Source organism: Gallinula chloropus (genome assembly GCF_964237585.1).
Source record: "Gallinula chloropus genome assembly, chromosome: Z".
Lineage (NCBI taxonomy): Eukaryota > Metazoa > Chordata > Aves > Gruiformes > Rallidae > Gallinula > Gallinula chloropus.
Genome location: NC_140089.1, coordinates 45,146,166 through 45,272,971, shown reverse-complemented (window position 1 = coordinate 45,272,971; position 126,806 = coordinate 45,146,166). Strand labels below are relative to the sequence as shown.

Genomic DNA, 126,806 nt, shown 5'->3' with positions numbered 1-126,806 from the left:
GGTTGGGAGTTGCAAATCCTGTCAGTATTGTAAAGTACCCCTGATGGAAGACCAAATTTTTACTGCATATCTATACTCTAGAGTAATCACAGTGAAGGAATTGAATTTTACCTAAATTCGAAGAAGGTTTTGGGGAGTTTTTCATACGCCACTTAATATTTGAAATCACATTCTGATTTAAGCAAACAATGATCCAACGTTTCTGCCTTGAAACGGAAGCAGTAATAAAGTTCAGAGAGGTATAAAACTTTATGTGCTTGACTGCAGTGTTTGTGCTTCTGCAAAGCTCTTGTAAACAGTTGCAGGGCATGAAAGAAAAATCTAGTTTGTCTGTCTCATGTTGTTCTTGGAGCACTGATGTCTAAAGGGCAAGTTGACATGCTGGAAAGCATTTCCCATGATAAGGTTAGAGACTGTGAATGATGTGAAGAGTTATTTTTAAACTTAAAAGTTACAGGCTGGGCTTCATTAACAGATCATGTGAGGGAAGGTTAAACAAAAGCTGCTTGCAGAAGAGGAGAGAGGCAGTTGAAACAATCAAATACTGGTTTAAAGTTTGTTTTCCTCAAAATCAGGTAAGAGGAAAAAGAGATGAGCGTGTGTGCTTTTTTGGGTAAGGGCAGTGGTGACTTATCCCCACCTTACAAATGAGAAGGCTGAGGCAAAAAGAAGCAATGCCATGCTGTTGTGGCCACTGAACCAAAAGAACGACCCGCGGATAGACCATTCTAGGCCCTTCAATACAGATGTTAGCCATGTTAGACCATAGTGCATCCTTCTTCACTCTGCTGCTGAGCAAAATAAATGCAAGGATTAGCTCACTGGCAAACAGATGTGATACAGATGAGTGATATACACATTGCCTTGCCACTCTCCAAGAGTCAGCTGAAGCACAGTCAGCCTACTGAACACCAGGATGCTGATAATTGCTGTCAGATTTACATAATCATTCAAATATTTTAATCACTGTTTAATCACTGTGGCAGACTCACACTACACCAGGTCTTTCTGGCCAGCCACTGAAGAACTACTTGATTGGAATCTTCTCACTATCAGTAGACCAGTGTTCCTTTTGATCTCTCCCTCTTTGATCATCCTCAAGCTGTGGAGCATCCTAAATGTACTCTCCAAAGCTTCAGGACAGGACAGCAGACGGAAAAGGGGTATAGAAGGTGAGTGTGGGTGAAGGGACATTCATCTGGATGTGAGATGTGCCTGGTTAATTAGTGGCCAGCACAAAACAAGGTATTTTATGAAACTGTTTCACATCGCAGCAGTGTGTCAATGGCTACGTGAACACGGCCATGCAGCGTGCAGCAGCCACAGAGCTGAGAGCTGAACTCCGCTTCTCTGACTTGTCTCATGAGCAGCTATTAGCTTATGCAATTTACTCTTACTCCATATGGGAACATCCACAGGGATTTCACTAGATCTTACCCTGAGGCTTGCAGAAGACCGCATTCATACAATCACTTCTCATCCCCATCACCGGAGTCTTCCTTTGGTCCTACAAGGCCATCTCTTCGTGTGCGGTCACGCTGGGCTAGAAGAGAGTGGGCTGGGATAGGGTGGTCACTGTAGTGGCCTGTGGTAGCGTACAGCTGTGATTTACTGTGGCTCAGATGCCTAAAACTTGGGCCGGCTGAGGTCCATGCCTCTCCACTCACATGTCAGCATCCTTCACTAGCTGATCCCTCCCTCCCCAAGCAGTGTTTCTGCAACTCTGAGACTGGGTTATCGGCCAAGTCAGCTGTTTTGAACTGTGGCTTGCAGAAAGATCATTTACCTGCCATGCACGTGATTTAACGCAGAAAAAAACAAATATCCTTTGCCTACCGCTGGGGAGGTGGGAAGGAACCCCTTTTGCCAAGGAGCTGTCCCGATGCAGCGTGCCTGGGTTGCCTTTGCACCCCTGCCCCATGACAGCCATCCCAGACACCTCCCATTAGCATGAAGGGCAGACAGCCAAGCACACACTGCAATCTAAACACAGCACTGGCGGTTTCCTCCCCCCCAGTAACTTTTTTTTAAGGATTTTGTATTTGGCTAAACAAATAGCTGTTCAAAACACAGACTGTGTTTAAGGGAGAGGAGTTTTGGTTCCTTTCTGGCTTTCTGTAGTTGTCCAAGGCCATGCTGATCTCCTTAGTCGGGTAGCCATGCTAGCAGGGGGCACAGGAGCCACTGTCTGATATGTCCCTCCTCTGTGCCATGGGAATAAGTTTACCTGGGTGAAAGCAGGCTGCTCCAGCTACCACCCCTGCTGAAAGAGGCTTTCCCTGCTGCAGGTTTCAGTGCAGATTTACACAGGCCCTCAGTCCTGACACTCAGCTCTAGAACTTAGTATCTTCACCGTATGGCAGCAAGTAGTTGATGACCAAATACTTCGATGGCGACAGACAGAAAGGAAGGAAGAAAGGAATAAACATGCAAAAGATTTCAACATACTAGCTTGCTAGAGTTTACCTTATTTTGTGACTATTTTTACCACATGTACAGTGGCAACTGTCAGTGTAAGTGCTAAGATATTTTTCTAATTATTCTTTTTCTTTCTAGAAGTGTGTGGGTTTGGATTTTGTTTTTCCTTACCAATAACTGTTTAACAAAATAATATATCCATAACTTGTATACAACATCACACACATTGTTTCATGTATTGTTCAATGGGCTGAATTCGTACTGGCCTAAACCATTTGCAGAGAGTATGTGAAAATGCCTAGAGAGAAGGGTAAGCTATCAATGGACAAAGCGTGCTTTAGTGATATTCTGCATTAAGTATACTATGATCATTTAAATTAAAAAGTTCCTTCGTAGTAATATGAAAAAATTACGCCCCTTGAAGCAGTAGTTGAAACTAAAACTGGAGAATTTCCTAGTCAAACACCAGGTCAGACTTGTTTTGAGCTGGCTAGAAAGATTTCTAATGCTGTACAGAAAGCTTTTTCCCCCTCCTCTCCTTTGTTGCTCGCTGAAAGGCAAGCCAAGCGCAAACAGCGAGGTCCTGCTGAGATTTGCCCCTACTTTCTGAATTTGGCTACATTTGAAATCCATGTATAAAACACTCCCCATTGCCCAGTACCCTGCTTCAGTTGCCTGGTTTGTGTGAAGGGCCTGAAAACATGAAATCAGCTTCTAAAGACCTGTCAAATAAAAGCTGGTAGGTGCAGGTTTTCTTTTAAAAATAGTTTATCTAGTTCAGACTGAGATAACTGGCTGGCTTTCCATGTTTGCTTTTGAACAGGAATCAATATACACATGCTTTCAAATGATGCTGGAATGGCTCGTGGGGGTATGTCTGCGTGTCAGCTCTGGCCATAACACGCCCTTTTCACCTGTACTCAGGGGTAATTTTGTGCCTCGCAGATGATCCCGTACAAACCCCGTGCCACGGGGGCTGTTTGCTCCTCCCTTGGTAACCCCGGGGAGGTGGAAGTCCACTTCCTCAGCTGCAGGCCCCAAGCTGCCAGCCGGTGGTCTTTCTCTTAACCTTTCCTCATGTGACAGGGGCTGTGTGCTGACCGCCCAGTGAAAATGAAGACAAACAAAGGGTCGAGTTCCAGAGGCGACTGATAGTTGGCTTATGTAGAATTCGTGGGACTTCTTCACATTTTCTCCAGATTTTTTTTCTCTTCTACCCACCAGGTCAGTTTACAGTCCTTTACGGTGTTCTTTAATGCCTCGACTTCTTCAAAACAAAAAAGAGCAAAAGTAGGATTTCCCTCCCTCCTGCCCCCTACCTTTATCAGCAAGACCATTCACACTGTAACATTCATTGTCAGCTTTAACTTATCACTGTCCTTTGGGAGAAGCACATGGCACAGCCTCTCTAGATACCATGTTGATACACATTGTATGTTTTCAGCTAAATCTTGATTTGAAGATAATCAGAACGAAATAAAAAGGAGATAATAAAATACCTCACTGTAATGACATCACTACTGAATGTAATGGTTTGCATTGATTGAACGCCTTCCTTTTCCATGAATGTTAACTAATGCTTTGATAATTAGGTCCCGTGACGGGGGCAGGGAGGGGGAATCAGTCCTCAAAATAGGCTGAGGCTGGTGTGTCTATAAAAGTCTCCACATAGCTGTCAGGAAGCTTTCCTACATGTGTTCCCAGCTCAAGCCTGGCTGCAAAACCAAATTCCTCGGGTTGACAAATCAGTGTGTGTCACTGCAGGGTTGCCTAAACTTTAGGGGCAGAAGAAGAAAGCCTCTCTCAAGCTACTTTTTTTTTTTTTTTTGAGATAAAATGTTATTGGTGCCTTTGAAAAAGGCCCAAACCCAACTGTTTAACGGAACAGGAACACAACAGACAGCTTTGTGGTTAATCAGCTGGGCTGTAATTCTGCATCCTGAATTCATCACACACCTAGAGTAGAAAACAGCAGAAAGGCAATATCATGGTCCAATGGGGTCTTGGCTGAGCTGCTGTTCTCCTCAAGCAGAGGAACTGAGGGAGATGCTGGCTCCTTGCTGTCACATGCAGGTTGTCGAGGGACTTGAGGATAAAACTGCTCTAGGTATATTCCTAGAAACCCAGCCGCTCCATGCAGTGCTGTTTTTCCGGATGTGATTGCAGATAGTGGGGCTGTGGGTGACTATGAATCCCAAGTAGGTGAGATATTTATAATATGAGCAGTTTTGTTCCAAGTTCCTGGACAACCTTCACCTCGCCTTCTCTTACGTACTTGCAGTCGTGTGCCTGCGTAATTCACCTGCCTGTTTTCCCCAGCGTTTCAGTTCTGCTCCTCCCTCCCACTGGTTCTGGGAACAGACGGGGGTTACCTCACATGTCTCCAACAGCTTTCTGAAGTTACTAACCCCGGTGTTTTTCTCTCTAAAGTGCTGAATGTGCTGCAAGGCAGGGGCTTCTTATAAGAAGGGAGGGCAAGCAGAAATTCAGCGCAGCTACTTTTTTCCATTTTCCTGTTTTTAGAAATATTCAGTTTTGTGTGAATCATAGTGAAGTGCACGGTGCCTTATGGCATCTTTACGTAGGCTGAGCTCAAAAAGCAGCAGTAAGAGTTTCATTATGTAGGGAAAGCAAAATAAATGGTGAGATTCATGCTTGCTCAAACCACAGCTGCCACGAAATTGCGCTCAGCAGCTCCCCGTCTGGGCTCCGGACTGTCTGTGGCACAGCTCTCTCTTGCTCAGGGCATGTGGGAAGAGACAAAGAAGCCATCCAATGATAACGAGAATTCATCGGTGCTGCCCTCCCACCGCTTGTTGCTCAGCTCTCTCTGCAGCTGCTTCTCTCATTTACTTGCAGAAGATACTCCAGCTGCCTCTGTGTCACTACTAAAGACAGACACGTTCTTGATAGGATGAACTATGGAGAGCAGGAGGGAGCACATTCCTACCTGTGCTGCTTTCCTAAAGATAGGGAAGCATGTTGGAGAAAAAGGACGGTGCAGTGTCCTTGTTTAGGAAGATCAAGTCAGGCAGGCAGGCTGAATGCAGATAAAGGAGGGGTAAAGGCAGGAGGAATTTTGCGTTACCATTTGACTGGGTTTGTTTATGTGGAGTCTTCTGGGGTAAGTGAAATCACGGTAACACCCGGGGACTGGCAAGCATGATGTACTTAGCAGCAGCAGAAACCAACAAAGACAATAAAAATCAATAATTTTTCTGAACAAAAAGAACAGCAGTTAGACTGGAAGGATCAGCACTGAAAAGCAACATATTGCATGAAGAATCTATTATTTATTATGAAATCTAAAAATAGAACACTTTCCCGTTTATAAAGATGCAAGTTCTGAAACATTTGGCAGGAACCTCCAGCCATCCCAGCTCTGAAGACAGTGCAAAACCATGCTCCATAATATGATTGCATGTAATTCTGTGAATTCACTCACATGAATTACACACACACACACACTCATACACGCACACACAGACAGACACACACACGCACACACAGACAGACAGACAGACAGACACACACACACACACACACACACGCACTTAACCGTTTGCAGGGTCGAGTCCTAAACACCTAAGCTGTCTGCTTCAGTGGTATGGTGGAATTAATTCTTTTTCCTCAGAGAACAGCTGAGAAAGCTGTCTTTTGTCCACTTGTAATGCAGTGGCTTGGCCTATTTATTTATTTATTTGGTACTGAAGCACTAAATTTAATGAAGCATCTAAAATAAAAAATACTAAGAGGGCACACATATGCAGTCTTACTGAAGAAAGTATGTTTTTAACAGTATATAATTTAAGATGGTAATTTCCAGAGGACTAAATGGAAAGTAACATGGCAATTTTTCTGTGGAAACACCTAACTCGAGAATTTCACAACTTTCTAAGAGCCATGTAAGCAAATTTTATGCTATGAAGGCCAAGTGGAACTGGTGAGAAGTTTTCTCCCTGCCCAAAAGTTGCTGTGAGCTCATGCAGCAGTTGTTGCAGGTGTTACCCTCTATAATGAAGAGTATAAGGATCATTAGAGTTTTGTTCCAACCTGCACAAGTGTTACAGCCGTATTTCATACACACATCCAGTGCCCAAAGAGTCCAAACCTAGGCCTTGAATGTGATGAATTGATGTTGGTGATGTTGCTGTTTGTGCACAATGTATTTCATGCCAAAGGGATGCTTCACCTTCTCTTCCAAAGCCTCTCAGTTGAGAGAGCTCTGAGCATTGTGAGTTGAGGATTTTCTTTCAGTGGAGTTGATGATGCAATGCCACTCACAGAGGAGATTAGCAGTCTCACACATTACTTGTACATGGAGACTGGCAGGGTGAGAGCAGATGATCAGAGCTGCTACAGCCTCTGTGTAGTTTTATTTTGTCACTTCAAGAATTCGATTTCTTCTGAGCTCCTTCAGGCTGGAATAGATGTGGGAATTTTTGTCTCCTCCCCGTCCCCTGTTTGACTAAATAAGTCATTCTCTGTGCTGTAAACATACCTGCAAGCTCTTGCTTTTTTTTTTCTTCTAAAGTTACTTACCCTGACAGAAAAGTCCAGCTGTCTATCTATATGGAGAGGGTAACTGAAAGCACAGCAAGTGGCGTGGAGGACAGTCGCTTTACAGAGCCTGTTTCAGTTTGGACCCTGAGAAGAATCCTCACCCACTAACACAGATGGATGTGGTGCCCAGAGTGCTGGGCAAAGAAAGGCATGTGTTCCCTTTGAGTGATGAAACAAGTCCTGGACTCTGTGCTGCTGCAGGAGCAGCATGTGCCCATGTGCACTCCTGTCCAGCCAGGTGTTCCCAGAGACATTTAAGCATGTTGAGCAGGGCCCTGCTGGCATGGTGACTTCAAACGCCTGTGTCCACACATGACTTACTTGGCTAGCAGCTACAGCAATGAAACAAGTTCTGCCAGTAGCTTGGGTTGACATAGTCTTTTTCACATTAAATAGGTCACAACATTGTTTTTTGATTTGTGCTCTTGTTTACCAGATTCTTAGCCCGGCCGAAAGATGACCTGAAGGCATGACGTTGTGAAGGGGCAGTGGGATGGCTGTAGGTCCTGTGATGAGGGGTTCATCGTCTCGTCCAGGCTCAGAGCTACTGCTGCAGTGCCCTCTGTACTGCTACAGGTGCCCCTGCACAGGCAGACGGGGCAAGGGAAGGATGTGGGGGTCAGGGCACATGGTGCTCTCTGGTTTGTTGAGTGTGCAATGCAGTGTCCTCAGGGAAGAGACTTAAGACAGTGCAGCGATGGATGCATCTGAGTGTCTCCCTGCACCAGGCACCTTCCCTTATTTTACCAGAAGACATCACGTACAGGCTGTGGAGGAAATCAGATGTAATAGGTATGTGGTTACATTGCAAAAAAACCCTGACTCTGTGAAATCACATTTGTTTATCTCACAGAGTGGTCAGATGAGAGACCCCTCACCTCCTTTCAGAGGTGAATTGAACAGATTGTGCCTCCACAGGGGACTGGGGGCAAAAGCAGACCCTCTCTCTCACCTCCCGGAGGTAATTGTGCTGACAGGAGTTGAAGAAGGACTGTAAAACAGCCAAACAAAGGAGCAATGTTGCAATGACAATTTTGAAATGAACTTGTTTGTGATGAGCAGTGACTGGGGTGATACTTATGCTATGAATCATACCCAAGTGCAGCACCTGCAGTTTTTGTCCGGATGACTTTTGGGATAAAAGCAGCAGCAAATACTGTTCTAACACTCGAGGATGAGAAAACAAGCATCGGGGGTGCTCTTGGCTCTGGGACTGCATGACCTTAGAGCAGGGCTTGTTTAAGGGGTGGCTGGAACATCTTTCTGCTGCAAGGTGCAGCTTGGTTGTACCTGACTGAGGACAAGCAGGGGTTTGCACAGTGGTGACTCTTTCCAGAGCGCTTTGGAGTCTCTTCTCTTTTATGTGGTAATCGCAATTACACTGGCATGTATCATACCACATTGGAGGTCTTCGAGGATGCCCTCAGAAAGTCCCTTACGCCACCTCCTGCTCCTCCTTGATGACAAGTCTGAACTTTCTTATCTGTGTCTGTGCTAGATAGCCAGGGACAGCGTCTGCCTCTGGGTCTGAGGGCTCCAGGCACCTCCCGGCAGCCTCCTTACAGCCCTGCTGAGAGGACACGCATGTGATTCTTCCAGCACTGCTGGATAAGCAAACTCTGACAGACAGGAAGAGGTCAGAGGTAGTTGCTGCTTTGTACTCCTGGTTGTTGATGCCATTGGAAGGCAGCTTGGGTGCCTGCTTTTAGAAACTCCTATTCCAGTGGGCCCCTGAGGGAGCTGCATGTGGCAACACTGGAAAAACAGCTCTTCTGGGAGAAGCAAAAAGTCAGTCAGGTTCTTGTTCCTTTACAGAAACAGTGTGGAGGCTTCAGAGTGTGGGACTGCAAGCTCCGCCCCTCCCCTCCCCCCCTCCGATGCCTTAAGACAGCTGCTGAATATCGGGATAGTGAATACGCCTGGCTCGGTGCCTATCTTACCAGGGGAAAATGAGATCAGGAAAGGAAATGTCCAAAGATGATTTCTTCTATGAAGATCTTTGCTTCCAACAAAATCCTCAATTCCCCGATGTCTCATTTCAGTCCTCAAGGATATTCGGTGTATTTTTCCTACAAGTGCTTGAAGCGCAGTGAAAAAATCTTTACACAGGCTACTCGGATGACTCCTCTGCTTAGCACTACATGTGTTCTTTTGTTGTTTTTTTCCCTGTACTCAACCACCAGAGCCAGTTTTGAACAGTTTAAACGTGACACCCTTAAATACTTGGGGGGCAGGAGGGCTGAGGAGAAAAAAACAAACAAAAAAAAGTTTGTTCAGACAGTCAAATGCCTACCCACAAGCCCGTGAGAGCTGCTTTCTTGCTGATACCTTGCCCTTCTCACCTGCCTTTAATTTTTCACTTTAAGGAATTTTTCTTTCTTTTCATTTTCACTTCAGATGGCGAAGATGACTCTCTGTCTCTGAAGTCAATGCAAATGTGTCAATGCAAATGAGCCCAGCCAGTGCATTTTTAAAATATTGTTTTAATTTTCATTGCTGGAAAGGTAAAGTTTGTATATTTGCATTTTGGAAGCAGGTGTGTGAAAGCCAGCATTGCCCACACCTGCAGCGATGGCAGATCCTTTGCCTGTCCTAAACTCCATAGCTTTTTCCCCACAGCACAGTCCAGTCCTTCCTATTTATTTCTTCTCATGGGCCTTTACATTTGTTTTATAAGTGAAGGGGAAAATAATTCACAAACACAGCTTCCCAAAGTCTTGCTATATGGGTTGGGTTTTCTGTACATACTAAGTAAAAGACAAAAACTATAGGTAAATTGAATTGCAAATAGCTCTTTGCACTCCGTTTTATTACATGTACAGACTGCTTGGAGACCTGTAGATGCTGAAAGTTGTAGAAAGGCACAGTCCTCTTCCATTCATAAGCAGTGTGACCTTCCCAATCTGCCGATCTCCCCGTCAGCTGGAGCCAATACAGAAAGCACATTGCAGGGAGGGTCTGGAGGAGGCTGCACCATTGATACATCTGCACCTGATGCTGTTACACAAGGAAAACCCCTCTTCCCAACAAGCAGGGCTGGGGGGGTGGGCAGTGTACACTGTTAACTTAGTGAGAAAACATGGACCTCCCATAGAAAAGCTCATCCTGATCTACAGTCACGGTTTAGCTGTGATACCCTCCAGAATCTGGTATCCACCTGCATGCATGGGGAACCCACCACCCAAAGGCAATACTCTGATCCTTGGGCAGATGTGACCTAGTGTCGGGGACCAAGTTGTCCTCTGCTGTTGCTCTCAGGGTGGTGCCTTCCTGGGAAGGATGGTTCTGGAGCATGGCACCTGCAGACAACTGATGCTGTGTGTCAGCCACAGCACGGCAATTCCTGCTGCTTTGAGGGTGAAGAATGAACATACTAAATGAACACCAATCCTCAGAAGCAGGGTCACAGTGCAACCTTTAAATTCATAAGGGTTTGTTAAAACACTGGGCAAAGTGAGGGATCAGCATGATTTGGCAGTTTGTTTTTTTAATGCTTTCCTAGGCAACTTGATCTAGGCTCAGGTCTTGAATGCAACAGTAAGTATCTGGTGTGCAAGGAATGGACGACTGCGCCTTGCTTTGTAACAGTACTTTTAATTGTTTGCTCATTATGTTGGTTTAAGAAGCAGCACTTACAGCAGCTGCCACGGATCTGTAAAATCAGGGTATTTTTTCCCCCTCCTTTTCTGGACAAAAGGAAAACAAAAAACCCAAATGCCAAATCAAAATACCCACTGAGTATAATGGAATAGAAAAAAGGGGTCAGGTAACATGCAGATAAGTTTTACTCAGAAATGTTCGATGACAAGTAGTACTGTATTTTTAATTTGTATTCTGTGCCTTTCCATCCATACCTCCAGCTGGCCTCTCTCCTTCAGGTGTTTGTGTTGTTACAGCACACTGAGCTACGGTGGTATGGCCAATCTCTGCATCTCTGTGACAGGGCTGTGGGACCACAGCATGCCCTGTACACCTCCAAGGAGTTTAACAAAGGCAGTGGCCATCTGAAGGTGTGCAGATCCTGTGGCACTGAGGCTTGAACCACTTTTAGAAAGGTGCCCTGTGCTGAGCCTCTCAGCCCAGCCCTCGCAGGCAGGGCAGTTCTAGCATCTGCTTGAACCCTTCAGAGGGCTGAGTCAAGGATGGACTCTGCGACTTCAGCAATGCCACAGGAATCCTGTGGCACAGGCAGAAGCGCAGCAAACTCCCTTTTCCGTGCTTCAGGAGTAGCTTTGCCTTCATCACCAGATTGGCCAGAATTAGCTGTACCCAAACACAGCTTGAGGAGAGAAGGGAAGGGCTAAAAGCAGCATTCTTCATTCGGAACAGGATCAACCCAGACTGCAATTCCTAGTACTCCAGGGACTGCGGCGAACGAGAAGCGCTCAGCCCTGCAGCAGTGTACTTGCTGTCCTGCCCTTACAGAGCAGCTGTAATCACTCCTCCGGACTGGCATTCCTGGCTAAACACCCCACCCCAGACAGGATCTTAACATCTTTCTGGTGTTTCGGGTCTTTGGATAGCTGCTGGTGCCCTAGAAGGGGGTAGGTGACTCTTTTAGCTTACTGCAGTCTTTTCAAAGCATCATTGCTGCCAAGGGCTGCCGACAGCAGCCCGGAGATTTATCAGAGCTTGTGGAAACGCTTTTATCGAAAACAAACATTGAAGCTGAACTTCTACAGGTTTTGAAGCTGCTTTCTGGGTGTGGTTTCCCAGGCACCTTATACCAGTTTGGGCGAGCATTAGTGCTTAAATAAAGGCCCTCTGGCCCTTCCCCTCACCCGTGACTTCTCATTCCTGCCCTGTGACTTCTCATTCCTGCCCGGAGCCGTGGCAGCAAGCTCATCCCGCTGCAGACAGAGCCTATGAGGCACAGCAATAGCTTCCTGCTGGATTAGTGAGCTGGGCTGTTGGCACATGCAACCACGCAAGTACCAGTGCAGGCCCGACAGGCTGCAGTGCAAGGGTGGTGAGGACAGGGTTTCCTCCCTCAGGAGACAGCAGCGGTAGATCAGCTTAAAGGTAACTTGGGTAAACGCACCATCAGTGCCAAGAGCAGAGTGCTCACCTGAGATATGGCAGGACTGGGTTAAGGTCTCTTCTGCCTCAAGCTGAGCCAACTGGCATCAAATTCCTCTAGCCTTATGTAGAGAAAGCCTCTGTCTCTCCATTGTTACAAAAATATTTTTGATTAAGGATGAAGTAAAAAAGCAAATGTCAGAAACACAGGAGTTGCTGCAACAGGGGATCCAACTCCCCTTGGCTGCCCTGAGTGTAGTTACACACACCAGCGCACCACATGCAAACAGCAAATACCCTGAAAATAAGAGACGTCATCCTTGGATGGATTTGCTGACCAGTTGCCAGTAGTCTCCTGACCAAAATACATGGACTGAGGCTTTGACCTGTGGCAATGAGCCAGAAGGTCACCTGCTCCTCTCTCTCTGCTGCATTAGCTCCTGCATGCTGAGTTTTGTTTACTGTCTCCCACTAACCTCTGTTGTGCTTTTTTTTTTTCCGAGGCAGCTTAGGTAAAGCTGAACATGGCATGTCCTGAGCTGGCAGACATGGACTTCCCCTGGCAACCAGTGCAAAGGGGCCCTGACAGAACTGGATGTACAGGGCTCTCCAGGAACCTGTACCAGAACACGGACTGACTGGCTTTAGAAAGTGTGTAATCTTATTTCTCAGGTGCACAGTAACCACTTGTTTACAATGGCAGTGGATGAACCGGGGTCTCCCTCCCGTAAGCCCCTCTCTGCATCACAGGGAGTAACGCGAAGAACTTGTCAGTGCTTCCTGCTGCCATTTAAAACTGCTTCTGCTCCCTACATAAAGCAGCATAGATGTTTTGCACAGGTTTTATTTACTTGGCTCCTCAGAGCTGGCAATTGCAGATAGACTTGAGATAGCAGAGGTTAGGGGGAGCACGTCTGGCAGCCCAGATTTGAAATTGCCCCCAAAATTTGTTGCCTCCATAGGCTAAAATTCAGAAGAGAAGACAGTAGCTATTTGTGATGTAGCAAGCCAGATGCCTTGTGAAATTTGTTCCTTGTGCAAGAACACCAGCTTTTTTTTGACCCTAGACTAACTTCAATTCTTGTCATCTGAGAACCGCACTTTGATAAAACATCTCCAACCCTACAGCGAGGTCAAGAAACCACTGATTTCACAGACACCCTTATTTTTTACATTTTTGACCTACTCTCATTGCCAGCCCCCTTTCATATAATACAAATAGCTTGAGGTGACAGAGAACACCGAATAATGTCCCTCTCATTTATGGCCTACTCTGCAGGCCTCATCGCTTCCCAGGGGGACCAGAGTGCAGGACAGTCCCTTGGCCACACCAGCCACTTTGTCGTTGCCCCTCGGTAATAAGACATTGCCACCCCTGGCTAACGTGGGGAAACATGAGGAGAGGACAGGTCAGGAGGCTGAGCCTGGCTCTGACATAAAACTGCGGCTCCAGTGGGAAATAATTTTTATTGTAATATGATTTGGACAATGTCCCTCATCAACAGCTGGCCTGATTCGAACACCAACAAGAGGAAGGACATCCTCGCAATTAAGCATGTGTCAGATGAAAACTAAATAGCTGGCTTAGTTTAATAACCCAGCACCACACCCCTCCTGATGGCAACACAGCACACCAAGAAGTCGCTGTCCTTGGCATAGCTAATGGCTGCCTTGCCTCAATGACAGAAATGCACACCCCCACAGCATGGCTCCGGACGGGATTTCTAAGTGTTGGGAAGCACCCGCAAGCACTGACAGCGACCCACAGCCACACATGGGAATCGTATTTCTGAGGGGATCTGGTGGTTATTCTGTAGAACAACAGTGGCCCAATACAGAGACTCTTCTGCTGGGCACAGACAGGAGGCATTTCTACCAAGCAGAGGAAAGAGACAGTGGATAATGCTTCCAGTGAGCATTTCCAGACCAATTTCTTTGTAGTTATATTTCAGAACACAGCCCAAATTATTTACAGTACAAGTTTTCCACACTCTTACATTTCCTAGATTCAAAAGGCAAATGGCCTGGCAGGTGTGTAGGGGTTTTATTACGGTCGGTTTTGGTGGGTTTTTTGGTTTTGTTTTGCTTTTTGTTTTTTGTTTTGTTTTTTGTTTTTTTTTTTTAACTTGAAATTGCAAAAAGAGAATAAAAACAGTTCGTTATTGCAACTGAAATGACCCTATTGATCTTAAAATCTTGTCAAAACCCTCAATGAGGCATTTGCACACTACTTTTTGAGGGTCATCTCAGCTGGATAAACATGGAGAGTTGCAGGCAGATAACTGGAATAAAAGGATAGGCAGAGAAATGCAAACCCTTGAGCAGGGCTGAGACCAGGTCTGCGGGTCAGTTCCTCCAAGCTATAGACGGAAGTCTTGGCGTCAACTTCTACAAAAGGCGGCTCTGGGTCCAGTGGGTATTAACAATAAGTTTGCAATGGCTTAAGTGGTCCTTGTTGGTCTGACTACCTGAAGAAGGAACCACCAGCCTCTGTACACCTACCGAGTACACATGAACCTGCAAGTCTGTAAATACCTGTCAGGGAAAGTATTCGCCGCTCCATTCTGTCTGTTGCGCAGTGGAACACAGCAGTCACGCCTCTGGCGGCAGTTACTGTGCAGATGCAGAACAAGGAGTCGTGGCTCCAGATTGGTTGTGGAGTAAAGGAGGTTCTTCTGTCAGGTTTTGAAACTAGTTCTTCTAATGACAGGAGCAATTTGCATATTACTTCACTTACCAGTCAAAGCAGCAGTCAGCAGCAGTCTCTATTAATAGCTTCTATAAGTAGAAACTTGCTGCCAAAGGTTTTGATTCTCTCTTGGGGAGAACTCAGAGTTTTCATTGAAACCATATCCTAGAAACAGTGTGAACCAGAGACGGAGATGATAAGCACTTGCTGAAAACCAGTCTCTTTCCAGCCCTTCTATCGAAACCAGCTTCACTTCTGGGAATAAAAAAGTGAAACCAAATGAACACTGAGCGGGACAGGAACATCCCCCTTACTGTTTAACACTGGTGCTGGGCTTTTATACAAGCACAAGTGTCAACCCTGTGTTTCAGGGATCCGTTTATGCCTACAATAACCATTCCTGAGTTCACAGGTGGAATGTGAGAGATGCTTCAGGTCAATCAGTCGCTTTGTAAATAAAAGTATGAGGCAGTATGCCCTCTATTCCCTTTAATATGTGTGATATTTTGTGTTTGCTGCTAATACTATGAGAAATCCAGAGAGAACACATCTGCACTGCACAGCTGTACTGTGTTGGAGTCAAGAGCATGGTTTGACTGGTAGTAGAGAAAGGCCCTGAAACTAACAAAAACATGCATTTGTCTAACAGGGTCAACAAAGGCATCATCAGCAGAGATAAAGAAGTCATTATCCCGCTCTGCCTAGCTCTTGTCAGGCAACACCTGGAATGTTGTGTTCAGTTTTGGCCCCACAAAACCAAAAAAGAGATGTGGACAGGCTGGAGAGGGTCCAGAGGAGGGCTACCAGGATGGTCAAAGGACTGGGAAGCCTGCCATATAAGAAAAGGCTGGGAGAATTGGGTTAGTTCAGCCTTGAGAAATGAAGGCTTAGGGGAGACCACATCACCGTGGTCAGGTAGTTAAAGGGTGGCTACAAAGAAGATGGAGACTCCCTTTTTACAAGGAGTCACATGGAGAAGACGAGGGGGGACAGGTATAAGTTACTGCTGGGGCGATTCCAATTGGACACAGGAGGAAAATGTTTCACAATGAGAATAAACAACCATTGGCATAATCTCCCCAGGGAAGTGGTGGAACCCCAACATTAGGCACTTGTAATATTCAGATGGACAGGGTGTTGAGCCATCCCCATCTAGGGCATGCTTTTGTCTAGAGTGGGCTTTTGCTGAGACAGGTTGGACCAGATGATCCTTGAGTTCCCTTCCAAAATGGTATTCTATGGTCTGGCCAGTGACAGCAGCCACCATATCCATTGTCTTTGACCTGTGCTTTTCCTCCATGCAACATCTCACTTGCCTGGTGCTGCAGACGACATTTTGCATGAGTGGCATAGCGCTCTTTCCTGCAGTGAATAATTTGAAGCAGAAAGGCAGGTCTGGCAGGGGGATTGTGAAACTACTGCACTAGTGTGGAAGACTGGAGTATTTAAATAACTGACTATCCTTACTGAAGCAAAAGACATAAAGCAAGCCAGCATTTATCCCTGTCACATGCACCTTTCTTTGGTGGCTATGGGACATTCTATAGAACTTTCCTGGACATGAGAATAAGAAATGAGATAACCACATAGCTCCAAGTCATAGCCAGGGAGGTGGTTCTTCCTGTAACACTCTTTGACCTTCCAGCACTCTTGGAGAGATGCTCTCCCTCTTCCATTAAGTACAAATGAACACTGGCCCTTGGAGAATGAATGGCTGTTGTAGTTTTGCATGACAGGGTTCTGGTGGAGGAGGAGGACTGCAGGGGTGGCTTCTGCGGGAAGCAGCCAGGAGCTCTCTGCAGGCCTCAGAGAGGAAACACCAGCCGGCTCAAGGCCGGAGTTGTTGCGGGCCAAGGCCAAGCCCATATGGCAGTGATGGTCACAGCGCCTCTGGGAATCACATTTAGGAGAAAAAAATGCAAGCAGCTGCATTTTGCTACTGGAGAAGGGAGTGAGGAGATGTAAGATACTGTGCAGGCACCAAGGCCAGGGAAGAGGAGGGGAGGAGGTGCCCCAGGTGCCGGAGAGAAAGATGCCCCTGCAGCCCTTGGAGTAACCCAGGGTGGAGCGGGTGTCCCCCTGCAGCACATGGAAAAGGCCGAGACCCCACCTGCAACCCATGGGGAGGCCCCACGCTGGAGCAGGTGGAGACAGACAGAAGGTGCTGTGACCCATGTTGGAACAAGCCCCTGTCAGCACTTGCAGCCCATGGAGAGAGACAGAGACACAGAGATGAACGAGCGAGAGAGAGACCCATGCTGGAGCAGGTTTGCTGGCATGGGGGAGAGGCCTGTGGCTCCATGGAGGACCAGGCTGGAGCAGTCTGGGCCTGAGACTGAGAGACATTCTATGATTTATGGCTGCACCCCGTAGCAGTGACCCACACTGGGGCAGCTGGTGAAGAGCTGAAGCCCCATGGGAAACGACTCACGTTGGAGAAGTTCATGAAGGACTGTCTCCCATGGGTGAGACCCCATGCTGGAGCAGGGGAAAGGTGTGAGGAATGATCCCCAACCCTCCTCACCTCCGCCAGAACCACCACAGTGGCAAGTGGAGAGGTGACTTTGTAGCTTTGTGTTCATCTTTTACACCCATCCTTTAAATGATGTTCCTTCCAGTATTTTCCTGAGAAGGCAGCAACATCTGCTGTGCAAAGCACTTCTCAGCCAGGTAGCATTAGCTGTTACAAAAAGGTCTGGATCTACTTCTGGTAGAACTTCCAGGCTCTGAGCCTTGATTCAGTTCCTGAAGGATACATGGAAACTGTGTTAATCCACCAGTGTGAATATTCATGTTTCTCCTTTCTGAACCTCTGTAAGCAGACTGGTACTGCAGGTGTACTGCAAGCTTCATCTGAAGTCTTTTACTGGCACCTAACTGCCAGGTCTAACAGCTGCAAGCAGCACCTCCTTCTGAACCAGGACAAGTAGCCCACCCTGTATGATGCTAACATTGTTATGGTGACTCACCTCTTTCCAGGATTTCCAGGCTAATTGTTGAAACATTCTTTAGCTGTCAACACAGTCCTCAGGGGTCTGCAGAAAATTTCGATCCCAAGTGTTCTAGAGAATGAGAATGGTGCTTTAACTCCTTATGTACAAACAAATCAAATAAGCTAGAGCCTTTAACAGGTGGAATCACCTCCAAAATAATCCTTTTCCTGCTTCTTCTGCCAGTATTTACCTTAGGGATGATGAAATAATCCACGCTATAGGCTTAGGAAAGTAGAACCTGGTCCTGCAACTCACCTGGGTTTGGCACTGGCTTTCATGTGCATTCACACATTTCCTTCAGCACAAAATTCAAGACCTGTGACCTCTGCTTCCCTCAGTGATAAATGCTTTGGCTTAGAAGTGATTGATGTCACTTGGCACTCTGCAAAATAGGGTTTTTTTTCCCACAGTTGCAAACAATAGAATAATAAAAAAAAAAAAAGCCACTACTACACAGTTGTAGTGCTTTGCAGGTGAATTTAGCTATAGCAGGAATTGCTGATGTTACCCCACTGTTGCCAGCTGATGACCGCTCTCTCTGCAGTCCCTTTGCTGAGCTGATGGAATCTGGTATGTATACATTTTGGCTTGTAAACAGTCCTGTGTAGGGGGTGTGCAAGTGAGACTGAAGCATCTCTAGGGGTAAACAGTCTACAGTGGTCACAGTGTACTTCTTTGTGGCCAGGCTCAAACAGCAGATTTGGCAATGCAATGAGCAGCTCAAAAAGTGAGGGACACAGTGACTCTGAGTCACATGCATGTGGTCTTTTAACTGCATCAGCAGTCTAACCCCCCTCACGCAAGGGTCCTTCCTTCTCTCCCATGCTTCTCCAAGAGCAATTCTGAAAAATCCTCACTTCATTCTTCCCTCCCTGTGCACGGCCACATGCTGGTGTCTCACCCCAGCCCTGACTCAGGCGTGCAAACTCCACCCCTGTGCTGGGTAACTCCAAAAGCCCCTCCCTTAGCCCATCCTTAACTGCTGAGGTACAGCAGGAGCATCCTGGCTATACTTCCAACATCTACGGCCCCAAGCTTCTTGAGGTCAGTCACACTCAGGTGTGACAGCACCTGAGTCTGCAGGGAAGCTGCACTCCTTGGATCCATTGCAGATGTGAGAGTGTGCATATTCCTCAGCCTGGACATGGAGCCACTAGAAATGCACCAATGGAGCCTCTAGAAATGCCCAAAATATTGTAGTAGTTCCTTCAGTGTTGCAGCAGGAGGAGGAAGCATGGACACAGGCTGACCTCAACATTTCTGCCAGCAAACCTGTGGGGGAAAGATGCAGCATTCCTCAGCTCAGCCCTTACTCCTGTTCCAGACCCCTCATCAGCCTGCACAGGGTTCTTCCTAGTCCTCCTCTCTGCCTAGGAGATGGGAGTATGCATGGAGTATGTGCCTCAGCCTCAGTGACAGCTGGACCCAGAGTTTGCCCCATCTCAGGGCAGGGCAGGGATTTTTAAAGGTACTTCTACCTGACTCAGCAATGTGGTTGCACTCTGAAGACTGATGTTTAAATACACATGTTTTGGCTTTGGACCTCACCCAGGGAAGTCCAGCTGGTACAAACACTGTGTCAGTTTGAGTAAAACAAACCTGAACCAGGTCCACCAAGACCCTCACCTGGCTTTAAGGCAGCACTTGCTGCTGGCCCCACTTTTCCTGTGAAGGTAGTTACGATAAGCAGTGCAGCCCCACAGAGGAATCCCTGCCGTCCTCTTCTACCTACAGCCTGACTTCTGGGGACCGACACATCTGCAAAGTCAGAGTGGCTCAGCTGTAACCCTTTGGGAAACTACATACCTCAGGCATTGTTAAAACCTTATTTTCTTCCTCCTTGCTACCCCACTCTCTTTCTTTCCAAGTCAGACAAAGACTGAAGATACACCAGTAGACCTGTGGTCCTGTTTAATGTTTTTTGTGACCTGCTAGACTGAGTTTTAATGGACAAAGAGTCAGATAGAAATAAAAGTCACTATTCTGTGTAGTGCTTTCAGGCCACCTTCAAGTGAGATACTGATACCACTGCACTGCTCTGTCTCCTCTGTCCTAAAGAGAGGTTTCAGCCAACAGCACGCTTCCTTCACTTTGGAGTATTACTCCTACATTACACCAGCAAAGCCAAAATAGTGATTTAAATCGAGGCACCTGTTTTAAACAATGATGCTGCAACACAGCATCATCTTTGGAATGCAATTGTTGCAATGAACTGTCAGGTAACTTCTTCTTGGGGAGGGGATTGTGGCCAGCACAGGTTCAGGACCTGGAAATGGCCCCAGCACAGCCAGCTGTAGCAGCCCCACCACCACTTTCTGGAGACCTGACCATTTAGCCAACCTTGCTTTGTTTCCGTTCTAAGCCTCCTGACACTGTCAATCTCTGGCACTTGGGAGTTGCTAAACCCCTGTAGTTTCATAACTCTTTCCCAATCGTTTGAATCACCAAGGATCCTAAAACCTGTGGCTGTCTCCAGTTTACGTCCTCTTAAGGCAAGAAGAATCATATATCCACCTCCGCCCAAGGTCACCTCCTGATGCCCTTCTCCTCCCACCCTCCAAATCATTTGCATGTGGTTTTCTCCTGTTCTCCTGTGGCTTTCCAAACTCAGTCAGCAGCAAAACTCCCAGAGGGTGTGGGACGACCCCTGACACGAACAGCAGCATGGGGCCCTTTCCTACCCATGCTGCCACATGCTGGGAAGGAGTCTGCTTGGAAAAATGGCTTGCACCAAAATGCTCGCTTCCTCCCCATCTTCTTCAGGGAACTTCTTCAGAACTTGAGTCCCGACGCCAGTAATACACATTCCTAAACAGCAAGATCATCTGCGATGCATCTGGGCCCTGAACAGCTGTGCTGCCTGCCAGCTTGAGAGCTTGTCTTGCGTTTTGAGGACAAAACACACTTTGGGACTAACCTGCTTTACCCTCAAAATCCTGTTTCAGCAGCTCCAAAGCTACAAAGAAGTGCAGGGGAGAGAGCAGAGAGACTCCTAATGGTCAGTGTCCAGCTCTGCTCATCTCGCTGTCAGGAGAGGAGTTTAGCATGAATTATACATAATTTACATTTACATGTTTAATTTTGCAAGACTTGCATTTCCCCCGTTTCTGGAATGAGCCAGGCAGGGCCGGTACATTTTAAACACAGCTCTAAGAACTGTGGAACGGAGCTTTGCTTCTAGGTGCCTTCAAGAAAACAAAACGGGAAACCAGTGGAAGTGAAGCAGCTGAAGGGATGCCCACTTGCCTAATTTTTGCTAACCTTTTTTTTTTTTCGGTCAGTATTGTCATTTAAGACAATCTTTTCTTTTCTTTTTAATGTCAGTGGCACATGATTTGTAAGAAAGCAGTCCAAAGCCATCCTATGACTGTGATTCACTTTCCTGAACCTATTACAATGAAAACTGTAAGTGATGCAATAGGCTGTTACTGCCATTCAACGATCCATCACAGCATCTGCGAAGTAACTTCTACTCCCAGGGCTGCATTTTAAAGTAAATGGAAGCAGAAAATTGTCAGGAACATGCTGTTAGGAGGAAAATAGCAAGGATTGAATAACAAGATCGATGTCTGGAGGGTGACCAAGCATCCTGAACATGCATAAAGCATCTGGGGAGGAGCTGCCTACCTTGTATCTTAAAATCTTGCCACTCCACTGCAAGCGTAATTCACAGTGGTGAATTAAATCACGAACTAACACACATCAGTGACAGCCCTGCAAGGGCAGTCTCTGCTCTCACAGGACCCGTGGCACCAAATCCCACGCCCCTGCAGGGACTTAGACTCAGTGAAGGCAACTCCAGATTTGATGCCTGGAAGAACAGGCCTCAAGAAGTGAGCTGGAAACCCTGAGAGTCTTGTGAGGTGAGGAAGGGCCCCTCCACCCCCCACCCCTGCTGCTCCACATACTAGCATCAGGCAGAAACAGTGAGTGTGTCGGGGGTCGGACCCAATGATCTCTTGAGGTCCCTTCGAACCCCTACAATTCTGTGGATCTGTGCCCACAGCTGGAGGAAGGTGCAGCCTGCTGCTGGCCATGAGGCACCACAGCCAAGTGCAGGCTTGCAGAGAGCTGAGCTCTTCACCCAGCAACTCTAAGCGGTGGCGGGAGATCCTGAACCCGCCTCATCAGAGGCAGAGTAGCAGGGCAGAGGCACCGCAGGGTGGGACTGCAATAAACCATACTGCTCACCCAGCATTAGACTTCAAATAAAGTTAATAAAGGAGCCCAGCGATGCCTGGGGAGGGGTTTAATAGTGCAAGGGTAAATTATGCGAAGAAAGGCAGCGGGAAATGGGAATTACCTTTTTAAGAGAAGTCCCTTTGTTAGTTCCTTGGCAGCACACACAGGTACCGTGCAGAGCTGCCCGCATATAGTGCCATACAGAGACTGCGCAGCTCTCCATGAGAGACGCCCAGAGTTCAAAGCAGCAGCAGCACCACAGTCCCTCGTGTGACAAGGGGGGATCCTTACTGTCAAAGAGTGTAAAAGACCACAGCACAGGCTCTAAGGTAGCGTTCCCCACCCCCCCTGCAACACAGCACAGTCTGGAGGATTCCCAATGACAGACTCGCATCTGCTGTTTTGTTTTCCTTTAGCAAACCACAAAGGAAAGGCTCTGTTGCAGGCTGCCTTGGCTTGCCAGTTGTCAAAACAAATGCAAATCCCTCTGCTGCAGAGGGACCAACCCTGCAGTAAACACACAACTAGATATTCCTCCTGCATACCGAGACGTTCCCCTGATCTGAAGCGTGAGGTGCTCAGGACTTCAGAAGCCAGGCACTGCCTCTCGAGGGCAAGGGAAAGAGCAGCTTTGTTCCCATTCAGCTACAGAATATGGACGATAAGGATGCAACAAGCAACAGTTTATTTGTAGAAAAATCCTTTAAAATTTTACTACATTGTAAGATTAAGGAAAAAATAGTATTAATATATGTACATACAATATATATAAACAAACACACATCGCACCATTGAAATTACATGCTTTTTGAAACAGAGAATGGGACCTATTCCCTCACGTCATTTTAAAAGTTATCGCTGCAAGAAACCTTGCTTCCTTTTTTGTTTTTATCCCCATCAAAGTTTTCAAGTACAGGAAGTAAGTAATGCAGGATCTAATAGTAGAAAACTTACAACTAACAGCTATACAATATTACTCTGCAGTATCCAACACTTCTGTTTTTTTGAACTCTATAATGATATGAACTTTTACCTGAGGTGCATGGAAATAATGAAGCGTGATAATTGGCAAGTTTAAGAGATTTTCACATTATGATTTGACTGTAATTGAAGTTGATTAGGTATCACACATCTATACCCATTAGTACTGGCACAAGAATGCTCTGCGTGAGTCATCACCGATGTCTGAGAAGTGCAAGAAAAATTAAAGAGGCAAGCACCACTTGCAATGATAAGCATGCAGACAATTTAAGTGGAACAGAGGTAGCATGTTCTTGTAACTCCAGCAGGGTCATTCAAATCAACTGCACCCTCCCTTCTGCAAAAGGCACTCGCTTTTTCAGCTATAAACAACGTGGTTTTAAATTCAGTCAGATTGACCACAAATGGTGGGTTTCTCTCCTTACAAATATTAAAAAAATGTTTAAGCAGAGGACATGATTAAAAGAAAAAAAAAAAGAAAAGAAAAAGAATGGTGTTTGAAACACACATTTCCGATAGTATGTGCTATTCCTCTCCCGCCCTGCCTTTTCTGGGGAGAATCAAAATACTTTATAAAACAGTTGCAGTATGTAATCCAAAAGATCAAAACTTTTCCAGTTAAAATGGCAGTATTAAGCAGCACGTTATATATCAGGAATAATTTTAAAACACCAGAAGTACACCAGCCTTTTTAATAGATAAAAAGCAACAATTCACAGTTAAAAGTAGAAAGTTTATGCACAAAAAGGTGGTGCTGGAGAAGGATAAAGATCCTTTGATGTAGAACCTCATAAATTATAATGCACAGAAACTCTTGCACTGCATTGTTTATTCTTCCTGCAGTTTGAATAGAGCAAAATACCTGCACTTACCGTGACACTACAGAGCTAATCGAGTTATAAGATGTGCCACTGTTGCAGCTGGAAGCGTAAGCCTCTTGACCATTAGCATCTAAATTTATTTTGAATACAGGAGATGCCTTCAGTAAAAAGTCTGCTGCATCTCTGCGACCCAATTCCCTCAGCTTAGACATTAGGATACCTACAGTGCTCTCAGGAGCGTTACTCCACTCCTGCAGAAGGGCATGGACTGGGCTTGAGAGAAAGTCGTTCTGTGTTCCGTTATTTGTATTGTACTTTGCAACGAGATCAGGGAGGCCCAGGTTCATGGCCAGAAGGCACCAATCTTTGCCCATAGGATCAGGTGGATCCAAGAGTCGACTTAATTTTCTCCTCGTAAGCAGATTCAGATCAGAAACATGAATATCCATTCCTAGGCTTCCCTGAGAGTAGACATCGAGACACCCAAAACACAGTATGCTGCTAAAGCTCTCTTTATATCCCCCCATAGTGTTAGTTAGTGATGTCTCCTTTTGACTCTGTGCACGGAAGAAGTCTCTAGGCTGGTAGACCATTACTGGTTCATGATGTTCTCTCAGCTGCTGAGGACTAAGGTAGTATTTCCCCGTCAGAAGGCCGGGTAGGGTTGTGGCCATTAAGTTATCAATGGTGCTGCAGACAGAATCCAGAAGTAAACAGCACTTGATCTTCTCTGTTTCCAGTCCTCTAACTTGAACCTCTATACCCTGACCATGGTTGACCAGCAGCACTAATAGCTCAGCTCCACGATTCATAATCTTTGATCCATTTACCCACAGACGTATATCAGCATCTCCCTCTGTGCTTTGCTGATGAACCCACCTGCAGAGATTCACCTGAACTTTATGAAAAATTCCACAAGGAAATGGGGTAAGATGTTCCACAGGAACGATTCTAACACCACCATAAATCAGCACCTCATCCTCCTCATCTGTCCAAGACCTGTGGAGATTGTCAGTCTTTATGAGAGCAGGAATATCCACCATTGCTCCACTGCTAAGGTCCCTTGCACAAATATCCATGGCATCCAAAATCTGTATCAGCTCTTCCACATCACTATCTGTCACCAGACGCTGGATGTCCTCGATAGTGTACCGACCTCTATAGTGATGGAGGGCTTTTGGGTTCTCCACTGACAGGATTTTTCCAAGGACATTTGAACAGAGCCAGCGAGGATCCAGAAGTACAACATCTTGGACCGTTTCACTCTGCATAATGTTAATCTGTTCATAAATAATAAAGTTACTATTTACATCTTGTGAAGTATGAGGTGATAACCCAACGCTCTCTCCTTGCTTACTCAGTCGTTTAATTTACACTGCTGACAGGAGAACCAAACAGCACATTTTAACTTCTCCCAAATATTCAGAACAAAAAGCAGGTCATGTTCTTGATTTCCACTATCTCATTTAAGATGACAGCATATTTACTCTTTCTGGGTATTTTATATCCTTACAACTACAACAGTAAACTGCAATTCTTCCTGTCTCAAAGAAGTAACGTTGGAGGAAACAGGAGCCACGACACAAGAAGCTCATTAATATAGCTTTAAACTAGATGAGAAGGGGGAGGGGGACAGGGCCAGGCTAGATGGAGAAAAGCCTGGGTGTGGTGGTCCAGTTACTGAGGGATGGTGTGCTGGCAGTGACCTCTGGTCAGCCACCCTAGTAAACCAGGGGGCCAGTTCTGTAAAAGATAATAAAAAGTCCTTCTATGGGTACATTAACAGTAAAAGGAGGGTCAAGGAGAATCTCCAGCCCTTACTGGATGCAGGGGGAACAGTAGTGACAAGAGATGAGGACAAGGCTGAGGTCCTTAATTCCTTCTTTACCTCAGTCTTTAATAGTAAAGATGGGTATATTCCCTGAGTACTCATCCTCAGGATCTGGCTGACAGAGAGGGGAAGAATAACATAATTCCCATGTTTAAGGAGGAAATGATTAGCGACCTACTTGGCCAGTTAGATACCCACAAGTCAATGGGACCAGTATGGGATTCACCCAAGGGTGCTGAGAGAGCTGTCAGATGTGCTTGCCAAACTCCTTTCCATCATCTACCAGCAATCCTGGCAGACTGGGGAAGTTCCACTCAACTGGAGGCTGGCAGATGTGACACCCGTATATAAGAAGGGCCGGAAGGAGGATCCGGGGAACTACAGGCCTGTCAGTCTGACCTCAGTCCTGGGAAGATCATGGAGAGGGTCATCTTGGGAGCTGTCATGCAGCACATGCGTGATGGCCAGGGGATCAGGCCTAGTCAACATGGGTTTACAAAAGGTAGATCCTGTCAAACTAACCTGATCACCTTCTGTGACAAGGTGACCCACTTAATGGACAAGGGGAAGGCAGTGGATGTGCTCTACCTGGACTTCAGGAAAGCCTTTGACACAGGAGGAAGTGTTGATCTGCCTGAGGGTAGGGAGGCTCTCAGAGGGATCTGAACAGACTGGACCGATGGGCTGAGACCAATGGGATGAAGTTGAACAAGGCCAAGTGTAAAGTGCTGCACATGGGACATAACAACCCCATGCAGCACTACAGGCTTGGGGGAGACTGGCTGGAGAGCTGTCAGGCAGAGAAGGACCTGGGGGTGCTCGTTGACTGCAGACTGAATATGAGCCAGCAGTGTGCCCAGGCAGCCAAGAAGGCCAATGGCATATTGGCTTGTATCAAAAACAGTGTGGCCAGTAGGTCTAGGGAGCTAATTGTGGCCCTGTACTCGGCACTGGTGAGGCCACAGCTTGAGTACTGTGTGCACTTCTGGGCTCCCCACAATAAAAAGGACATTGAGGTCCTCAAGAAAGTGCAGAGAAGGGCAACCAGGCTGGTGAAGGGGTTGGAGGGCAAATCCTATGAGGAGCGGCTGAGGGAGCTGGGGCTGTTTAGCCTGGAGAAGAGGAGGCTGAGTAGAGACCTTATCACCACCTACAACTGCCTGAAGGGAGCTTGTAGAGTGGTGGGCAATGGTCTCTTCAGACAGGTGACAGGAAACAGGACAAGGGGAAATGCAACAAAACTGTGCCAGGGCAGGTTCAGATTAGATGTTAGGAAAGAATTTTTTACTGAAAGAGTTGTCAGGGCCTGGAACAGGCTGTCCAGGGAGGGGGTTGAGTCACCATCCCTGAATGTGTTTTAAAAAAGGGTAGATGAGCTACTTAGGGATATGGTTTAGCTTAGGATGGGAATGTTTGGACTTGATGATCTTAAAAGTCTTTTCCAACCTTGTGATTCTGTGATTCTGTGACAATAATAAAAACAACAAAACCCCATTATTAACCAGTCTCTACTTCTTATGGTATCTTAAGAAGGAGGGGAAAAACCACCCTAAAATCCAGACTAGAGACACTTGCTTAAATCCCATGAAGCAATATTCTACCGGGGCAGTACCTTGCTAATAAAGATACACAATTTAGGTAAAACCACTTACCTCCCCTATGCTATGCAACTGCAGTGCAATGTGCCGTAGGTCATCTTCACTTGCTAGGGGGTTCAGCTGCTCCTGTACATCATATACAAACTGCTGCAAGGACATCAGCTGGTTGGGTCCATTCATTTTTCTCCAGGAAGGCAGCGTGGAGATGATTTTTTCACACAGATGAGTCATAGGTGGGCAAGCCTTACGAAAGCACAGAAAACATCCTTTTGTACTTCTACTCTGCTGAGAACAGCAGTAGTATTATTTTGTTTTGCTTTCTTTTAATGGTGGTTACAAGGTTTAGTATGTTTATGATGTATATTCAAGTCTAAAGAGTTCTCCTTGTGATGGGCCCTTACTCCGCTGCCTGGCATTTACTTGTCCTAAGACCTTATTTTCTTAACAAACTCCCAAACCAACTTTTTTGTTGTCAAAATAAGCAGAATTTCCAAAAATCAACATGATTACAAAGGGAATCCTGACATGTGGAACAAAGTTTGGCTTTTATAGTCCTGCCTTGATCAAGGTCTGGCCTTCCCAGAGTCCTGAAGGAGCTGGCTGAAGTGGGTGCCGAGCTGCTCTCCATCATATTTGAAAAGTCATGGCTGTTGGGCGAGGTCCCTGGGGACTGGAAAAAAGGTCATGTCACTCCCATTTATAAGAAAGGGAGCAAGGAAGACCCAGGGAATTACAGGCCAGTGAGCCTCACCTCTGTGCCTGGGAAGATCATGGAACAGATCCTCCTGGGTGACATGCTGGAGCACATGAGGGAAGAGCATGTGATCCGGGACAGCCAGCACGGCTTCACCAAGGGAAGGTCGTGCCTCACCAATCTGGTGACCTTCTATGATGGAGTGACAGCATCGGTAGATAAAGGGAAGGCGACCGATGTCATCTACCTGGACTTGTGCAAGGCCTTTGACACAGTCCCCCACCACATCCTTATCTCTAAATTGGAGAGATGTGGATTTGTTGGGTGGACCATCCAGTGGATTAGAAACTGGTTGACAGAACGTAGACAAAGGGTGGTGGTCAATGGGTCTATGTCCAGGTGGAGGCTGGTGACAAGTGGGGTCCCCCAAGGGTCTGTCTTGGGACCGGTGCTCTTTAACATCTTTATCGATGATGGAATTGAGTGCACCCTCAGCAAGTTTGTGGATGACACCAAGCTGAGTGGTGTGGTTGACACAGCAGAGGGAAAGGAAGCCATCCAGAGGGATCTTGACAGGCTGGAAAGGTGGGCCCGGGTGAACCTAATGAGGTTCAACACTGCCAAGTGTCAGGTGTTGCACTTGGGACGGAGGAATCCCAGCCATAGATACAGACTGGGAGAAGAGCTTCTTGAGAGAAGCCCTGCTGAGAAGGACTTGGGGATTGTGGTGGATGAGAAGCTTGACATGAGCCAGCAGTGTGCTCTTGCAGCTCGTAGGGCCAATGGTATCCTGAGCCCCATCAGGAGAGGAGTGGCCAGCAGGGACAGGGAAGTGATTGTCCCTCTCTACTCTGCCCTCGTGAGGCCCCATCTGGAGTCCTGTGTCCAGATCTGGGGCCCCCAATACAAGAAAGATGTGGAACTGTTGGAGAGGTTTCAGAGGAGGCCACAAAGATGATTAGAGGGCTGGAGCACCTGCCCTACGAAGAGAGGCTGAGGGAACTGGGCTTGTTCAGCCTGGAGAAGAGAAGGCTGCAGGGAGACCTCATTGCAGCCGTCCAGTACCTGAAGGGAGCAGAGAAACAGGAGGGGATTCAACTTTTTAAAAGAGCAGATAATGGCAGGACAAGGGGGAATGGATCAAAACTAAAGGAAGGAAGGTTTAAATTAGATATTAGGGTGAAGTTTTTTACAGAGCGAGTGGTGAGGTGCTGGAACAGGCTGCCCAGAGAGGTGGTGGATGCCCTGTCCCCAGAGGTGTTCAAGGCCAGGTTGGATGGGGCCCTGGGAAACCTTGTGTGGATCCAGGCCTGGAGGTTAGTGCCCCTGCCTGTGGCAGGGGGGTTGGAGCTCTATGATCCTTGGGGTTGCTTCCAACCCAGACCATTCTATGATTCTATGATTCTATGAAATGTGCTGACCACCCAAGATGTACGAGCCTGTGAGAGCTGGGTAGCATTCAAACAGCACTTCTTCCAAGCCCAGGACCGGTGCATCTCTTTGAGCAAGAAATGGGGAAAGAGAGGCAGGAGACCTGTGTGGATGAGCAGGGAGCTAATGAGTAAACTCAAAGGGAAGCAGAAGGTCTATGAACTGTGGAAAAGGGGTCTGAGCACCTGGGAAGAACATAGGAATGTTGTCAGGACCTCTAGGGATGCAACTAGGAAGGCTAAAGCCCACTTGGAATTGAAACTGGCAAGGGACATAAAGGATAATAAAAAGGGGTTTTTTTAGACATGTGAATAGGAAGAGGATGACCAGGGATAATGTGGGTCCCTTGCTGAATGAGGAGGGTGTCCTGGTAACGGGGGATGCTGAGAAGGTGGAGATACTGAATGCCTTCTGTGCTTCGGTCTTCACTTCAAAGGCCCCTCAGGACCCAAAGACACTGGATGAAAGTAATAGAGTTTGAGAAATGAAGAGCTTCCCTCTGGTTGAGGTGGGGATGGTCCAGGAGCATCTCAAAGGGATTAACACACATACATCCATGGGCCCAGATGGGATGCATCCACGTGTCCTGAGGGAGCTGGCGAAGGTGATTGCTGAGCCACTCTCTATCATCTTCAACAGGTCTTGGAGAACAGGAGAAGTGCCTGAAGACTGGAGGATAGCCAATGTCACTCCAGTCTTTAAAAAGGGCAAGAAGGAGGATCCCAGCAACTATAGGCCTGTCAGTCTCACCTCTGTCCCTGGAAAGGTGATGGAACAGCTTGTTCTGGATGCCATCTCCAAGCAATTGGAAGAGAAGAAGGTCACGAGGAGCAGTCAGCATGGATTCACCAAGGGGAGCTCGTGCTCGACCAATCTCATAGCCTTCTACGATCTCATCACCAACTGGGTAGATGGAGGGAGAGCAGTGGATGTCATCTACCTTGACTTCAGCAAGGCTTTTGATACTGTCTCCCATGACATCCTGATAGCAAAGCTGAGAGAGCATGGGATAGATGAGTGGACAGGGAGGTGGGTTGAGAACTGGCTGTCAGACTGAGCTCAGAGGGTGGTGATCAGTGGAGTAGAATCTGACTGGAGACCTGTGACCAGCAGTGTTCCCCAGGGCTCAGTGTTGGATCCAGTCCTGTTTAATATCTTCACTGACAACCTTGATGAGGGAATAGCATCCACCCTCAGCAAGTACCCGATAATACAAAGCTGGGAGGAGTGGCTGACAGGCAGGAACACTGCGCTGCCATCCAGAGAGACCTGGACAGGCTGGAGAGCTGGGCAGGGAGAAACCAGATGAGGTTCAACAAAAGCAAATGTAGAGTCTTGCACCTGGGAAGGAATAACCAGTTGTATCAGTACAGGCTGGAGATGACCTGCTGGAGAAGAGCTCTGTGGAGAAGGACCTGGGGGTCCTGGTGGATGACAGGTTGGCCATGAGCCAGCAGTGTGCCCTGGTGGCTCAGAGAGCCAATGGGATCCTGGGGTGCATCAGGAGGAGTGTGGCCAGCAAGTCAAAGGAGGTGATCCTTCCCCTCTACTATGCCCTGGTCAGGCCCCACCTGGAGTATTGTGTCCAGTTCTGGGCTCCCTGGTATAAAAAGGACAGGGATCTCCTGGAGAGAGTCCAGAGAAGGGCTACCAAGATGATTAAGGGCCTGGAGCATCTCCCCTGTGAGGAAAGGCTGAGTGAGCTGGGACTGTTCAGCCTTGAGAAAAGAAGACTAAGAGGGACCTTATTAATGTTTATGAATAGCTCAAGTGTGGGACACAGGGGGAAATGGCCAGCCCCTTTTCAGTGGTCCGTGGAGACAGGACAAGGGGCAATGGCTGCAAGTTGGAGCACAGGAAGTTCCACACCAACATACAGAACTTTTTCCCAGTGAGGGTGACAGAGCCCTGGGACAGGCTGCCCAGGGAGGTGGTGGAGTCTCCTTCTCTGGAGATATTCAAGACCCATCTGGACACCTCTCTGTGCAGTATGAGCTGGGGAGCTGCTTTGGCAGGGGGGTTGGACATGATGATCTCTCGAGGTCCATTCCAACCCCTATGATTCTATGATCAGTTGCCTTCATGTGTCTGGAATTTAATCTCTATTTCAGAAACTGTCAATACTTAACTGAAGTCTGTACTCATCAGTATCTGTAAACGACAAAGTTACTTCAACTACTGAGACAGCAGAGTATCAGATAATAAGTAAAGATGGTACTTTTATCTATCTATGCTCTCAAGCCACAGCACATGCTTCTCATGTAGCAAAGCTCTGAATGTTGTATAAAAATATTTTATTTGGCCTACAGAATAAACTCAATGTAATACATTCACTTTCAGTTCATTTAGGAACCCCTCCCCCTCCTATCAGAAGCAGCTGCAGAATCTCTTGTTGGTGTGTCACACAAGTAAGAGAGTCTTTACTAAGAAGAAATTTAAACTCATTTAGTACAGGCCACAGAACTACTTGACTTGGTCACTCCAGTATGGAAGTCTTTGTGGGCTCATGGTGATGACTTCAAACTGTAGCATTTTTCTTTTAGTCTCATGTACATATACACTTGTGCATATACATACAATTCCAACCACATATTGTTCCATAAAAAAGTGTGGTTAAAAAGTTCAGAATATCCAGTTCACGCATCTAAATTATGAATTATAATCCTGGAAGTTAAGGGAAGTGTTTTGACTCTAGGGCTGTGATTTGGGTTTGGGTTTTTTTAAATGAGTATCCTATTTGCCTGAAATGTATCCTGTTTCTCTGTAATATTACACTGATAAAACCAATCAAAAAAAGAAGGGTCAAACCTGGAATGACTGTGAATTCAAAATGTAAACCTAAAATTTCAAACCAACATTCTCAAATAATTTCCTTTTAAGAGACAGAATTCTGGTGACCTGTACAAAAGACTTCTAATTTTGAAAATGCTGACTAAATCTTTGATGTCAGGCGTTTGTTTATCACCAGGTCTGTCATGAGTGCTTCCAAAGAATTGAAACAGCACTTGCTTTTGTAAGTTGCATAATACAAGTACTAAATTTACAGTAATCATTACAAAAGATTTTCACATTTTGTCTGGTCCAACACAGACCATTAGGTATTACTTACAGAAATGATCTGGCTTCTTATTTCTTGCAAGTGATTTCGGAGAAGCTTCATATCTTTAGATCCAGATGCTCCAGCATCCAAGACAAATAACTTCTCTGAAATTTGCAGATCATTTCCAAATCTAAAAGAGAAAGGCCAAGTGAGCAGTTTTTTACTTAGTCCAAAATCAGGTTTTATTTCTTAATCCAGCTGGCTGAAGTTGCATAAGAAAATTACGACTGTATCACAGGGCTTGTAATTACAAAACCAAACATTGTAATCCCTGCTGTCTGTCCCTTCTTTAGTATTCTTTTTAAGGTCTTCTTTTTTTTTTTTTTTTTTTTTTGTGCTTTCTCCTTGCTTTAAATAGTTCAGTTTTCATTGCTATTGACACCAGCTCTCTTTCTCACTTCCCTCTGACTTTTCCACCACATGCTTGGCTTTTTTCTAGCTCTGGACTGGTTTGCATTTAAAAGGATTTTAAGCCAAAGATTCCAAACAGGTATTTTCAGTTGTTTTACATCAATTAAGATACTGCCCTGACACTATGGTGCTGGAATTTCTACATTAGTTCCTTGTAAAGCCCAGACAGCCGCCTGTGTTCACAGGTACGGATGGTTCCTCACACCACGTGTTACCCACTTAGGTGCCCACTGAAATATAAATTACTGTTACTTTATAAGGTGGTTATATCTGTAAAATCCTTCACATATTTATCTACAACTAGCACACTCTCCAAACATTTGCTGAAGAAGGCTAGAAGTCTCCCTAACTTCAAGGTATCTCTTGGCCAACCTTGTCACCTGTGCTACTCCACAACAACTCTTCGAAGCTGCATATGGAGTATCTCCAGGCAGGGTTTAGGTTTTTTCAGAGCAAAGGATGGTTCTCTGGTAAGGCTTCCTCTCCTACACCCCGAGGCTGTAGCTGAGAACTGCCCATTGTTCTGAGACCAGTGCAAAACCTGAGCACCAAGGTGTCAGACAACGTGTTAGTGGGATGGCTGATATTGGCCTTTGGATGTACTCCAGTGCTTACAAGGTGAGACTTCCTGAGCCCCAACTTGTTTTTGCACTATGTAGCTCATTTTAATTCACTCACAGCAGCCTGGTCACTGTAACACTGGTAAATGTTTCAATTTTTGCACAACCTGAGCTTCCTCAGCATACTCAAAAGATTACAGGGCGGCGAAGGGTAAGCCAGGTACAAATCTTTGTAACATTCCTGAACATGTTAGTGGCTTTTCCTTTCCAGCTGACATACTCAAACACTACGTACCAATCCACTCCCCACTTACCTGTTCCTGACTTCTTTCAGCAGCGACATGTCTTTGTCATACCAGAACTCCCCCGCGACAGGCCGAGGAAGATTCACGATGTCAGCATGTGTGGCGACCAGAACGACACGCAGGGGGCACTTCAGCTTCCCGCCAAACGCTGCAAGAGAGGCAATGGCAGCGTCACCCAGGACTCACCTGTGGTGACGGCCGTCCCACTGAGCCCGTTACCTTCTTCGTACCCATCGCTGCTGCAGTGGATTTACCAACTCTTAAGCATAGCCAGGCTGTGCTTACACTGCTGGTGCTCTGGCTGTCAGTCTGCCTATAGGATTACCTATATAATGTCCAATTTGGGCAGCTGGGCTCTTTGAGGAACATTGGCTACCCTGGTATTACACCACTTCATCGTTTTAACAAAAGTACTGATCAATAATGCTAACGACGTATCTATGAACTACAGACTATGACAGCGTGAGGAAAAACAGAGCAAATAACAGCTTCTCAAAAGGGTTTCCCGTAGTCTTTGGATGGTCCCTAATGCTACAGGTACAGAGCAGAGGGTTGTAAGTAGAACACAAAATGTCTACAACATTCATACATCGGTATGAATGCTATTTTGCAGTACTTACACAAACAATGACCTCTCACTTAGGTGAGAGTTAAGTAGGAAAGCCTGGCAGAAACCATGGAAAAGAATGAGAAAGAAAGATACAAATGGCATGAATGAGGTGACAGTAAAGAACACACAGTTTTCAATCTTTTCTCAAACTGATCTTTCGGAAAAGAAGAGACATCATGAGGCTAATTTAAGAGACAGTACACCCGATCCTGCTGGCTTAGTCTAACGAAGCCGCTCAGTTTTCATCAAGTAAGAGCTAAGGAATTTTGTTTCCTTCACAGAAAGTCACATTTTCTCAAAGCTCTGTGTAGTACTTCAAGACAAGTATTTTGTAATCGTGAACTGGTTTTCGGTGGGGGCAGCTGAAGGCCACAGGCATGCACAGGTACCCAAGCTAAACTCGGATTTAAGCAAAGTATCTGAGTGATGCCGATAATTAGATCAGCAACAAGTAACAACTAACTCAGATCCTAAGATGGTCAAACCAAGAACTAAGTTTCCTCGCCAGACTGAGGAGTCGTGAAAAGCTTTCAGCAAGGGCAAACTAACTGTATTTTCAGCTTTGTTACTTTTCTGCAGATTTTTGAGCTTTTACTTCCAGAAGTAACGTCCCATCAGTGAGATCCAACCGCTCATATGGTTAACCTTGCGACTCGGCCTACAATGGAAAATGACAGACATGCAGATGCCTGAACTGAAAACTGAAGGTCTGATTTGGTTCATCATTACCATTATCTGGCTGAGAAAATGCATACAGAGTTGAGCAGAAAACAAAAAGAGTTTTGCAATATGTAAGCATTTAATTGAACTTTGCAACATGGAAGTATTTAATATGCTGGTCTAGCGAGTCCCTAGCAGCATTATAAATGTCCATGAGCACTGAGTTACATCTACTGGCTGGAGTAACAGTTTGATTTGTAGAACCAAGACACACGCAAGCTTCACTCATCCATGTAAGTATCGCAGTCTGCAGACCAATGCTCAGACACAAACTCTTGGCAAGCTACATGGTATGTGTTTACATACCTAGATCTACAGACCTTTTATGGAAAAAAAACCCCAAAGCACCAAATTGATTTATTTGCCTGCCAAGTAACTTCTGGTTTGCTGGAACGCTTTTTATAAAACAAGTAAACTTACTTAAAACCTGAGCAAAGTCTGTGAATATGCAAGGTCAAATTTACTAGGAACGCTAGTTTTTGTACACCCTGATGCACCAAAGGTGCATGTAAAGCCCAAACACAACTCTGGTTAAAGATATTAAAGCGGCACGTCCTAAGAGCTAACAGCACAACATCTTTCTGTCCTGTTCTCACTGACAAGACCAACTTATGCTGTAAACATTGGGCTTAGATGTTAGCAGAATTTAAGCAAAGCTTATAAAACTGGTTTTAAATGCATCCAACTCTCTGAAACAACGTTCCATACAGCTTATGGCTTATCTGACATTAAACTTCACCTGCCATTTACAGATGTAAATCCCAGAGCCACAAGAGGCTGCACTGTACCTCATGGCTCTTTTTAGTTGGACTAAGCAGTGTGTACAACTCTTCAGGCTTGTTCCACTGATAAGATTTCTCTATGACACTTTGTGTAACGTTTGTTGGAATACATGGGTACGAAGACACACTACAGCACTCAACAAGTAGGACGTATGAAGTTGCAGAGGAACACAGGAATCTTTATCCTGTTGCCCCCTAATATTTCATTAACAGGCAGAAGACCATACCTATAGGCTCCTCAACTGGGACTAATGATTTCAGGAAACTGAGCCAAAAGGTCACTTGGTTTAACTGGATTTCATAAGGCTCCTCCAGGCTAAAAAGCACTATGTGAATTGCAGTGGGATCATTTGCAGCAAAATAATCGTAACAGCAGAAATACACGGGATTCCCAGAAAATTCCCAGATGCTGAAATCACCAACTCCTGAAAAAGAGACAAACAGACAAAGAGATCACACTTTGTCAGTAAGCATGAAGCATCTTTATGCCATGGAAAGACAAACAAGAGTTACCCTGATTTAAACTTTTACAAGGATAAACTGTGTGCATGTGAGAAAGCCAGGCTGCAAGTGCAATCATGAACAAAGGGAATGGGTTTCAGTCAGTTTCAGAGGCTGAGAAGTGGATCCTCACAACCTGTTCCTCTCTCACATTCACTTCTCTAGCACATTCAGCTGGATGCCACATGGGAGCACCTGTTTGCTAAACATCTGCAGACTTATACATTAAATTGGCTTCCACCTTGCACAACAGCAACCGCTCTTTTAATTCCCCTGAAAAACAAGAATAATGGCTCTCACTGTTTTCCTGCTCACCCCAAAAAGCTCCACATTTTTATTAATTTTTCCTCTTAACAAACCGCCACTGGTATGAAAACCAGCTGAAGCACATTCTCAAAGAAGCCACTTTGCTTTACAGGATTGTCCTATCTATTCACATCACAATGTTGTTACGTCAGGACTGAAGACTCACTGTGCTGATGATTCCAACAGCACGGTGCTTCTTTTACCTTCAGGTGAAAGTACTATTACTGTGTTGTACCATACAGCACCTCCCACTCACCATCTGATTAGGGTGAAGTCTAACACACTTGTACCACCTCTACTTAAATAACTGCTGATAAAGATGCACCTTAAACTTCTTGAAGAGGAGAAGCCATAAACCTCAAGCCTGCTGTTTTGAGTACAGCTCTCCAGAGCTCAGCCATGTGCACACTTTCCTTCTATACATATAGTCAAACAGCACAGAGAAAGAAAAGAAACCCCTTCTGGCAGCCTGTTGCACAAGCCTATTTTGCTGCAGAATTTGACTTGGTTTCAAATTAGACTGAAAGAGGAAATTAGCCTGGACAAAGAACAGGGTTGAGCGACATGCCAAACTTTTCAGCATCTAGGACAAACGTTTTGTTGCTGCGTGTGTTAGTGTGCATGTAACTGCATTCACAAATAGGCCTCTCTCTCTAGAATAAAATCTTGATTTACCCTGACTCAGCCTCGAATTCGCAGCTGTTAATGCATGCAAAACATTCTCCTTATTAAAAAGAGATCCTAGTAGGAGAGGTCTTACCACCTATATAACGATTAGTATGGTGGGGGGTGTATATGCACAGCTTGCATGGGCTTCGCAGCCAAAAGTCACATATGACAACTACTTATGACATATATGACAAGCTATATAGGACAACTTCTCTGACTGACCCTTTTTACTATCTAGTGGTTTCAATTGCAGAGAAGTTAGCTTCCTTTCAGAAAAAGTCAAACTCAAAACAATCCCAGAAGTTCCACTCACCACGTTTGGTGAGCTCCAGGGCTCATCAAACAGGCTCCAGCCTCGTCCCGGGGCAAGAATGGTAGGTCCTCATACAGCTGGGAACCACTCCTACTCACATGTTGAGGACACCTGGGTCTATAGGACCAGATTAAATCTGATAAAATCCCCAAAGGACATACAGTGGAGGTGAAGGAACCTTCACACCAGTAGCTGATCTTCCAATTCACTCCTATTATACAAAATCCCTCCTTCCTCCTGCCCCACTTACCCATCTCAAAAACATTTTTTTGTGTAAGGATCTGACACAAGTGACTTCTGTGTGTATTACAGGTAGAGAACTTCCTGTGGATTTACTTTCTGTTTAAACAAAACAAACCCCCCAGTGCTGAATTCTCAACCACAGTCACTATCATATCAAGTCAGATTGTTTCTTTTTTCATACCAAATAACTCGACATTAACCACACTGCCCAGCTTACCATGCAAGCAGGCATTCTGAATGTCAATGGCCTTGGTGGACTGGTCATCAGCAGAAAAGTGAGAGTGATGAGCAGGTGAAACGAAAGCTTCCAACACCCCTTTGGTCAGGCCCGGCTCAAACATCATACTACGGCTTCTCACGCTGACATTCTCACATCCAGGATAAAGATTCGTAATGCTTACTGAAACTGGGTCAGGGAAAGGAAAATGAGATTACAAACCATGTGAAAATCACAACTAGATCACTTCAATAAGTATCCAAGGCTTAAAAGCTGATTAAAAAAACCCAAACCGGTCTTGCTCTTCAAAGAAAGGAGATGATTACCAAGCTGTGAGCACACACAGCCACAGCCTTATTCTGAGCGATGAAAAGGAAAAAATCCTCGAATGATCCCATGTAACACTTACTGCCCTTTAGCAGATATACTGCTGGGAAGCACAGAAAAACCTCAGCGATTTAGGAATTAACTGCAATAGTTAAAGCTGTTCCACGTTAGCAAAGATATACAGCTTTTTTAAATACAGGCTGCAGTTTCATAGCATGGGCTGTTTTTATTGGCACAGAAATGACAAATACTGATTTCCACCCCCCCTGTAAGTTAGAATAAAATTGCCACAGTGTACCAACTGCTTCATGGGAAGTGGGGGAGAAAAGCCGGCCCTTAATCAAAATCATTTAACTAATAAGCAGGTTGAGGTCATGCTTAATTCAGATTCCCGTAAGAGAAACAAAGGGGCTTTTTAATTGGCTTGCACCATCTAGTGGAGAGAGGAAAGATTTCTTTCCTCCACCAGATGCTACATCGAGTACTCGGGTTTTCATGCAGAAAGAAACACCCCACCCCATCAGCTGTGTAAGTATACTTTCATGTTTCATCTTCCAGTTGTAGTATTTAAATCTTTAGTGCCTTGTAAATAAATATGGTGTGAATCCAGGCACGTTACTCCTACAGAATTTAAACAAAGCTAAGCACATAGACCAAGCTGTGCTGGTTTAAACATTTATCTGACTATGCCACTCGACCCCTAACTTTTAAATAACATTGTATAACTATTTTAATCCAGAAAGAAGATACTGGAACACGCAAAACCCCAAAATCCAAACACTAAGCCAATGCCATAGTAGCTTTGCTTGCACAGAGCTGCACAGATTTCAAGAGTGCAGAGCACTGGACAACTTTCCGTCTTTATATCTAGGAAAGTTATTTTTTACGTGCATGCTTCAAATTTGCCATGATTTCTATAATGATTTGCCTATGTGTCTGACTACATGACCTACCCTCTGGTTCTAGTACCAGCATTAAAAAAAAAGAAATCTTTAAAAATCTGTCTTCAGCCAAAAACCCTCCTGCAATGCCTCCAGGAACCCCTTGAGTGACTTACCTCCTCTTGTATGACACAGGAAATTAAGATGCATAAATCAAGGACTTCAGATTGTTTAATTTTGATCAATTCCTTTACTCTGTTTTCACAGATGTGAGCCCCTTACTCTAAGTGAAGAGCAAATGCAATAACCATCTTTGTTGACAGGTATCTTGTCTTGTTAAGCTACTCTATGAATACCTTATGGCTTCCTCAGGTGACCAGAAAGTAGGGATGAAATGTGTGACTAGCACTGTTCTAACGTTACTTAAAAGTGATGAATGAAACCTAAACTGGCAAGTACTGTCCAAAGGCTCCTCAAAGTGCCTGCTTAGCCTGTGTACACTGCACAGCCTTTCAGTGTTAGTAAAGGGATCTGGGAGAAATAGTTCACTGCTCTTTCCAGTGTCCTTCTACCACATTTGTGAGTTCTTCTAAAGCCAGGCACATGCTGAAGTGTAAACCTAGACAGTTCCTCCAGATCCTGCAGTTTCTCTCTCTTTCACACAGACCAACTGGTGCTACATGGGAAAAATTTCCTTTTATTTGCACCCATTTACTTCAGAAAAAGTCCATTTTTACCTGGTTTGGAGACTATTTCAGACACCTCTAACTGGGCTAATGCAACCCTGTACCTTCCAATCCAAGGCATCAGCAGCAGTTCTGAATCCTGTTATTACTTAAGGACGACATAAAGATGCAGCAACTCTTACAGTTTTGCACTGGTTTTTGAGGCTACTCAAACAAAAAGGGGCACAAAATATGATCCCCCAAACCACAATGGTGGAATCTGGTCACAGCACTGACATTCATAGCCTAGAACTTTTTGTGAGCAGTAAGCGCCAGTGTTCACAAGTCCTGTCCTCCACTCTCCCAGCTCACTTACGCAGCACGTGAGTAAGACAAAACCTTAACTACTCCCACACCCTCCTCTTCACTCTTACTTTAGGTATGGGCCTGCCCACAGAGAAGTCAATACCCTCTCCAATATGCTTTTCTCTCTTACACGCTCAGCCTCTCCTGTCTTCTGCAGTGCAGCCAACAGCCCTTCCTTAGGAGCTACAAAGACTAAGAGGACAATGTTTTCTCATTCGAACATTACAGCCTGGAAGCCATACCTGAAGGTTTGGAAGACAGAGGAGATGGGGGGAATCTGGTTGAGTTTGTTGAGGAGAGCCTAGGCCGCCTCCTCCGAAAAAAGCTTCGTATCAGGCCACACTTGAGGGACTCCACAAGGGTTGTTTTCCCAGCACCAGAGTGTCCAAACAGCTTCAGTTTGATCCGGGGCTGTGGATTCTGTGTGTGACGCAGCTGCTGGATAAAAAGCCCCCGGTGCGTATCCTGAAATTTAACATGAACAAATCAGGACATGTGGCAAGGAACTTCTGCCTCCGAACAAACTCAAAACATAAGGTTTACATAATGCTTTCTTGACAGGCTGGTATTCATCTGGATCACTTCACATGCTTGATCATGCACCTGATCAGGTGCTGGGCATGAAGGCAGGGACAGGTAGACAAGGCACAGCCAAGTGCTTGCTTGTATAAGGGACAATTTGTATCTTCCCTCTCCATCCTCCCAGCTGTGCATTTCCATTTGAGTTCTTGGGAAGGTAAATACTGCTTTCCCCAAACCACTACTATCCCCCCATTCCCCACACATTTATTCTTCTTTTCCTTAAAAGACCTCTCACATACTACTCGCCTTCCATTTTTCTATCACTCTACTGCAAGTGTACATCCACTAGTGTGATCTCCCTCTTTACTCCCAGGATTCAACAGATCTGCCTGCCTACAATTCCCTTCTCACAGTTTGCCTTCTGTGTGCATTCACTGTCTCTCCCACAGCTGCAATCTCACCCTCCAGCACAGTCCTTCCTCAAACCCAACCACATCTCCCCCAGAAGAGTTTTGCACCCTGGGCTCCCCCATTATCCCGCTGTATCTTGTCTTGTAGTATTGGAAAGACACTCCTTTTGCTCCTGACAAAGACAGAGCTGGCAATGAACATATCCAATCTGTCTTTTCTCTTTGCCCAGCAAGAGGCAATCAGACACGGGTGCTCCATTTCTCATGCAAGCTGAGCTTGGAAAACCAACTCAACAAGGTCACACAGTGCTGGAGAGCATGCTATCAATGCCTCCTGCCACAGAAAGACCTGGTTTAAGGCAATGGAGATAGCAGAAAGGTGAAAGGACAAAAGAACTACTTTCATCTTCTCTTCCTTCATTCCCCCAAATTTGAGGCTGAGAGGCTCTGTTGTTTTGCATTAGTACTGAGTTTAACATCGAAGATGAGTCATTAAGCAGGCACCTACAGCCCCCCAAAATTAAAAGCATGCAGCAAGTGAGCTGAGAAATTTGACAGAAATAGTACTGCATATAATTTAGTTCCTTCCTTGCTAACAGGTATTTATTAAATAAGTTAGTCACCATTCAAATACTGTACCCTGTCATGGCTAGTACTGAATCCCCTGCAAAAGCCCCTGTGATGGGGGGTTCTTATGTGTGCTCTGGTAGGGGTAAAACCCTTCACAGGTACTGAAAATAAGCATCAGGTATACACGGTCCCTACTAGATGATGTTGACCACTTTGAATAGTACTAGAATATTGATGTAGTTTATTAATTTTAGTTGATCAGCTACTCTGTTGCAAAATATACTCTGATGAAGTGTACAATTACCTCACATTTTCCCCATGTAGGTAGGCAGGCCTTCAATAATTAAGTATGCTGTCCTATCAAGAAGATAGTTACAGCTACTAGCATCTCTTGCAGAAGAGATTTATCTGATCTCCTTACTTTTGTTCTAGGTCAGTTCATATTAGTTCCATATTTACATCATGACTAAACCTGTCATCCTGCTGTGAGGAACTTACAAACCCATTGAAAAGGATGCCTGAGCTTTGCCACTTTCTGACATCTTCACTGATGCATTTTACAGTATTCCCAAGTACAGATTTACTGGAAGGACTAAAGAACATGATTGTACTTCCACCTTGGCAATGCCTGGCTACATACCATATTCTATTACTACTCTGAAACATTAATCTAATTCAGTTTTCCACTGACTCATTAGCATAATTAAAACAGGACTGTTTTGTTTATTCTGGTTGTTGCCTGCCATCTCCAGGCACATGGTCCCTGAGTCTTCACGGCATGAGTGATGCTCCCAATCCAGAGTAATCAATGCATATCAGATGTGTCAGACATACTGCCTTACAACAAGACCAGATCAGCTTTGTGTTCTAGTTTTCAGGGGATTTGGAGATACTGAAATTGCACAATTAAAAGAAGATGTGGAGAGTTTATGCAACTATTCCACACAGTATGAGAATTTCCAGAAGGAGCACAAACGCCTCATCCTTAATAACCTTAATCTAACTACAATGGTGATGGTGGGGAAATAAGTCCTCTCGTGGGACGTGCTAATTCTTACTAGTTCATTTTCCAGTTTATTCTAAACACCTCAGATGCTTTGCTAGGTATTGTCAAAGACAGGATAAAATAGATCAGTGGTGCACACTAGCTTAGCTGTTCTTGGTAATATGTAGATACTAGCTTTAACTGAAGGTATAATCCTGAATTAAAAGTGAAAAGAAAAACCCACCTAAATCCAAACAATCAAAGACACCAGGAGGGAATTTTGAAACAGCATTTTAGAGTGGCTTTGATTATCTGTTTGTATGATTTCCCATACCAAACTTTTCTTGGTATTGCTAAAAACATGAAGACCTCAGTTAAAATCCAAACATTCCCAACCTTTTTAAGTCTTGCAAGCAGACTAGCTACATGTTCATGCTGTTCAGCTCTGGCGAGATCTTCTGCTGTTTTCCCATCCTGTTAAAACACAAATTATTAGCAGCAATTCTTTCCTTTTGCCCATAGTAAAAAAATAACATAGCTCAGCTGCTCAAGGCAGTGACAGAACTGCTGTCAGATGAAAATGAAATATGGAGAAGAGGAAAAAAAAACCCCCCAAAACCAACAACCAGTAACAGTTACCCCTCACCAGAATCCCTGTTGTTTTCAACTGTCAAAAAAATAACACTGTAGAACACAGGAAAATATTATTTATTTTATAAACTGGCATCTGTAGCAAGGTATTTTGAATTCAGAGTCTGAGAGTGATGCCAACACTCCCTGTCTGAATTCCTCTTCTCACCAGTGAGAGGATGATATCGATTGCTAGATATTACACACCGAACAGGTCTGCAAGTTCACACAGTTCACAAAGAGGGAACACACAAGCATATTCACTCACATGAAAAGCAGGTGAATTTTGTTTACTAACAGATAAGCAAAGACAGCCGTGTATCAGTCACCAGAGGTTTCCAAAGAGCAAGAACTTTGTAAGGGATGAGGTTTAAGTCGCACTGACAAATTTAAAAGGGACTGCAAAACTGCCTTCAGCATTCTGGTCCTGCCATTTAATTACCCGTGTTTCACAGATCAGCAGTTTTAATATTAAGTAGGCTGAAAGAAAAACTGCTCACTACTTGCAGCTCTTACAACTACATTAATGCTATTGTGTTGGTTTAAATTCTGGTTATTATCACATTAAATTTATGAGCATTTTGCTTCTTTCACTCTCTCAGAGAAGAGCTTTTGATTAATAAGTAGCACCACTGTAAAGTGAAGATCTCTTTCTTGGGATTCTGTCTGTGATTTTACTAGTTTTCATGTGAAACCTGCATTGTCTTAAGTAGTTCCTGATGTCACTGTAATTATTATCTCTACATATGAAATAAGTGTCTTTGACAATTGAGTGTCCACCTACATGTTTCTCCAGGAGTTATTATGCACTTGAGAACTTCACATAATGCAGATAGAATGGGAACAGAACATTAGCGACAAACAGCCAAAATTGTAGTTTGATAGTGTGAACTGACTAAGATTGAACCAATACCCTTAAATTCCTCCCACAGATGGCATGTAACTTTAGTAAAGAAACACCTAAATGTACTTTTGAATCAATTTTCCTTAGAGAAGGTGTATCAAAGGGGAAGACTCTTTGACCCTAAACTCCAAATCCCAGTTAGTCCTAAGTGCCTGCTATATGAGAGGACAAGCTGTCTAGAGGCAGTGCAGCCAGCCTGACATTGGGAAAACTGCTTCGATACTTCTAGTGCTTCCTGAGCTTCCAGCATGGGGCACATCCAAAGAAATCCGAAACATTCACGCAAAGGGAAAGCCTTGATCCCTTTCCTAAGAATTCCCGTAGTAACAAGACGGGGCCTTCAGCACCCTGATGTGTGAGTGTTACCTGTATGGTGATAATGGGTTGGAGGTGACTGCTCCCAAAATTAGAAAAACAGCAACAGGAATGGTTCAAACTGGTGAAAGTTTAAGCAAATGTCTGCACAGAGCAAGCCTACCTCTAACAGTGGGATGGCACTGTTATGACCCAGAGTTCCCTCCCCACTTCTTAACAGGTTCCTGAGCTCAAGACCAATTGCCTGATACAGCTCTCTAATCTTTCTTCAGACTGCTGTAAAGAAAGAAGTCCTGAAACAAAGGCTTTTGTAGCCTGAGACTTTTGCCCCTTGGTCCTCAACTGAACAACACTACAGCTACATGCATGCCCGTGGCCATGCATCCCACTGATCAGGGCCTTGACTCCCAGGGTTCACTCTGAACCTCTCTCTTCACTATGGACTTGCCTAGCGATCACTAGACCCTTGGTTGATCATGGCCACTGAGCACAATTCCTGACCTTGACTTAACCACAGACCTGCCTCACTGTTGTGGACTTGTGTGGCTGTCTGGTCTCTTGGCTGAAGCTGGTTGCGCTCACTGAACCTGCGTTACTTGCCTTGCTTGGTATTGTGGGACTGGGCCCTTGTTGGTGGTGCCATCACTGCTCCTGCTTGCCTTGTTTTTTACAAGTTCCTGGCTCACCTTCCCTTATGGAGCAGTGCCTGACAAGCATCACTTTGGAAGTCCATGGTCATCAGATCAGTAAACAAGACAGGCAGAAAGGCCAGTGAAGTAGATAAAGGATACCCCGCAGCACTGGCAACAGGGTACAGCAGAAGAACTCAGGGTCAAATGTACCCCCAAAAAAGCATTTTGAGATGTTTACATTGACACATGCTAGCAGTTCAGTTCATGTGTCCGTTGAAAATTTAGACTCAGATCTGGAAGCTCAATTTATTGATTGCTGTAACAGGTAGAAAAAGCATTTGCTTCCATGAAAAAGAAAGTAACAGAACAAAGTTATCTTTTTCTTTTTTTTTTCTGTCCAAAACTGTAAACAAGATGAGGCTGTTTGATTCTCTGGATGTCTACTGTGCAATGAACTGCAGAGCACAGGAGTTAAAAAATACAAGCAACAAGCAAATGGGTTTTCTTAATTTATTTTCCTATTCAAACTTTCTTGAAAAGTTCAGGGTGTCTACACACTGGAACAGCAATGCCTAAGCAAAGCTTGCCTCTGAGAAGGGCTACAGGATACCAAGAAAGGTATTTCACTCCTGGTGGTAATACTGCTTTGCTTGGCCTTCTCCTAGCAAATCAGGCAACTATGCCCCCAAGAGATGATCCTCAGTTTAACTGGCCATCTGAAAGATTCATTCAAAGCTTTTAAGACAAACCAACAATTATAAACTTGGCACAGTTTTAGAAATTTCTGTGAGGAGAAGCCAAGAAGATGGTGCCGGCTAGGATGTGAACACAAAGAATTTTTGGGGGATATTCAAATCCTATGCTCTAGGCGTATAAGGTTTTCTGAGGTCACTTAAATTTAAATTAATGAATGTTTTTTAAAATTGAACTAGTCCTGAAATGGGTTTTAGCCTGGAGTGGGAGGGAGTAGTGAAATCATTCTGCAGTCCAGCTACGTAACAGTGCTGAGAAAGTTCATTCCTCAGAAATGGCATTCTGAGAGAAGAAAAAGGAAATTAATCCTACTGCACTGGCATGGAAAGAGCTGTTAATAAGACTTTTCAGAACAGTTTAACATCCACCTAGCAAACTAATGCAAAACCGAGATGCTATCAAAATCACCACATGCACTTCCTCCCTTCCTCTTCTCTTCCCTTCTCTCTGCCACAACACTGCCGGAATAATGGGAGAGGCAGGTGTATTCAGTCTGTTTCTCCTGCCAGATTTAGGATTGGCACTATTTACTTTGTTGCCTCCTTAAAACTGATCTGAACTAAAGAGATAAAAAGTACTTTTATCTTGGAAGGACAGGGTCCACATGGACAATTATACCAACACAGACACTGGGAGGGGGGAAAAGGGTGGTGGGGGAAAGGAAGGGGCAAGGGGGTAAAGGGTGGGAAAGGAAAACGAAAAATAAAAGACAAAGGGTCAGAAACGGGTGACACAGGAAGATTATATAAAACACCCCGCAAAGTCCGCTGCATTATTAATCATTATTATTGATTAATAGTGTACATGTGGCAATCTGCAATCTCACAGGTATCAAAAGTCATTTTTAGATGACAAGCTTATTGAAGCCATGTTCATTGGCTTCCTCAGGCTATGCAAGATACATTCTTACAGGAAAAAAGCAGTGCTAAATGTACATGGAAAAAACCACCAACCAAACGATTAAATAACTGTATTTTCTACCAAACAGGTAAAGCAACCTCAACCTCCATATTTTTTAACCTCCACTTCAGCTGTCTGAGGGATACTCTGAAAGGAGAACTTTGAAAAAACATGGACTCAACTAAAACCCAATCACTACATTATTTCAGTGTACAGAGTAATAGTCAATTCTGAGCAGAAAGCATTCGTTAGGACGAGTAGCAATGTAAACCGGTCCAATGTGTCTGAAAATAAAACACAGACAGTTTGTGCAAACCACAGGTAAAGGAGTGTATGATGCCTATAATGTGTCATGTGTGTGTGACGTCTGCATGACGAACACCACTTCTTTCCTGCTGTGGATATGTCAGCTGAGAGGGCATTTCTCACTGAAGTGAGAATGAGAAATACCTTCATTGGTGCTAACTGGAAGGAGTGGTGCTGGCTGGTCTGACATAAATGATTTGCTTTACAAGGATACTTGCATGCTAGTTCACTCATCTATGCACCCACACAAAAATAGAACTTTTTAATCACCCCAAAGCAAGAAAGTATTTAAGATACATACAATAAATTTGTATGGTAACTGTACCTGATGTGAAACGACATACCTGTTATTGACAGTGGTCCACTGTGCTTACAGAAAAAACAAAGCTACAAGTAACTCTTAGGTGAAGAAATTCTTTGGTGTAGATGAAGTGGTAGCTTTACTGCACCTTAATCAGTTTCAACTTTAGTTGTGAGAAGGGAACCAGTGGACAACAGAGAATGCTTTTCAAGCTGTGGATATTCAATAGCCTAACATTTTTTCCTGAATTATTTGAAAATGCAGTTATATTAGACCACTGATGGCTGCCGTCCTCCACCGCAAGAGACTAATTATTTTCCTACTATCACGTAGCGTAACAGTATCCCTCAGTACTTACAGATGTTAAAGCTTCTACATTGGCACCAGTAAGACACAGGAACCGGACAACATCAAGAATGCCATTGTTTGCTGCCAGATGTAAGGGTGTTCTTCCATACTACATGGGGTAAAAAGATGTTATTATATTAGTCGAAGAACTTCACTCCTAATTTTGCAAATAATCAAACGTACTGTACAATTATGCATAATGATACACAGCGAAAGTCTTGCAAAAAGTGTAAGAAAAAAGCTTAAGCACAATTGCTTAAAGCTCAATTAAGAACTACTTGGAAAATGGGAAACCACTTTATAGCTAAATCCCTCACAACTGTGGACGAATCCTTGGAGTTTTTGGGTATATTTGAGCCTTGCTTCCCAATTCCCAGTAAATTTAACTCCATTTTGCTTAATTAAATATGAACCAGTTAAGCAACACAAAGTCCTTAATCTTTAAAGCTCTGGATTCTGTTTCAATCCAAGTATTACTGAAGACTACTTATCAGCAGTCTCCCCCCTTCCACCCAAAGCAACAAAAGTGATGAAGCCAAGAACTCAGCCTGAAGGAATCTGTGCTTTCAGTGAATGAAGGAAAGTGCTGTAGATATTCTTTCCTCGATTTTTGCTCTTCCTCCTGAATCTCTCCACTGACAACAAGTTCTTATGACATTCACTTCTGGTCTTTCATGTTCAGAGCTGCTGTTAGAAGCATCGCTACTATCCACTCTCTGCTTGTGTAAACTCCCCTTAGGCATTTTCATGCTTTGAACACTGTTCTCCCTGTTTCACCCCTACATTCAGGAACAAACTTTGAAAGCAAAGCTAACTTTCTCACACCTGAAGAGATGTCTGGCTCCTCAAAGCCCTACGCCCCAATTCAAACGGGCGCGTAGGATCTCCTGCTGCACAGAGGCAATGGAGGAAACAAACGGCACCTCCAGTCGGTGTTCTGTGCATGTGGGACGGCGCCAGGCGTGAGGACCAAGGGCAGGCAGTTGTTACCTTAACGTCCTCGCGCTACAGGGCTTGCTGCTGCAGGGGACCAGCAGAAACACTTCCTATTTGGTAAGACCCAAACTCACCCTTTCAAATAAAGAGCACTCCAAAAATCACTCCACTATACATGGCTCCTGAAAGGATAATGGGACACAAACATTCACCACAGTTTCTGTAGCCATAATCCCACCGCTACTGAGCACCTGAAGATTGCTTTTTCCACAGCGTGCTCGTGACCAGGCCACTCATCCTAGCTCTCCATTATGAAGGGAGTTGCTAATCCAGCCTTGTGCTGCATTAACTCACCTTCCCCAAAATGTGTCCTCAGCTGTGGACCTGGATTTAATTGCCTAGTCAATCAAGTTTAAGCTCAAAGGCAGGACGGGGAGTTTTTTCACTTGGCAGCTGATGATTTTAATTATTAAAGCTAAAAGCCCCACAACTCTCTTTATCTGGCTAAGAAAGTCGTTGCTCTGGTAGTAAATGGAAATGCTAATTAGCAAAATTTGATTAAGAGAAATCATACTTTAAAAAAAATGCAAGTTAAGATACAACACCCAAATAAAAAATTACAGATACCCCTAAGAATAAGCTGGGCAGAGAAAGACTCTCAGAGCTAAATATCAAGTCCTTAGCCCCACAGCTTGTCACCAGAGTCCAATGGCTGACTCTCACCTATTCAAACTAACCACAGTTTCCTAAAACTGCTTACTTTTCTCTGAAGTATCTCTAGGAGACAAGCCAGAATGTCAGACCTGTAAAGCACGAAATTCATATGCTGCGGCACTAGCACAGCAGAAGATGCAAGGAAGGCACTAGTATCTCAAAGTTTAGGGACAGGGTATCAGATGTTCTCTTTAGAAAGTGCTTTTTCATTCTGAACTGCATTTTAATTCCGCAATTTCCTGCACCCTGCCAGTGACGACTGGTTTAGCAGATAAATTAAAGCCATTCTATTCTAAGATAGATATTTGATTAGGATTATTTTGATTAGTTTAATTAATCAACTCAATGCAGAAAAAACAGAAAACAGCCAATATAACACATATTTCTATAGCAAGGAATAAAACCTGCACTTGATTTCAATTTGGTAATACATGACAGTGCAGATCTTGTTATACAATGTGGAAGAATTCAAAGCAGATTTTTTCATAAAAACGTGCTAGTCTTCAATTTGTATATAAATTACTGTTATTAAATCACAGCAAATCAACACCAGCTTGGGCCATTCATTCGTTCTTCAGTGTCTAGATGTAATCTGCAAAGCAAAGCTACACAGCTAGGAAAGAAGGTTGGCATATACATCAAACATTATAGTTGAGTGGCAAAATAACCATGATAATGCATTTAGACTCTTTCTTCATGGATCTTTAATTACCTATTCAACTGAAACAAACAGGTAACTTTGCAAGCTGAGTCATTTGGTGCTTTGCATCTGACCACTTTAAGAGAGAAAAGAAATAGAAGGAAAATGCCATTTTCATAATTGGAAAAGGTCATCTAATGCAACAGGTGAGCTACTAAGCACAGTAGTTCTGTACCTGTATTCCATTTACCTTATTAGTGACATCCAAATTACAGCTTGCTTCACAGAGTGCCATCACAATGGGCACATTCCCATCTTTGCAGGCCACGTGCAAGGGCGTGTTCCCATGCCGGTCTTGGAAATCTACGAAGCATCCTTGATTGATGAGAGTTTTAACTACTTCTATCTGACATCTTCTCACAGCAAGGTGTAGGGCTATATGACCATCCTGAAATCACAACGCAGCTTGTGAGAGGGATTTAGTAATGCCAAAAAACAAAGCATTGTGCAAAGCTGCAGCCATTTTGTGCTGCTGAGTGCATATTCCTGCCTCAAGAATTGCAATTTTTCTTACTTTTATTTTGAAGGAGGAAGGGAGATGCATGGTATCTGGCTGAAGAAATCAGCTATGGGATGAAAACGAATTTCTGTTAAGCCAGTGGGCTTTGCAACAGAATGGATGAAATGCAAATACACACTCTCTACTGATGACTTCTGTTGGAGTTGGGAGAGCAACCAACTGTAACAACCAGCTGTAAACCACTCTAGTGTTTACTGACAGACCTCAGTGGCAAAAGCCATGCAATCTGTTTAGCAATCAGCAACATTACAGAGACAGAACTTTCTCTCTCTGTGGGGCAACCTAAAGAAACAATGCAACTGAGAGGAACAAATAAATTCTTTAAAAACAAAAGCATTTTTCTTTAGTTGTTTTAGTAACTATTTAGCAACTATCAGCCATAAATGTAGCTAAAATGACAAGCATAACAAAAGCATCAGCGCTGAAATGCAAAATGTATTTGTTGGGATTACACCGTGAAAGACAAAAAATGATTCTGGATCAAACAGATTTGTATTTTTAAACAGATGGAATTTAGCTTACTGGAAATAGGTGTGATTTATCCAAACCATAGGAATCAAAGGCATGCAGTCCATCTTTTTCCCTTCTTAAGTTAATAGCTTATTACCAATTACAGAACCTAATGTTCCTGCCATTTTTTACAGTGTTACTCATAAAGTGATAATTTGTAAAGTGATAACGAATCAGCAAAAACCCAATCCTGGAAAAACAATCAGTGGGAAACTTCAAAGACTACTGCAGTCATCAACAGCCTCCACGGGAACAGCTCAGAGAACCTACGTCAGGGAAACCATGCTGGCCTGCAGCATTCAAAGGGAGCAATTCAGAAGTAGGTCTGCGTGACACCTGTGATCTCTGAACCACGAGCAACTCAAACTCACCTTGTCTGTTGCGTCAAGATCTGCCCCGTGTTCTGTCAAGCATTCCACAATATCGTGGTAACCCCGAGCAGATGCTGTCAGGAGCGGAGTCTCCCCTTCTTTGTTTTTGATGTTCACACTGCAACCTGCTTCGCAGAGCGCTTTGGCAACGGAGTGGTAGCCATGCCAAGCAGCACAGTGCAGTGGGGTTTCTTCTTCCTATCAACACGGGGGAAAAAAAAACCCAACCAAAAACAGCACGGCTGAGCCACATGGGAGGAGGAACAATTCCCCAGCTTAACTGAGAAATTCATGAAGATGACACAAAACAAAAAAAGACAGTCGACTAAGTAGTCTTATAAAAAGATGTAATTGCTTATGCTGACATTTTCAAAGCAAGAGTAACTCCTGCTGACGTGCTAAGTGATTACAGCTAATGCATCAGATTTTAATCTTTACCTGGATTCTGAGAGTCCATGTTTCTCACCACAGAAATATCTACTAACGACACCTTGCACGTCAGCAATCTTAGTTTTGATGTTTCCGTGGCTCCTGAAGCTAACTATCTTGGTTCTCTCACTTCAAAACTGATCCTCATTCATAAGCAACTTCAACATCCCGCGTGCTGAGGGACTAATCCAGTGTTTAAAACAGATTGCTCACCAATGAGATGCCGATCCCACTAGCAGTTTGAGGCAAAGCGCTCTGCTTAGCATGTTCAAAGACCACATCCTAGTGATTTAGGAGTGTAGGCAGTGACCTGGGTATGTACAAACCCGAGTCCTTTATATGTGCACCACAACAAGCCTTTGAAACTAGGCATTTTGAGTTCAGTTGTGACTGAAGTTCTAATCTGCTTTTTGCTTGAACCCAGAAAACTTCAAAATATTCAGCTTCAGTCTCCCCATACTTCATAACAGTTATGTGGAACATCATTAAGAAACTCACATGTTACACAAAAATATGGTACTGGGAGCAACCCACTAAAAAGCAAGATGTTCAATCCAAAAAAGTAATTCTATCAAATTCTAAGAAATGGGATATCCTTTCTGTAACTGGAAAATATTGAGGAGACAATCGATGCTGAAGTTAAGAGTTCTCAGACTGCATTTGATGTTTCTGTAAAAATCTATGGAAAAATAAATAGTTGAACAACAAGTCCTGTGGTCCCTTGGCCTGCTGCTGTGCTGTAGTCCGAGGGGATGCAGCAGCTGGGGAGGCTTGTGGGAATTCCACTCACAGTTAAATTTGGATCAAATAGATGCTTGCTTTTTTTCTTTCTATTAAGCCTTTTCTTTCCTGTTTTCTCACAAGAGTTCAGAGCTGTAAGGAAGCCCTCCTGAGCACTCATCTCAATTTCAAAAATGAGTGCTTGACGCTTCAGAAAGTCCCACGATAACTAAAAATTAGCTGAAGTCAATACAAAAACTAATAAAAGCTTTAACTGAACTCACAGAGCACACATCACTTCCCATACCTTCGTGCTGTTGAGTTTTCCATCTTTAAGCTTTAATTTTCAAGAGAACTTGTGTTTTACAACAACAGTTGGTTCATGCACACTGTTTTTGAACAGCCTTCATCTATTAAGAGGTATTGAAACCTCTGTGATTCTGTTGTTGTTTGTCCAAATGCAAACATGCCAGATGCTGCAAGGCAAGACTAAGAATTTTGACTGCTCATACTAAAGCCTTATTTGTTGAAAAAAACCCCAGTGTCCACGACTCACCTTGTCTTGAAAGTTTGGATTAGATCCGATGCTACAGAGAAACTGAACCACATCCACATGCCCATACCGAGCTGCAACATGGAGAGCTGTTTCCCCAGACTGCAATTACAGAAGAACATGCCAGTGCAATCTCATAGGTCACCCCCAGATACACACTGTGTTCAGCCTGAGTGCCTGCACGCTGCATGGCATACTCCCCCATCCCCGTAACCCAGTGGCACATCTGCGGTCAGCAGAGATCTCCAGTTTACAAACTCTAGTTGTACGAGACAGGTACATCACCACCTGACAGGTTATTTCTTCAAAGCCCTTCCTTTTTCAGAACTGATTTTTCCTACCTAATTTGTTCAAGGTCACAGCCAAAATGGGATTTCTGAGCAATATGAGGAGGCAGCAGCCTGTGCAATTGGGTGTTGGAACAGACGTCTTATTTCTATTCATACTATTTCCACATGCCGCCCCCTCTGCCCTCTAAATACAAATGTAAGGGGTCGGCCTAACACTGTTGTATATCCTGGCATATTTTGGTCATTACATGCAATTATTTGCAACCTTTTGTTGAAATTACTTGGGCGAAAAAAGAGGTATTTTTATTAAGAAAGGAACTTCTTTCTTAGTAGGCCTATCCGGAGTTGGGTAATAATTCTGCTAATGTGACTTGCTTTGCAGTTGTTCCCTCAACAAAGCAAACCGTGTTTTGCAAGTACAATTGCCTGTATACTGGAGCCTTGGCTAGTATAAAAACATCACTGTGGTGTAAAATTTAACAGCAACTAGTCTCTAGGATAAATGTTGCTCAAGTAACACCGCTGGAGACAAGGTAAGTGCTCATCAGATATGAATTGTTAGGCTTCATTATACTCAACCTCATAACAGTCAAATTTACTTGTCAGACCAAAGTGATTTTCAATCAAGAGGAATGAGAAACAGAATCACGATTTTATCCCGAGTTCCAATGAGAAATCTACCCTTCAAAGTGAAAATTAATTTAGGTTTGTACTTCCCCACCTACCCACCATGTACTCACCACATTTAATATGCATGCTTGGTTAACATTTGTCAGGAAAATAATCGGTACATTCAGCTACTTTAAAGCTGTGTTATCAGAGCCCTATATGTCAGCTTATAAAACCACATTAAAAAGCCATCACACTCTTGGAATTATGGCACAGCTGAAAATGATTCCAATTGTGAGACCTCTCTCTTTGCTAAGATAAATTTATTAAACAAACAAACAAAAAAACCCAACTGAAAATGGGTCTCTGCATGGAAAATAAAAAGAATTTTTCTTACCTTATCCTTAACATCCAAAGGGCATTTATTATCATTGAGAAATTTGAGCGTTTCTACATGACCATGTCGAGAAGCCCAATAGATTGCATTAGATCCAGCCTGCAGAAAGTGTTTGATTACAGATGTTATTAATTTAGAATCCTAATTCTCGATTTTCAATGAAGGTATACATATACATGCACTTAGATGTACACAGATATATTGAAGGGCTATTCAAGTTTAAAGGAACATATTAACTTTTTAAAAAAACCCAAACAACCAAACACCACTTTCAAACTGGTTCAACAACCCCACATACCAACAATGATGACAGAGAGGCCCTGGCACAGGCTGCCCAGAGAAGCTGTGGCTGTCCCCTCCCTGGCAGTGTTCAAGGCCAGGTTGGATGGGGCTTTAGGCAACCTGGTCTAGTGGAGGCTGTCCCTGCCCATGGCAGGAGAAGTGGAACTAGATGAGTTCCGAGGTCCTTTCCAATCCAAACCAGTCTGTGATTCTATGAAAGTTGACAAGAAGTCCTCTATGCAAAGATGATTTAACAGGATCACTAACTGTTTGGAAGGGTAAGGCTCTTCTCCAGTGTCAGGGAGTTTTCCGGAAAGAATGTTCATGAGATAAAAAACCTTTCTGCTGCTTACTTTACCATCTATTAGGCAGAGAAGCACACAGAGCATCAAGTTTGCTTTACATGAACCCTAGATAGTTAAAACACATTTTGAAAAAAGCTTCTTGCAAAGCATACCCTCCATGACATACAAGTTTTAGTTGCAATATTCACCACTGGTAAAATGTGCATTTATCATTCCATATTAAAGTTCACCACCATGATTTAGGGCACTCACTAATTTGAACTAATTGAGGCAATTCTGTAGGCACGAACTACATATTAAGATTAATATCATTCAAATTACTTCAGCTAATAAAATGATCCAAACCAGACAATATTCTCCAGTAATAAAAGAAATAATTAAAGATTTGCTTTTATCTTTTTTTGCTGTGGAAGACAGGAAACAGGCTATACAGCCCAGATTATTTTCACCTCCAATACAACTTGGTCTGAACCGCTTGCCCTCTGATAACTGTATTCAAAACTTATACAGAATGGTGACAAAGCAGAACTCTGACCTTATCTTGGACATCAATACGGGACCCGCGCTTTAGAAGTAACTGAAGCATCTGAATGTTTCCACAGCCAGCAGCAATCAGTAGTGGGGGTGTTCCATGCTAACAACGAAAATAAGAGCAAGAACAATGTATTTAATTTTTGAAAGATGAAGAAAAGAATGTGGAATAGAAGGCAGACTTCGAATGGCCTCTCCGGATTTCCAGTTTCAAATTAAGTCTTCAGGGAATGCTGTATAGAAAATAATTTGTCCCTTTGTCCAAAGAAATCATTGCACAACAGTTTTCCATGGTTTTTAAATAAATTCACATACGATAAAGGAAACACCACACATTAAAGGCACGCTTTTCAAATGAGGAATATTAGTGTAAATTCTCATTAGCCCAATTTAGTAATGATGTTCTCCTTAGCTACTTCTTTATATCTGCATTTTAAACCAGATTATGTAAAGTGTCTGCCACACCATCTCAAAGGCACAAGCCACCAGCAACATGTGGAAAATTAAATGGGATTGCACCATTAAAACAAAGAATACAGTGATTTCTTGAAAGGTTCAGGAGGCTGTCAGTGTAAACAAAGGCTTTATTTTCACAGTGCTCCTCAAGAGTATTTCTCAAAGGACTTTATCATGAAGGTCAGTATAACCATTCAAAAAAGTGAAAATTAGAGCAAAGATGATCACCTGGTAATGTGTACTGCAGTAAAAAATGAAATTAGCAATAGCTCTAAAGATGTAATCAGCATCTATGAATGATGGCTACTTGTCTAAGTAACTAGAGAAACTAGTTTATTTGCATGTAAGAAGAAAAATGTGAAGCTGATGCATGGTGGATGTGATGATCCTTACGGATCCCTTCCAACCAGGATATTCTATGATTAAACAGCAGAGCCAGCAACAGAGCTTTAGCCTCTTAGACTCCGTTCCAATACTTCTGTTGGTACAGCAGCAGTACACTGAAATACTGTAGGAGGCAAGTCATTTCATTTCTGAAAATGAATGACACAATCTAACATTACATTCACATCACCAGTTTCTGCAGTACGGACTTTTGTTTGTAACAGTGCTTTGCAAAGTCAGTCTTGGCCATCTGGTTATTCCTACATTTTGTGCAATCTTAATCTGCCACAAGAAACAACCGCAGGCAAAAGCAAAGGCAGAAATCTGATATACCACTGCTCTTGGCAGCAGGTTGGATTAATACTTTTTCGAAGGACTAGGCAAAACCCCCTGACATTTTGGACTCTATTTTCAGGTAGTTTGAGAAGACTGAACACAGAACACATTAAAACTTCTCCTAAAGAAAGGCAGAATTACTTTCCCATGCACTTGTCTTCTCCTTTTCATTTCAGGTGTTACATTTCTATTTTACAACTGTGTTGCTCTATTCAACAGCGTGATAGTTAGCCCCCCACGCACCTCAACACAGACCCACACTACCTTATTGGGTTGATTGACATCGTAATTTGTCAGAGATCCCAGAAGGTGCTGTAATCCAGGAACATTGTCATCATTGATGGCATGAATAATAGCTTTCATCACAAAAGAATCTTCCTCATCCTTGTAATTAAATGCGAAAGAAGAAAAGTTGTTAGCTGGAAGGAAAAAATCCCTATCTCAACAGCTGCCAAGACATCTAAAAAAATTTAAAAGTAAAATGTTCAGTCTTAAAAGTGCTTCAGCTGCAAGTTGTAATCCTTTGTGAAGCATATGGCTAACATGTACGCATGTTATTTGAAAACCCACACCGAAAACCCCCTCACTTTTTCTAGTACAATATGCTTTCCTCCTCTTCTCACACAAACCAGTACCTCACAGAGATTCTAAACAGACTTCTTTTATTAGGTCGGTTTTCTTTTTCCTCCTAGGAGTTTCAATAGGTATAATACTTGCATGGAATGAAACTAACTCCATGCATATACGTGAACTTTAAAGAAATCCCAAGAGGTACACAAATACACACAGGAGTATCAGATTTCACACCATCCAGGAACATGACACAGGAGAGGTACTCTGGACCAAGCTTCCATCTATTCCAATGGAATAGTTACCAGTCTGGAACGTAAGTGATGGGACCAGCTACCTCTGCAGGTGTAACTGTTTTTCTCCCATGCACTAAAACGTTAAAGAACTAACTGAAATTCACAAAGCCCAATATTTGGATCACTCTTAGCTCCTCTCTCCTGAGGTTGCACATTTTTTACAATGTTAGCATTAGGCTACAATCCTTTCTGCTGCAACACAGGTGTGAAACACCAATCCAGTGTTATAAAGCATATTGATAGATGGTGCAGGGGAGGCTGGGAAAGAAGGGTGAGACCCAGAGAGCAAAGAACGCGGAGGTAGGAAGGTAAGAGGAGGAAAATTGGAAAGAAGAGTGTGGAGTAGCACAGGAGGGACATGGGAAAAGTAAAATGGATAAAAAGGGCTTTGCAGAATTTTTTTAAGTTTGATATTATTAATGCACAGAAAAGATGAAAAGATGAGGTTACCCAGCTCTAAAAATATTAACATACATACTTTACTGATCCCAGGGTATTTGTGAAGAATGTTTTAAAACCTGGAGCTCAAGCTGAATAGGAATGCTTTTACTTACAAGAATTTGTAAGTAAAAAGCATGCAGCAATTCTTGCTGAATACTTAAATCTAGTAGACATATATAATAAATCAAACTGAATACTAGCCAACTTTAATATGTCCTTCTTAATGGCATGTTATGGTACTGCTGCCTGGCATCCACTGGATCTAAGAGGATTTCAATGATTTTGAATGTTCTGTTAAAAAATGCAGTATTATTTTACTTTACACAGTGCCATGAAAAATACAGATGAAATTTTTTCCTGTTTTAGTCCCTACAGTACAAAAAGTAATTAATGAATTACATTTCAAGGTCTGTGTCATACAGATCTGACTATGGATAACTGACCTCTGTAGCTTTAAAATCCATTTTTTTCCTACATATGAGATTAATGAATTATGTACATTTTCAATAGCCCAGTATTTCTGTTAGAATAGTTTCAGAAAATGTCAAGTTTCAGATTCAGTAAAGCATTATAAGCACATAAGTAGACACTTACCAGAGTATCATCACTCCTAGCAACACTCATGTTACTTCTGGACAAGAAAGATCTTGATAATCTTTGGCACAAGGATATTAAACGCACTGATTGCTTTTTAAAAATAAGAAGAAAAAAGCTATATGTAAAAAAAAAATCAAAACAGAATATTTGTGATAAGATGCTACTGCAGAGATTTTAAAGGAATACTGTCGTGTTAGCAAAACAAACTGGTGTTTGACTTCAACATCACCCATCTCCTTTTTATACTGCATTTGAACCTTCAATATCTTTGCACGTTTATAATCCAAGCAGGCTATTCATATGCATTAAGCAGTGCTACGTAATGTTTTTGGATTGCTACTGTTTCACTAAGCTGTTCAAATACAAAGCAAAAGAGATTTGTATCACGTCCTCTTGCGTACATTTAAATGTACGTATTTTAATGTACATATTTTAATATATGTACACAAAGAACACCTAAACTGGGTGTAAATTAGCTGGCAACATTCCTTTAAATGTCGTACTACAAAACAGTTTAAGATATTCCTGGACCCATGATTTTATTCTAGGGCAGCAAACTAAATTTTATAGAAACCACAGATGTTCACCTAATACAGACACTAAACCGCAACAAAACAATTGCGCTGCGTGGCCGGGTATTTTACGCCTTAAATCCACAGCTTAGCATAATCATCCTACTTCTTGGCCTCTCTGATAACGAATGAAACTCCTTCCCCAGTAACAGCCGCCTCTGTGGTCTCATGTTTCATCTCCCCTCATGATAAACACATTTTCATACAAGAGTCCTGCCCTTGCTGAGTATCAGTGTGAATTCCCCAAGCTGCAGGCTGGAGGAGGAGGGATAATTGTCTTGGTGAACTGCTCCTTGCACAGATCAACACTTTCAGCTAATACCATGCCCCACTCCCGGAAAGATTAAATGATGCCAAACCTTCTAAACAGGTTGGCAGCCTCAGACCAAAAAATCCTTTACAAGAGACACTAGTTTTTCCTTCCTACTCTGCTGAGTGTTGTCATATCTACTGTAGTAATTAATTCTGCAAGCCCTGCCTAAGGGATTTTTGTTTGTTTTTACTGGGATTACTGTCATGGAAACAGGTACCTACACTTAGAAGTGTCTTTCTCTGAAAACATCACCAGGACAGATGATGACAGCACACAGCAGTTGGGTAAAACAAACAATCCACACACAAGCATTTGTATGCAGATCATTAACAAAGCAGTCTTCCCCCAAAACACCACACCCAAGCACCTAATTTATTCCAAATGGCAGAGGAATAGGTTTCTTCTTCCTTCTTCTCCACCACTATTAAGGGTAGTAGTGGTGTTTCCCTCGAGCAGGTAATGCTACTGCATTTTTATGTCACCAACAACTGGAGTATTTATTCATTACTTACTTTCCATTTTCGTCGTGCTGCGAACTTTTTGAATTTCTCCATATTCACTGCAGAGGCTTTTCTACTAAGTGCTTGCTGTGTGTCTTTAGGCTACACACAAAAGGAAAATAAAGCTGCTGTAAAATATCCCACAATTACAACCCCAACTTCCACAATGCACCCTCCTGCGTGTAAAACTCTGTCCTTCAGTGATTACTTGCCCTTACATTATAATAATGCTGTAATTATACCGTAATAGTAAAGTAATTGTAAGCACATCATTTTAACATCCACAGCCTAGTGGGGCATGCAGATGGAATTTCCTGAGAAAATGCTCTAAAGGAAATTCAGAAATAAAAAAAAATCATGCAATACTAAAATTTGGGGTTTTTTTTATTTTAAACCAAAAAAGCTAACAGAACATTCAGTTTTATCTTTCACCTCCCTCTATCATGGGGGGACCCGATACCATCTCCTAGATAAATCTTTCTTGGGAAGACCTCCTGGCTGATTTTAAATGCAGTCAAACTTTGTTCCAGTGTCCGTGTAATCAGCTGGGTGCTGCTGGGACCCAAAAATACCACATCCCACCTACCTGTGTAGCATGCTCGAAGGCTGCACCCTTTGAACTTTCTCATGGGCTAATACTAAGCACCAGTTTTGCATTTTATGATCCCATACTGGAAGTCATTTTTATGGAGAGATGTGAGTAAAGGTAGTGATAGTGGGGTGCGGGTGAGGGGTGTGGAGGACAGGGGCGACATGTGACACCAGCAAGGTAGGGGAGAATGACCAGGAAGTTAAAGGAACACAACAAGACAAAGCATGTCTTGTTGCAGGAGTGAAGACCTTGGTCCCCAAGACACAAACTTGGACAATGCATGCTTCAGCAGTTTAAAAGATCTTTTCATCACATTCAAAGTGTTTCATTACCCCAGCAAGAAGTCAGCAAAGCACAGTGAAAACTGTAGTTTGGCTTATCGGTGCAGAAGCATCTGCCCTAGGGTGCTGAACTGTGAACTGGAGGAGCTGTGCATGGATAAATGTTCTGCTAACTGGTTCTCTGGCAAGTGAAATGGAGTCAAATACCCACCATGCATTGCCAAAACCTGGGAAATCAATGGCACCGCAGAGTTGTACTATTCACTATCAGAATGTAGTACGTAGTTAAAAAAAACTGAATGCCAGGTATTACATCAAGAAGATTGACAGGTCCATTTTCTATCTCCCAGTAGCACCACAGAAGCTTGATCAAAACCAAACACTGCGGAACAGTGGAAAAAGCAGTGGACCACTACCCCACAACAACTGCTTTCTTCAGTCTAAAGAGGAAGGACAGAGGAAAGATGGCCCTTTTCTGCCCAGACTAAGGAAGGATATTAGATGATGAAAACCGTGAAAGGAACTTTGACTGGATTCAGGAATGTATCTTTGTCAGTGCAATGCTCCCTGAAAAATATCTTCTCTGATTGAGCAACGTTTTAATCTCAATAGTAGGCTACTTCTGTATTGCCAACTTACATAGAGATATATTAATGAAGTCTACATTCTGCATTAGTTTTCATACAGAAAGCTTTCCAAAGCAGTAAGTTACATTAAACAATTATGCCAATTTTTCTTGTTAAACGAACTTGAAAAGTGAAAGCTAAATATGAAACAAAAAATTATTAAAACCAGAACAGAGAATTAATTACATGCTAACCTTGATCCAAGGGTGCAGCAAACTATCTTGAATAGTCATTCTCTTCCTTTAATAGAATAAAAGATAGAACAGTTTCAGATAGTAAAAATTACATGCTGCTATGTTTATTAAACGAACACCTCAAAAGCTTATGTAATTTGAAATACTAGAGACATAGGCTGCAACCATGCATACACAAGAGAAGTAACTCACTTTGGATCCTTGACTAGAAGTCTTCGTATAAAATCTTTAGCTAGGGCACTGGTATTACTGAAGAACTCTTCTTCAAACTCGTAATTCACAGCAGACACGTTTGCTAATGTTTCCTGCTTGGTCTCACCAAGAAATGGTGATGCACCACTTAGGCTGCAAGAAAGGCAAAACATTCATCTCATTACATGTCTGTAAAATTGCTGTCTCAACCCTCTGAGATCAACTAACAGCACAGAGCAAACATGTTATTCTCTGCTTTAGGACTGCAGACATGCACTAGGGAAGATGTTATCTAGCAGGGTAAAAAGCTCTGCTGTTATTTCAGAGACTATTGATCAAGATGAAGCTGCTGAGGAAAGTCATCTACAGATTTAAAGGCAGCTTCCCATACTATCTCAATTCTAATTAATGACAACTTTTTCAATAATTATACTGTTACTTTTATGATCACTAAACTTGAATCATCATATGCAATCAAAATGGGTTTGAATTTTACAGAAGCCACCAGAACCCCAGAGTACAGAAGCAGAATTAACCAGCATTTGCAAGAAATACCCATAGATGATGGTACTTACAGAATGTAAGTTATTACACCAATGCTCCTGGAGTGATGGGAAAAGGAAAAAATAAAAAGGGATGAGGGAGAGCAGAGAGAAACAGGTGAGAGAGGAGAGAAAAAAAAAGGGTTAGAACATAAGAATAATCACGAGAGATTTCTTTCAATTAAGATCCAATAACTTACCACATATCTGCTTCAAGACCAAGAGGCTCATAATTTACTATTTCAGGAGCTAAAGGAGAAAGCAGGAAGATCAGTACCTAGTCAAAGAACAGAGCTATGTCACTCTGAGCCTATACATGTCAGAGATAATAAGCTAAGGTGCTGATAGATAAAAACACCTTAATTGCAAGTCTAAGTTGGAACTGAATGCTACAAATTGCTTATTTAAATTTCAAAATGTTATGAATTACAAATTACATAACCTGTAACTCAACCAAACCAAGGTAAGCCACGTATACTGTTTCACAGACTGAGAAAGAATAGTTTGAAGAAACAACAGTTTTCTCACCAACAAACTCTGGCGTTCCGAAGATATTTTTGAATTCATTTCCAAAGTCAATTTTATGGGCTAAACCAAAGTCAATAATCTTGATTCGAGGCTTTGGTACATTCCTGTCCAATAACATTATGTTTTCAGGCTTTGAGAGGAGAAAGGGGGAGAGAAATACAAATTATACATAGGTATAAAATGTCTACCACATACGAGCATTCTCCAGCACTGAACACTTCAATTTACCTCCTTCATCCTCTTGAATTTTTCAGCAGAAAATTCCCTTATTTTCCTACTATGATCTAACACATGCTAAAACTTGACTACAGTACATGAGGCTTTTATGTTGTTGACAGAGTACTCTGATTTATATAGGGGCAAGGCTTTACCTCTTGTAGATACAACAGTTACCGTTTTCATGTGGACTGACCCTAAGTGAAACACGCTCCTTCTGGTAAAGACCACAGGCCCCACACTATGGCCATTCAAGCAGCGCTGGGAGCTTTCAAGAAGCAATTTCCTATAAACTAGTATTTGCATTTGGTTAACATTACTCCCTGAAAGAGGTTTAATTCACAGGTCTATCTTGCTTTTGGATCTCCAAGAGAAACTTTAGAAGTGGTCCCAGATTTTAAGGTTCAATGGACTTAGAAAAAAACAGATTAAGAGCAGGTTCTCTTGTCTTTTCTAGCTGTATTTTAAATTATTTTTTTGGGATTATTTTACAACAAAGATTTGCAAAAACAGAACAAAATTAGAAGACAAAACATCAAAGGAGACTATACCTGCACTCCACTGCTTTCAGCTAGCATAGAGAACCAGCTACTTACTCTCCATACCCTGTCATGTCCATAAGCTGGCATGTTCTGAATGGTTCCTGGAGCTACATCCATCCATTCTGCTCATATTCTTAAGGACTTCCGGGGTCACTAAGGACAGCTCTTCATCATCACCCCCTTTTACCGCTCTTCCCCAATTTCAGGGGCCAATATACACAAATGCAATTTTCTCCATTCCCTCCCTATATTTCTATTGCAAAATTTTGTTTTGCATATATTAATTTTTACTGCATACTTACATTCATATGCTTGTGGTATCTGGTGTAAGGAGGCTGCTTATTTTTAGTACAAGCACAGCAGCAAAAACCTTAACATTTCATATTGTAAAAAATAAATTTCTTAGTAGATTCACCCTTCTTTTCTCCTGCTGACTACCGTAAGCAATGAGGATGAGACTGGAAAAGGTGTGCTCACCCTGAAAACCGTTCCTTTCCCTGCTTCATCCCCAGAACACAGTATCCCTTTCAGAAGTGCACTGCAATATAACAATTATGCCTCCTTTTATTATTATAGATATAGCTGCCAACTTCAGCAGACTTACGGGAATGTTCAGCTGCCAATCTCTGAACAAAAAGTCTTAGAGAGGAAAACATTCTGAAATCAAAACATTTAAGAAGCAGTAGCTGGAGTTTAGGTATGCAATTAACAGATATTCTAAAAAAAAAGCCCAAACCAAAACAAGAAAGCCCCAAAAGCAAAAAAAAAGAAAAGGAAATTATGTTCCCTGTCTGCTCCACAAGGATCTTTGTACTCTGTACCGTTTCTGTTCAGTACCTATAAATAACATTCATATGAACATAAATGTATACAACAGCAAAAAAAAAAAAAAAGGTTGGAAAAAAGGACATCCTGTTCTGAATGTTTTATCTGGATACCATTCGCATTCCATATAATCATAATCATCATTTTTATTTCAAGATTGCTTCCTCAGAATGGTGTCATTTCATCAAAATTTACCATTTTCCATGAAGAATCTGACATTAAAACCAGATGGGAACTATTTACGGTTCAGTAATTTCAAATTCTTCCAATTTCTTTCCTCTATCTACACAGCTACCAGAACAAAGCTATGGTCAAGGTCTGCACGATGGCAGATTCGTGGCTCGTGTTACAAAGGACTGTAACAGATGTTGCTTACAGTTGTTGAAGTTTTTATCTGTTCAACACACCTTAAGATCAAAGTGGGCAATTTGCAGAGAGTGGAGATACTGAACACCATTAAGTATCTGTTTCAGAAATTCTGTGGCTTCCTCCTCCGTGAGAGATTCCTTCTCAGCCAAGAAGTCAAAGAGCTCTCCACCTGCAACACTTAAGAGAGAAGAAGCCAAGTTACTGACGTGCTTGTTGTTTTAATCAACGTGTTGCTTTTAGTGCAGCTGTTCTTAGACCAACCTTGAAAAGGACTGAGATGCTTTATGTCTTGTCAGTATCAAAAATGAAGATTAAAATTATGTAATTCAATACCCCAAATAGTTAGTGACTATCCCTCCTCCCTCTGAAAAAAATACAATAGTCTTAGTTTCAAACAAAAAAGGGTTTAAGAAAACCTAAACAAAAATGGTTTGCTATCTAAAATTAAATGAAGCCCCACCTACTCTCAGTATGCACATTCCAAAAAAATAAGATGAAATTTAAGTGAGTATACTCAAAACATGATAATGGAATGTACATAAAATGTAAATTAGCTCATAGTACCAGTAAAATGGAAGATTTCCACCCCCTCAAATGTATTCCACCCGATATAAAAACTAAAGCATACTTTGAAATAGTTACTGGCAGTTGTCCTACTATTCGGTTTCTAAGCTCCTCAAAGCATTCAGCTCTGAAAATAGTGCATTACGTTCAGCACATCTGTTGTATTTGTACTCCAGCATTGCTGCACCTTTCCTATATCTTAAGACTATTTCCAGTAAGTGTTTTAGCTGCACAGGCAAAAAGAACAGAGCTAAGAAGAGAGGAGGGTACATAAGCACATCTACACTTTTGCATGTGAAGGAGAGGAATAAACTGAAGATGACCCTTTTCTCAGATCATTCAGCAGTCTCGCAGGAGTGATGATAACTGTCAACATAAAAAGCTACTGAAGTGAATCTACAGAAGCTACAGACTAGTTTGAGTTGGAAGTAACTTTCAAAGATTATCAGGTTCCAACCCCTGTGCCACAGGCTGGGACACCCTCCATTAGCCCAGGTTGCCCAAAGCCCCATCCAGCCTGGCCTTGAACACTCCCAGGGAGGGGGCAGCCACAGCTTCACTGGGCAGCCTGTGCCAGGGCCTCACTATCCTTATAGGGAAGAATTTCTTCCTAACATCTAATCTAAATCTACCTCTTTCTGTTTAAACCCATTTACTTGTCCTACCACTACAACGCTAAAGAATGCCTCTCCATCTTCCCTGTAGGCCCCCCTTTAAGTATTGGAAGGCTGCAATAAGGTCTCCTCTGAGCCCTCTCTAGGCTGAACAAGCCCAACTCTCTCCACCTGGCTTCACAGGAGAGGTGCCCCATCCACTTGATCATGTTCATGGTCCTCCCCTGGACTCACTCCAGCAGCTCTGTGTCTTTCCTGTAATGGAGACCCCAGAGCCGGATGCTGTGAAGTCTCACCAGAGCAGAAGTCAGAATCAGTCTGTCAACTACACCACACAGCTTGGAGTTGTTGGTAGACTTGCTGAGGGTGCATTCAATCCCACTGCCCACGTCCCTGACAAAACAGTTAAACAACACTTGTTCCAGTACCAGTGACCCCTGAGGGACACCATTTGCTGCTTGTCTCCACTTAGACACCGAGCCGTTGACCACAACTCTTTGAGTGTGGCCATGCAGCCAATTCCTTATCCACCAAATGGTCTATCATCTAACTTAGAGATGGTATAATGCAGGACATTGTCAAATGCTCTGCATGAGTTCAGGTAGATGACATTCTCTCTTCTTCACTTATCCACCAATGCTGTAACCCTTTCATAGGTGGCCACCAAATATTTAGCCATTATTTGGCCTTAGTGAAGCCATATTGGCTGTCACTGATCACCTCTGTACTGACAATATGCCTAAGCATAGTCTCCAGGAGGATCTAGTCTATGATCTTGCAAGGCATAGAGGAGTGATGGACTGACCTGTTGTTCCCTGGGTCTTCCTTTTTTCCCTTTTTAAAAATGGGGGTTATATTTCCTCTTTTCAAGTCAGGGGGAACTTCACCAGACAGCCACTTCTCAAATACGTCAGAGAGTGTCTTAGACATTTCAGTTCCCTCAGGACCCACAGACGTGTCTTATCAGGTCCCATGGACTTGTGCACCTTCTGGTTCCTTCAATGGTCTCAAACATGATCTTTCCTCTGCAGTGGGACGTTCTTCATTCTCCCAGTCCCTGTCTTTGCTTTCAGTGACCTGAGCAGTGTGATTAGAGCACTTGCTGGTGAAGACCGAGGCATAAAATTAGTTGAGTACCTCAGTCTTCCCCTATCCTGGTTAACCAGGTCTTCTAATTCATTCCAGAGGGGGTCTGCATTTTCCCTTGTCTTCCTTTTATCACTGATATATCTTGCCCCAGTTTCAGTTATGTCCTGGTTTTGGTCAGGATAGAGTTAACTTCATTTGTAACAGCGGATGGAATGCTGTGTTTGGGAATTAAAATGGGAGTAGTGCTGATAACACCCTGATGTTGTTAATTGCTGTCGGACAGTCAAGGACTTTCTCAGCTCTTCATGAGAAAGGAGGGGCGAAGCCAGGACAGGTGACCCAACTGACCAAAGAGAGTATTCCATGCCAGTTACATCCTGCCCAGGGTATCGGGAGGCTGATGGGAGGAAGGCCGAGGGCGGCTCCAGGACACGCGGTTCTTGGTGGACGGTCGGGTTCTGGGACGGCTCTGGGTGGCACGGCCTGAGCTGTGTGGTTTGGTGAGAAACTGCATTGGGTATCAACAGCTTCATAGATTTTTGCTCTAAAGTCCTGTTAGCATTGTTATATTGTATCTTTCTGTTATCTTAGTAAACTATCCTTATCCCAACCCACGGGCCTCTTAGTTTCTCGTTTTTGGGGTTATTTGCCCCTTCCTTTTCCCTTCCTTTACTTCTCCCCCCCGCCCTTCCCTTTTACCTGCTCTTTTTCTTTAAGGAGCAGGCAGCTGCGTGGATCTTGGCCCTCAGCCGGGGTGAAACCACGACAAGTTAGGATAGAGTTAACTTTCTAGCAGACAGTGGAATGCCGTGTTTGGGAGTTGGGATGAGAGCAGTGCTGATAACACACTGATGTTTTTAGTTGCTGCCAAGCAGTCAGGGCTTTTCAGTTGTTCACACTGCCCTGCTAACGAGAAGGGAGGGGGATGGGGGAAGCCCAGGAAGCTGGAAGGGGACACAGTCAGACCAGGTGACCTGAACCGGCCAAAGAGGGTATTCCATCATGCGCAGCATAAGAGAGGGTCGGTGGGGGAGGGAGGAGTGCTTGGCTTCAGGATGTGGTTTTTGGAGATGGTCCAGCTTCAGGACAGCTCTGAGCTCTATGGCCTGAGTTGTGCAGTTTGGTGAGAAACTGCATTGTCTCTCACCAGTTTTGTGTATTTTGCTCTAAAAGTCCTGCTATTGTTATTTCACACTCTCTCTCTGCTGTCTCAGTAAACTATCCATATCCCAACCCATGGGGTTTTCCTTTGATTTTTTTGTCTTTCTCCTCTCCCTCTTTCTCCCCTGCCAAGAGAGAGTGGCTGCACGATGCTCAGCTCCTGGCTGGGGAAACCACAACAATCTACAGAAGCTTTTCTTATCGCCCTTGATGTCCCTTGCCAGATTTAATTCTACCAGGGCTTTTGCTTTCCTAGCAGTGACACCAGGCATGGAGCCTAGTATTAAAGTGCATCTGATCCTCCCACGACTGCTGTCTGCAAGTGGAAGAAGGGAGGGAAAAACAACCTGTGTTCCGGCTTCATTCAGTAACCGTACCAAGACCCTGAAGTCTCTTTTGATCGCTTTTGCATTACACATTGTGGATTCATCACCACCCACAGAGAGGAGCAGTAGTGGGTAGCAGTCTGAAGGCTGTACCAGGCTGGAGAATTTTCTAGTCATATCCTTAACACAGGATCCAGGGAGGCAGCAGACTGCTCGAAGACGAGGGTCTGCCCAGCATATTGGCCTCTATGTACTCCTCAGAAGGGAGTTGCCTACAAGGAGTAGGAAATAGGAACTACAAGTATACTTAAAAAACAACCAATCTCCTCTCAGTTTAAGGACATGCTGAGATGACAATCCACTGTAGTAAATTGTTTTCCTTGTTTACAAAACTGGCATTAATGCCTATAAGTGTCCTGGAGAATGCAAAGATGCTCCTATTATCCCCTGTATTTTGTGTTGCATTGCTATTTTAAAAAAAATCAAAAAGTACAATTTCATTTATGTTGCCTTTCTGTAGGGAAAAAAATAATCTCGATTTAAAGTTCTTCTTATGAAAAATAATGGGATTAACATATAACAACAGCTAAACAATCCGTGCAAATTTCTGGCAATACCTTTGACTTCTTTATCATGTCTACTTTTCAAGAGACTTAATCTGCAGTAATGTAATGCAAATTGCATGAAAAATGTATTCTAATGAGTTCTTGGAGCTTTCACTGAGCTGCCTAGACGATAATGAGAGTATTGTTTGGGGTATTATTTGTGTTGTAATATTTTCTGCATGAAAGCAATTATTGAAACAAAGTGCCATTAAATATAAGAATTACAGACAGTTCAGAAGAGAGGTCATTTTAGGTTTTTTTTGTTTTGTTTTGTTGTTGTACAGACATCAAAATGGAATATTAAAAATTAAATACAGTTCATTATTTTATAGAGGCTGGTCAGAAACATCTTACCAATGGATACACAAGCATATTCTCTCTCTCTCTCTTTTTTTTTTTTTAATGAAGAAAAGCAAAAGGTTTACAGGCTAAGGTCTGTGCCTCTATAGCCCTTTGTGATGATGAACTGAAACCTGTGAGGTTGGCACAGCATTGGCATCTCCATTTCAAATTACCAGGCTGAGAGACTTACACATCTCACAGAACTTGTTTCCACATGTTTCCAAGTGGATGCCTGCTGCATCCTTGTCTGCACAGCTTGCACATTTGCTGTTTGTTCTACCATTGCTGGGAGGCTGCTAACTGGAGCAGGCAGGCTTGGGCACACCATGGCTGCTTCCCCAGCAGCAGTCACAGCGAGAGCTGGCGCCTCTACGCGCTCACCACAGCTCAGCACCGGGCTGCTTAGTGAACTGGCAGAGCCGGACCCTCGGCTGAGGAAGAGGCTGAAAGACAGCAGCATTGATGACAGGTGTTCCTCTTAGAACCAAGAGAAAAATTCCCAAGGCTTACTTATTTTAGAGGTATCCAACAGAGAATCACATCTTTGTGTTCGTGAACCGAATTTTCATGTTCAGTTTCTTCCTATCTGCAATGATTCTGTTTTGTGCAATTTCATATCCTAAAAGTTTAGACCACATGAAATTACAAGTCTGATGTACATGCATCTTCATATACCTCAGAGTTGTCACATTTGTGACAGTAAAGTAAGGATCTGATGGAGGTCACATCTTAATCGCAAAGGACACTTTATACTATTAACCATGTTGTACCATGGAAAGCCATAAGGGCTGAGTAAATATATTTTCACTGTTATAACATGATTACATTTTGCATTAAGTAGCAGAGCACAAGTTTTTAGAAATATTTTATATAAATATTTTCACTAAGAGCAAAACTGCTAAGTGTTGCTTCCCTGGTATTTCTAGATATAGGTTCTAGCTTTCCCAAACTGATAAAAGTAAAATAAAGCTTTAGACAACTGCATTCTTTCTTATAAAATGTAACTGTAGTAAACACATTTTCTTTCCTGCAGGAAGGCTGACAGATGTGTTTACAAGCCACATTAACTCCCTCTGGGAAAGAAAAACACTTCACACCTGTGGAAAAAGGATTTCTGGATAGTGGTTTTGCAGGTTGCCAGACTTTCTTAAGTATGAAATGGAACTGATCACCAGAGATCAGAGGAAGTCATTATGGGAACCTACAGAGGGAACTTAGAACCAATTAACCTTCACAAAGTTAGTGTGGTCACCTCATGTTGATCAGATTGCTCATACTGTTGTAGCACATAAATGATAACTAATGATTACCTAAAGGATTTCCGATGAAGTTAAAAACTCCACCAACAAACCCCAAAACCCAAGCCAACGCCCCCTCATTTGAAGAGCCTTAACCTAGGGAAATTGAAGCTTACGCGGTTTACTTTACTTTGCTTAGATTTCAAAACAACATCGACTAGTAAAGTTAACAAAGAATTCAATTTTTTAAGCAGATTCAATTTGATAAATCACTGAATTCTTCTCTAATTCAAACATTTCTTCTACCAACCTCCAAAAGAAATGTTTTCCCTAAGGATTCTGTGGTCAAATGTCTCTTGTATGACTCCTTTTATTATTTCAAAACAGAAGTTGTCAGCCCAAGACTAGACTGTAATATTGCTACTTCTGTTTTACTATGGTTAAGGGGTTTTACATGCACTTCATTTCCCAGCCTTTATGAATTGTGCAGTGTCCTGGTTTTGGTCAGGATGGAGTTCAATTCATTTGTAGCAGCGGATGGAATGCTGTGTTTGAGAGTTAAAATGGAAGCAGTGCTGGTAACACCCTGATGTTTCTAGTTGCTGTCAGACAGTCAAGGACTTTCTCAGCTCTTCATGACAAAGGAGGGGACGAAGCCAGGACAGGTGACCCAAACTGGCCAAATAGAGTATTCCACACCAATTATGTCCTGCCCAGTGTAACGGGGGGCTGATGGGAAGAAAAGCAGGGGTGGCTTCAGAACGCGCGGTTTTTGGGGGACGATCGGGTTCCAGGACAGCTCTGGGTGGCACGGCCTGAGTTGTAGGTTCGGTGAGAAACTGCATTGTGTATCAACAGCTTCATAGATTTTTGCTTTGAAGTCCTGTTAGCATTGTTGTATTTTATCTTTCTGTTATTTTGGTAAACTATCCTTATCCCAACCCATCGGCCTTTTAGTTTCTTGATTTTGGGGTTATTTGCCCCTTCCTTTTCCCTTCCCTTGCCTCTCACCCCCCACCCCCACCCCCCCTTCCCTCTTCCCCTGCTCTTTTCCTTTAAGGAGCAGGCAGCTGCGTGGATCTCGGCTCTCAGCCGGGGTAAAACCATGACATGCAGTTACCAACTCACTTCTCAGAAATACAAAATATTCTGTACTAGACATTTTTAAACAGAACAGGGCTGCTGGCTTGTTAGGTTACCTCCCCACTGAACAGCATTGTACTTAGTGTTTTCTTTAGCTGCCAGGAAAATGAAGGCATGCTACCGCACCACTGTGCCTTGTCATTTTCAATTGTCCAGTTTCTTTTAGAGACATCAACTGTCATACAATCCTCTCTAGTGTGCCTAAACTCATCAGTTACATTAAGCAAGAAGCATTGGCCTCAGAATGGCCAGAGAAGAGCACAGGCCCCAAACTGGAACTATGATTTAAGCCATTAAGTCCCATTCAACAGGAGAATCCAACACATCATCTTTCCTGTACCCAAACACAGCTGCTATTTTGACTTATAACACGCAAATTCCCCCAAATGCCCAGAGTCTGGATAATGTGCATGTGTACCAATGCTCTGGCCCAGCATAGCATTCAAATCCCATCACAGTCATTCATATTTAACTTATGAAGAGCATTCAGGTTTACCATACACAAGTAGCATGCAGTTTACAAAACAGCCAAGTGATCTTCCTCCAAGACTGAGTTGGTGTGTTGCTGAGTCACACTGGCCATAGCACCTTTCTTCTTAGTTCTACCAAGCCTTCACTCTTACCTGTCTGCTAATCCTCTGGTTATCTATCTGTGGGCCTGCTATTTAGGATTTTGGAAGTCAAAAGGTGGTACAACATCTACAAATTAGCAGATCAGGGCTTGTCTACCTGCTGCTACATCCCAATAAGCACCAAAGACTCAATCCTCCTCTCAAAATTCAGTACAAGGCCACTAGAGAACAGCTTTGGTTTGAATTACAGGCAAAATTAACAAAAACCATCAAGCTATTTCTATTAAAAGACAACTAAAGAGTAAAGAAACTCTGTGGAGACTTCATGCTTCTCTGGAAGCCAAGCTATTATAAATGTACCAAGTTACATTCATTCCTCAATTAAGATAGAAGAGGAATTTAAAGAGTTCATCCTTATTAACTCTTATTTGGAAAGCAGTTCTGCAGAGAAGGACCTGAAGTCCTGGTGGACAGCAAGCTCTCCAGGAGCCAGCAGTGTGCCCTCATGGCCAAGAAAGCCAATGGTATCCTGGGGTGCATTAAGAAGAGTGTGGTCAGCAGATCAAAGGGAGTCAACCTTGACCTCTACTCTGCCTTGGTGAGGCTGTGTCTGGAGTGCTGTGTCCAGCTCTGGGCTCCCCAGTTCATGAAAGGCAGGGAACTACTGCAGAAAATGCAGCCAAGGGTTGCAGAGATGATGATGGAACTGGAGCACCTCGTTTGAGGAAAGGCTGAGAGCTGGGTCTGTTCAATCTGGGTTAATAGAAGACTAAGAAGGCATCTCATCAACACTTACAAATATCGTTCCCAAGAGGATGGGGCCAGGGCCTTTTCAATGGTGTCCAGTGACTGGACAAGGGGAGATGGGCACAAACAGGAACACAGGGAGTTCCATTTGAACATGAGAAAAAACTTTCTCACTCTGAAGGTGACACAGCACTGGAACAGGCTGCCCAGAGACATAGTGGACTCTCCTTCTCCAGAGATACTCAAACCTGCCTGGATGCGATCTCATGCAACTTGCTTTGGGTGACCCTGCTTTATCATGAGGGTTGGACTAGATGATCTCCAGAGGTCCCTTCCAATCCATAGCATTCAGTGATTTACTCTACAATAAGTAACTCTTTTATATACATGGATCCATCATCCTCTCCTTGCTCTGATCTGTTTTGCTTAATATTATGAAAGTACCAATAAGGGGGCAACTGTTTGATACACTGGGATGTACAAGACTAAATTTTAAAAAAGTATACAGGAACAAACTTGTTTTAGAAAGCAAAAAACCTAGTATTTAATGCACAATCACCTCTACATTAATGCCAATCCTTTATTTCTGAGTTAAGACTGTCAAAGCTTTCTTCTCCTTTTCTGAGTCTTAAAACCAGATATTCATGACTCAGAACTATGCTGCAAGACCTAATGGTGTTAAATTAAGACTTCCAGTTCACAAATGAAGGCATTAGTTTTAGAGAGACAAGTATGAGTAACTATCTCCATCCATAGCTTCCCAGTGAAAACAGCCAGCTATTGCTATCAAACTGTTTTAAAAGGTGAGACTGTCTGTGTTACTTTTGAGCATTCTAAGGAACAGTACACTATATAATTTAGGGTAAGGATGTTTATTCTTTGCAGTTGCACCCAGAAGCCATAACTACGGCTCTATAAAGCACAACATACTGAGTATATTTTGTAGGTCTGCACACCAAATTAAGACCTAAGAAAGCAGAAAGAAAAACAAAACAGAAGACGCAGAGATTACAAATCCAGGCTAGTAAAAGGCCAACAAAGTAGGTGCAAAATGTGCTCAAGGAAATAAAATAATTATCACTGTGCAACAGAGGCATTTCTGTGAAGTCTGGTAAACTGATGACTTCTGCAGTTGCAATTGCTCAGTATTACTAACATATAATAGAGACAAGTTGCTGCAGCTGGACAGAAAAAAGGTACTATAAAGTTCTGACTAATTCAATTCTTTCTGTAAAATTATGTGAGAAAAAAATATTATCATTTTTAGATAGAGGAGAAAGAGACAGTATCTTCCAGTCCTTATGTAATATGCACAATATTCCTTACAAGATGGTTTAAGACTCCACTGAGTAGGAATTTCAAAGGTTATTTCCAAACTGAGACCTGCCACTAAGTAAGACCTAGAAATCTATAAAGATGCCAGATTTCTCTAAATATAACAAAAGACTGTAACAAAATAAGGGTTCCTTATTTCAGGAAAGTAACCTACCAAAAGAAACACTTAAAACCTTTAATTTCTGAAACTTAAAATCAAAGGCTTCATTGAAGGATTCAGCGGTCACACACATGCAGTAGGCATTATGACAGAAATACTCTTATTTCACAGGGGATGATAATTTTTTTTTACTTCATAGAGGATAATAATATAGCTTTTTTTTTTTTTTAAATACTTGCTTAAATTATCAAAAGGTGACAAACTAATGCAAATGTATACTTCTGAACAAAAAAAAAACCCCAACCCTGATGACAAATGTTACAGTGAACAGTCACATGCTGGGCTGGAGATATGTAAGTATTTTCTAACATAACAAAGCAGTATCACCTGTGTATAAACTACAGAAAAAAAATGAAACACCAAAAGCTACTTCCCAGTTTTCTATTTAAATCTATACTGTAAATTTACACATATGTTACTGAAGGCATGCAACATTAAAAGCTTCCTTTGCTAGGCAAGTAGAAATATAATTTACAAAGCTAATAAACAGAAAGACATAGCCTATGTAAGAAAAATTACATGAACTGCCAAGGAAAAGACACTAGCACTGCTCAAGACTCTGGGACCAAATCATTTGCTTGCACAAAGTACTTATTCTAAAGCACATGTAACAGATACAGAGCAAGTGTAACAGTAATACAGTATCAGGGAGGCAAACAATGTAAAGACATGCACATCCCACCAGCAGACACTGCCTATCTGTAACGGATGAATAATGCTTGACTTCTAAACTTGCAATCTTTGAGGAACTTGAAGCCAGTCTTGAAACAATGCAGAAGTGTTCTCTGCTGACATATTTACCATAATCCATTAGCAATAACTTCAGATGAAAAATGGGAACTAAAACAAGGATATGAAAGTTCAGTTTATGTTTCAGCGGGACAGAACTGGGAAAATTCTGTTCTCTGTTATGAGGGTTAAAATAAAAAGAGAAAAAACACTTTCAATGATGCTACTTTACACTAACATAAACCACAGTAAAATTTGCTAACTTAACCTCCACTTGGAATCTCTATTCCCTCTACTTCTATTTTCAAATCAATTTATTTATCTCTAGGCTATTCTTCTGGATCCCTAACATCAACAACGGTTAAAGGAATAAGCAGAAAAAAAATCCTAAATACCTTGGTTTGTTTTGGGTTTTTTTTCAATCCTTGTAGTGCTTTTACAGTGAAAAAACGTGTAAAAGTAAAGAAACTACAACTCTTGACTTTAAAATAAAGGTTTCTCTGGCAATTATCCATCCTGTTTCAGAGCACAAAAGGAACATCCATTGAATAACCACAATTCTCAGAGAAACCATCTATTTAAAAAGAACCCCCAAATATTCTGTTACTTCTCCCTAGGTCTCTAGAGATACTTACAGTTCCAGAATAAGAATGACATCAGTTTTGTTCTCATAAACATCATGCAGTGTGATCACATTCGGGTGTCGAATCTCCTTCAGGATGCCGACTTCTCGCTCGATGTCCTCCCGGCTCACGCCGCGCCGACTGGATTTCGTTCTCCGTTTCTTGATGAATTTTGCTGCAAACTGCTGACCAGTGCTTTTTTCACGGCATTTTTTCACTACAGCAAACTGCCCACTGGGAATGAAAAAAAAAAAAAGAGTGGATAGGAAAAAAAAAAAGGAAAGAATGAAGATGAGTGTTTGGTTCAAGGGAGTTTGTAGTTGAATAGCCTCTATATACAGCTGTACCTCCAAATTACCAACTCGACTGAGGTATATTACTTGTTAGGAAATGTAGAACATAGGTCAAGAATCACAGATTCACAGAATCATAGGTGTTGGAAGGGACCTCGAGAGATCATCGGGTCCAACCCCCCTGCAAAGCAGCTCCCCAGCTCATATTGCAGAGAGGTGTCCAGATGGGTCTTGAATATCTCCAGAGAAGGAGACTCCACCACCTCCCTGGGCAGCCTGTCCCAGGGCTCTGTCACCCTCACTGTGAAAATTTCTTCTGCATGTCGGTGCGGAACTTCCTGTGCTCCAACTTGCAGCCATTGCCCCTTGTCCTGTCTCCACAGACCACTGAAAAGGGGCTGGCCATTTCCCCCTGTGTCCCACACTTGAGATATTCATAAACATTAATAAGGTCCCCCCTCAGTCTTCTTTTGTCTAGACTGAACAGTCCCAGCTCACTCAGCCTTTCCTCACAGGGGAGATGCTCCAGGCCCATAATCATCTTCGTAGCCCTTCTCTGGACTCTCTCCAGGAGATCCCTGTCCTTTTTATACCAGGGAGCCCAGAACTGGACACAATACTCCAGGTGGGGCCTGATCCGAGCAGAATAGAGGGGGAGGATCACCTCCTTCGACCTGCTGGCCACACTCCTCCAGATGCACCCCAGGATCCCATTGGCTCTCTTAGCCACCAGGGCACACTGCTGGCTCATGGCCAACCTGTCATCAACCAGGACCCCCAGGTCCTTCTCCACAGAGCTCTTCTCCAGCAGCTCAACCCCCAGCCTGTACTGATACAGACAGTTATTCCTTCCCAGGAATCTCATCTGGTTTCTCCCTGCCCAGCTCTCCAGCCTGTCCAGGTCTCACTGGATGGCAGCGCAGTGTCCTGCATGTCAGCCACTCTTACATCACACATACATACACATATACCCATATATTTCAGCATATTTGTAAGTAAAAAACAACCCTGTGTAGACCACTGGATTTGTGATACGTATCAGGGATTACCAGGGAAAAGTAAGATGTTTTGGATGTCTCCTTCTTCATGCATGCTGATTATTTTTTTTGTTCTGTGATAGTGACAGTCTTTAGTTTCTTCCAATCTGCGTGATCTATTAATATTCAACTTTATTCTATCCTCAAGTTTGATTTTATTTTTAAAGCCTATAAAACACCACTTATGTTTCAGGATACTGCTTTTGGTTTTGACTTCAAAAGCACTGACTAAATACATTAATATCAAGAATTACAGTTATTGTAACACCTTGCTAAGCAGGCAGAGTTTGAAGGCAAGAAAATTGCTGAAGGAAAACCTGCGATCATGTAACAAAATAGAAGAAACTCCAGCAAGCTGCTGACCCCAACACATTATCACTGATGCATAAAGCTTGTTGCTGCTAGATTTACACACTAACTCAGTTCAGACGTATCCAGGAATGTAATGCTGAGTAAAAGCAAAGAACAGGATTTCTCATACTGCTGAGTTTTCCTTTTGAGCTTTCTTAATCTGTTGCTGAGGATTCCCTAGCGATTTCACTCTTGGCTTTATTTCACTGTATGAAGAAATCACAGAATTACAGCATGATACCAACGAGAAACTTTTCTGTAGGTAGCCTATCCTGTCAACTGAAGAGCTGGTGTGACTTAGAACAGCAGTTAAATCAAAGCTAAACCTAGATGCAGGCATATATAATTCCACCCAGTACCCAGAAGAGGAGCTAGCATGCATTAGTGGTCAATTAATTACAACTGACAGAGATCTCTAGGAAGATGCATCACCCACATATCACATAACAAGAAGTGCCAAGTGGAAATCACCCAAAGCCATACACCTCATGCATGAACTCAATGCACCATACTTCTTTATTACTGAAGAATGAGCATGTGCCAGATACACTGACAAAGTGATTAAGCAATTAAGGAATGCATGACAGATAGAAAATAGAAGATGATAGCCAATCAGAGACAGTTTAATGAAATAAATGAAGATAATGAAATGCTGTAAGGGAAAAAATCACAGTCATTATTTTTTTAATTTAGAGAGCTGATTAGATGAGAATACTTTATGCTGCTGGAGCACCACTCCCACCATTACTATGCTGATCCCATACAGAACTCTGAGTGATAAATTGGAACTGGGACATGTGGTTGGGCAAGGCTAGATGACTGTCAAGGCAGGGCAGAGATGGATCCTGTGTGCAGGTGCTTTTTGCCACCAAGCAAAGGGAGCAAGAAGACAAAAGAAACTCTGCAGACATAAAGGCCAGTGAAGAAGCAGAGGAGGACATGGTGGTCCAGGTGCCAGGGAGAGTGATTCCCTGCAGCCCACAGAGAAGACCATGGTGGAGCAAGTTGCCCTGCCGCAGCCCATGGAAGATTATGGGAAGCAGAGATCCTACCTACAGTCTGTGGAAAGACCACAAGCTGGAGCAGGTGGAGACATATGGAAGATGCCGTGACCCACACTGGAGCAAGCTGAACCTGTAGCCCGAGAAGAAAGGGAGAAGGAGGGTGAGGGAGGGAGAGGGAGGAGAGAGATACCCACACTGGAGCAGGTTTGCTGTGGGGGAACTTGTGACCCCATGGGGGACCAGGCTGGAGCAATGTGAGCCTGAGAGACATGCTATGATTGATGACTGCACCCCGTAGAAGTGACCCATGCTGGGGCAGCTGGGGAAGAGCTGAAGCCCCATGGGAAAGGCCTCATGCTGGAGAAGTTTGTGGAGGACTGTCTCCCATGGATGGGACCCCACACTGGTGCAGAGGAATAGTGTGAGGAACGCCCTCCCCCACTACAGCCTGGTGCCCCCCTGGGGGGAAAATGGCAGAAATCATGACTAAAGTTAAGTTCACAAAGAAGGGAGGGGTGGAGGAAGGTGCTTTAAGATCTGGTTGTACTTCTCATTATCCCTCTCTGGTTTCAGTGGGTGGACGTGTAGTGTAATAAATAAAAAATAAACAACTAAGTTTTATTTATCCTTAGCCTGGCATAGTGAAGCATACACTTAGGCATTTGTACTGCTACAGTACAAAAAAGCAGTGATACTCTCACTTTCTCCCTCGCAACATGAGCATCTCCAAAATGATATTTAGCTTCATTTACAAAGCAGTCAGCTTTGCAGAAAGTTGGGGAGTAGACAAATGTAGGCATCATCACAACTCTGAACAGCTACTCAAGCTCAAGGACCAGAAGGAGGTAAAAAGGCACTGCTTGCTTTTTGGCCACCTGGCTGGCCTTGAGGTTAGAAGACTAAACTTCCTGATAGAGGAAGAAAAGTATTTCTACTTGCAATTCAATCCGTAGGCTTGAATGCTATGTGGCTAACCCCTTTCCTATTGATGCTTACTTTCTCAGTCTGGCAACAGTTACTGCTTCATTTAAAAAACAAAACAAAAACAAAAACCCACCATGGAAAACCAAACAAACTGACAACAGAAACCCCAAAACCCAATCCAAACAAACAAAAACCAACCAAAAAAACCCATCCAAAAGACTGAAAATTACTGCTAGTATCAGCTCTGGAGAGGATGAGACTGAAGAGTAAGTCTGTAGTACATCAACATATAATACATTTTGATATCCAAGAAGATTTAACTATAGAAATTGACTATAATTTAGAGTTACCTATGTTTCACTTGCAAACTATTTATCATTGACTCCTGGAAAGTTAAGGTATTTGAAGAGAGTTACACATTTTGGGCTTCTTTCCAAGCAAGCAAAAAAAAAAAAACCCAACAAAAAAACCCCAACATGGACTGGCTGTGAACCTCTAAGCTAAAGAAAGACCATTTTTCCACAGTCTTGCTCATATTTGACCTACACTGTTAGCCAAAGCCTCTTCATGCTTCTGATGCCTTTAAGACTAAGACTGTTAAATCTTATTTTAGCAACAGGTCAACATTATGACATTACAGCATGAAGCTGATCTACTGAAACAACAGGGACCAGGTAAAGACAAGTAGGTCTCTCCCTCTTCCAAGTTATATAATGTTCTTTTTTTGGTCTTCTTTCTTTTTTCTCCAACTACAACCACCTGCTTGAAGGATATCCTGAGCTACCACAATTCAATATGAAAGTATTATCATAAGATCAATACATTGCTTAACACCATGACTTCATAAATTAGTCCCATCCACATTTTATTAGGATGTCAGGCTCCAGATATCTGTGACATTACTCAAGACTGCAAAAAAGTAATCAACTAACAGGTATCTAGAATAAATCACCTCCTCACTGTTGCTGTTGTGGTATTCAGCACATAACCCCACAATTAGCTGTTTGTTATTAAATGCTGTTCATGCAGATCACACTTAGGCTGCAATCAAAAGGGCTATTTCATGGGATTCCTAAGCCACACAACTTTAACTCCCTCTAAACCTCTGTTTTAAAAGCAGAGGAGAGGTCCAGGTCAATGTATATTTACTGGCCATTAACCTGTAGAATCAGAGCGACAATCTGTTGTAAGTCAGCTCTGTATAGGCTAACACATTCACATCCAGTAATATTCTCCCACAGATCCTAGTTTCACATCCAGTGTATGTTTGTACAGTGTCTTCAAAGCCAGAAGAGCCCTTTAATTTTTTTAAGTCCCCTTGTTTCTGCAGGTTTGATTTGAAGTGGGTGGGGTCAAAAAATGATTGCCATTTTAGGAGACAATTACACTGAAAAAAAACCCCGAAAGAAAATCACAAACTCACAGTTAATAAAATGTCTGACACAGTTTTTTTCCATGGGTCAGAATCAGGTTAAACAGTGAAGCAGGCTGACAGCTTGATGTGAGAACAAATACTCATGCTAATAACAGTAATTTGTTTTGTGATCTTGTAATTCTTACTCAACCAGCAGTTAATTACTATCCTAAATCAACTCTTTTCAGGACACTTGGCATGGTATCTCCACATCCAGTGTTTTTTCAGACTCACTTCAGAACAAGTACTTATCCCATTACCTGATCATTACATTTCTCCATCTTCTTTACATCGTAAGATGACATACATTTCCCCTTGTCATCAATAAATACGTAATGCCTGCAAGTGTTACGCGCAGCGGTGACGGAGTTGCCAAGGAAGTGCCTATACTTTATTGGTCCTGGCTTAGCAGGATCACAAATCACCTACTCATCAGCATGAATTATGGACGGTTTTAACTGCAGAGACACATTTTTTTTGTTTTCTCCCTTTGATTCTAAAAGTTCTTCCCAGAAGGATGATCGCAGTAATTCAAGGTGGCAGACACCCTGTGTTCCTCCCCACTCCTAGCCTTCTGCACCAGCTCTTCCCTGCTAGATCCTTCCACAAGGAGTAAACCTTTGCACCAAGAACCCTCCAAAAGAGGTCCAACCAGGACACCAAAATGTTCTAGTAGCCCCCAGGGAACACCTGTCTATTCTTCACTGCCTCCGCAGTGCAAGCATGGGGGAATTCTCCACTCACAAACTCCTGAGGACTGTATGCAAGAAAGTTTCATGAGAGCAGTGCACAGGAGTAAGGAAAAGGTGTTATGCTGACAGTGGAGCAGTAAGATGTCCTGGGATGTTTCTGCCACTTAGGCACATTTTTTCCTGCTTTAAAAATTTGTTTTTCAACACTCAGCTCTGAAAACGTGCTGTATTAAGATCCAACTGTCTTTATGATTTGTTTGCCTGCCTTCCTTTTTCAAATGACACTAATCCAGCAGAAAGAGACTTACATAACACTATTAGATTAGCTCATGAAAGCAACTGCAGTTCAACCATAGAGCCATTTGTTTTCCCCAGTAGGACAGTCACTAGCACTCTCTGGACATCTTTGCCTTTCTCCGAGTTCTGCAGCATGGAAGGCCAATGAAGGTGGTTTCCTCCCACAGCAGCGTCTCAGCCTCAGTCAGCTCCATCAGTCATCACCACCAACCATGTACCACCACTGCCTCTCATCAAGCACAACTGAGCTGCTTCTGTTAATAAGGCTGTGTATTGGCCTTGCATGGCAAGGTTTCAGTACCTGGGAGGCTACAGGGATGGCTTTTATGAGAAGATTGACAGAAGCTTTCTGTATGTCAGAGACAATGTCAGCCAGCTCCAAGACAGACCCACCACTGGTGAAGGCTGAACCTATCAGCAACAGTGGTAGTGCCTCTGGGATAATGCAGTTAAGAAGCAGGGAAAAAAACACCAGGTCCAATCGCAGCCAGGGATAGGCAAGACAATATGTGTGAGACAGAGCCCTGCTGACACCAAGGCCAGTCAGTGAAGGAATGGGGAGGAGGTGCACTGGAGCAGTCATTCTCCCTACATCCCATGGAGAAGACCATGGTGGGGCAGGCCATTCCCTAGCAGCCCATGGAGGATGAAGGTGGAGCAGATATCTACCTGCAGCCCATGGAAGACCCCATACCAGAACGTGTGACTACACCTGAGAGCCCATGCTGGAAGCAGGCTGCTGGCAAAACCTGGACCCATGGAGACAGTAGCCCAAGCTGGAACAGGTTTGCTCGCAGAACCAGCTCTGGTGGGAGTGACCCCATGCTGGAGCAGAGGAAGAGTGTGAACAGCACTCCTTGAGGAGTAAGGAGTAGCAGAATCAATGTGTGAAGAACTGGTCACAACCTCGCTTCCCCATCTCCCTGTGCTGCTAGGTGGGGGTAAGAGGGAGCAAAAACTGGGAGTAAAGTTAAACCTGGGAAGAAGGGAGGGATGGGGAGAAGGTGTTTGTTAAGATTTTTTAATTTTGCATTATCCTAATATGATTTGATTCATAATAAAGTAATTTCCCCAAGTCAAGTACATGTTGCCTGTAATAGTAACTGCTAAATGATCTCTCCCTGTTCTTGCTGCTACCCACGGCCTTTCATTAGATTTTCTCTGCCCTTAGGAGGGCAGTGACAGAGTTGCCTTGGTGGCCATCTGGCCTCTAGCCAGGGTCAACCCACTGCAGCAGGTTAATTGTCAAAAACTCTCCAATGAGGCAGCAGTACTTCACTGCTATTTCCAAAGGAAAGAAAGGCTTCCCCACTAACTGTGAAGGGGTTATAGATACATTAAGTCCCTCTCCACCTTTCAAATCAAGCAAAACAATCTTTTTTCCATTCACAGTTCCAATGCCAAACTGGAAGCAACCTCTTCCCCTCCTTCTTCTCTTGCTCTTTATGGTCTTGCAAAAGAGGGTAAACTCTGTGGCACTCGAGAGCCTCTCTGGCATGTATAGTGCCTACAGTGCCTGGGCTGAGGATCACCAGCACAAAGCATTACACTTACCCCACTGAGCAGACAGCTATTGTCAGTGTTAACAGGGCAGGGTAAGCCATGGTTAATAGCGCACTCCAAGCAGATGTGAGTAGGAAGTGATGGTGTTTCACGTGCACCAAGCTCAAAACCAAGCCAGCTTTAGTGCTAGCTACCAGCAATTAGGCCCACAAACCACAAAACCTCATTGATCACAACAGATAAGACACCTTCGGATACCTTGTTTTGGAGTATCTTGCCATGTGGACATTTAAACTGTGCATGCACATCTTTCACCCCCCAGAAGGCTGTTAGGGAACCAAAGGGCTCTTTCCCCAATTCGTGTTTTTGATGTTGCAGCCAATCAAACTGTACAGGTAGGCAGGGAATGAAGACATGACCGACCAACAAGCTCATACCATGTTTGTTTAGGATATTAGTTGGAAATACTTCTACAGTGCTTAAAATTGTTTTGCCCCTTCAGTTGCCCTGCAATGTTTAATTCTCTAGCACAGAAACGGAGAGAATGCTGAAGGGATTGTTTAGCTGCAAACCCTCCAAGTACTGCAGAGCTTTGCAAAGAAATGCAAAAACACTGTGAAGATGAAAATATCACAGAACAGCTACATGTGAAGGTGTGAAGGATACATGGATCCTGAAGAGATGATTAGACTATTCATACTTCCTTTTAAAAAATAAACAAACAGTGCTGATAAAACAGTTTTCAATATAAGCAATAAATCTATACTTCAAATGCTAACACAGACTTACATCTCAACCTTCCAGTACTGAAAGAGGGCCTACAGCAAAGATGGAGAGAGCAGAGACTGTTTATCAGGGACTGCAGTGATAAGACAAGGTGTAATGGGTTTAAACTAAAAGAGGGGAGGTTTAGGTTAGATATTAGGAAAAAATTCTTCCCTGTTGAGGGTGGTGAGGCACTGGCACAGCTTGTCCTTTCCAACCCAAAACAATCTATGCTTCTACGAGCTGTCTGCCTTGTGTCCGTGGTGGAGAAATGCATTTTCTCAGTCCACTGCCAGTCTAACCAGCAGTACTTGACCGCTCTGTAACATGAAGGGGGGGGGGTTTGATCCGATGATCTCTTGAGGTCCCTTCCAACCCCTACAATTCTATGATTCTATGAAGGAGCACCACCTAACTAGTCAGAAGGAGAAAGAGCTGCAAGCACCTGAAGCCTACTGATGACTGTAAAAATGTTTCAGCTCCACATCAACATTTGTTTTAGGAAAGGGCACATTTGCTGTAGCACAGTAGAAGTAGCAGCTTTGGGAGACACAAAATAAAAGGGAAGCTGAAGCAGCAGGGGGGAAATCAGGAAGACTTATAAAGCAAAGACAAACAAATGTACTAACAACTGGTATTTCTTAACTGCTGAGTTCCTTGTTATGCATAGATGTGCTTATTGTTAACTCTGTAACTGTATCAAACTCCCTTTTCTGATTTCTGAGTTGGTAATTTGACACCAAAAGAAGTACTGTGATCCCAATATAATGGTCCAAGGTATGCGATGAAGTTTGTTGATACCTTGAAATATTTCATGTATTTTACCAAAATAGCCAAAGTATAAAAGGGACTTCTTCCTTTATGTGGTATTTTAAGCAAAAAACCGAAACAACACTAAAGCCCACAGCTTTCAAAATACTGTGTTATTACTCTCTGAAACACTTCTGGTTAGAATAAACCACAGTTACCAGATACCATTTTTCATCTGTATAAATAAATAAAAACCTCTGCTGTACTAGCTATTCAACTCAGTTTAAACAGTGTAACATCTTAATGAAACCAACAGAAAGAGAGCACTCTGATAGAATCTGCTATAGGTACTGTGACAAGATGAGGCAGTCACAACTTCAGGTTTCAAACACTGAAAGAAGTAGGCATGCTAAGTTAGCTTTTTAAGCACACTCACAGACTAAATTATGTACCATAACTTTGTACAACTCATCAGGTTGCAGGATGGAGCAGGAAGTGAAGAACCACAGAAGTAAGGAATTTGCCCTATCCATTCTTTTCTTCAACATTTTACAAGCTCATGCCTCATATTTTCATGTTTCGGTTGTTTTAAAAACAACTCATCACGCATTTCAGCTTATTTATATCCTGCAGAAACCCTCCTAAGCTGTCAGCCTCAGCACATCACAGTGATGAAGCTGGAGGTCTCTGCTGCTCTGTTGCTGTCTGCAATGTCATTAGTCTGCTAATGGACTTCTCTAGATGTTTACTAAGCTTACAGAAAAGTGATTTTTCAGTCTCTTTACTTCTCAGAAACCAGCAGAAGCCACCAATCCTAAGGGAGGACATAATAGCATGATAAGTACCTTTATCTATGACAGAGCACAATAAAGATATCACGTTGTTTACTGTTCATTATTATTTTTTATGTGCTTTATATTGCTCTGAGTTGTGTGGGAAAAAAAAATAGAAAAATTGTTTACATGGGATGATGGATTAAAAGGAAGAGAGGGAGAAATGTGGAAATACAGAAGACTACTTCTGTAGTACATGCATGTATATCAAGTACTGAATATAAGACTATACTATGCTAGTTAGTGTCTTCAAGACATCAGTTTATCTTAGTATTACTTTGCTTTCTGGACCATACATTGAAAAAGGCAAGTGATGAATTGTGTGACTGACACTGTCAAGGCTCACAATGCAGGCTGTTATCCCTGTGCAGATTTGGTCAAGATCACATCTCACTGAACACAGCTCCCCAGAATAGTAATTACTGTTAAGTACAAGCAGATTGATCAGATGGCTCTGATTGATGGCAACAAAAGATAAAGACAATGAGCTAAATTTGGCATATTTTAAAGTGTGTTTTTACCCATGTGCTGAAAGAAAGACCAAGAACACCAGTACACCTCCCTGAGCTTTTCCCCAACATCTTCACCTAAAGGAAAGGGGCTGACCTGCTTTAGTATTTTCTCATTCTACTCAGAGAACTACTGCAAAGTTTTCCCAACGTAGTTAATGTAAAACAAGTTAAACTGCTGGAGCGTGCACGCACACACACACACCTGGGCATACATTTGCAGAGCTGAAAAGCACTTATTGACTAGTACAGTGAGTCATGCAGGGATGATGAGAAGTAGATCCTAAGTACCAGCAATTTGACAGTAAAATTCAACTGCACATGACTAAAGAATTGTTCACATTTAGAAACAAGAAGTTTAGGGAAAAAATGTAAGCTCGTGATGATTAGTCTTAGTTTTCTGAAGTGGAACTGGGACGAGTTAAAAAAAATCCAGCTCCTGTTTCCATGCGATACATGTAAATGCTTTAGCTGGCTCTCTGTGTACATAGGCCAGTATCTCTATATACACTATTGTAAAAACATGATACAAACATACGACTGCATGATATTTTGTTTATAGTTCGTTTTACAGACACAACACTGTTAGTGTGGCTAGATACTTGGTATATACTATGTTTGTAAGCAGTAACTGAGTTACTGTCCTTGAAAAGGGTTTTAATTAGATACATGGCACCTTGAAAAAGAAATTTAGAAGAGTCAAAAAGCCTGCAACATTTGCATCCTGCTGATGTACTTTGCCTGAAGGCTAACTCACAGCCCTTGCCAAGCATGGCTGCTATGTAAGCAAATGAGAGTTTAGTCCTCTTTTACCTGCAGAGAGTGCCTTCACATATTTTTCCCTTTAAGGAAGGCTTTGTTGCAAGTCACAGCTCTAAACTGAACAGGGTTTCAGCATGCAAAATGTGTTCTGGCTGGGCAAGGCAGGATCTCCCCTCAAAGGTGCAAATACGTCAGCTCTGCACAACCCCCGAGCGCTGGCAACAGGACCTCGGAGTGGGAGGAAGAGTGATAGTGAAAAGTGAAAAAGCAGAAGTTAGGAGATGCTGGATCATATCATCCAATGTGGAAACCACTACGAAAACACCTGGAAAAAAACCCAGCAGTGCAGGTTTTGTTTGAACAAGTCATTTGTATCGTCCTTATGCAGTTCACCTCCTTGATAGATGTGACTGCACTGGGACTTACTTCACAACTTTAAAGGGATGTTTAGATACTCAAGCCACAATGCATCATATTAAATGACAGGAAAATGTAAATGGTGTTCAAGAACATATTAATTACCCAAAATAAAGGCAGATATATTAAACTATAACTAAGCATTAAAACAGGAACATATACAACAAATTTAATGGGAACAAATCTCAGGAAGAACTTCACCTCTAAAGACTTAATCTGCATGGAGCACAAATTTACTCTAAAGATCCCATTGGTCTTAGTTCAAAATAACGAGGAATAAGAATATGGGAGTTATAGTGAAGAATCAAAAAGTCCATAAAAACCAAATACAAGTCCTCTGTATATACAATACAGAATGTTCACCAAACATTTATTACCTTGACTGAACTTCCACACAAAGCATGCAATTGTGAGTCACTGTCAAGGCTTATCAATGAATTTCATCATTGTTTAAAAAGAATAAATAACAAAGTTTACTTAGGACTTGAAATAAGAGTTAGTATCCATAAACTCAGATTGGCAGCTAACAACTCAACAGTGTAAGGGAGATTTCAGCAAGTCCTTCAAAAGCTGACTGCTTGGAATAAAATGCTTTGCAATAAAGATGCTTCTCAAAGTTTCTGAACAGGGCCTTAAGCTTAACCTCTGAAGCTGCCTATGTCCTTTGTTTACATATCCTTCATTAGTCTGAAATTCAGCTTAGTATTTTTACTGATCTTCCACCTTTAAAGAAAGAAAAATTTCCCATGAATCAATTTCCCTCAATTTAGATACATGTAACATGAATTTAAGCTCTATTTTCCTAAACAGTCTTCAAATTTCTTATGGCATTAAAAGTAACCCATATAATTTTCCTTTTCATAGGCAATAAGTATTTACACAATTCACATGCAAAGTAAGTGTAAAAATAGCCACATGGAATTATTACTTTATGATCAAGACATGATACAAACCAACCTCATACAAAACATCATGCAAACATGTAATACCTAATACTGATGGATACCTCAGAAGATTTAAGCATTCACCCAGAAGTCTTCAAACTATTTATCCGGGTACCATTTCTCTTTTCAGCACGGATACGACAGGATCATTTTGAGAAACACTTGGAAGGTTCCAGGAAATAGTTCCCACCTGTTAAATTTAATACTGCTATTTACACTTTGCTTTCCAGCAAAGACCTCTGAATAAAATGTTTTACTGCTTTAAACATACAGCTGCAATTGTCCCATGAGTTTACTCCACCTCCTGACTGGAAATAATGGCAGGGGCAACAAAACTGTCAAGTCCAAGATTTAAGAGAGTTTGGAACATGGCATCTCTTTCTAATCCCATTCCTTTCCTTTCTCCCACCCCAATCATGAACTGACCTCCTGGTTACAACGCATCACAAATGGGACTTGCTGTCACCAGGCCGCACTGCGGCGATGTGGTGAGACATTGTGCAATGTGCACCACTCATTTTCTGTATCACAAAACTCTTAACTAAGGAAGACTACCAGCAGTACAAACGAAACACCGCTTACTAGCCTTCTGCCTTTTTTGAAACACTGAGTTTTGAACAAGCTGCATGGCTTCACAGGTTGCTGTTCATCCCTGGTCACGGCCTTCAGCCCTCTTCACCCCGTTCACAGCACCCGTAGTGAAACTGAAAGGTTTCCTTCTCATTCTTTTCACAACTGCCAGCCCACTGTATTTTCCTTGCTAAGCCCTCTCAACTTCAGGCTTTTAGGATCTCCACCTTCGCCTCCAACCCTAGCACTATCAGCTATCCATCTCTCTTGTACTGGATCTGGGCATTTAAGCCATGGGATGCAAACCTTGAGAAAAAAGAAGATAAAGAATTTACAAATTCCTCTCTGTCACTTTTCCCTGTGCTTACACACTCAGTGACTCCAGGGGGATGGCCAGTTAGTTGGGTCTCTTCCTGATGCACAATTAAAGAAATGAATCAGCACTCCCACAGTGTGTCTCTTAGGAGCGATGGCCTTCTCCAAATCACCCTCTTACTGCACATACTAAGAAGCACACTGTTTCCTGCCAACTTGCCTAGCATACTTCTGCAATAAAATAGCAAAGAATGTTAAAAAAAAAAAAAAAAACCTGCATAAAAAAACCCCACCCCAAACCCAAAACAAACACACCCTAAGAATTATGCTTCCTTTCTGGATCAAGCAGAGTGCAGCACCCCAAACATGGCATCCACATTTTCCCAGCACCTTAAACACCCAGTAGAGCTCATTGATTAGAGAGAAACAATTAGTCTGAACCTATTAAGTTCTCAGCTATGGATACATGGATCAGGTGGACTCATACCACATTCAAGTAAAAACACACAGTTTTAATAAAATTCTTTAATTGCTTAATTCCTTAAATAAAGGAATACTAAACTGTAAGTTAGTAATTCAAAGCTTCTACATGCCTCATTTAAAAAAATACCATTCCTCTCTTTCTTCTAGAGTGCTGAATAACACTTGTAACAAGTGTTTTAAAGAATAAATAAAAATACGTATGCACAATATCTAAATTTACCATAACAGCATTGGTAAAAGGATTAATCTACAAATCCTGCTGCATAACCGACATCAGCTTAAGAATCTGCCTGCCTTTCCCACTCCCTCCCCCCATATTCTCCCCTCCTCCCCACCTCATATGCACATAAAAAAATTGTGTTCCTTTAGCAAGTTTTCCAGTAGGAACTTCTTGGACCTTGCTCAGCTTGTTTTTGGGCCCCAGCCAGTCCATTTTAAAGTGCTGCCCCATTTAAAGTACAAACCATCCAAATTTCCTGTATTTGCCAAGATGTTTTCCTTCCAGGAATTCTGTTATGCATGAAGTTTCACATCGCTCTTCTAATTCCAATTCACTATTCTTCCAAAGATGCAAACATAGTTTCTACTGGTTTGCTTTTAGGATTTTTAGCTCCTTTCTCTTCCATTATTTTACATATTGGTATCCACAGTCTCACCATAACAAGACTAAAGGGATAATTATCCAAAACTACAAGAATTTTTTTTTTTTTTTTTTGCTTAATACATATAAGCTCTAACTTATGTAATCTAAGTAATTTTTTTAAAAGTTACTCCAAAGACAGAAAGGGCTGGGGCATTTGTTCCCATCTGAGTTCACAGTAGAGATGTAATAACTATAGGGAGAGGAAGACAGAAATTGACAAACTTTTTTTTTAAAAAAAAAAACATTTTTGCCCACATCCCCACAACTCTCTAACTCCCTTCTTTCCAGGGGCAAACAGACCCTGTGACCTAGAAAAACTCAATCTGCGCTTTTTTATGCTGAAGGATAAAATCGTTGGGAAATGCTGAATATCACTGGTATTGGTTTTACATGAAAATACTTCATTTTAGGGCTCTGTGCTACAACAATCACAATGTACTTGTGAAAGTACTGGATGAAAAAAACCACTGGTGCCAAGATCAGCCACTTTGGTCCTTTCATTAATAACACAGTGTTCTCATCCTTTGGTAGGATCTGAAAGTGCTGTTGTGCAGCACTACAGAGATGCCAAATTTGGAGCATGACTGCTGAATGATTACGTAGGCTCAGGTTAAGCCCGCATTTTATCCACGAGTGCTCCTTGTGGAACAAGAATGAGGCTTCCAGTTAGACTTCCAGAAGGAATTTGAGGAGGGGAAAATGTCAAGCCTTTGGAGGGGTGAGCGCCCAACTGTTTCAGAACCAAAAAAATGGGAAATAACAGCAGATTACTGAAAATTAAAATGCTTGCATCAAATTAATAATAAGTGCATCTTCATTTTATTCACCAACTGGCTCTCTTTAATTGTTTGAAATAAAATAATACCACGATAGACATCCCCTTGGTATTCCACCCATTTGTGTTCGAGATTCTTAATAGTGCCCACTTCCTCTCAAATAGGATCTAATTTTCCTTGCGCAGTTTTTAACGTGCTTTAGGACTGTAAGCACTTATTTTGACCCACCACGAAAATGCCAGCAATATGCATTTGGTTAAGAGCATTAAAAGCTTCATCTTTCTGTGTTAGTGCTGTTAGGCAGAGAATACCATAAACATTTTTCTATATTTATAAGCAGTTGAGTTCATCTTTGGTGGCAGAGAAATGGATTAGGTGTTTTCTAGAGATGTCATCATGTTCTGGCTTTATACTTTATCTAAAACTAAATCATTGTCAATAACGCATGTTTTTCCAAAGGCTCCAAGTCTGTATTTTACTCAGTGTAGGTAGAATTACTGTGCCTTAAGAAATGTTAGCAGGGATCCATATTTAAAGTAATTTGAACAAAAGGATCTCTGAATACAGGAGCACTCTGCAACATCCAGAACGTACCTGATTCCATGATACAGGATTCAGACATTTATACTTCCAATATTAATACAACCTTCTTAAGGGCTCAGTTCTTTCAGTGGCAAGTAGTGCCTTATTTTCACTCCCATTTGTACTTGGGATGAAATATTAGTCTACTGCATAGCTCCTAGGCTTACACTTGCTAGAGAAAACAACTTGCTTGTGCACAACAGGACCAGGGCTGTGCTGCAGGCAGCATGTGTGCAGGCACCCGGCTGCCTGAAGCATCATCTTTCCCTTGGTGATCTGCTGTGGGCATGGAATGCCTCCTCTACCCCAGCAAGCGCATGTCAGGCACAGAAACTCTCTCCTGTACGCTCTGACCTACCACACCTCCACTTCTTATGTGAACAGTTTGTATTTTGAAGCTGTTCAAAACCCACATGTGTATCTCAGTGGCCTCTATGGAAGCTATGAAAACTACTACATTGATGGGAAGGTCAATGACTGTTGTAAACAGCACACATGCTTTCATTAATACAAGCAATATGTTCAGTGAATATCAACACTGAGAATAAGCACAGTAAAAAAAAAAAAAAAAGTGGCAGGTCCATATCAGCATTACTAAAAAGAGTAGTTTCCTAAAATTCAGCTTCTGTGCCAAAACAGAAAGCCTTTTTCTAAGCTTGGTTTTGACTAACAGGATCCCAGGAGATTTGTCATTCTAAACAGTTGTGTATTTATAATCACTAGCACTGCATTTGAGAAGTTTCACTTTCTACAGTAATTCAGCCAGTCTACAAAAGACTTGCACGGATCAATTCCAGCTTTCAGCGCTGCTGCAGCTCTTTCTCCTCCGATTAAGAGTTAGACATCAGGATAAAAAAAAATGCAGTCACATGGACATCAGCATAACAGTCACTGCAAACTGCAATGGAAATCCTTTCTTCCCTTCTCACAAGGGCTGTGAGCAAAGGACTGCACAAACTACAGGCAGCATTTTTTGTAATTATGGTCTTAATCAAGGGGCACTTCTGTAGACTTCTGTGCTGCAGAACTGGAAACTGTCATACATAACCTGGCCTTGGCCCCCTCCACCCTCTTGCTTTGTGTGGTATGGATATGCAATACACCAGAGATCAAACAAATGGGATAACTTGGCGACACTGTGTTATGAGACAAAGTGTGTTTCAACACAGCTTCAAATTAAAGCACGCATTTTTGGATTCACAGATGACAATGTAAATAGAGCTTTAACAGGAATGATGTTTAGAAAACCTGGTATTCTCCAGTTAAGAGCTGGGAAACGAGGGCAGTAACCCTACAGAGAGCAGTATCTGGGCCCATCCCTCTGCCATGCTCTGGTTGAGCAAGCTGAGGATCTGTGATCCTTCCCCATTGCTACTGCCAGCAGTACGCTCCCTAGATTCAGTTCCTCATCTTCCCTCTACTGGGGGCTTCCCTGCATCCCAGTTGAGGATGGGCAGGGCCCTGGAAAAAAGCAGAACCAGTTGCCCAGCAGCATTTCAGTGTTCACAAACAACTTTCTTCGCATATAACTTCCCCCTCCACCCTTCAACAAGTATTTTACTTCACCCCTTTGCTGTCATGGCTTCCTCAAAAATAATAAATTTATTTCCTAAACGCGTTAACTATTTATGTAATAGATATCAGAGGCTTAGGGAGGACTACTCTTGCCACTGTGGAAGGGTACAAAGGACTTTTGGTTGACTAACTCTGCACTGACATTCCCTCTTTGGAAAGTTTGGCTCAGATCTTTCTGTATTACATTGTATTCTGATTTTTTAAAAGTTGCTCACACTTGGCAGCCTGCCTTATGATATTTGTTCTAGTTCCTATACACTTCTGCCCACAGAAATGACAGAAGATCCTAAAGTATTTAACTTCACAAGCCACACGCTACTTTGATCTTTGATTTTCTAGATACAGATGTCTCAAGTAAAGACTTCTAATATTTAACAGCACTAATTCCTTAGTTACTCTTGTTTCTATTGCCTTGTTGACAAAGGTGTATTCCCTGAAGAAACAGACAGAAATTATTTAAGCTCCAGCAGTGCAAGCAAAGCTGCATCTAATTTTTGCTGCATTTTCTGTTACAAATGTAGTTCACGGAGGCATTTTATTTTGGCCTCAAGAACATAAATTGCATTTATGCATTCCCTTCCTTTTTCTGTCATAAAGAAGCTTTCACTCGCATGAGTTAACTCTACTTTTACCTGGAGCAAGATTTCTCTTAGCAGGGCCTGCTATTGTTTCTTTCACAGAAGCAGGAATCTCTTAACAAAAACCGTGATGTCGGATGCGACCATGTGCCTCTCAACAGCTTTCAGTCTGCACCTCCTGTGCCAGTGAAATGGGAAGCAGCCTGCTTTTCCTACTGCCTGCCACCAGCCTTTCAGCTCAATACAAATTGTCTCAGGGAGGCCAGCACAATGTGCTCTCCCCCAGTGTCATGCTTCATTTTCTTCTTTTTCATGTTAAAGTGTCACACAAAGAAAAATCGCTCTGATGGGGGGTTTCTCTCAGCTCTTTACACAGAGGGGGGGAAAAAAAAGTCAATGAGGAACTACAAGAGAGCAAGAGATCAGCCTGGTAGTGCATTTGCCACAAATGACCTTGCAGAATAGTTTGATGAAGAACAACAGATTTTAATTGTCCCTTTCCATTCTGGGGAAAGGTCTTTTAAGAAGGACTTATTGTACTTAGTAAGAAAACCTGTGCAGCCAGAGGCAATGTCTGGCAAGCACACGTGTTTTCTTGCTTCACCTCCCATAAGCAAGGGACTCACGCCCAGCCAGAGACACTCATGGTGGCTGCTCCTCCAGAGGTCAGAGCTTGAACGCAGCTCTGTGAAGCTGGGGGACAGCCCAGCATTTTGTGGGATGGCTCCCTCCTTTATCCATGGCATCTCATTAACCTGACTCAAGGCCACTTCATGGTTCTGCTTCAGGTCTGAGCAAAACCTCCCCTTTCGAAACGGAGTCCCGCTCTCCCTCTTCTCTGTGGTGCTTCTGAAATGATCGTGGCTGCTATGTACCAAAACACTAGGTGCCAGAAAACGCTGGCCCTTTTTTGGTGTTGATCAGTGTTGCAGTTTTGTGTAGCTGTGCTGCTGAGACGGTTTCTGTAAGCAGCAGGTACAGTTTTCTGCCAGCTTCAAAAGTGAGAACATCGGGCAGTTCAAGGCCGATAGACAGTCACAGCACCTCTGAGAATCACATACAACCACCAAAATTGGGAACTGGTGGGGCTTGCATCACCCTGGAGCAGGGAGAGTCCATACTCAGATGGGGCTGGTGCCATCTTTGAATCACAATCCAGGGTCTAGTTGGCCAGAGGCAAGTGTCCAGCAGGCACTGCCATCCCTGTGACACCATGGTCCTCGGCACCAGGGCAGCACCTATCTCCCTCAGTGGGGGGAATGTCTCTATCACTATGTATTTCAAAGCTGTGGGACCAAAACCCCAGTTACCCAAATAAGCAAGCCTGGATCTCCAAAACACCTTTGCTTTTTCCACTGCCCTTGCCTGTCTCGTGCTTGGAGACAAAGCACCCTGTGACATGACATGAAAGCAAGTGTGCTGGTGCACAAACAGCATCCTGGAGAGACCTGCAGTAAAAACCATTTCGTGACAGCAACCTGTGGGTCTCATCCACTGTGACCAGCTGTGAGCAACTCATGTGGCACACTCCTCAGCAGTCACAAAAAAATTAATAGAAGTCACTTGTGATCTTGATAGCCTTCCCAGAAAATATGGTGGCACCTGAGCTTGCATCTGCAGAGCAACAGTCACATGTCAAAGTCACTCTTCCATCACAGGTCAGATGTTTCTTTCATTCAAAGCAAGAGCTGCTTTGGACTCACTGCATCGTCACGGCTGAATGCCAACAATGTGCCAGAAGGAAAAAGAGTTTTAGAAAACAAACCCACCAAAAAATATTTGCCAGAGTGTCACTGGCTGGTTTGGCTTGGAAGGGACCTTTCAAGGACCATCTAGTTCCAACCCCACCTGCCATGGGCTGCCCAATGCCCTATCCAATCTGCCGTAAGTGGAGATGTGCTGGGTCACTAAAGAGTGACAGATCCCTCCCTATTTCCTACAGTGACGCTAGTGAAATTTCTCTAGCAATTAATGAGTTCCCACAGGTGTTACTCCCAGTGTAACCATAAGACTATCGAGCTGGCAGAAACATCGCTGAAGTGATAGTGTGTTGGTGGTGACAGAGACAGGGAGCAGAGCTCAGTTGCCACAGCATGCAGTTCCTACAGCAGGGCTGGCAGTGAAAAATCAACCTGTATGCCTGACATGGAAATCTGTCACAGAGTAAGCAATCCCAAAACACCTTCTCGTCTGAATCCCTACAGTCACACCTGAATTGCTTTCTGTTTTCCTGGCAACAACAGCAGACAAACCAGTGAGCTTCTGCCCTTTTCAACACCTCTCAAGCTTAAATTTACTGTTATTCTCAATGCACTCACTATATACAACTGTAAGTATTTACTGCTCTTTTTGAAAGCTTTCTTGAAGCACAGAAATCAGCTTTTTCTGATGGCAAAGGGATTTTTTTTATTTTTTTTATTTTTTTTTTAATCTCAAGCTTTGTCTCAAAGAAAATTTGAGTAAACAAGCTGAAATCCTGACAGGTGCTTGGGTTGTTCAAGCACCCGTGAGGTAGTGAACAGAGTAAGCACAGGCACTGCTGCAAGGAGCCAGGCACAACCTTTGTCAGGGATGCAGGTATAAAATGTCTTCACAGCAAGTAGTAACACCTCCCAACTAAGGTTCCACAAAAATCCATGCCCTTTTGGAAGATGTAACACGGCAGCAGCTGCACAGGAGAAAGAAAAGTTACTCTGCAGCTGTAAAACAACACAAACGTGGTGCTAGAAGATGAGGCACTACCAGTGATAGGAATGTGGTAAGATGAAACTAGATAGCTCAACGGCTTGGAGTGGCACCCAAATGAAAGATAAGGTGATCTGCACCGAGCAGGCTGCAGAAGCTACCGCAGCACTACCGAAGCACAAACACAGCCTTCTCGTGACCGCAAGCACTGTGAGCACAACCGACACCGCCCTCTTCCAAAGACATTACAGAAAAACCATAACCATGTGCAAAACAGGCCACCACACAGCTTTTTTCTAGCCACACGTGATTTTTCATGCTGTAATGCTCAAGCTCTTCTGCGCACCACATGACTACCAGAAGAAATAACCCTCAGTCAACACCGCCAAGGAAGCACAGAAAGGGGCCAGCGTTGGAAGTCTAGAAATGAAAGCAGGGGAGGGAGTAGATTTCTTTAATTATAAAGCTCTGCTCCAAAGTTAAGAATATGTAATCATACATAAACAACTTATGTAGATCAGGAAAGCGCATAAAATCAGTTTTAAAACCAGAACTATGAAGAACAGGAAGCTTGTCTATGTAATTTATTACCAAATTATAATTTTCTCCAAAATAGCATTTGTCCATAATTTAGTTCAATTTTCATATTAACACCATATACTTTACACCTTTGTTAGGCTGGATGGCTAGCATGGTGGTAATTCTGCAGCATATGACACAGCAGAAAGGGTTTCCAATGTATTCCTCCTCTGTCCCAAAGTGAAGCTGGATCAAAAATGCCTGTGCACACCCTGCCTACCTCTCCTGCACACCCAGACACTTGTTCCTATTGTCACACTTTCAACTGATCTGACAAAAAAGCAAAATGCTATTCTAACCATAATGTTCAATGATCCAGTTTAAATGGAAGTTTTAAAAAAAAGTGTTCACACACGTCATGGAAAAAGGTGCTAATGCGTGTCCTAGGATGAAATTAACTGAAATTCTTGAAGGCAATGTTGCCCTGTATCTTGCAACTAGACTGGGAAAAAAGTACTCTCAAAGAGACAGTAGCAAAGTAGGTGGACTAGAACATGAACATATTGGAAACTTTTTTCAATTTATTCTACAATACCTTATTTTTATAGAAAAGGTTATTTACAACTACTTATGGAGTTACTGTTTTCTACTCCCTCGGTTTTCACTCATGATAGCAACACCTCTCACACAAGTCGTCTGCTTGGCCAGACACTTCCCAATCATTAACGTTAACCACAGAAGTCAGTGGAAATATTTTCAGCTTGTTTGTTTGTTTCAAATTCTTCTCAGCAACTAGTCTTTATTCAGCATAATTTTCTGAAATGCCAATTCTTTTAAGATGCTTCTCCAAAGTTAACAATGAGGTTATTTACCATGTGATACCATATGACAAAAGATATTTACCAGGGTTTACACCGGGTTCAGTCAAAGCTCCAGTACTTTTCCACAGTGCTCAGTTTTCTTCTAACCACAGAACATCAACTACTGTCAGGTTAAAAAACAAAACCAAAATAAAAGTTACAGCTAGTTCACTACATATGGAATAATACTGTGGACACATCAAATTTGATTTTTATGCAGGGCAGTTACAGAGAAGGATTAGCTAAAATGAAATACAAGCTCATTGTGTAGAACACAGACGATAAAAAAATGAAACAGGTCAGAAATTTTTCCCTGTATACAATTTCCTCCCTCAGTGATGAAGTTGAGAGGACAGAAATTAAAAGATTACACTTTGTTACACTAACTTTCCAGCACCAAACCAGCTATGCTAAAAAGCGCAACTGAGGGGTTGTATTGAAGCCTAAGGGAAGACACATCCTCCAAAGGAAAAAAGTGACTAATTCAACCACTGCTTCATTACGAACAGATAAAAAGGCTACATTGCAGCCCCACCTCTTAAAAGAGTTCTTCATTTAGGTGCAGAGTAAGCTCCTCTACCCTAAAATGCAGAAGACTGCTCAAACTAAACACACCTAGAAAGCAGCTGGTGCAGATGAGAAGGAAAGAGGCTTTAGAGGTCTCTCAAAAGCACTTGACAGGGAAAAATTTTAAGACACTTACACTTTTCTCAACATATTCCTACCCTATGTAAAAATACAGTTATTTTACAATTTTCAGAGTAAGCTTTAAATGGCTACAGAGAAACAACTTTCCATCACAATTGCATAGGCATAAGCAAGTTAATTAACATCATAGGTAGTTAATAGCCAAGATGGCCACATGAATTCACTGCAGTATGTCTTCTGATAGTCATGATCCCAGCTTCACTGTTGTTTTATAACTGCCATTTCAGCTGAACTAACAGTATATTCCAGTAACTCTTGGTTGAAAACACCTGTGACAACATTAAATAAACCACAATCAAGACAAACCCAAACAAAACAAAAAACCATCAAAAAAATAAACTGTTGAGAATTCACCACATATCAAGGTGGGGTTGTTACCACACATGACAACTTTGAGGCAGATAGTACAGTCAGGGTGCTGGACCTATATATAGGCTAATAGCACAACACAAATGTAGATGCTTTCAGACAAAAATTGAAGATGTTGCCATCCTTTCGTGACTACGAACAACCTGAAACACCCCAACTCCTCGGATCTGTTAAATGATTAGGACAGCATGGTGAATTTTGACGCTCAGAGGTAAGAATCACAGAAAAAAATCCAACAGGCAGCAGGAAGAGTATGACATTGAGATTGAATGGCTGGCAAAGTGCAAAGGACAAAAAGCACATGTAAACAAAGGTAACACTCAAGACAGACCAGAATGCAGTGATGAGTTGCTTCGGATGGCACAGAGAAACAAGCGAAACTTGATAGTACAAGGAACAAAGAGAAGAGAGAAGAAAGGGTGGGAAAGAATTGAACTAAACAAAGCTACACATCTAAAGAAGCTGTCAAATTTACATAACAACCTGGTCTAAGCTTTACCAAGATTAAACAGCCTCTCTCTATGCAACCTCGAAAGACAGGGAGAACATGGGGAGGAGTACTCCACAGTGCCTGTGACACGTAGAAATCTGCTTCACGTTTGTTAGGAGTAACCAAGCACGTTGTCCCCCAGTGCACAAGGAAGGACGTGGCTGTTACACACACCTACTGTAACACTAGAGTAAAACCTGCTCTCATTCCAGCGTAAGGCCACGTGTTGCACCTGATAAACGTGCTAAACGTGCGTGACCTACAGCACCTCTCTGCAGGTACACACACACACACACGCGCACTTTATAGCCAACAACAGGGTGATATTAACCATATCCATAAAGCTTATTCCTTTCCCTAAAGCATGGATTGAATTCCCAGTTCAAGAAGCATCACTTCATGTTATTTTCCGTTTTCTACTTTTTCAGCTCTAAGTGTAGCTGAGAAGCTGTTTCTTTGAGATACCTTTTTTCTCTCTATGACAAACTCAAAATGCATGAAAAACCACCAGCCCACCAGTAAAGATAACATTACTTAACAGATATAGAAAGCTGCGTTCAAATGAGACAGCTTAAAAGGATTTTAAAAATTTATAATCGCTCAAAATGAGCAAGAGAATTAGGTGAGGGAACAGAACTTTATTATTAAGCCATTTTATGCAGCTGACTAAACACAGAACCTCTCAAAACATGCCAATTACAATACAATCTATGTGTGGGGTAAAAATGGAAAAAAAAAAACCAACCAACCAAGCACAAAAAAATAAATACCATACATCCTGTATCTCCCCACAAAGTCTTTCCTCTTTGCCTCCACCCTTGTTTTTAAGAGAAGACCGAGCAAGTTCCTGCACAATATATTCTCATTTGCCCTTACCTCTCATTTCCCCCAAGAGACATAAGGCTGTACAGTTAAGGACCCTGGGCTACAAAACTTCACAGTATAAATTACAGACCAATAGAACTGCATAAGAAGAATAGTATTAATTTGAAAAGACACCCTTGACAAGACATAGCGAACAGTACACATGACACTTGAATTTTTATTTTTCTTAATTTTTCTTTTAAAAGTAGTTACCAAAAAGACAGAAAAATGCAGTAACTTATACTGGAACACACAGACAAACAAAAAAAAATCAACACAGTTTGCATTCTATTTTCCAACTGAAAGTGACAATGAGAAGAGTTCTCCACCTTAGCTTTCCTTCTCCCATCCATAAAAAAGGGGCATGAGACTACAGCAGGAAGGTTACTACTGAGCATTACAACAGACAACTTTGAAGTCACCAGGAGTTGCACAATGACAAAGAAGTCTCCTACAGAGTCACGATCACTCCTCCAGGAAGAGATAAAAACTAATAGCTCAAAATTAAATTACTTGAGTAATGAATGCGATAGCACCTACTAAGCACCGATGTCTCTCCTTGCACCATACTTTGCAGACCATTAATTTCAATAATTCGTTAGAAGTTCACGCTTGACACTGAAGGTCCCTCTCATTAGCAAGTGTATTTTCCTGTCTCCAGGCTACTCCACTGGCTACAAAACGCCTGCTTGCCCACCCATAATTTTGGACTTGCGTTAGAACAGACAGAAATTACCTCAGAGTGGTATTTGTATGTCTTACCTGCCTCCTGCCTCACAAAGGAGCCAGAGAAGAATTTTCTTCCCTTGACTCTCATTTATGCTACCATGATGCACAACCTAAATCACCAGTGTGCTGAGAGGTCTCGCGCATCGCCCCACACTCATCACTGTAACGAGCAGCCGCGGGAAACACAGGCTACAACAAGTGGAGGGTTTGGTCTGCTGCAGCCTACAGCTCCAGGTTTTTGGAAGTCACCCTTGTGAGCTACACAGAAAGTACCACTAGTGTTGAAGAGGAGGCTGCAGGTTTGCAGTGAAGGCACTATGGGCTACCCAGCACACAGACAAGAGCCAGCACACTCCCTCCCTCTCTCCCTGACACATTTGCTTGCTGCTGTGCCTCAAAGGTTTTCAGAACAAGGGGGCTAATAGCTATCACTGCCTCTCCTGCTTTAATTTGTCTTCAGATCTCTTACTATTTATCTGTTTCCAAATCATTAGAGCATTTCAAACCTAGGCTGGGATTGCATGTAAGCCTCCTAAGGAACACCACCCAGGAACACACACCCAGGTATTTCTCATTTGGATGGAAAGAGTACAGATTCATGATTCCCTCATGCACAGATTCGAGAGTTTCTGTCTCTTTCTTAAGAGCCCTGGCAGCATGAAGGATAAGGGTTTTCACAAAGAAAAGGTGGCACTGACAATGGTGTTTCAGTCAATGAAAGAAAAGGGAGAGATTTTGCAGCTGCTAAATCCTCCACAGACAGTGCCAGCACACAGCCCTCCCTCCCATCACCGTGGCCGTCTTCTTTCAAAGGAGCACATGACTTTAAAGAAGTTATGACCACAGGGTTAGCAGACAATATATGGGATTTCTCCATGATCATACTCTACTAAGCAATTAGGTCAGACTGTGCTCCTGAAAATTAGTTTAGCACAGCTGAAGGTCAAGGAATGAAAGCTCAAGGGGGAGGAGATGAGGCAGGAAAAGAGTAGAAAGATTTATTTTAACTCTCAAACACATACAAAGCCCTTGCCAGAAAGAGGAGTTGAACTGTTGCTAGAATTTTATAGTGTATGAAAGGAACAATCTTGGCACTGAGAAACCAGCAACTGTATACAAATAGAAAAAGTGTTGTTCCAAGTAACAAGTTGTACACAGAAACAAAGAGGAACTCCTTTACATCAATGCACTCACCAGTACCGGCAGGTTCATTCTCAACTACACTTTTGTCAATGGATTTATGTGGCTTAGCAGTCATGTAAATAGGCAGATTTTTGTTTCTGTTAACCAGAACAAAGAAAAGCTACATGCTTTTATGGAATTCTGCAATTCTGTTTTTTAAAACCATGTTCTCTTGCACGAGCAGGAATCCTGATGTCAGATTTTTTTTTTCCCCTTCCTATTCACATTTGGGTTTTGGAATGCAAATTTGAATGAATAAAGTACTCTGGGTCTATACTGGCAGCAGATGTTCAGAAGAGAAGGCATACTGAAAAAGCTGGAAGCACTACTGAACGTTCGATGAGTCTGTCCTCCTAGAAATCCATAAATTACTGCAGATACAAAACAAAGACATACCAACAACTTTACACATTGATGTAAGAAGTTTATTTATCTAAATCCAAAAGTAGCCAAACAAAGACTAAATTCTCCTTCCTGCTTTTTATAATACTTGGAACAGTTAGAATAGGTGGGTGAGAGGCAAAAACCAGACAGGCACAGACAAAACCTTCCCTGCTTCCTGTGTGTGCATAAACAAATCATCTCTGTCTTCAGTTTCATACTATCCACCCAACATCCACTTGTACAGTCAGGGTAACACCAGACATGCATGCTTGTCGCTGTGCCAGTAGACAAGAAATGCAAGTTATCAACATCACTGAAACTTTATACAACAGGCTGAGCAATGGCCAGACACTGCTTTTTTTCTTTTTTTCCCTCCTCTCTGATCCAATTATTGCCTTTGCAGGAATAGCAATCAAGCTGCTGGCTATTCCTTTGTAAGCAAAAGCGTAATACCCAAATGCTGTGACCTGCTCTCTTCAGACACTATAAAACTTTTCACTGTTCAAGAGAAAAACAATTTTGCATGGCTCCTCGCTGAGAATTCATTTTACCACGATTACTTTTCACTTTTAAATTTATGTAATACAGTTCAACATGAGATGGCCGAAGTGCACAGATATCACACATACAGTCTGAAAACTTTGGTGTTTAAACAATCTTCTCCACAGACTGTTCAATCCTCCCTCCGCTCCTTTTTTTAAATTTCTATTTTTAATATAAGACTAAGCCATACCACCAAGTTAAGAGCTCCTGGCTTCTCAGTATACAGACAACAGCAGCGCTAAATCTCTTTCACAGTCTCAGCATCTCTTGTTTATACTCTACAATCCACAAAACAGAAGCCTAGTGTCAAGATTGACCGAATCTTGCTATTCTGTGGTCCCCTCTCTATGAACCCTTCTGAGCCACTGATCTTTGACATATACATTGATAACACTGTAACAAAAGACAAAAAGTACTGACCTGTTCCAGAGGACTTTGGAACCAGTCCTTTGTCAATATGCAGTAGGAAAAAAAATGTGGAGTCAGTTATCTCTGACGGCAAATAAAGAATACAGACACAACTGGTATGAAAGCACACGTTGTCTAAACACGTGTCTGTCTTGTAAAACTTTGTGATGGTAAAAACAAAGAAGAAGTGAAAATGTGAGACAGACCCAAGCCTCAAGTCCCTGAACACAAGCACTTACACGTAAGTCTTTATCAAACTACAGAATGCAAAGAACTTATTACTGGATTTGCCCAAGCAAGGACTCCAGAAAACTCTTCAGACAGACGTCTACTCAGATACAGTGGTTTAAAATACCAATGTGGAATTCATGTAAAGAGTGGTATTTAATGTATAAACTGGGGGAATATGTATGGTTGTAAAACTTCCAAGGCAGATGGATGTCAGCCATTTGCTATTAATGATACTTGGGTTAAAGCCCACTGAAATCCATTTGGTCTGAATACAAGTACATCTGCTAAAGCCTTTTCAGAAACCCTCTATCTTACAGTAGGAAAAGCAGAGTACTCACACTTGTAAACAGTTCAAGTAAAAGCTACATCAATGATGGAAAGGAGAAAGCCAGAAAGAAGGTGTGATAATGCAGAGGAACACACAGATTTTCAAGCCAAGTGCTACCCTTACTGGCATTTACAGTATTAAGAAGGAGCTTGCACATCAAGGATCAATGCTGTCGTGGTTTTACCCCGGCTGAGAGCCTAAGCACATACCCATATAAATAAAAAATAATATACCATGCCAGTACTTAACACCGAGGTTGAGTCTTAATGCTTCTATTGTTCTTCAGTACTTCACTTTCTCCTTCATTTGGGCTTTCCATTAAATTTGTAAGCCAGCTCAGCAATTAACGTTAAATCGTACATTAGTCTTGCTCAACGTTAAAAGATGTACATGCTGTACATTTGACTCATAATTGAACATAAAAGCTCAGTCATCAGTTCCTCAGAAATTCTTAAACAAGGGGCCTGGGCTGAATATTAAAACATGTGAGCAGAACAAACACTGGGTTTTGGTGATGCTGAAGACTTACTGCTGCTATTTCACACAATATTTTGAGTTTCCTGCTGCTCTTCTGTAGCAATGGGTCCTGAAGCATGCCTGAAGTGGATGTTTGTCCCTCAGCTTGGGGAGGAAAAGTCTAGTGATAATGCCTATGCAACCTCAGTTATGCCATCCACTCTTTCATCACAGTGACAAAATCACAGAGTGGTCTCAAAAGTTCACCTAGTTCCAACCCCTCTGCCATGGGCAGGGACAGCCTCCACTAGACCAGGCTGCCCAAAGCCCCATCCAACCTGACCTTGAACACTGCCTTGAACAGGGAGGGGGCAACCACAGCTTCTCTGCATAGCCATTGTCGCACACGGGAAGAATGTTTTCCTTGTATCTCAATCTACCCCTTTCAGCATAAAAACATTCCTTCCTGTCCTATCCCACAATGAGCAGCTTCCTTTCATTTCATCTTTTCAGAACATCCCTGTTTTATAGCATGTGACCTATTACATTAATGACTAGTATTCCTCTGAACAGGACTTCTATGAAGATTTTGCATCTGGAAGATACTTATGCCCAAAGGCCACAAATACAAGTACACAAACACATGGCATTCGCAGCACAGCTGCACCCAGCAGATACATTAAACAATGCTCATGTAAGGAAATGTTGCTTTTTCAGTGTATCTGAAGAGTAATTTAATACAGTCACAGGCTACGGATGATTCATCAAACACTAGCTACAAAAACAGGAGACATCTAATCACTGAAAGCAGAGGTGAGAGTGGACTTCAAGGCCCAAACAGGTTATGACTGACCTTTCCCAAGAAACAATAGAATTACATGTGTGGAATAGATTTCACCACTTTTAGAATCATAGAATGGGTTGGAAGGGACCCCCTCCAAGGACCATCATTTCATTAGTTCCCATCAGGTAAGAAGAAGCACTGTAAAATTTACAGGTATCTTACTAATCTTTCAGTACTTGAGCACAAGGTAGAAGGTACATTGGCAGAGTCATTTTTTGCATAGGAAAATTTCCATTTTTCTCCCCACAGTATTAATTTGATGTTAGCTAAATACATAGGAAGCTCATCAAGCAATACATTCTATAAACACGTAATTTAAGCCAAAAAATGTAAGCCAGTAAAGAAAATGCTCTTTTCCTTGATTCAAAGCAGCTTTTCAAGAAGACATGGCATTAGAAACAAAGCACAGTTTGTGTCACATACACAAATCTCATACTAAATGCCTTATATACATAAAACCCAACGTCCATATATATAATGGTTTTATGAGCTGCTATTTACAGCCAGATAATTGTCCACTTTCCCAGCTTTTCAGTCTTTATTCACAACTACTCACTCCTGCAGACAAGCTTGGGCATGTATGAATTTAGAACACTAAAAGAAAAAGAAAATATTCCAAGTTGCCCCCCTGTGACCTCCATGCAAAGGGCGGCTTGTCTGGCTACCCTGTGGCTGCTGCTGTGGGTAACAGTGCAGGCACTGATCTCCTGGTCCAGGGTTAATTGACAGTTGGGTTGTTGCTTCCCAGCTCAAGCATGTGATTTTAGCCATCCACACCTGCACAGCACTGACACAGAGCACACCGGGCAGGGGCATTACAGGGCAGGTCAGGAGAGTGTCCACTCACAGCCGGAGGCTTCCCCACAGCATTCCTGTGCTGTGCCGGTGGCTGGCATCGATACTTGCCTGAGGTGCCCACGGTGACCCAGTTCAGAGAGCTCAATCTGTAATCCCTTCCAGGCTGCACTCGGGATGGTGCCAGTGCCAGCATGGGAGAAGCAGCAGGAGAATGCAACCTAGCGGGCGAGGAACGGGATCGGCCCCCTCACTGGCAGGTTTAGCCACCCTGTAAAAACACCCAGGCAGCCCAGCGAGCAGGTCATGCATCCCTGACCAGGAGCTAATACACCCTTAGGAGGGACAGTAATGTTAAGGTTTCTTTTTAAAAGAACAAAAGCGGCAGCAGAAGTGGACCAGCTTTCTAAGATATAATCTGGAACGGTTTGTTCTCCAGTTAATGCTGTAACTGGCAAGAAAAGCAGGAAAAGCGATCCTTCTTTTAGGCAGGAATGTGAAGTAAATCGTATCAGAAGGCCCTTTCAAATAAAAAGCAATGAGAAAAGATGAGACATAAGGATCTACGCCCTTCCCTGATGTGCCTTCCTTTCCCAGGGAATCAACAACAATTCTGCACAGATGGCTCTGCTCATGGAGATAAGAAAATACTGCCAGACAGATAATGTATGAAAAAAGTCCCAACTCCTGTACCAAAACATTTGAAGTTTATGCTTGTGGAAAAAAGCACACCAAACAAACATCAAAGAAAACCCAAAACCTCAAAAGATAAAAAAAAAAAAAAGTAGGAGGAGACAAGGTGGAAGATCCATCTCTGGGATTACATCTACTTCATCTTCCTTCAAAGTAAAAGGAGCCAAGTGCCCCAATAAAGCCATCAGAATCAGCAAGTAGAAAGGTATCAAAGCTAAACTGATTTATTAGCATCGAAGAATCTTACGTACTTTTTTCTTTCTTAGGAAATAATAAACTGCCAGTTTTGTTAATAGAGCTGTTGAAAGTGCTGAGTTCCTGTCCACAAAATTGCTAGACCTAAGTACAAGATCCACTGAATTTCTCTGTGGATAAGTGGGGAAAAAACGTGCACCTCAATCTCCATCGAACTTGGCCAAATAATTTAGTCGTAAACCATGCCAGAATACAGTATTACCAATTAACATAAAAGTTAGCTCCCCCAAGTTATACCTACAAAACTAAGCAAAGCAACCACAGTGCCAAATAACACACATAGTATATGTCTGTCAATTTTAAGCACTGGCTTTCTCAGTCTCATTTAGAAATACAGGATTACAAAGGACCATCTCTAACAATGAAGTCCAGTTCTCCTAAGCTGCAGACAACCCTGGCATAGTCAAAACCCTAAAAATTTCAGAGAACAGAGTAAGATGTGAGGGACTGCTTCTCTGTAATCACAAGACAGTTAAAAGGCTCTAAAGACTCCAGAAAATGAACACCCCTCCTCTATTGTGTGACAGTAATTCAAAACACAACAGCTTCAAGAGACTGTATGCCCTGGGAAAAATGTCCCTCTGCTATCACTTCCCACGGCACATGAGCAGGTAAGTCTCAGTGAACACTTCTACAGGTACACTCATCCAGTACCTCAAGTCTTACAACAACTACTTACTGATACTTGAGAGAAAACTGAGGAAAGGGACAAGACCCCAGAAGCCAATGTACACAACAGACAGAAAGTAGGGCTCCTCAAGTAACTTTTGAAAGCTTAGGAACACAGTAGTAATTGCTAACAAAAAAAAAACAACCAAACCAAATCACTAAACAAAAACCCAGTGGAAATCAAATATTTACAGTAGACCAGCTCAGTTACAGCCTAACTTAGCATCTGGTTTAAGGAAGAAGTGCACAGACAGAACACTACTCCTCAAAGCCATTTTTCCTTTCCAGAGTCCGATTCCTCTGCACAGTTCAGCAGAAAATCCAAACAAACCATACCTTTCAAGCAGGTTGTACCCACGACTGTAGTTTATACTGATCGTGAACTCTTTAAAGCTTTGGATATGTCCCCTTACTGACGTCACCCAGCAAGAGATGTTTTTCTTTATGTAATATAGAGACAAGACCATCTAATGTCCCTAATAACCAGACAATACTTGCTGTAGTAAGGAGGGGTACACCACTGCACTGGCAGGTCCCTGCTGCTGGCAGTCACTGCAGGCACGTGCTGTGGGCAGTGATGCTTCCTCCTCTTCAACGGTATCGCCTCTTGAAGGGGAAACTGTATCTCACATTTGCTTGCGTAATCAGGAGGGTATAACAGGAAGGAAACAGAACATCACAACCAAGCATCTAAGCTTGCAGACCATCATGTGGATTACTCACTGTGGTGTTTTACAGCAATACCAAACTACATGAAATACTCTGGATGTGTATGACAGCACAAGAAAGCACCAAACTCCAAAATACTAAAAATATGCTATCTTTATCATAGCACAACATACTCAGAGACTTTAAAAGAGACAGTTAAAACTGATCTAAGATAGCTACAATGACTGTATCCTTACTAGCATACCCCTTCCCATAGTATGATGCAATCCTTCCTTTAATTTTACAAGCTCAATCTTGATTTCAAGGGTTTAGGTTCCTTGTTCCCATTGGCTTCATTTCAAAGACAAGTCCCAAAGTTCACTCTCCTGGAGGCAGGCAGCCATTCAATTTCCAGCCTGCAGATTCATCTGTGAACACTGTAAATGTAAATCTAGCTTCCAAAGTTTGTTTCCCCAAGCTTTTTTGTTCTTCCACTCTATTTGAAATTCATATGACTCCCAAGTTTTGTGGTGCAAGGCTAAAGATACCGAAGTCTTAAAGTCTGTTTTAAAAAGCTTCCTCCAGCAGTTTTAACACCTATTTCTTCTTCACTTCAGAACACAGCAGCAGCTGAAGTGGAGGGACGAGAGCTTTGAGCATAAAGACAGACACAGCAACGTGCCCAAGTCTATAGGGAGATACCTGCCTCTACAATTCCATCTCTGATATTAGTCAGTTCCATAACTGCACCAAAACCAACAGGAGTGTCACCCAACATCTGCAGGCCTCACTCTTGCTGTGTCACCCTCCCTAAGCGATGAGATCAGAGTTTAACATTACCTGTATTACATTCCTGGGCACAGACCCTTGTAGCTTGGTCTACTAAATTTCACCCCATTTATATTACTCAAAGATTCACTCCAAAACAAAGAGATGCAGCAAAACAGTTTAGCCCTGAAGATCTTTCGGTTCTGTCTACACTTCTCTCAGCTTCTGCCTAGCTCAGCCATGAAGCAGTGACGGCTAAGGAGCACCTACTACACTGCATGGTAAGTCAATGAACACTTTTCAGATTTGATGGATAATCCTTCTTTGCATCGCCTATCATCCTGCAATGGGGTCAAAATACAGTTTGAGAAACAACAGTCTCCTCTACCAGCCACAGTCATCCAGGAAACAAAGACGCAGCTCAGTAGTTCCCAACTGGCACGTTTTTCTCAGAACGCCAGGAAGTCGCACAGGTTCAACCACCAAGCTAGTTAAACCCAGACCTGGCCATTATGCCCAGGTCTCACAGAAAACATTCAGTTTCCTCCAAAAACCAATACACCTTTGAACACTTGTGATGAATTGCAATCACCATTCGTCAAGGTTATTCCAGAACCACTGATCCATCTGTTGTTCTTTTAATTCCCACCTTAACTTCCCTGGTGTCCGTTTATGTTCTTCTGCCTTTGTAGTAACATGACTCCTTATCTCTCTTCCCTCCTGCATATTTAACTTGAGGTAGATTTATGGAGGCAATCACAAATCACACAAGCTGAGATTTCACAGTGCTTTCAGCTGATCTAAGCGTGCACTGCTGTCATAAATTAGATATATGGTGGGGTTTTTTTCCCCTTTGACCACACCGCTGTGTCAAAAATAAAAAACCAAAAAACCCCCACAAACCCCAAAATAAAGCATACACACAAACACACCACAGAGGGAAGCGATACAGCTCCTTTCGGCCACTGACAGTGTGGACTGAGCTTGGCACACAGCTCTCATGGAAACAGCTCAGACTCCCTCTCCCAAAGCCAAAGGGCCCAATTTCTGTTCGATAAGCACAGCTCCAACAGAGGAAGTGACACACTTGAACATCTGGAAAGGGAGATAATGGGCGGGGGAGGGAAGACACACACACACCCAACCCCCCCCCCCCCCCCCAAACACAGAAGGACAAAATGCAAAGCCCAGAAAGTCAAAATTAAAGTTTCGGCACACCCCTAACGTTCCAGCTCTGGTGCTGATCGCTGCTCTCAGAGTCTGGCTAGAAGAGAAATCAAAGACGAGCATTTTTATCTGCTTCCTGATGAGTTTAGATTTACAAAGATTTCTGCATTTAAACTGAAGGCACAGAATAATCAGCAAGCTGTAGTTTTAATTACACTTCATTTTAAAAGACCTACAAAGCAGGCATTATTCTCTCCCCCTGAGCAAGAAATAAACTAAGCAGGCCCAAGCAGTTATACCCAAAGAAGCATCTGCGTCTCTGGTGCTTTTCATGCAGAAAACCTCTCAACACATTTTTATAAAGCAGTAATTGTCACCAGCAGCACTGTACAGTGACAGCCTGAAGCAGACTGCGCAATCGGCGGCTTGCAGGTTATTAGGCGTTATTAGGCAAAAAGAAAGCATTTTGAGACATGGCTGGGAAGTAAAGTGACTTGAGACGCAGAAGAATAATCCCTCCCCCCATGCCTTCCAGTTAAGAGACCTTCTCTTTTCAGCACCCAGGGCCAGGACTTGCAGGGAAGCACGGAGTCCTTTTAGAGTTGTTGACAATACTGATACATTTACACAGTTCACAAACAGCACATATTCTAGAGGCTCTGTGTGTAATCTGAATTTCACAATTTTCAAATCCTAAAAAAAAAACAAACCACCAAAACCAAAAAAACCACACAGAAAGACACCAACCAATTAGGCTTCTTGCTCAAACGGCAGCGTTGTGGCCAGCATTTTCAGGTCCTTACCCCCAACAAACTGTTGGTAGTCCACTCAAGTTACTGCAGTTACTTACCATGCTCTACTGGAATTTGCATACATGTATTTATAGAAGCAGTGAACACCACAACTTCAGTATTTATTGTTACACCTGTTTGAATTGGGCAAGAAACAATACCACAAAGGTTTGCGCCTTCTGCATCTTGTTTAACCATTTTACCTCTGTGTTAAAAGGAAGGTTAACACATGCCTTTTAAATGGAGCACTGGAGATGCAGTTACAGCAAGAAAATCCAAGAAAACAGAAACTGTAGATTTCTGTGTGTCACAATCAAAAATTGTATACGTTGTATGCAACGTTCTTAGCTTTACCAGATCATCTTTCACATTACTCCTTCACCCCACATAGCTTTCCAATTTAATAATTAATAGGAAAAGAAGCTACACAGTAACATTAAAGATCATTGGCATGGATTTTAAATGTGGCCATTTGAAAAGGAAGCATCACCTCAAAGGTATTTCACATCCTATACATCTCACATACACAGTTTTAGTGCACTGGCTAGTTAGGAAGATTAGTTTAGGTTGCTAAGCCTGAAAAGAGCCACAAAGGTCAAGTTCTAGTTGCCATCCAAGTACTATTTTTTTGCTGTTGTTCAGTGTTTTTGCTTTGCTCCCAACACAGGAGTGCAATGCAGTTACAGTTACGGTGGGTGGATAGATGACAGGCAGCTTTCACAGTTCTGAACAGCAGCATTTCTGAAAACTAATATGCTAATAACCAAAACCAGGTACATACATGCATGGGTACCTTCTCCCTGCCTACTCTGTTTACTACAGAAACCAGTTGCCAGTATCCAGGAAATAGAACCCACAAAAGACAAACTCTCTTCACTTGACACTCAAAGGTAGAAGAACATTTTTCAGACTGTAAATACACATTTGCACAGCTCCCTGCTCTCTCTTATCAACACCTTCAGCATGTTATTCTATGCATTTTCTCTCACAAGCGATAAAGCAATTAGATACCTCAGATAGCAGGCTTAGCTCACTGCATTCTACCCGTAGTGTCTCTGCTAAGCGAGCTACCAAGATGAAACAGAATGGTTCCCAAAACTGCTATGATTCATCACAGCTTTTGTCCAACAAGATATTGCAAGTGTTTCCTTAGTGAATGCAACAGGTCCAAACAACCTGGATGTTTAAAACAGTCAAGCTACCTTTTCCTATTTTTTGAATCAACAAGAACCTAAAAAATGCAAACCACAGAGCAACCCCTTGGCTTCCAAAACTTTATCTCAACAATCTGCATCTCCTTTTGAAAGCACATGAAGATTTAAAGAAGAAACACCCACACACACAAACTGGAGGGCAGGGGGTGAAGCTGGTCCTTGCAAAACCAGGAATAAAATCCCTTCAATTCACACAGACACGGTTATGTATCTTTGCACATGGCTTTGTTTGGGTACCTCTCCTTGTAATTATTTCAAGGAACACCTCAATTCTCACAGTACGGTAGCAACTCCCTAGTAAGGCCAGTCACAGGAGGGAAAAAAAAAAAAAAAAAACCCACCCCAAAAAACCCACCCATGCTATTGGTCCGATCTGTTTTCAAAGTCTTTGCTTGTGTGATCAACTGTGGCCAGGTTTTTTATAATGCGGATGAACTTGAATTCCCGGCTTTTGGGTGGACTGAAGTAAAATCGCTGCAGCAGGGTGTTTAAAATGCACAGTCACACCACCTGCAACTGCAGGCAGATTTAAAATTAAGAAAATAGCTCTGGCAAATTTGTTCTCTTTCATGCTAATTTCCACTACCCCTTGAAATTTCATTGTTAGGTGATTACTTAAGACATCTGTCCATAGCCTGAATCTGAACAAGGCAAGTAACACGTTATCACTTCAAATCTATAAGGGGGGTGGGGGGGAAATGTGATCAAGCCTGCAGCCTTCCTGTATGTTTTGTGCTAAAGACAACATTGATCCTCAAGTCTCACAAGAGGATTTTGGTATAAAGGATGATCCAACCTGAACAGCCCTGAATGGGTTGGGAGAAACCATGTACAGCAAAGACAAATAAGGGTGGTGATCCTGTCAGTATTCATCATCCCATGTTCCTTTTTTTTTCTTATTCTCTGCATGCATAAAACAAAACAAATCTAAGAACGGAATAAAACTCAAACATTTGGGCAAAAGGAGGACTGTTTATTACTTTTTTTTTTTCTGCAAAGGAACTATGAAATACCAGAAAACTAGAAAGTGTATTTTTTGTCAGCCAGGGCACACCATTATCCCTTCCTCCCTGTTTCAAACAACTCTACGTTCTGTGTTAAGCAATATTTAAATCTCATTTATTGGTCTCAATCAAGAATTCCATTTACACAACCCATTTACTTTTTTCAAGATCCCTTTCTCAGATCACTTTTCAATTAAAATTATTTTTTGTTCCACTTATTGTCAGAAATATCATACCATAATAAAGACACTAAATAATTTACACGGAAAAATAGTGAAGGCTATTAAAATTTTCTGTGTATTTACATCTTCACCCAGCCTTCTTTAAAAGGCAGGTTGGCAGAGGAACTTCAGGACTGTTCAAAGACACCTCTGCCAATAAAAACTCATCTGTTCCTTTATTCAGCTTGTTTGCTGCATCACTTCTAAGTAAGAAGAAATAAAAGAATTCTTCCCTAAGAAGGGGAAAAATAGGTTGATTTTGCAAAATGGATATGTTAATTACTGCTTAGCTCAGCCATTAAATCACAATTTGGGTTCCCAACTGAATATAAGAAATTTTAAAGTCAAAGGTGCTTTTAATATTCACTGCTTGCTGAGTTTTCAGCCTCAGGGTTGAAATTTGCAACACATTTACATGCAAACGTAATGGTGAGAAACCCACCTAAGGCACAAAGGAGGAATGGAAAGCCATGGCTTTCTCCATACAGGGGAATATTTCAAGCAACCACAGAAACTTAAGTTTAAAAAAAGATAAAAACACCACTGAACTAAAAGACATACAACAACTACCCTGAGATTTGCTAACTCTTACAGTTCTATGGCAACAGTTCGAAGTGGGGTAACACTGGTTTCTTAAAGTGATGCTGAAGTGAAACCTTTGGCCCTTTTAAATAACTGCATTCCAATTTTAAAGCAAAAGCCCTGTCATACATTTCAGTGTTTTCTCACAAAGGTAAATTTGATGAGGTTCTTCGTTTTCTTTACTTTTTTCCAAAGAAAAAAGGAGCACAGTTCAACATTCCTTAAAATTTTTTAATTACTATAGTTTTAGACTGCATGCCAAGCTTATATAGCACCAAGATGAATAAGAACAACCTCAGGACTCTAATAATTTGTCTGTAACTGACCACATTAATACACCCTCTTTTTTACTGAACTCCATTGCCTAATATTCTGCCCATTTGAAAAATTCCCCCACATTTTTTTTAAACTATGTAACATTATTCAGTGCTTGCACTTCCCTGTACTGTAAAAATTAAATGCTTGGTCTTCACTGCTATGTTCTGAAGCTAACATGTGACTTCCAAAGCATGTTTGTTCAGAAAAATCCCCATATATTTAAACACTTCTTATGTAACTGGCTTAAGGGCAATTGTTCTCTTTCATAATATATATTTGGGCCCAAATATTGTGTTTGCATTCTCTCAATCTTAACACTTTCTGGACTAGCATACTCACATCATCTTGCCCCTGAAGAAACTTAAGAAAACATGGCATGGTGGTTTAGCCATGACTGGAAGCCAGACACCCACCAAAGCCACTCTATCACTCCCCTTTTCAGCTGGACAAGGGAGAAAATATATATTGAGAGGCTTAGGAGTTGAGATAAGGACAGGGAGAGATCATTCTGCAATTAGTGTCATGGGCAAAACAGACTCAAAACAGGATAAAATGCATCTAATTTATTACACACAGTCCCCAAGAAAGTGCACAATGAAACCAGAGGAGGATAATGATAAATAAAACTAAATCTTAACACACCTCCTCTCACCCATCTCTTCTTTCCAGGCTCAATATTCATGATTTCATTCCCTTCCCCTGCATCCCAAGTGGCACAGCTGGAGATGGGGGTTTTGGTCAGTTCCTCATTAGTTGTTGTTCTTCTTGAGGGGAGGGGGAGTATGGGAGGGCATTCCTCACACTCTTCCCCTGCTCCAGCATGGGGTCCCACCCATGGAAGACAGTCCTCCATGAACTTCTCCAAGGTGAGTCCTTTCCCATGGGGCTTCAGCTCTTCACCAGCTGCCCCAGCGTGGATCACTTCTATAGGCTACCGCCACAGAACGTCTCAGTCTCAGACTGCTCCAGCCTGGTCCCCCATGGGGTCACAATTCCCCCTCCAGCAAACCTGCTCCACAGTGGATTCCTCTCTCCATAGGCTGCAGGTCCTGCAGGAGCTTCCTCCAATGTAGGCTTCCCATGGGGTCACAGCATCCTTCAGGTGTCTCCACCTGCTCCAGAATGGGGTCTCCGCTCCCCATTATCTTCCATTGGCTGCAGTGAGACAACCTGCTCCATCACAGCCTTCTCCACAACAGGGGAATCTCTCTCCTGTGCCTGGACTGCCTCACACGTCTTCTTCCCGGCCCTTGGTGTTTGTACAGTTTCTTGCACCTTCACTGGTGGCAAAAAGCAGCTGCCTGCGTTTTTTTCCCCTCTTAAATGTGATTCCCAGAGGCGCTGTGACTGTTGCTGACGGGCTCTCAGCCTTGGTCAGTGGTAGGTCCAGTCTTGAGCCGTCTGGTGTTTGCTCTGTCAGGCCTGGGGGAAGGCCTCTGGCTGCTTCGTGCAGGAGCCACCCCTGCAGCCCCTCCATGACTCTCAAACCTTGCCATGCAAAACCACAACACATGGTAGTTTCTAGACCTGCCTTTTTATTGTCTTCTATAAATGAAATTATGTATCAGTGTCTGCAAACACAAGCATAGTTTAAAGAGCCCAGGCAACTAAACCTGAATTTCAGAACACTTGATGTATTCTTGCCAAGAGTGGAAACCAAATAAAACTGCTTTATGCGTCCAAACAAAATATTTAGACAACACAACCTAAACTTATGGTTTAGACACAGTAACATGTCTTTCTAGCAAGATATCCAATACCTTAGTATGACTTTGCTGTCCAACACAGCCTATCATTCTCCATGTATGAAAAAACCCAACACAAAGCACATTAACCCTGTACTTGTGCAAGTCATGGAAACATGCTCGTACCTAAACGGGGTGCAGTTTATTTTAAATGCAGTTCAGGGAACGTTTTAATAATGTGAGGTCTTTTCAGTCAGTTGGGTAATTTGGTTTGGTTTTATTTTTTAAAAAAACAATGTTGTATTTTCAAGTTCCTGCCTACACCCGTACTTTGTCTGCAACCTTTGCTGGTACTGGACCGTTTACTGGAAAGGTACATACAGGTAGATCATCAACCCCACATTACACTGCCTTGTGGTAATTAAACGCTGATCCTAAGCTTTGAAATCACCGAGGTGAACGCCGGAAAAGACTTCCAACCCTGGGAAAGGACTCTGCCGTATCAGTGAGCTGAAACGCCATTGGGTTCTCCCTTAAAGAAGGGGGAAGATGAAAAGGACCCACGCGTAACACAATTCATGTCTCAACTAATTTTTAAAACACGGGGGAAAAAAAGCAGTGGAAAACCAAGGCGGGACGGGAGCTCGAGCTCTTTACACAGACAGCGTGGCAGCGGGAGATCGCGGCACAGCCGTCGGGAGCCCAGGTTCAAGCGGGCAAGCGCTTCATCCAGCAGTGCTCTGCTACACGCCTCCGACCTAACTTCCAGCTCCTAGGTGGACGCCGCGAAAGCCACCCTCACCGCAGCGCTCACCGAGCTTCTCTGGCTTCTTTCCTCGCGTTGCCGAAGCGGAGTCGGCATGCGACCAGAAGGCAAACCTGCGCCCCGGGAAGGCGGCCGCCCGCCGGGCCAGCAGCGGCCAGCGCCACAATGCCACCGCTGCTCGCCGGCCCGCAGGCGGCAGGTACGCCCGTACGTGCCGCGCGGCACCCGGGCGGGCACCCAGGGTACCAATTAGGCACCGCCCCAGTCCAAAATCCCGTCGGACCCGTACTAAGAAAAGCAAACAGGCGGTAGCTTAAAAATCCAGCCCGGCTCCCAGCCCTCGGGCACCTCGGAGCGGGTGGAAAGGCAACGCGGGGACGCGGCAGGAGCCACGCCGGCCCCTCGGCGGCCACGCCAGCCCCCCGCACCAACGCGCCGCCGGCCCGCGCCCACCTGCCGAGGTCCTCGCCCGTCTCGTAGTGCTCCTCCAGGTTCTCCTGCCTGAACACCGTCATGGTCGCCCCTTCGCCACCGCCGGCTTCAGCCCCTGCTCGGCGTCTTCATCACCAGCGCCCCGGAGCCGCCGAGGCCGCTCGGCTGCGCGCCCTGCGGAGGAGCGCGGATGTGAACGCCCGCCACCGCGCCCGGGCGGCGTTCCTCACGGCGCCGGGGCCGCCCCCGACCTCCCCCCTCCCGATAGGAAGCGGCACCCGCGGGTCGGAGGACGCCTCCCCTGCCCCCACCCGGGCGGCGGGAGAAGAAAGCGGCGCCCCCCGCCCCCGCCCCTTCCCCGGCAGCGGCACCGCCGCCCAGCCGCCCTGGCGGCCGCCGGCGCCCTCCCGCTCGCCCGCCGCATTCCTCCGTCGCTCCGTTGCCCGGTCAACCGGGACGTGCCGCCGGGTGCCGCGACGGGAGCCCCTGGGCATCCCCGCACCCTACCCCGGGCGAGTGCAAGAGGGGGCGAGGCGGGGGGGGGGGGGGGGGAATCCCCTCCTCGCTGCCGGCGGAATCCCCTCCTCGCCGCCGGGCAGAGGCTCACGAGGCCGCTCCCCCCCGCCCGCGGCCCGGCACCGCCGGCTCCCTCGCCGAGCCCCCTCGCCGCTCACCCGCTGCTGCCGCTGCCGCCGCGGCGCCCCGGCCGCTCCGCGACCCGTGAGGCGGCGACAGCGCCGCGGCCGCTCACGGCAGCCTCACAGGCTCCGCGCGACGCCGCCGCGCGGGGCTCCGCCGCCCGGCCAATGGGAAGCCTCCCGCCGCCCCCCGCCCCTCGCCGCGGCCTGCCCGCCTCTGCCCAGCCGCCGCCGGGCGCCACGGCCAGGTGCGCCCCGCCCCGGCGGCGGGGGGAGCCCGCGGCGGGGAGCCCTCCGCCCGCCCCCCGGCCCGGCCGCCGACCTGCGGGCAGCTCCCAGCCGTGCCATTGTGTGCGCTCCCGCCAGCCGCGCCCGCCCGCAGCCCGCGCCCCTCCCTCAGTCCCCCCCATTGCTTCCGCGCCCCGCTCGGCGGCCGCGCCCCCGCCCTGGGCAGGGTGGAGGGGACCTGGGGGCTGGCGAGAGACCGGCGGCCTCTCACCCTCGCCCCTCCCTCCTTCCGCTGGCGCTCTGTTCTGTCAGAAAAGCGGTCTCCGTGGGACAACGGGGCGGTGCCGCGGGAGGCACCGTCGCGGCCGGCTGCCCGCTCCCGGGAGAGCCGCGTATCGCGGCTGCCGCCGCTCCGTACCCGGCACCCGCCCCGGGCCCCGCACCCGCTGCGGCGGGACCGGCCCTGGCCCCCCCCCCCACATAAGCGGCTGGGAGCGCAGGAGGCCTGCGGCAGCCGCGCAGCCCCCGGGCAGGCCGGGCGGCCCTGGCCCTGCGGAACGCGTGCCCGCCGTGGGGAGCCGGCCGTGCCCCCGGGCGCTGCACAAAGCAAGCAGCGAAGCGGGAGTTTGCGGGTCGTCCGTTGTCGCCGGGCGTTCTTCCAAAGCACAAGCCGCGGCTGAGCTGTCCTGGCAGCGCGTCGCACCTCCTGCTTGGCGTTTGTTGAGGCTGCCCATCTTTGCGGGGGCTGCTGGGGGTCAGGTCCGGCTGCCCTCCGCGCCTGGTGTCTTCTGGAGTTTGCACCCCTTTGGGAAACTGCTTTTTTGCTGGTTGTTCTGTTTCCCGCCCATCCGTGGTGTTCTGCCTCGACCGATTGCGTGGCGTCAGGTACAGGGACAGCTCTTAACTCCCATCCCAACTCTTCAGTTCCCTCAGAACTGCTCATCAAAGGCGGGGAAAATAAAAACCGCAGCGTGGTCCTATGACCTTACCCACGCTGGATTTAGCGCTTGATAGAGCCTGCCCTTCTTTAGGTGCCGGGCGACAAGTACAGAGGGGCTGAATCTTCAGTGTGGTGGTTGGGAGCTTGGGCAAGCGTCAACAACTTTTGCGCCTCATCTGTAAAATGAAGGCAGGGCTTTCGGGTGGATCCCTGGGTGTGAAGTTACATGAGGCCGTCTTCAAAGAAGGCAGCACGGCAGCATCTCCTCAGGCTGAGTAACATTCAGAACTGTGCACCCCTGACTGTTTGATTTATAGCCAGGCTTCCAGGGATAAGATGCTGTGCCTTGTCTTCAGACCATCTTCCGTATATTTGTCTCCAACAGGTTTTGAAAGCTGTGACTCACCCACTTCAGGTTGTAGCATTCTCAACACAGTTCAGTGCTTTTAACAAACACTCGATAGGTTCCAAAGTGAATTTTGGTTTTAGAGAGTCTTCCTTTGCCTGAAATGAGGACAGTTACTAGAGCCAGCCCATGACATCTGGAGCACTCAAGCCTTCCTTGATCGTCAGATGCTCATGACCATTGAAATTTCACTATTGATTCAAGTAAGAGTAGACGCATGCTGGAATCAATAGACCATGACTGAGATAATTACAGAAATTGGTAGGGTCGACAGAAAAATGAATTACTTAAAATGTTTCTCTTTTCCCTTTAGCTTAATAGCCATAGCTGAAGGGCGAAATCTTGCTCCTGTTGCCTGTCCATCTAGGTCTGGGTTGCCTGAATTTTGTTGTTCTGGCCTCTTCAGTGGACCCCAGAGTTGTATTTGTGCGGTGGCAACAAGAACAGCACCCATCACTGTGTCGTGTGCATGAGGAGGAGTCACGCTCCACTTGAGGGGAGAGAGCCACGGTGGCATGTCCTTGCCGTGGTGTTCGCAGGCACAAAAGCCGTCGCTTGCCAGCTGAAGCACTGTTCCTGTTTCTTCGGAGGAACAACTCAACCGGTTGTGCTTGATGCGGTCTGCTTTGAAGAGGCTTGCCTGTTCCTGGTGGCACGCGTCTCGCAGTCTGGGAGCACTTAGTGCAGGTGAAAACTTGGCCCTACTGCTCTCTGCTTTCAGAATGCTCATCGACTTCCATGAGAATTACATTGGATTGCACATGTAGCAAACGGGAAAAATAATTTGAAATTGCTGCAGCCATAACTCAGCAATTGCTATGGTGGTTTACGCTTCCAGGTTTAATAGCACATTGGATGAAATCCAACCCTAATAAACGCTGTAACAAAATCTTCATGATTTCGTGATTCCATGATTTCCAGCCCATGTGTATTTTGTGTTTACTGTAACATAACAGAAAATAAAGTGAGATTAACCCATAACTTACATTGTTGTAAATCAGGAGTGATAACTCATGTCAGCAAGATTGCTTCAGTGAGAAAGAGGATCGGGAGCAAGATTAATAACAACAAATGTGTTTTCAAAGGAGTGATGTGTGCCTGCCAGCCTGCCACATCGAGTGGTTCACGTGGAAAAACAGGCGTTCTGTTTCTCAATAAGTATTACAAAGAATTAAAATTTGCAGAAAGCAACTGTATCCCCAAGCAGTGTTAAGTGAAAGGAAAGCTGCACTATTTCTGCAAGCCAAGTGATTTACAGCACTCTTCAGCCACTTTGCTACTGAATCTACACAGCCATTTCAACACAAAGGTAACAGGCAAGGAGGCATACTAAGTGTGTTGTTTCAGGATAAATCTTTTCAAGATCACCATCTGGTTTGTTTCTGTCATCCAGGTAAGACGTTTCTCCTGATAATGTAAGGTACTACTTATGACACGAAACATAAATTACTTAGCCTGGCTCTCATTTCTTCTGTGTATAGATTTCTTTGTAAAAGATCAGCGTTTATTTTTGACACGACTATAAGAGCAATATCCTGGTTTGTGTGTGATGTCCTCCATGCTGATTCCTAGGTTTTTCATGCCTGTTTTTATTTCCTACAAGGCAAAGTAGTTACTGCCCCTGAAAGTAACTTCTCTATCCATCAGGGACACCAGGGGTGGCACCGAAGTGGAAGAGTGACCATTAGTCTCACAGAGGCACTCAGTTTTGCTAAGCTGCAAGCAGTTTTCCTACAAAAGGAGCTCCAGATGTGTCAGTGACTTTTGCGATTAGGGCTCACATCCCTCAGAAAGTAGTCTGAATCCATCGATTCACAAAGGCCTGAAGCTGCTGACAAAGACAGCAGAATCTGTAGCTTCACAAGGCAATAATTTTAGCACTGTAGCTAGACTCAACTAAGTGATGAGTAAATTTTGCAGGCTGGAAAAAATAATTCCTTAGCATTTCAGTCAATAAACAAACCGCTGTTTTGTTAAAAATGGTTGTAATTCATGTAATTGCTGTGTTTTGGAAGCCATGCAGAAGTGAAGTTCATAGAAAATTATCAGCATTGCTCTTCTGAAAGCACTGCAGAAATATCAGTGCCTCTTACATTGTCTAGGCATTTATGTCAATTCCTCATAAAAAAAAAAAATGCGTTTCATCTCCCCAGAGAGCTACAGCTAACCTAGGATCTGCTAATTCACGTGTTTATTCATCGGGGGCCCATACCCTCCAACAAAGCCTCTATTTGGCAAGGCAATTAATTGAATGCCTGCCTTGGACCAGAAAAATAAGGGGTTATCTGAACTGCTCGAGGGCTTAAATGTGCATGTTTCGGGATCCCCCAAATCCAGAATCATGCATGGGCAAAGTGCTCCTTGGAGTTTGGGCTGCAAAGCAGTATGCTGTTCCTTCTGTGACGATGCCCTCACACAGCAGCTCTTTGCCACTGGAAAAGCCAACCTTTCAGTGGAAAAAAGACTCAGATCTACATTGGATGGGTCTTTCCCTGAAGCTGAGTTAAGATGATGAAAGCCTCTGACAAACGACCCAAGTATAAACCACTAACCCCAATCGGAACTAACTAGCAATTACATCTCTTTGACTGAGATATCCCGTAACTGTTCTCCCATGTGGGTTTTGGCCGTTGTGTTGTTATGAATTTATTTAATAGAAAACAAACTGCAAATGATTAAATTTTTGGCAGAACTGTTTCTCTCTGAAAAGAAGTTTTATACTAAGTCAAAACATTTTGACAAAGATTTTTTTAACATGTAATTTCAGTAAGGTAAATGTGTAATTTGTTGCATTTAGTTAAAATATTACATTTAATAATATAATATACCCTTATGTTGAATATAGGATTACATATTTTGTGAGACAAAATATATATTCTCATGTAGCGTGAAAAAGTCCTTTGGATGTTTTGGCCTTTTAATTGTGGACTGAAAGAGTTTAATTTCCTACAAAACGAAAATCAATCAAATACATTATAGCATGTTTGGTAAATCTTCTTCAGTCAGACCAAAGAATACTGCAAACCTACATTTGAAATAGGAAATCAAGAGAACACTTGCTGGAATTCCTTGGTAATTCTCAAACAGCTTCAAGAATCTTACTGGGAAATCAAAGGCCCTATTTGTACGGTATACTGGGCTATAAACCTTGAACTTGGCTGACAGGGTTGTGATATGCAGGCTTAATAATAGTAATTTATAATATTTGCCATCATAAAACAATGAGCTTTGCATCAGCTTCTTGCACAATATGCACCAGAACTCCTGCCACCCAGCTTTGAAATGTAAAAGTTCAGCAGAACTACCAGTAATATATGATACTGTGAAAACATATTTCCTCGGATCAGTAAGCTTCCAGAGATAATGGATGTCAAGATGAGGTAGCACTTGCTGTCCTGTCTTTGTGCCTGTTTCTTCTATTTTCTTCTTCTAAGAAGGGGCTCCACAGCCTGAGTCACAAGCTAAACAAACAAACAAACAAAATAATCAAAGTGTGTATGTAAAAGGGAAAAAAATAAAGTTGATAAGGGTAATTAGGGTTATATAATGACTTGCATTCAGTGCTCCCCAAATGCTTTGCAAACATCGGTTGCTTTAATTATCCTTTGCTACACCTCTGTAGCAGTGAGGGTTGTTAGGCAATTATGCTGGTAGATGCTGAACAGGCACTCGCTGCGCGCTGGCCAGGGATGAGAACCAGCTTTAGAGAAAAGCCATGTGGAGGGCAGAGGAGGTCAGTGGGATAGTGCCTGTGGCGGTATCTTTTGGTGCTGTAGTCAGCCCAACCTCTCACACCACTTTCCTGCCGATGTCAGCTGTTAGAAGGGAAATGTGCTCGCTGACACTTGGCCTTGGATCGCTGCCTGGCAAAGCCACTTGTGGGTTCAAATTCCTTTGGCATAGTACGGTAATACGGTGGTCATAGCCTTATCCTTAGAAATAAATGCTGAGTAGTATTTACTGTAATCTTTTTATGGGCATTGGAAGCGTGGGCTGGATGCAGGGCTTAACCCCAAAACCATGGATGTGTATTTAATTGCTGAAAGTAATTTTTCTTTTTTTCTTCCTGGCTAAACATGACTACATTGTAAACACAGAACGTCAGTAGGATCAATCTGACTTACACAGTATTGCACTTGGAAGTGACTGATGATGACTGAAAGAAGATGCTATCCTGGTGCTGAACTCATTCCAGTTACTCCCTAAGACTGCCTCTATCAGCTCCCATGAGCTGAGACACCTATGTAATGGTGTTCCCTTTGAGGATGCACTGTGGAAACCTGGCTGTAGAGTCATTAGTGCTTCTGACTGCTGCCCCAGATTTCTTCTTGTCTCACTAGGTCTGGCATGACAGATATACCACTGTGGCATTCACATTAAATGCCTCGTTACTACAGCTAGCATTATCGGGTCTTCTCTTCTGAAAGAACCTTCACCAAGGGATTCTCAAAATCTGTGCACTGTGCTGATCCAAAACTCTTATCTTCACACTGGTGCTTGCATGTGCCCATGTGGAAACTGCACCTAAAAGGTTAAAACCACGGGTGTCTGTTTATCTCTTATGCCAGTATTGTGGATGGAGATCCGCGATGTTGGTGTGAGAAGCAGCCAAAGTCTTATGGGAGTCTTACAGCAGCAGTAGGACATCCCTGTTTTTTGTTCAGAGACTGTGGGATAAACAGACAGTGTCTACACAGAATCTTGAAGGCCACAGTGCCCGGATAGAAATAATTTGCTTCATTAACGGCAAAATTAATATTAAAGTTGGCACTCCTAAATATGCTAATGAGCAAAAAGCAGTACATGCTAAACATGGATGACTCCAGTACTCAACTCTACACCCAAATCATTTTAAGCATCACCCCTGGGAGGGAGTGGCAAAGATTAGGGTATAGACAGTGTTGAGGAAGTGGAAGAGAAGAAAGTGATGACTCTGAAAAGGCCGTCAACAGTCTGTGCTGCTTCTCCTCCACCCCAAACAGCGACACCTTGGTAAGCAATTGCAAACTCACTCTTTTGGTGAGAGTGCCTGGGATAGTATTATTATAATCATAGCATTTTCAATATAATCATAGTAATGTACTAGTGCTATTGCAGTTAAGTGCATTTATTAACAGCAATCGTGAGCTTTTATGTATCTGTTGCTTTAATAAACTTTCTATTAGTTTCAACTTCGTGAAACTGTTTCAGTGAAAGCCCTTTGAGGGCTCTCACAGGCAAATGTTGTCTCCACTGTTTCTATTACCAGACTCTTACCCTTTATGTGACAGCCCATCACAATTTTTGTAGGATAATAGCTCATAACTCAAGATTTGACTATAGTAAAACTGGAGCAGATACAGCAGGTGATATCTGAAGGTAAATGTGTGGGAGATTTCTTCTGTAGGAGATTTCTTTTGTTGACTTAGTGCTTTATAGAGGTTCTCAGAATACTGTGAATCCAAGGGCAGTGGCTTGAAAATCATGGGATGGGGCAGACTTACCAGATGCCTGGCATCCTGACAAGCTACAGGGGGAGTGATAAGAAGTAGTGCTCTCCAGCTGTTGGTGAAATGCCTATGTGTGAAATCATTAGCATATAAAAAAAGTCTGCTTGATTGTTTTGCAGCATTTGTTCATTGTATTTGGGTATTTCTGAAAGCAAAACATCCCTAAGCATGAATCTACGAGTCTGTCTGCATGGGGTTGTTGTCTAGGCGTTTGGGAGTTAGAGTAATCGTGTTTGGCATGTTTCAGGCCCGTACATTCCATCTGCCTATCTTGCCTACACCTACAGCAGGCAATGAAACATTTGTGCTGTGGTTTGTTGCAGAGAGAACTTGGAGGTTTTTTGCTCAGTCTCCTCTGCGTGTGGCTCCTTTGCCCAGGTACTGGCCATGGCAGACTGATCCCACAGAGTGCTTCTCTGTGCCAGCCATGCAGCCAGCCAGGCAGGAGCATAACCAGCCTTTTACAAACCGGCAGTTTCACCAAAGAAAAGGTTATGGGGAAAAAAAGTCCAAGAGGTTTCTGATGTGTTTCCCGGCTGGCTGATTAAGAGATAACTGTATATTGTTCAAGTACTGTATTCCAGTCAGTGTTAAGTTCCCTGTGGTATAGAAAAAAATCTGTCCTGATGAAATGCCTGCTTCTGAGGTTGATCTCCAACTTCACCCACTGTAAAGAGCTGTGATGTCCAGACATTGGCTGCTGGATTTTGGTTCCCTGTCCCTTTCCATCTCCTTTCTTTCCCCTCGTTGCATTGTTAGCTGAAGTTAGTACGACCTAAGCATGTTGTGCCATGCTGTGTACGGCTACAATATCCTGCTGAGGATCAGAGTCATAATGCCTTCCCTGATAGCACATCTTTGCTGGGAGTAAGCTGGGAGTAAACTTCGTGGAGGAAGGGCTCTGGGCCAAAATAATGATTTCCAGAGCAAAGCAGGATGCAGCTGTGGAGCGGAGTGATCACCTCCCATGTTGTGTGATGCAGAGTGTGTTAAAAGGGGGATAAAATCCATTTTCCCCAGCTGAATTAATCCCTCCCAGCATGCCTTTAATTCATTTAGTATTGTATCCCTTTAATTGATTTATTATTGTATCACAGATAAAGCTGAACAAGTGACTTAATGAGTTCAGCTGCTAGCATGGGTAGATTATTCTATGTTCTGTGTTTCGTAGATTATTCTGTGGTCGATATTTTGGTGATGATTTTCTTTCTGTACAATTTT

The 126,806-nt window shown here is 43.3% G+C and overlaps 1 protein-coding gene across 2 annotated transcripts; it reads right to left on the bottom strand.

The window, feature by feature from the left end:
• Positions 1 to 23,713: 23,713 nt before the first annotated feature.
• DAPK1 (death associated protein kinase 1) lies at positions 23,714 to 117,967 on the bottom strand (the record flags this gene model as incomplete). Of its 2 annotated transcripts, none has more annotated exons than XM_084277979.1 (25): positions 23,714 to 24,946; positions 27,150 to 27,377; positions 32,330 to 32,450; positions 33,606 to 33,744; positions 35,936 to 36,133; positions 37,958 to 38,146; positions 40,439 to 40,661; positions 43,080 to 43,157; positions 47,783 to 47,881; positions 50,313 to 50,510; positions 51,524 to 51,721; positions 53,229 to 53,327; positions 54,522 to 54,620; positions 55,644 to 55,742; positions 57,080 to 57,199; positions 58,717 to 58,809; positions 60,117 to 60,206; positions 61,798 to 61,843; positions 61,990 to 62,142; positions 62,565 to 62,591; positions 62,732 to 62,780; positions 63,060 to 63,189; positions 65,050 to 65,188; positions 76,272 to 76,493; positions 117,906 to 117,967. In XM_084277979.1, the coding sequence occupies 25 exons, from the start codon at positions 117,965 to 117,967 to the stop codon at positions 23,714 to 23,716; spliced, it is 4,332 nt and encodes a 1,443-aa protein (XP_084134105.1). The 2 variants fall into 2 exon arrangements, with proteins under 2 accessions (XP_084134105.1, XP_084134106.1); XM_084277980.1 differs by having other exon boundaries at positions 27,150 to 27,338.
• Between the last annotated feature and the right edge of the window lie 8,839 nt (positions 117,968 to 126,806).